At 43.2% G+C, this 144,179-nt stretch overlaps 2 protein-coding genes across 13 annotated transcripts; one reads left to right on the forward strand and one right to left on the reverse strand.

Annotated features, from left to right (window-relative positions):
• Positions 1 to 1,300: 1,300 nt before the first annotated feature.
• Positions 1,301 to 57,643, forward strand: Mrap2 (melanocortin 2 receptor accessory protein 2). 8 transcript variants are annotated; one of them, XM_006243487.5, is made up of 6 exons: positions 21,082 to 21,213; positions 21,370 to 21,514; positions 39,557 to 39,669; positions 41,030 to 41,163; positions 49,546 to 49,645; positions 56,004 to 57,643. In XM_006243487.5, exons 4-6 carry the CDS (start codon positions 41,031 to 41,033, stop codon positions 56,392 to 56,394), a joined length of 624 nt encoding a protein of 207 aa, XP_006243549.1. In that variant the 5' UTR covers positions 21,082 to 21,213; positions 21,370 to 21,514; positions 39,557 to 39,669; position 41,030; the 3' UTR covers positions 56,395 to 57,643. The 8 variants fall into 8 exon arrangements, with proteins under 8 accessions (NP_001102244.1, XP_006243550.1, XP_063121862.1 ...); NM_001108774.1 differs by lacking the exons at positions 21,082 to 21,213; positions 21,370 to 21,514 and adding an exon at positions 1,301 to 1,369 and having other exon boundaries at positions 56,004 to 56,900; XM_006243488.5 differs by lacking the exon at positions 21,370 to 21,514 and having other exon boundaries at positions 21,073 to 21,213.
• Positions 57,644 to 62,738: 5,095 nt separating this feature from the next.
• Cep162 (centrosomal protein 162) lies at positions 62,739 to 121,305 on the reverse strand. 5 transcript variants are annotated; one of them, XM_006243475.5, is made up of 27 exons: positions 120,982 to 121,305; positions 119,726 to 119,842; positions 115,323 to 115,437; positions 112,266 to 112,409; positions 111,817 to 112,000; positions 110,126 to 110,193; positions 105,888 to 106,006; positions 104,394 to 104,424; positions 103,863 to 103,979; positions 99,682 to 99,873; positions 99,085 to 99,166; positions 94,821 to 95,094; positions 93,518 to 93,779; positions 91,553 to 91,683; positions 91,011 to 91,238; positions 90,375 to 90,515; positions 88,727 to 88,839; positions 87,334 to 87,439; positions 84,197 to 84,323; positions 82,946 to 83,109; positions 82,129 to 82,233; positions 78,917 to 79,129; positions 75,695 to 76,347; positions 73,469 to 73,610; positions 71,744 to 71,842; positions 65,560 to 65,694; positions 62,739 to 64,177 (listed from the first exon to the last, which is right to left on the reverse strand). In XM_006243475.5, exons 2-27 carry the CDS (start codon positions 119,780 to 119,782, stop codon positions 63,968 to 63,970), a joined length of 4,212 nt encoding a protein of 1,403 aa, XP_006243537.1. In that variant the 5' UTR covers positions 119,783 to 119,842; positions 120,982 to 121,305; the 3' UTR covers positions 62,739 to 63,967. The 5 variants fall into 5 exon arrangements, with proteins under 5 accessions (XP_006243537.1, XP_006243538.1, NP_001263989.1 ...); XM_006243476.5 differs by lacking the exon at positions 99,682 to 99,873 and having other exon boundaries at positions 120,982 to 121,253; NM_001277060.1 differs by lacking the exon at positions 120,982 to 121,305 and having other exon boundaries at positions 119,726 to 119,782.
• Positions 121,306 to 144,179: the final 22,874 nt, after the last annotated feature.

The following is a 144,179-nucleotide window of genomic DNA, read 5'->3' on the forward strand; positions in this document are numbered from 1 at the left end:
CCCTGAGGATCAGTACCACATCCCTCAGGTACTATAACAGTCATAGCAATTTCCTGCTAGGCAACAATGATAAACTCCCCTGAAATGGGTCTGCAGTTCCTGTAAGGCAATGCTGCATTCCTGGGAGTTTTCTCCTTTTTCCTACAGGAGCTGCTGCTCAAGAAGTTATCAAAATAATCACCAAACAATTTGTAATTTTTAACAATACTTATATTTATAGTGGTATGTCACAAACTTCTGCAACTTTCCAATTGTAGAATAAGCACCCCGTGTATATGTTAATGGTTGAAACTGTAATTGTCTTCCTGTTGTGCTTTAGTTTGTAAACATCTGTTTAGGGACAGAAGTTAAGTTGTTTCCTTAATAAAATTTTTTTCTCATTTGTAAAAAAAAAAAAAAAAAAAGATAAGTGGTACACACCTGCAAATCCAGAACCTAGAGGCAGGGCGTTAGCCTGGGGCTGAGTAAGGCCAGTGGTCTTAAACCTCAGCCTGCCTAAGACTGACTCCCTTCATCTTTCTTTCTGGTTGTTTTTACCCTAGGAATTGGGAAGAACGGAGTAGAGCGGTTTTGTTTCCCCCTTGTGTTACATGTTTGCAAACAATTTAGAGTATTGGAATAAAAATTGCATGCCTAAAAAAAAAAAAAAGAGCCATGGCCCCTCTCGGAAGAAAGCGTAAGGCCAGGGCCGCGCCTATCGAGTCGGCGGACAAGCGCGAGAAACTGGCCGTGGTCATTGAGCATTGTACGAGCTGACGTGTCTACGGCCGCCATGCTGCTGCCCTGAGCCAGGCTCTGCAACTGGAGGCCCCAGAGATATCTGTGCAAGTGAACCGGTCCAAGCCGCGGAGGGGCAGCTTCGAAGTGACGCTGCTGCGCCCGGACAACAGTCGTGTTGAACTCTGGACTGGTATTAAGAAGGGCCCTCCACGAAAGCTCAAATTTCCTGAGCCTCAAGAGGTGGTTGAAGAATTGAAGAAGTACCTTTCATAAGAGCTTTCAGTCCCTGGAGATGTTGAAGCATTTATGATGGTGCATGGCCAAACTTAAGCTATGTACCTGAAGCCATAGTTTCTTCCTCACCAGAAGTGATGGTTCAGTTCTGAGGCAGATCTCCAGCAAGGCACTGTAAAAGTGTGTTGATTTGTTTAATAAAAGTTCAAGTATTTGCAAAAAAGAAAAAAAAAAGGGTTTCTACAGTATCACCAGATGCATGCATATACAAGCAAAGTTCCTCTCTGTAGCATCGGCATAACAAAATGGTAGAAAAGGAGCCTGTTTATAAGATAAAGTACCAAGAGATGAACACAATTATGCAAAACCTGAATGATGCTAAACCCCTGCCGAAGGGAAGGCAAGCCTCAGACAGGTAGGAAGCCATCTTCTGTACTTTTGGTTTTTATTTTATGTTTGTTTATTTATCACATGCATGTGCTCATGAATGTGCCATGGGTGCTTCTCTGGAGATCAGAGGGCAACTTCTGGGAATCAATACATGCTTTCTACCTGTGGGCTCCTGAAGACTGTATTCAGGTCATCGGACTTGGCAGCAAGTACCACCGCCCCCTGAGCCATCTATTTTCTTTAGTTTGTTTTACATTATAGACAACTCATCTGATATTTATAGGTTTACTGGGTTTCATGGTTATTTTTATAAATAGATGGATGATGCCCTCTGCATGTCACGTCTTTAGAGTCAGACCTATTGCTTCCTTCCATGAGTAATAATAAACAGGCTATTTATGTATCCTTTTCTAATTCCTTCTCCCACAACTCTCAGGGTTGTCTGGCAATGTGTTTTGTACTTTTCTTTGTACCATTTCCCCTTTCCAGTCTTTAACTGTATCCTTGCTGTGGAAACAGTGGAGTTATTGTCCTTGCACCTTTCATCCTTCCCAGCCTCCTTCTTTAAATCTCAGATAGTTAAACCAATAGCTTATTTCCGGGCACATAACATTCTCAATTTCTTCACTGCCTGGGCTTGCAATCACCACTGTTTCCTTTCTGACGTGTGTAGTGAGTCGTTTTCTTTGTTGCCTACTGAGTAATGACAGCTTTGTGCTGGATTCACTCCATGCATCTCTTTATTGTTATTGTTTATTTTAGCATGTTTTGTTTTGTTTTTGGTAGAGGGTCCATGTACAGAGTTTCGTGTACACCAAATGGGACTCAAGCTCTCTCTGCTGTGCAGGACTGCTGTGAGCCATTGGTCTTTGTGTTTTAGCCTCCTAGGTGCCTGGACTCCAAGCACGTAGCACCACAATGTCAGCTTTACCTTTTCTTCCTTCAGATTCATGGCTGGTTCCTACTAGCCACTGCTTCATTTCCTTCAGTCACCTTGCCATCTTTTTCTTAGATTACCCTAGCTTTATGAATTTCCTTTTAAAAGTGTTACAGCCTGAGTATGAAATGTCCCGCACAGACTCACACATTGAGTAGTTGGTCCCTTCAAGTGATTGAGTGAAACCACTGAACTAGACCATGGGTCTAGGAAGGAAAGGTTTATTTTGGAAAATTCACAACTGCTGTTGCTATCTCTCAGAAGGCAGAGAGGAGAGAGAGAGAGAGAGAGAGAGAGAGAGAGAGAGAGAGAGAGAGAGAGACCTACTTCACAAGTCTCTGAGCAATGCTGATTTTAGTCTCTTGTTTATCTGCCAGCCATCCTCAGTTCACCCTGTCTAGAGTCCAACCTGAGAAGAGTCCAGACTGCCATTTTGGGGTTTGGGCACCCACTTTTGGGAGGTGGTAGAAAGTTTATAAAATGGGAGCTGACCAATTAGACAATAGGTCACTGGGAGGAGGGGGGGCACTTTAAGATTATATGTATTCTCTGGTCCCTGGCCCCTTTCTAGTCATCAGTCTGCCATGAGATAAATGACATCTGCCTCCTGCCTCTCCGCTGTGCTCTTTCTCAGCATAGAATCGGGATTAGTGGAGCCAGGGATGCTGGCCTGAGCCCTCTGAAAACATGAGCCCGAACCAGCCCTTTCCCCTTTTTAAGTTGTTTTTGCCAGGGAATTTTGTATTTTGTCAAAGGGAAGCAAAATCTGGCTAATAGAGTTGGGGAATTCTTTGGCTACTTTTTACATTTTGTGAATGGTTCATATCTTCTCTAATTCTCTATATTTAATAAGTTAAGTTCCACGTTACCTAAACCTTTACCTAGAACACTAATATAAAAACACAGATGCAGAATAACTGGCAGGCATGGGAACTAATGTAGACCTGGCAAGGCATTCTGGGTAGGAGTTTGGTTTTGTTGAGAAGATGCTTAGAGTTCCCATGGTAAGTCTGTCTGTCCTCTCTGTGCTACTACTTCTTACAAGTGCAAAAGCTGGTAGGGGACCTCACAGCAATAAAGCAGACAGAATTTACACCTGTTTCTAGCTTTTTTTTTCTTTTTTTCGGAGCTGGGGACCGAACCCAGGGCCTTGCGCTTGCTAGGCAAGCACTCTACCACTGAGCTAAATCCCCAACCCCGCTTCTGGCTTATTTTTAATGAGTTTTTCTTTTTTTCTATTTTTGTTCTCCACCCAGCTCACATTATCCCAGTCTTGAGCTTAGAGTGGGAGTATCGAACACATACAAATTCATGTTATTTCAGAAGTAAAGCATGGGATTTTTTTGTAATCATTGGGAACCGGGAACAGAGTTTTGTTCAATTCGTGGTGATTTCTGTGGTAGGATCTTTAGAATCTACCCTGGCAAAAGAGAAAATCGAAAGAATAAAGCTCCCCAGAAGTGATTCTTGCATTGCATGTCCTTCCTTCTGAGACGTGCAGAGCAGGAAACTGGTATTTCGGGGTATCTGGAATGAGATAGTGGTCTTTGATCTTTCTGAGACTTTTGGGGGTCACTTGCTATTCATCAGGTTAAGTCAAATCACCAACCAGCTAGAAGGAAATAATTGGTATGACCTGACATTATAAAACTGTGCGGCTCAGGACAATCAGGGTCATTCTGATCAATAACAGAGGCAGACATTGCCACCGCCAAGAACATTGTGATAGTCACAGTTTCCAAGTTTCTATAATTGCTGTAAAATGTTTTCCTCTGTTGCCCAGTAGAAACATCTCTGAGAGTCTCTACTTCTTCGTATATTTGTGGCTCTCTGAAAAGATATACAAGTCCTTTGAATCACAGCATCAAAACTCCTGATGGCATTTTTGGCCTCCTCTTCTGTTCTGAGAGCCCTTGTATTCCATTCTGATGGGTCATGTGGAGCCCTAGCGCTTAGAAGCAGTAGTTTAAAGATCCCTGCATATGCCCATAAACTAAAATTTCTGGTAGGATGGGAAAATGCCACTGTTATCTGCCCAAGGGAACTCTGATGACCACAGAACTACAGTCTCCATGAGCTATTAATATAAGGCCTTTTAGATCATAAATGCATAGTTAAAGGCTACATAATCCATTGCAGTGTGATGATTAACCTCAAGAGTCAACTGATGAGTTCTAGAACCACCTGGGAGCCAAGCCTCTGGGTATGCTTGTGAGGGGTTATCTTGGTTACATTGTTTGATGCAGGAAGACTAGCCCACTGTGGTCAGCTAGGCTGAGACCCTGGCTTGTACACAGCTATTCATTGCTCTTCTTCCTGTCTGCAGATGCCATGAGGCTAACTGCCTTAATCTCCTGCTGCCACGATGGACTGCACTCTTGAACTGTGAACCAAAACACACTGTTTCCCTCTAAAGTAGCCTTTGTCACAGCAACAGAAAAAGTAACAAAGGCACATAGTTTTATGTTTTTCTTTTCGAAACCTTTATCCTGGATGATTATTGGAGTTGAAAAAAGTATTGGTTCAAATATTTACCCAAACTTCTGATTTCTTGCACTTTTGAATGGAAGCCGTCCTTTGTCCATTAGAATAGACGTCGAAACTAAATTTTCCTCAGCTTATGCTTATCAGCAAAACAGAACAAAACAAAAAGACAATTTCTGGTCCTATAGTGATAACATTTTTTTTTCTTTCAGGGTCTTTCTTTTTCCTGAACAACATTCTTTACTAACCCATTAAACCAGATACTGTTATGAGCAGCTGATTTTTTTTGTGGGTGTGTGGTAGTGGGGACAAGTTGGTCCATTTAGAAAGCAAACTGGCTAATTTCATCAACAAGAAGACTAATGCTTTAAAAACCAAACCAAAACAAAGTGTGTAAGGCTCTTGTGCCCCGGGTTGTATCTGAACAGTTTTGCTCATTTCTCCTCACAAGAGCATCTCAGAATGTTGCCCTTGGCACAATTGGCAATTCCCCAGTGATTACTTCAGAACTCTGTTCAGATCGTCCCTCCGTCCATTGCTCTGGCACATGAGCAGCAAACCTAACATCTCACCCTGCTCTGTTTAATTGAAAACCTCCCCGGGGAAGGCTTCTCCTCAAGCCTTTTCTTTTCTTTTTTTTTTTTTTCAGTTACTATTTATTTTATGTATATGAGTACACTGTAGCTATCATCGGACACACCAGAAGAGGGCATCAGATCCCATTACAGATGGTTGTGAGCCACTATGTGGTGACTGGGAATTGAACTCAGAACCTCTGGAAAACCAGTCAGTGCTCTTAACCACTGAGCCATCACTCCATCCCTTAAGCATTTACTTAATCAGACCCTGTGTTCCTTAGCTTGTAGCTGTGTCAGATGGTCTTTCTATTCTATGTAGGATACCAGGATCCTCCACAGCATAGATCTTTAAGGCACCCAGCATGCCAGTTGGCACACATAGCATACACAGGTGAACACATCCAGTATGAGTTGTCTTATAAAGGGCATTATGGTTTTATCTAGAGAATATGAAAACGAAGTGCAGACTTTAAGAAATACTTGGAGCTATCATAACAACCATTTTTCATGGAGCCAAGGTGTTCTTCTGAAAGAATCACAGAGCTGAACATAAAAGGAAAGATGTTCTTGCTGAGATCGGTTCTCTCCAAAGCACTACCTTGCTGCTGAGTGAAGCTAAGCACACAGAACTCAGGTCTAATTAAACAGGTATAAATGTCTCCTAGCAGCTCTACCTGTCTAGTTTGACTAATCCTGGTGAGGAAGAGACCACCTTCCTCAGCTATGTATATAGAGGTTCATGAAGTGACAGAAATAAATGATAGCCCCTTCTCCCCAAGAAGAACACTCTGCTCCAGTAAGCTTAAGTAATGCAATCTTCAAAGACTATTGGGTTGGGCACGAGTACAAGCTACTGCCTTCTTCTCACTGAAAGATAATGCTAACTTACATAGACCAGCCAGGAGTGGCATGTGCGTTCCAATGGCTCTTTTCTTCACCCTTTGCGCTCAATTAACTTCTGCCTCTGGCTCTCTGGTAAGTCCCTCTGCGACAAATTGTCTGTAGAACTACCAAATCCCTCCTGGAAATTGTCTGGAAATCACAATTCAATTTCGTAGTGTCCAGTGTTGTGTGTCTTTATAAACTCCTAAAATGGGGAATAGTCAGAATGGATAAGGAACTCCTGTGAAAGGTACGGCTGAACCAGGGCATGCCATCCAGCCTAGAAGTACAATATGTAATAGTAGGTCATTTGTAATTGTACCTGTAATTACCTTTTTGTTGGCAGCTTTCCTGTAATAGCTTGGTGAGGTGGATGTTGAACTTATCTAGTTTACATATACATAAAGCAAGCCAGGGACATAAGGACAGTGATGTTCATTATGACGAATGCTGCCACCACGTAGTATAGATGCTCAATACATATGGGATGCATCCCTCTTCTCGGATCTGCCCAAGGTACTCGGGATTGACATTAGCTTCAGGGTTTCCACTCCCCGCTTTATCATATTCTAGTTCTATTTTTCACTTACAGGAAGAGGCTCCAGTGGTCTTCATGCCAGTGTAAGCCTGGCACACAGTAGGAGTTCATGAGATGGATTAATGAACAAACCATCTCAGGAAGATTATTCAGTACTCAGTGGGTAACATGAATTCATGAACTTAAGCATAGGGAAAAGAACAAGGAAACAGATGGGAGCCTCCAGTCAGACCAAGCCGAGGAAGGGAGGACAGAGATGGGGGAACTTTGTAAGCCTGTGCAGGATAGTGGACTCCAAGCAGCGGTTGCCCACATACTCCCCACTGTCTTGTCTTGTGCACATATCTCTGCCCATTTTCTCCTGCAGAGTCCCCCTCAAAATACATGGAGGATGTAATATGTGAATATTTTGTTGTTACAGAAATAGCATTTTTAACACTGAAGGAATTGAATGCATTTATATCTTATGAGTAAGGAAGATGGCTCAGTGGTTAAAGCACATATAAATGTGAGGACCAGAATTTGGATCCCCAGAACAAATGTAATTGCCAGGTGTGTCGGATGACAGGCCTGCAGTTCCAGCACTGGGAAGGTGGAGAAAGGGGTGCCAAAGACAAGCTCAGGGCTATATCAACAAGCTCTAGATTCAACTGAAAACCCTTTCATCCATGAATAAGGTGGGTAGCTGAAGAAGACTGCCAACGTTAGTGCTGGGTCCTCACGTGCACACTTGTACGCACACGTGACTGCACACATCCAAGCACCCATTCACACACAGGTACACCGCACATACATAAACAGGAGGGAAAGGTGGTAGGGTGGCAGGGTGAATCGGTGCTCAGGGACTGCTGGAGTTGAATCAGGTTGGATGACTTTAGGCAAGTCCCAACTCTCTGTGCTCAGTTTCCTGTAAAGTGCAGATGAAGTCAACCACAGTACCTGACTAATTTCAAATGGTGATCTTTGTGAGGCCCTTGTAGCAAATACCACATAAAGGTGCATCAGCTCTAGGCAACTGTCTTCAGGGGAAGGAGAATAAAGATGCCATGATGTGTGTCAGCCACCAAGGCCTCTTGTTTTGTTGCAAACAAATATGCTATATTTTATAACTTTGGGGGAGGCGGTATGCAGAAGTCTACTGCTTCCACCTGGGATTTACAGAAGTCTGATTTATTTGTCTGATCGAGAACCTTCTCTCAACCAGTGAGACATCCGAAAAGAAGCCTGCAGTTGATTACATGGATGGCTAATTTTATCATAGCATTGGTGGAATATTCATTGGGAATTGAAGAATCTATTCTCTAAACAGCGTGGCCCACCATTTGTTGGCCTCTGAAGCTGGGGGTTGGAGGGATGGGACTGGTTTTCCATCTATCTAATTGCTACCCATAGGCACAAATGGCTCCGTTTGGTTTATGAGTGTAACGTTTTCACCTGCTCCAGGGAGGGAAATGGCGGCTCATTCCTTCCCTCTTCTCCGTTCTACAAACGACTGTTCCTGGTGGGCCCAGCATCCGTGTGTACATTTGGATTCTGGAATTAACAGACTCCATGCTTCTTATGGGCTCATTTGAGTTGTGCAGGAGAATACACAAGAGGTCAGTAGGGGCCGACCTTCCTTTTGTCACAAGGATATATTTTGAGAACTTTGTTTTGTTTTGTTTTGTTTTTTTCTTCTTCTAAAGTAGAGGATACCTTGCTGATGTCGAACTAGGAAGGAATTAAAGTAACATGAGAGGAAATGAGCAGAAAAACAAAGTGATTGGCGTCTGAGGATAAAAATAGACTCTATTAGCCAAGTGGTCAGGTTGGTGAAAGTCAGAGCTGGAGTGAGCTCCTGACCCACACACCACCCAGAAGGCAGATTTCTGGCTGGAAGTCCTGCTTGGTTAGGGCTTCCTGGAGCCTTGCATCCTGTTATTATCAGAGACACTCCTGCTCAGATGTTCTCCAATGAAACAAGCTTTGCGTCCTTTGAAGAGTCAGGGAGAAGCATTTGCAGTGAAGTGCTTTGTGTTGAATTTGAGGGAATTCAAGTAGAATGTCACTAGACAGGTTTCATTCCTTTGTCCTCCTAATAATTATCTAGACTACCTCATCTTTGAGAACCAAGCTCTAAGTCCTCCCACACTTACGGCAGATATGGGACTTATGGGACATCAGTGGGAAACCTGTCTTTAGTTTACGGACCTCCCTGCCTGGTGTTTACACTTGAGTGCTCACCCCTGTGCTCACCAGACTCCTGCAGTCTGGTGAGCACAGCTCAAGCTTTCTGGCAATCTCCCAACAGTAATGCCATTTGTCCTTCAGCTGGAGATCGGTTACTAGCATCGTGACACAGAGATTAATGCAGGTTTTCCTGGTCTTAGTTATATCTCTGTTTCTGTGATGAAACGTCATGACCAAGGCGACTTATGAAATGAAGTGTTTAATTTGGGACTTACTGTTCCAAGGGTTAAAGTCCATAACCATCATGGTGGGGCACATGGCAGTAGGCAGGCAAACATGATGGTGGAGTAATAGCTAAAAGCTCACATCTTGAGACACAACTGCTCATGAGTCCGAGAAAGAGACACTAAAATGGTGTCTTTTGAAACCTCAAATAGAAACCCCAGTGATATACTTCCCTCCCACAAGGCCACACCTCCTAATCCTTTCCAAACCGTTCCACCAACTAAGGACCAAGTATTCAGATATCGGAGCCCATAAGGTCAATCTCATCCAAACCGCCACATCATGTTTTGCTTGATTTCTCTTCAGACAAGGCTCTGAGGTCTCCAAACAGCCAGCATGTCTTACGAGAAGACATACTCCTTCTGCTTCAAGTAGTATGTGGCTTTCTCAACCGATGAGCACTTGAAGACAGTATGCTGTCATCTTTTCATTATCTGCTCTCTTTGAACAGAAACGTGCCAGAAAGCCATCACAAAACCATGTATCACATCTCCCGTCCTTAACTTCCAAGTGCTGACAATGTCCTTAATGTTGTAAGATGACTCATTGGCATAACACAAGCTGGTGATTGTTATGAAGGCCTTGTGAGGTACGGCAAAACTAAGGAACAGAATTTAATTAAGCAGAAAAAACAAATGTATTGAAAAAAAACAACAAAAACAAATTTCTCAAATGTTTTGGAAAGAAGATGAAACGAGACCCTTGCTTTCCTAAGGTATCAGATCTGCACAATTTACCTAACATTTCTGTAACCAATACACACGTCCTCGTCTAACTTGTCTTGAGCCTTTGGTAGCACAATAATGACCATGGCTTCCCATTTCTGTTGTGCAGAACTTTTGAGAATAGCATCCTTTAAAAACACAATATGAGAGTAGTATCTTACCAATTAACAAACCCATAAAACATCCATTATCAGACATGCATTATGCACCAGACACGATGTTTTTAAGAATGAATAGGATAAAAGAACCTCATGACTTAGTAATTAAAATGCATTAGGCATGTAGCCAGCATGGTGTGTGAGGTTTAAGTTATTTGCAACATTTTTAAAAAGTAGTGATCTTTAGGAAAAACAGGACTTGTTTCCCACTCTGTAAGTCTGAGTTTGGGCTACCGGGATAATGACCTCCCACATGCAGGGGCTGTTGGTCAAGCCCGGAGTCAGGCTGGAGCTAGAAGTTTTTCTCTTCCCTACCACACTCCTTGTGCGATCTCATGAAGTTTCCACTTCTTCATCCAGAGCATGGACAACCTGCTCATCTCACACAGTCATCATGGAATCAAATGAGGCAAACCCTGGAATGTCTGAAGAACATGCCAGATGCTAGTTGGCTCCACAAAGAAGGGGATCTGGTTTGTTTTGCTTAGTTCCCCGTCATCTAAAGGGATGCCTGGATCTTGATACACATATGATATATAGTTACTGAATGACGGCTACACAGGGTAACAGAAGGAATTGCGCTTTCACTTTAAACAACCCAAAATGATTGCAAATCGATTCTTTGCTGTTTTACAAAAGAACATCTCTTTCTCCATGTACATTATCTCCATCTCTCTGTTTCTTCTAGCATCACCGGGCTGAAAGTAATCTGCAAAAGCACGATGTCTGTCCTTGCATGGTGACTTTAATGCCCTTGACTTTGTCCTTACCTTGTGCTTGTGTATCCAGCTTGTTCCAGATCATAGCCACTGAGGAGGTGCTGTTTGGGCCACCCAGTAGAATGTTTCTCTCACTCATGTGAACCCTCCTACCTAAAGCCACCAAACAATTCTCCTGCAGATTTCTTGTGTCTAGACTGAATGGAGTGATTTCTCATTCATAAACTTAGGACACTAACTATATTTCCGGTTAATAAGATAGGAAAGCATTGTTAAATGAACAAAAACTTTTACTAGTATTGGCTTCTGCCATGCTGGCTGCAGGCTGAAAATGCTGACAGGTGTAAGATAAACAAGAGGGGACAGAAGGATAACTACTTTGTCAGTTTCTTTGCTGAGATGACTCAACTGAAACCAAATCAAAAGTCTAAAGGCAGGTTTACTGGGAGGCAGCTCCCGGGCGAGTCCACGATCTCACAGGTGGAGGGCAGTGAAGTCACGTGTCTAAAGTAAGGGGGAGGGGAATTTAGAGATTTGGGGCTCGGGTGTTGACAGGTGAGCTAGGCAACCATTAAATTTTGCCCATATAAGGTAAAAATGTTAATCCCCCCGGGCTGTCATTTGTGAGTGAATAGCCAGAAATGCCTAGACTGAGAGAGATAATGCGTTAGCCTAAATTTTCTCCCTGTAGGCAGGGTTGGGGCAGAAGAGCAAACAGGTTTCTTAGCTTGTGCAGGGGACGTGCAGGAGTTCCAGCCAAACGCTTTGCATTTTGTCATGTCTGGCATTACACAAGACAGCTGCCATTTCAGCAGTGCTTATGGTAGAAGAATCTGGCATCTACCGAAAGCTCCTCCAAGAATGAGTTAAGTAAATCATGGAACACACTCGGTGAAATATTAGCACTACTAAAAGGGTCTGTTTGCCTGGCATTGGCCTTGCACGCCTATAATCCCTGAGGCAGGAGAGCTGACAGTTTGAGTCCAGCTTTAGCTGCATAGCATGACTCTGTCAAAAAAAAAATAAAGTTGTTTATAGACATTATATAATAATAAAATACAATAAAGTAATATTACATGAAAAAAAATCAATAGTCTGATTTATGGCTACCACAGCTGCACTGTCTAGGCACTGTGGACATGGCCTTGCCTCACACTTGCCTAAGCTTTGTAGAATGCTGCCCGTCATTGGTGGTGATGTAGCGTGAAGGACAGACGCCATTTTCTTCCACTGCATGTTGCTGCTATCTTTAAAGTAGTTAGCAATCTCGATGTCTCTATTTAATATTTCTGAGATTTTATACACTATTTACACACATATGTATCTATCTATATCTATCTATCTCTATATCTATAATGTATATCTATAGGGGGACAATGTGTCTTCTCACCGTGATCCATCTTCACATTTGGCTCCGCAGAACAAAGACATGGATTCTAGTGGAGCCGGAAGTGTGAAGAACCATCTTTGAGATCATCTGGGAAGAGCTGACTGCTTTTCCCACATTCTCCATGTTTCTGTGCTTGTAAACATTAGTCTCTCCTTTGCTTATAGGGGGAGACAATGATCCCAGTTCTTGGAAATAAGTATTTGTTTGCCATTATCCAGCATAGCATGAAGCAGTTCAGGATGTTATCGTCTTCTTTTCAAAGACAATTGTAAAACTGCACTGTATTAAAATATATGTGTGGGGGCTGGGGATTTAGCTCAGTGGTAGAGCGCTTGCCTAGGAAGCGCAAGGCCCTGGGTTCGGTCCCCAGCTCCGAAAAAAAGAACCAAAAAAAAAAAAAATATATATATATATATGTGTGTGTGTGTGTGTGTGTGTGTGTGTGTATTTATGTGGATACTTATATGTGTGTATACACATGTGTGTGTATATACATTAAATGTGTTGTACTTGCCATTTCAAAGCTCCCAAAGCTCATGACTGAACGCCACACATGAATCGAAAAGTGTTAGCTGTTTTGTCTGCCTGGTGTCACAGTCCGTGGGTGGATGTCTGTGAGGATGTCTAGTGGAGGAACAATAGGACTAGAGACAAAGCAGATAGTTTGAGTCAATGCTCAAGCATCGGACAGGAAACACTGGGATTCACAGGGACTGTGAGTGAGATTCTGCTAGGTTATATCTTGTCCTGCTGTGTGAACCATAGAATAAAAAGGAACAGCTTACAAGTAAAAGCTAAGAATACAGACTTGGCAATGATTGTGCTAATTTGAAAAGACCCACAGAAAACCGAGGCTAAGCAAATTAAACCCAATTTTGGACAAAAAATATAAGAAAAATATTATACTAAGCAGTAACCCGCAAACTCGATTGGGAAAACTGGGGACTACTGCAGGAAGTGGGGGAGGGGCTGATTGACAGGAGGGCACCGAGCATGTGTGTCTCACAGTCTAGCTTGGGCTTTTCGAATGTTCACCCTCTTGCTTGGCTTCTGAAACTCCATAGACAGCAGGAGGAAACTGTCCTTGAGGATTTTACTTTATTCCCTTGGGTAACTTTTGCTAGCACCTTATGCAGAAGTGTGTTTCTGCCTTTGGTTTACCTAGATGACAGATTATCCTAGACGAAAAAGAAAACAGCCAAGTAGGAGTAGTATATGTATCATTTTATGCATTCTGAGATCTGAGAGGCATAGTCGTTTTTCCGTCTCACTACTTCCTTTCGTTGGCTCTAGCCTTGCTGTTGAACACAGTGGAATGTAGCCAGGTTTCCAGGGCCAGACACATTAAGTGTTCGTGGTGTATCCTCAGAGACTGGTCTTGGTTTACTGCTTCCTCCTGTGCTGGCTGACATAGGTCCTAATCAACAGGGAAACAAAACGTGCCACCTCGAGTCTCCAGCCAGCAATGAATGTCTGCTTCTGGCATCCTAAGAGCTGAGAGCTGTTCCCCTCAGCAGCAGGGACCGGAGCCCATTCATCCCATTTTCTCTCTACTTGCCTTCCTTATCTTCTCTACCTCTGCAGTGAGGCCTCTGGGTCTTCTCCAGGCTCATTCTGTCTCCAAACAGTTCTTGTTTACTTGGATGCCTGGGTACATCCCTGATGGGCTTCATTGCTGGTTTTCATTCTTATTTCTTCATGAAAAACTTTTTAATAGGTGGTATCATCCTAAGCAAATGGAAGGGAACAAGCTGGATGCTTTCTTTCATATCTGCCTCATCTCTGAGAAAAATTTCCTTATCTCCAGAAGGGCACTACATAAGGATGCTTTGGATGAGTAAGTGGATGTTCAGTTCTTCCCACAGTATTTTCTTGATTTGTTTTCTTACTCTTTTATCCAGTATCTTATTTCAGCAAATATTTTCTCCCTCAACTCTGTCTTCAAGTGTCTTCTTTCTTGGAAAGAGATGCTCTCTATCTTTAAAAACGTTCTCTAACCTGAAGAGAAAAACAAAACAAAACAAAACAAGACAAAACAAAACAACAACAACAAAGAGTAAAGGCTAAGCAAGAACATCACGGCCCGATACTTCGCATCTCATTAATTTACTCTTTGTGTTGGCTCGACCCATTGCTCCTGGTACCTGATTGAGTTAATGAGCCAACAGACACAAAGAGCTCCAACTGTGGCCGTACCCGAACACTAAGACTTTAGTGTCTTTGTTGGGAGACCTGCCATTGGTCTTTCCAGTAAGACGACTTAGCTTTGATGACCAGCCCTCCTTCCACTATGACTTTCCTTAGGCCTGTGGTCCTGACCTCCTCTTTCTTTCCAGCTTCTTTGTCAGGGCTCCCTGTGATCATATGGCCAGTTTCTTACCAGCAACAGTCTGGCCCCAGTTTCCATCATGTGCCCACTCTGACAAGATTCATGGCCATGATCACTGTTGTAGATTCTTGTCCTTAGACATTGTTATTCAACTCCCCATACGTTCTACTCCTTCTTGTTCACCTCCTATTTCCTAGCTGCTCTCTCTGACATCAGCACTTCTTCCCACTTCTGTTCAGGGACCAGCTTCACTAATACCTTGCTTCAACTACTCCATCGTCCCACTGCTGTGTAGGCTTAGATTTTTCAAAGCCTGCTTTAATTAGGGTTCTTAAACACTTCAACCTCCCTTCTAGCCCACTGACCAGAGGTAGAAGAAAAAAGAAGATTAATTGGGAAAGGGGGTTGGGAACCTGTTCAGAAGTAGTTCTTTGGAGCAGTTCCAATCTTTATTGTTGGGACATCAGCACTCCAGTCCAATAGCAAACACCAAACACGAATCAGTAGCAGTGGCTAGATCTAGCAGAAACCACAAGGGTCCATCAAATTTAAACGAGTCAAGAGAAGTGGCGAGAATCAACCAGAATACCATGAGAAATTCTTTGGTGCATTTCTCTCTATGAAGCGAAGACCAGCAAAGACCAGTGAAGACCACAAAGTGTTGCAAGGCGTAGCAATGCCAGAATGTCCTCTCACTGTCTGGGGAGTTATATTTATATTCTTTCAAAACATCACACACCCTCTCAAGTGACCACTCCAGGAAAGCATCACATGCCTTCTCATGTGTCTGCTTCAGCAAAACATCCTCTTACAAGATAACTTCTAGAAAAATGTCACATGATACAAATGAGCTTCCAAAGAAACCAGGAATTTCCACTTCACTCCTGCATCTCAAGTTGTATTCAGATTTCCATTCCTACATTCCCACAATGGGTTTTAGGGGCATATGAGCAACGTGAAGGTAGATGTGGTATGATGACATGCCCACGCAGGGCAACCCCTTGAGATTTAAAGCTATTTGACTGTCATCTTAAGTTTCTCAAATACATTATCTTTGAGTTTTAAGTTGATGTCATTTGTCTACTGGGCCTGACCATAACAAAATACCACAGTCTGGGTAACTTGAATAATAGAAATTTATCTCCTCACAGAGACTAGAAGTTCCCTCAGAGGGCCACAGACAGAGCTCTGTGGCAGATATCTCTTCTTCACTTTGGATGGTCAATCTATTCTTGTCACCTATGCTCATATCCACCCACTGTTTCTCTGTGAATTAAGTTGTTCTTCTCGTGAGAACACAGGTTATATGGATTAAGACTTAACCACGTGGCCTTACTCACCTCTTTAAAGGTCCTATTTCAGAATAGTCTCAAGTATTGGGGATCAGGATGCATGAATCTGGGATTACACGACTTAGCAGTTAGTGAAGTCAATTGGAGCAGTGGAAGACTCACACACCGAAGGCTCATTGTCTCAGCACACTGTGGTCTTATTCCCTGCTCCCTCCTCATGAGATATTTTTGTCTATCAGCTTCCTGACTCTTGGCCTGTAGCTGCACATTCTATTCCCACTTAGGAAGTATTGGTGAGGGGCTGGAGGGCCCCACCATTCTTGTTTAGGGATGATAACACCACTTAATGGAGGCACTGGCAGGGCTGAGTCTGTGTCCTTCCAAAATCCAGGTGTCCTGCATATTCTGATATGAGCATTTGGTGCACAGATCAAGATTCAAGAAAGGAACCTGATGTCCCTAGCTTCTGTCCCTGGGCCACTAAGCCTTTTTGAAAATTTGACTAAAGCCTTGGTGCTTCTCCTCCGAGATGGCATGTGGAGATGACAACTTTTCACACATATTCAAGGATGATGTATTCTATGAAAGTATTTCCTAGACCTCTGTGATCTGGGCCCATTGGCCTTACCAGGTCATCTGCTGTTGCTGTCAACAACCACACATCCCCTGTCCTCACCCCCATCTCCCACCCACCGCTAAGTCATCCCCAGTGATCAAAGCCAGTCTCCAAGTTCTTCCCACTCATCCAGCCTCTGTGGTTTTCATAGGCTCCTCTACAGGCTTCTGCAGTTTCCTTCAGTGTATCAGGCTTTTGTAAGTCCTTCTTCCTGGTGAATCCTTACTGTCAGTTCCCCTTTCCAAACACTGTGGGTGAAACAAAGAGTTCCTGTAGGTTCTCTCTCTCCACGAGCCTCTTTTGTGACGGTCAGAATATTGGGTTTTGATTACTTCCTCGCTCCTCTTTCCCTTTTATTAGATTTTGAGGGTAAGATCTGTGAGCTAATCATTGCAATTTTCCTGGCAGCTGTTACAGAGCCGAGGCAAATAATTGCAAATATCTGTAGAAGGAACAAATGAATGAATGATTGGAGGAGAGGAAGTATGAGTTCCCGATGAAGATAATTTCTGCATTGTGAGTGTGAATCCCAGCAGCTGTGCTGCTGAGTAGAGTTTGTGACCTTGGGGGAAATGAGGCACAAGCCTCAGTTTTCTGATCTCAGAATGGGGCAAACAGAACTCAGGTCAAAGACAAACTGTTATCAACCTTTATGAATGGGCAACATCCATTTAGGAAAGGACAACTTTATGAATGGACAAAGATACATGTAACTTAGCCTTGTCACCAGCTTTCCTTGAATTGGAAAAGACAGTAGATCTGCAACTTTGCAGATCAGTCTGCTGCCTGTAATAGAAGCACACCCATTAAATACCCCCTGGATGCAGAACATGATCTCCTACAGAAGGCCTGGAGCAGGTCTCTGGGAGGGCTCAGGGTATGCACGCTGAACTCTAGAGTTGAACGGAGAGGTGCTATTTGAGAGGTTTCAGCTTTCAGGTTGGGAGTTCATTGCTAGTGCTAGGGAAGTGGCCCTGGATGAAGTGCTCGTGTGAGCTTGTGGACCTGAGTTTGGATCAAGGAGCATGTGTCTGTAACTCCACTCCTTCAGTAAGAGAGGGCACAGCACAGGCCTGTAGACCGGTCTCAAAGAAGGGAGGAGGTGAGAACAGATGCCAGAGGCTGTCCTCTCCCTTCTGCACACTCACTGTGGCACACATGAGACTGCAAGCACACAGGGACATGCACACTCACATGCACACTCCTGTGTGTGTACTTACCGATCCGGAGAAGAGTTCCAAGCAGAGCAGCGAGGAAGGTTGTCTAGACCTGGTGCTTGAGATGGACTTAGAGGGAAAGGAAGAAAGCTAGTGACTCTGGGAGAAAGAAGCAGATATAGACCAGTAGTGACAGACAGCTAGAGATACCTAGGAGGAGCATCCGTGCTTCCTTATCCTCCTGATGTTGCTTTCTGGAAGGCTGCGGTTTTGGCTTCTGAAACTAGTGGTTAGCACAATGTTCTTGGACTATCCATCTTGTGCACTCTGGCCCTCTAACTCAGGAAAGACCCACTGCTCTCCACAGTTAAGGTGGGTACTGGCCTGTTCAGTAGCTGGCACTCAGCAGTGGCAGTTGTGTCATGACACTCCTCTGTGCAGTGTCACCAGGCTCTGACAGTAGTGGAGGTGTCATTGCTTGGGTGACGGGTCACATCCCCAGAAACAGAATTCTGCAAAGGGAATGAGTCAATGTTCAGTCTTGGGAACCATGGACCACTCTCACTACGGATGTTAAAATGTATCATTTAGAATCAAGCTGCCTCCCAAGGGGGCCGGAGAACACACAGAGATGCTGCATAAACAGTGAGGCTAGTTTTTAAAAAGATCTCTGAGTCAGCTTTCCCAGATATCATTTCCAGGAATCCTTTTCTGGCAGCACCTTCCCATGCAGTGCTCCCTGCCTCCCTCCCCCTTTCCCTGTTGGGTTTCTTTGTGTAGCTATCCTGGAACGCTTTCTGTGGACCAGATTGTCCTCGAACTCAGAGTGCTGGGATTAAAGGTATTCTGCCATTGCTGCCAGGTCTAAGTTATTTTTTCTTTTTATTCTACTTTATGACAGTGTATTTTCTTCTTTTTTCCATTTTTCTTTTTTCTTTTATTAGATTTTTTTAAATTCACATTTCAGATGTTATCCCCTTTCCCAGTTTCCCCTCCAGGAACCTGCTAACTCATCCCCCCTCCCCTGCTTCTATGAGGGTGTTCCCTCACCCAACCACCCACCCCTTCCTGCCTCCCTGCACTGACATTCCCCTACATTGGGGTGTTGAGTCTTGGCAGGACCAAGGGCCTCTCCTCCCCACTGATGCCTGACAAGGCCAGTCTCTGCTACATATGTGGATGGAGCCATAGGTCCATCCCTATGTTCTCTTGGGATGGTGGTTTAGTCCCTGGGAGCTCTGGTTGGTTGGTACTGTTGTTCTTATGGGGTTGCAAACCCTTTCAGCTCCTTCAGTTCTTTCTTTAACTTCTCCATTGGGGAGCCCATTCTCAGTTCAATGGTTGGCTGTGAGCATCCACCTCTGTATTTGTCATGCTCTGGCAGAGCCTCTCAGGAGACAGCTATATCAGGCTCCTGCCACCATGAACTTTGTCTCCATATCTCCTCCTATGAATATTTTTGTTCCCCCTTTTAAGAAGGACTGAAGCATCTGCACTTTGGTCTTCCTTCTTCTTGAGTTTCATGTGGTCTGTGGATTGTATTTGGGGATTTTGAGCTTTTGGGCTAATATCCACTTAACAGTGAGTACATACTGTGTGTGTGTGTGTGTGTGTGTGTTTTATAATTGGGTTACCTCACTCAGGATGATATTTTTTTAAAGATTTATTTATTTATTTTTATGTATGAGTACACTGTTACTATCTTCAGACACATCAGAAGAGAGCATTGGATCCTATTAAGATGGTTGTGAGCCACCATGTGGTTGCTGGGAATTGAACTCAGAACCTCTGGAAGAACAGTCAGTGCTCTTAACCTCTGAGCCATCTCTCCAGCCCAGGATGATATTTTTTAGTTCCATTCATTTGCCTATGAATTTCATGAAGTCATTGTTTTTAATAGCTGAGTAGTACTCCATTGCATAAATGTAAATTTTCTGTATCCATTCCTCTGTTGAAGGACATCCTGATTCTTTCCAGTTTCTGGCTATTATAAATAAGGCTGCTATGAGCATAGGGGAGCGTGTGTCCTTTTTATATGTTGGAGCATCTTTTGGGTATATGCTCAGGAATGGTATAGCTGGGTCCTTTGGTAGGACTGTGTTTAATTTTCTGAGGGACGGCCAGACTGATTTCCAGAGTGGTTGTACCAGCTTGCAATCCCACCAACAATGGAGGAGTGTTCCTATTTCTCCACATCCTCACCAGCATTTGCTGTCACCTGAGTTTTTTATCTTAGCCATTCTCACTGGTATGAGGTGGAATCTCAGGGTTGTTTTGATTTGCATTTCCCTGATGACTAAGGATGTTGAACATTTTTTAGGTGCTTATTGGCCATTCGGCATTCCTCAGCTGTGAATTCTTTGTTTAACACTGTATCCTATTTTTTTAATAGGGTTATTTGATTCTCTGGAGTCTAACTTCTTGAGTTCTTTGTATATTTTGGATATAAGCCCTCTATCAGATGTAGGATTGGTAAAGATCTTTTCCCAATCTGTTGGTTGGCATTTTGTCCTAATGACAGTGTCCTTTGCCTTACAGAACCTTTGCAGTTTTATGAGATCCCATTTGTTGATTCTGGATCTTAGAGCATAAGCCATTGGTGTTCTGTTCAGGAAATTTGCCCCAGAGCCCATGTGTTCGAGGTTCTTCCCCATTTTCTCTTCTATTAATTTCAGTGTATCTGGTTTTATGGCCATGGACCCTTCTCATGTCGCATGCATGTACACACACACACACACACACACACACACACACACACACACACATACACACACACAAGAAAAGTATATGCTAAGGGACATCTTAGAGCCTGGCTCTAAGGCAGTGTTCTTTTCCCAACACAAGCCTGGTTGTTCTCTCACCTCCTTGTTACACAGTTAGGCTGGCTCTTAACACCCCCCACCCCCACCCTATTTTCCTTTTGTATCATTGCCCACACCTTACTCATATAGCCCTAGTTGTATTTATTGGTAATGTTTAGTGTCTATCTCTTTCTTTCTTTTTATTTTTCGGGGCTGGGGACCGAACCCAGGGCCTTGCGCTTGCTGAGCTAAATCCCCAACCCCAGATATAAGTTTTCGAAAGCTGGTGTTTGGCATACAAATTGGAGGAACAAGCAGACACAGAAGAGAGTCATGACTGTTAACTTAAGCCTGCTCCCGGCCCATTGCTAACTCTTCCGGATCAATCTGGAAGGTGTTTGATGCCCCTTGGCATCTGCACCTGCACGTTCAGTGCACCTCTCTGTTCATGTGGCCCCAATTCATCTTGATCATCTCATGAGAGCTTGTACCCAAAGCTGGCCCTAAGACACCCAGAGTCGGAGAGGGTAAAGTATCCTCGGACATCTTTTCTTTCCACGACCCAGGGAGGTGTGGGTTGTGTGTGGAGGGTGGCTCCTCCTGTGGATCCCAGAGGTTGGGGAGGCATCTCAGGAGCTCAGCCACAGCCTCTGTGCCCAGCACCGCCTCCTCCGCCGCTAGGTCGCAAGCGCGCATCTCCACCGCACCGCGGCGCAGGGAGCTACTTGCACAGTTCAGTCCACTGGCGGTGGCGGCACAGCAGCGGTGAGGCTCGCGCACCGGAGGAGCTGGACCGTGTAAAGCCTGCGGTAACCCGGGGCAGGACGGGGTCTGGGGGTAGCCTGGGGTTCGGGTGTTTTTCAGTCTGCACCTGTGTTGGGATTGGAGTGGGTGAAGATAAGAAGGGTGGGAAAGAGTTACTGGGGTTCAGACGGTACCCAGAGCAGCTTACTGGCCTTTTGAAGGGCCCCCAAGTTCGAAGCCTGCCTTGCTGCTGAAGTCAGCCCTTCCGGCCTGAGGAGTCAGCAAATCCTGGATATAGCTTCTCGGGCTGAGCTGAGCATCCAGGGGGCATAGGGCGCCACGACCCAGCCACACCCTCTGCTGCAGGTGAGAAACTTTCCCGCCGCCACCAGGGTCTGCTGGTCTCTGCAGCGCCTCCACAGAGCCTCAGGGGCTGGGGAACCTGCACCTCCAGACCAAGGGCGTGGTCCCCCAGCCCCAGGATGCGTGCCCCCTGCAGTGAGTCTGTTTCTCAGGACTAACCTGCGTTGACAGGTTTGTTTAGATTGGGGAGCCAGCGGATGGTGGGTCACCTTACGGGTGAGACTGCAGTTACAAGTCCCTCCTGCGTTCTTCTCTGCCCCGTTCTGTATACTGAACCGGGGAAGGCCTTCCGAGAGCAAGTGCGACAGAAAACTGTTCTGATGCTTCGGTTTCCACACGCTTTAGATGACATGGAGCCCCGGATATTGTAACTCGATTTAATCTGGCAACGATGAAGCAATCGGGAATGTTTTGAGAGCAAAAGAAGCTTGGAAGAAGGTGTCCCTGGCGATCCAGGGAAGAGGGAGGGAGAGAGAGAGAGAGAGAGAGAGAGAGAGAGAGAGAGAGAGAGAGAGAGAGAGAGAGGAACTGCCACACATAAATTAATCCTTACGAACTGTCCCCTCCCCCAAGTAAGTAGCAGTATTTCCAGCACACAGGTGAAAAAAAAATAAGACAGCTAAATACATTTTTTTAACCCGACTCCGTAAGCTAACAGTGGGGGCGGAGAGAGCTCTGGAAACTAATGCTGTGATTCCAGGCGTGGAGCACAGCAGCAAAAACAGGTACAAGAGAATGGCCTGGGATGCGAGGATCCATCCCATCAGACCGGCTCGGATGTTTACAGCAGGGCGGTGATACTGACCTGACGGAGTGGGGGTGGGAGGATAACTAGCTCCTTCAGGAAGGCAGAGGCCAGTCCAAACTGCTTGGAGAGGTCTTGAAGTCCGAAAGGGGCAGTGTGAAGACTGAGTAACCAGCCTCTGGAAGAGTGAAAGCGTTTTAAAGGCACCTCTGCACAGGTGTGAGGGAGGAGACTTTTCTAAGGATGGAAACATCGCCTCCCAGAACAAATGCTTTTAAAAGACAGCTCAGGACTACCCGGGAAAGCATTCCCACAGGGAATTTATGGCTAACTGGGCTGTGGATGAGGGCTTGCTATCTCTGCGTTTGTACAAATGTGAGTGATGAGTCATTAGGGTAATGGTGCTAGCCTAGTAGATAGCAACCAGCATTTTGAAAACATGGATCTCAATAGAAGAGAAAACATCACTACTGAGGAGAGCCAGGGTCACTATCAGCTTGTGCGCGCACTCTGTGTGCATGTGCATTCCTGTGCGTGTATTTCCATGTTGTTCATCCTGCTGTTTCTACATTCCTAGATTGTAGAAATGCCTAATGCCTCATGCCTAATGCTTGCTCTCTAGGCTGAGCCACCTCTGCTCACACAGGGTCTTCTTTAACTTTGCAAATGACATCATTTTCACATCCTCCTAGTTTCTATTAGCTGGCAGAAGCTGGGACATTTGAGCACTCAGAATCCACCTCTGAACGCTTTTGGATTTGAAAGATCTGCAGAGTGACGGAAACTTACTGAGATGCCTCCTCATCTATGGTCCGTCTCCTTTAGTCTCAGGCCAAACTGCCTGTCATTCCCATGCACCAGAGAACCTACAGATATATTGGGTAGTCACCAACCTTACCATGGTCGACAATATAAAGTGCACCTAGCTTCATAGAATCTTGGGGGGCAACCTCCTGCTAAATTAAACAACAGGCCAGGTTGGGGGTGGGGTGGAGGCCGGGTTAAAGTGAGTAAGTAGGGCTCTGTCTCTGTGCCTTTTCCTTCTTGGTGCCACTTACTCTGACGAAGATATATGGTTGTGGGAGTCACTGATTAAAGTCGCAATAACTATAGATCTGAGGGAAATGTGTCTGCAAAAGATATGAATCCTAGAATTTTGGGTACGCAGGTTGAAGCTCTACATCAAGGTTCAGAGCAGTTTTAAAATAGAGGACTCAGGCTGGAGAGATGGCTAGGTGGTTAAGCACACTGGCCGCTCTTCCAGAGGACCTGGGTTCAATTCCCAGCACCCAAACTGCCTATAATGCCAGTCCTAGAGGATTTGATGCTTCTTCTGGCTTCCCTGGGCCCTGCACACACATGGTTGGTAGAGTACTTGCCAGGTGAGTGTGGTCCCTGAACTTGGATCCCTAGCACACACATTAAAAATGCCAGACATGGTGGCTGTAACGCTACAGAGGGAGAGACAGGAGGCTTTGCTGACCCACGAGTCTATGAATCACTGAGCTTCAGATTTGAGAAAGATTCTGTGTCAAAAAGATGGAGAGCAATAGAAGACAGTGCCTTACACCAGTCTCTTGCTTTCCTGCACAAACATGCACACACATGCATATGTACCCCCACACATACACATTTATGTGAACACACATACACATACATACACACACACACACACACATACATGCACACACGCACACACGCACACACGCAGTCAGATGAATTGCATAGCTTATAAATTCCATTGCTTTGGAAACTCGAGTACAGGGATATGTGTGAGGCCATCATGGGCCACACAGTGGATCCTTGTTTCAAAGAGTTGGGGGTGGAGGGAGAGATAGAAAGAGAAGGAATGAGATGAGATTACAGGTTAGTTCCTGCCTGGTGAGCCACATTCTGGTGACAGACATCCTGGGGTTTCAGTCGTCTGCCAGCCAAGTGAGGTCTTAGAGACCAGCTTTGCATTTCATTGATAAAGACTTGCCATTCCTTAAGTACATTTGTGTGGAGCTTCTCAGATGTCAGGAAGATAGCAGTGTTGGAAATGTACTCCAGGACGTGGGACCGTAATCATCACTGTGCCCATTTAACAAAGGAAGAGACAGAGACCCAGAGGAGTAAGGTATGGATGCTTAGTTACAGAGTCCATAGGCAGGAGACCTGAGGTTAGAGCCAGGCTCGCCACCAGCATTACCTGTTCCCTCCGTGTGGTTTAGGTTCAGAGGAGCCCAGGGTCTACTCCACTCCATGTTCAATTCTGAGCAGCACCTATTCAGGGGTGAGGGGCCACATCAAAGAATCTGCAGGAAGGTGGCTTGAGACAAAGATCTGGAGGGACAGACAATAACCTGGCAAAGAAGGGCCATAAACAGCCTTTGAGCCAGTCCTGAGATAGGTGGCTGCATTCCCAAGATTGGTGGACAGGACTGGAGAAGAGGGGTTCCCCATAGGATTAGAGGCAAGCTGAATTTTGTCTTCCAATGCTCCCATTCACTTGTTAGAAAGCAAGAAGAAAAACAATCAGAAACTAGCAGGCAGTGTGATTCGTAGATAAAGTGAGGGCACCAAGGTAAGCTTTTTGACTAAGGTACACACTACCCACTCCAAGAATGGGAAGATGGCCGAGTTGGCAAAGTGCCTGCTTGGCAAACATGAGGACCTGAGTCTGGATCCCCAGAATCCATGGAAAAGGCTGGGTGTGACAGTGTGTGCTGTAGCCCTGATTCTCAGGGTAAAGGTGGAAGCAGAGACAGGTGGGCCTCTGACGCTCATTGAGTCCAGCTCAGTCTGTGAGCTTCAGGTTCAATGAAAGACTCAGTCTCGAAAAATAAAGGTGGAGAGGAAGGCACCTGACATGGACCTCTGGCCTCCACACACATAAGCATACATACACAGATCATAGCACCTACAGAATGTGTGCATGCATGCTTGCATACCCATGTGCACACATACAGGCAGAGAGAGAGAGAGAGAGAGAGAGAGAGAGAGAGAGAGAGAGAGAGAGGTGGATTGACGGTATAGCTCAGTGACAGAACATTTGCCTACCTTAAGTGAGACTCTGTATTACATCCCCACCACCACAAAGACACAAAAGATGACTAATAATATAAGCATTGAGAGAATAGGCTGTTGAAGAGATATCTTCAGAGAGAGCTGCTGAACCTGCATATGTGCCTCCTGAACGTGAAATTCATGAGATGTCATGGGCAGCTCGATCTACCTCCCTTGTTCAAATGTGGTAAGGAAAGGATGCTTGGACATTTTCTGGGACCATGAGGGACCAGCTGGAGAACGACAGCACAGGAGCAGGGAGTTTTGAGTGGAGGAGATGATGAGGAAGAGTGAGCCACCGGAAAGAAGACAGGTGTCACTGAGCAGCTCAGAGACTAAGGCCAGGGTAGTCCTGCCTTCCTGCTTTGAACTTGCGTGGGTGAGAAACTGTCCAGCAGCTCAGCCGATGATGGAGAAAGAGAAAAGTTCTGATCCCAGGCGGGAGCACAGCGAGGTCAGCCTTCATGTGTGGACACTGCAGTTCTTTTGGGTCTCAGAAGTGGCTGTGTGAGCAGAAGGGCAATGCATTCTGTGGTGAAAGACAGAGAAGGAGAGTCCATTTCAAAGGGTCTTGGAAAACAAAAACAGGCAAATACTGGGGCAGGTGCCACCAAATGTGGCTGCTCAGAATATGAGGGTCTTTAATGGCTGGATTAGAATGGGAAAGAGTAGCAATCTGTCTGCCTGATGCTCTACTAACTTCTGATGGCTGAAGAGTTAGATGTGGGAACAGTTAGGAAAAAATACTTCCTTAGCCAGTATTTCAGAGACTCCCATTGGAAAGAGAGGCTCATCAGAATTTAGGGGGGAGGGAGAGAAGAGGGGAGAGAGAGAGAGAGAGAGAGAGAGAGAGAGGGAGGGAGGGAGAGAGAGAGAGAGAGAGAGAGAGAGAGAGAGAGAGAGAGAGAGAGAGAGAATAAACAATAAACACAAGGAGAGAAGTATCCTGCAAAATTGCGGACAGTACCAAGTGTGCATTTGTCCATTGTTTGTGGTTGAAAATGACTTTTGCCTTCATTTCATTTTCCTAAAACTGTGACCTTTCTTCAGACAGCAGATAGCAAAGAAGTGGGTCCGTCAGGTGGGGAGATGTGTTTTCCTTAGAACACAGTTAAGGTTTCATTTTGGGGGAGACTTAGATTAGTGTCCATCTAAGATGATGCTGATACAGTCTAAGGGGCCTGGGGTCTGGATCAAGTGCATTTTCTCTACCAGGCAAAATCGGAAGCATTAGCAGGTGGTGGCAGAGAAATCTGAGATTTGCCCCCACCCCCATCCAGGGTTGGAAGACCAGATAGGGGACTGGTAAGTGTTGAGTGACTGTCTTGATGTAGCCTTCAACTTGTTGAGCCAGTCCACCAGCAGGGGGCCTTCCTGCGGGACACAAAAGCTGCCAGGCCTTTGTCTTAAGTCAGGGGACTGAGGAAACTTAATGCCTTCCTTAGCTAACCATGGTCCTGCTCTCTTTCTGTCTGCTAACAGGGAGTCCATCTAACACCTAGGCTCTTGATGCTGCTATTTTATTTATTTATTTATTTATTATTATTATTATTATTATTATTATTATTATTATTTGGTATATGCCAAGGTACAAAGTGTTCCTTTTCTTTTCTTTCTCTACTGGAGTATGAAATGTATTTACTCCTACTAGAAAGAAGGAGAAAGCATGCGAGACATTAACTTTTGCTCCCCCTTCCTTGTGAACATGCTGTAATAATGTTCAGTCTGTGCTAATGTTGCTTAGGTGTGAGGTAAAAAAAAAAAAGCAGAGGTTGAAAATCTCTTTGTGAGATGCTAAAACTGTACAAGTTAAATGTGGGTTTAATTGTGGCTTCTGCTTCTGCCGCCAAGACCTATATAATTACTTCCCTGACTAGAGGACATTACTAAAATGCCATAGCCCTTCAGGTGAAAATGATTTGCTTCAGATACTCATCTCCTCAAAGGCGCATTTGCTTTCCTCACACATGTCCTTGTGACGGCAAAACAAGTGTCATGAGAAGCAGGGGTGGCTGAGAGCGCTGCTTCCCACAGGTGGACTCACAGTGCCTGGTGAATCAAGAAAGAGGCATGAGGTGATGGGTAAGAGAGTGTGACCTTTCCTAGCTCCCCCTGAAACCCACACACGCTAACACGGCCGATGGAAAACGCAGACATTTGAGATGAAACTCTGGACAACATTATACAAGCCTGTCACACTTACACCAGTGTTTTCAAATTTCTACACAGCCTAATGGTGCAGAGAGAGTTAACCTGTGTCCCTGAGGCTGAGCTTGAGGTGCCAGAAGCAAGATAACTGCCTCCAAGGACAGTCACATAGATACTTACTTTTATCATCTGCAGTTACCTATCTACCATAGAAAGCAACCCGCCATGTCTGAGTCAAAGTGACACCCGAAGGAGATGAACATGTATGTATGTATGTATGTATGTATGTATGTATGTATGTATGTATGTATGTTTGGAGACTCGGGGACCCTCAGACAAGAGGTTGCAGGCACACTGTCCATCCCTTGTTTTGCAGGGCCTCACCTTCCTCCCTTCAGGTCTTACCTGTGAGGTGAAGCAGTAGGGTGCTGGGAGCTCCAGCCTTGCTCCCTCCCTCAGGCTCTGGCTTGCTCATCAGCAGTTCCACTAGGGTGGCTGAGGGCTAGGCTAATGGAGAACGTTAACAATGCCCACTTCTGTCTAGGCCAGACCAAGAACATGGTCCTGTGTCTGAACTCTTCTGCTACATTGTCTCAACCTCCTACATTTACAAGTTCTGATCCTTCTCCCCCTGCATTCACCTCTCATCAGAATGATTTGCCTCCCGGCTGTAGGAGTGGTGTGTGCTGCTTGGAGATGGATACCCGTGGAGAGAAATAAAGTAAGCTATTTCTGACAGACCACCTTCCAAGAGGTGATTTAAGATACAGCCTACTCTACTTATTATAGTCTGTGACAAATGTTTCACAAACTCCAATAATTAAAACTTAAAGAGTGCTTCCCCAGGGCTACACAAATGGCCTGTGTTTAAAGTTTTATTTCACCTGGCCACAGTGTTTTAGAACTACAGCCACATAAATCAGCCCGAGTACTTGGTAAGCAACAGGCTGATCTTTTGGGAGCTGGATTCATGCTGTCCCGGTTAGCTACTTTTTTGTTGCCGCAATAAAATACTATGACCAAAAGCAACTTGAAGAAGAGAGTTTGCTTGGCCTTGCAGTTCCAAAAGATAAGAATCCATCGGGAGCCATGGCAACAAATGGTAGGCATGGTGACCGGAGTTCCATCTTTTTTTAAATTTATTTTTTCTTATCTTAGGTGTTTCATCTTTAACAGAAGACATGAAGTAGAGAGGACAGGCTCAAAGCTGAGTGAGGTAGTATAACCAAGTGCATACATCTTCTGGTTTGACCATACCTGCCAGATCTCCCCAGTGAAAATATAAACTGGACACCAAGGATTCAAATACCTGCTCTATGTGGACATTCCTCACTCAAACTACCACACTCTCTCATAAGTAAGAAATTCAAGTCATTCATCATGAAATTTGAGAAAAAGAAAGAGATCCGATGTGCTAAGGTAGTTAGTTGGACAAAGTACCATGGTAGGGGTGGTTCTAAGCCCCTGTTGTATCACAACTCTTTCTGGGGAGATGTGTTAGGAAGCCCATAACAAACCAAAGTATGGATACCAACAAAGTCCAACTTTGTGAACCAATGAGTTTTACTGGGGTTACTTACAGGAGTATGGGTAAGGAGCAGAAATAACTCAAAGACAGATGCATCACCAAGGCCTACACCAGCATGGGTGATGGCCTGGAGCCTGGAGCACATTGCATAGCCTTCAGGCAGCTCAACAGGTTGGAGAGTGTCCTTTCCACAAAACCCCAGTCTAACTTCTTCAAGGCAGCTCAGGCGTTTTCTGTGTCTTCCAGTCTTTGCAGCTTAGCTCTCTAGGTTCTGAAGGTGACTTCTAGCTTTTTCTGCTTACTCTAGAAAGCAGAGAGGGGAGCTGGTGAATCTGGTCAGTTTCAGGGACTTCCTGAAGCTATTTTGAGTTGTTTACTTTTCTGTTTAGGGAACTTCCCTGAAGTATTAATGAAGTACTTCAATTGCAGAGGAGGCAACTTTTCATGTCAACCTCATTCTCTAGAGAAGGGAAGTTCAGAATCTGGAGAGCTTGAAGAGTAGAAGAAAATGGGCAGAAGCTTTGAGGACCATCTTTATGCTCAGCTAGGGCTCCTATACCATACTGGGACTATTTCCTTTCTTTTAAAAATTATTTTTTTGTTTTATGTGCAGTGCTGTTTTGCCTGCATGTATGTCTGTGTGAGGATGTTGGAGCCTCTGGGACTAGAGTTACTAGAACTGTAGTTACATAGTTGTGAGCTGCCATATGGATGCTAGGAATTGACCCTGGGTCCTTTGATAGAGCAGTCAGTGCTCTTAACCGCTGAGCCATTTCTCCAGCCCTGAGACTCTTTTCTTTTCTTTTTTTTTTTTTTTTTTGGTTCTTTTTTTTTTTTTTTCCGGAGCTGGGGACCGAACCCAGGGCCTTGTGCTTCCTAGGTAAGCGCTCTACCACTGAGCTAAATCCCCAGCCCCCTGAGACTCTTTTCTTAAAGATACTTTTGTATCTGCTTTCTATGTCATCATGCTGTCATTGTGCCCTTTACTGTGTGTGTGTTTGTGTGTGCGTTTGTGTGTGTATGTCTGTGTCCGTCTGTCTCTGCCTGTCTGTCTGTGTCTGCATATGCCTCTGTGCATGTGTCTGTCTGTCTTCCTCTGTATGTGCCTGTGTGTGTGTGTATGTGTGTGTGTGTGTGCCTGTGCGCATGTGCATGTGCATGCGTGTGTGTGTGCACCTGTCTGTCTGTCTGTGCATATACCTGTGTCTTCCTCTGTGTGTGCCTGTGTGTGTGTGTGTGTGTGTGTGTGTGTGTGTGTGTGTGTGTTTGAGAGCTGAAGGTCAGCAAGGGTGTGAACAATTCCATATATGAGCCTGAATTCTAGACTGGACTAGGCCTGGACTTTTTTATCTCCACTAAGCCTCTCATGTTAAGCTCACAGTGCTTTAATTTGAACTTTCTCCTCCTAATTTTAACTTGTTTAGAGCAGGCACTCCTTAGAACATTGGTGTGGGAACTTCATGTACCTGTTGAAGGTGGCATGGAGGAGGGTGGATTAACGAGAGTTTGGAAATAGCTTTCCTTTCAGAAGTCTATTTATTGTTTCATTACTATGAGAATGATTGGGATAAAGTCAGGAATGATGGACTTTCAAATTCTGTTTAATTCAGTTAAATGGCAATTTTGTTTCTAATGACAGTTTAATTCATCAAAGAGAACAGTGTTTTCCTCAAATTAATTCAGCACTTACATAAGTTTACTTGCACTATAAATTTCATGGGCGAGGAAGCTTAAATAACGGACATGCATGTTCCACTGAGGGCCATAAGGGAAGGCTGTGTCACAAGCTCTGTCTGTGGCTTTCTGATGGCTGTCTTACTGCTATCTGCTCACATGGGGTTCCTCTGTGTGTGCTCCCTTGTGTGTCTCTTTCTGGATATCCATCAGACAGCCTCTTCAACCCACACTGTTTCCAATGTAGTCTCATTCAAGTGTCAGCAGTTAGGGCTTTGACGTGCAGATTACAGGGCGGTCAAGAGTCAGTCTATAAGTGTCAGATCTGTTTGTTACTCATCTGTGTTCCCGTGTCTCTCCATGTCTATCTCTTTCATCTATCTGTTGATCATCTATCCATTATCCGCTTGCTAGCATCATCTATCAATTTATTGATCCCTACCGTCTATCTAGTCTGTATCTACAGTACACAAATATATATGTGCAGATGCTCACACACATACCCATAAGTTTTGAAAATAGATACACAAGTTGAGTTAATGACATAAGTAAGAAGTAAGTTAGTACTTTGTCATATACTCTGACATATGAATATCTAGAAGGAATTTCACCAAGTTCCTCTAAGTCCCTTATGTCTGTCCTGCTCTCAGCACAGGTGAGTGTTTAAGCCTTAGGAGGCTGTCACACAGGTGCAGTAGTGGTGTAAAAGTAAAGGATTTAAGAATCCATATGTGTTTCCAGAACTGGTCTAGTCTGAACACTAGTCCTTAGCTGCTCATGATTTTCCCAGATGGAAAAAGAGGACCCCCAAAACTCTCCAACCCCAAGCTATGGAAAGAAGCAAGAATGTCTGCTTGTGGCCAGGAGGATATACAAGGTGCCTGGTTGGCTCAGTACTGAACTCCATTCCCTAAACTCCTCCTGCTTTGGAAGGCTCTCAACCCCTCCCACAGAGCACTGATTGAGAAGCACTTCTTACCATTACTACTATTCTTTATTTTAAAAAATGTTTTCACTTTTTCTCTTTAAGGGGGAGGGACTTATTCTAGCTTACAGTCCAGGGACGTGCTTCCACCCTTGCCTTGCATCCTGGAGGAGAAGGCTCGGCTACAGGAGCCAAAGGTCATATTGTTTTATTAGCAGTCAAGAGGCAGAGAGAACAGGAAGTTGAGTTGGCTGTGCTACAGAACACACACACACACACACACACACACACGAGAGAGAGAGAGAGAGAGAGAGAGAGAGAGAGAGAGAGAGAGAGAGAGAGAGAGAGAGACTGTCTAGACTGTCTATCTGTCTTTGGTCCACATATCCCCAAATAGTGCCCTGAGCTGGGCAACAGATATTCAAACACATGAGCCTATGAGAGGGGCCGGAGCGTTGTGCCTCTAACTCCTCAGTGCACCTCAGAGCCATGCCTCAGCACCTCCCAAGGAGTCTTCTCTGAATAAAGCTTCTGTGCTTTACTTTTGGTATAAACCCTGTGTGTGCATGGCATCCATTTTGATGTGCACCTGAAGTCTCTATTAGGATGAAGGTTATTATTTCCTCTCATGTTCAGGGCTGAAGGAAGTATAGCTTTGTAAAGCATTAACATCATGAGATTCCATAATGCATACAGCATACAGCATGTCGATGACCCAGGCTTGTGATCTCAGTCCATTCATTTTTAAACAAAACTTTATTATTTTTTTGTGTGAACACATAGTGCGTGCGCACTCTCAAGTGTGTGTGTGTGTGTGTGTGTGTGTGTGTGTATGTGTGTGTGTAGGTCAGAGGACAACTTAGTGGAGTTCTCGTCTACCTTTATGTGGGTTGTAGGAATTAAACTCAGGTTTGTGCAGCCAGAGCTCTACCCACTTAGCCATCTCATCCTAGCTCTTAGTCTGTTCTCAGTGCTAGCACAAAATGCCATAGGCTTAGAAACAATAGACATGCATCACTCACACTTCTGGAGGATGAGGAATCCGATGTGAAGACACCAACACTCTCAGTGTCTGGCAGGGACTCTCAGCCTCATAGACAATGCTTCATTGTTGTGTCTTCATGCGATGGGGACAGGCAGTGCACTTGGCTGCTTCTCTTAGGTTACCAATCCACTCACAAGGATTGAGACCTTGTGACCTAGTTACTCCCTAAAAGATCCACAAACTCTTAGTATGATCCAAGGACCAACACATGAGGATGGGGAAAACCATTGATAACACGACTTGTAGATGAGTGGAACTCAGCAGTCAGCAATGTAGAAAAGGCCATTGTCTGATGGCTTATAGAAGGTGCTAGGCAAGGGATGGGGGGCGGGGGTAGAAGGCCAGGGGAGGACTTATTATCTCAATGGTATCATAACCTTTCTTGTGGTATCTCTGTGTGTGTGTGTGTGTGTCTGTGTGTGTGTGTGTCTGTGTGTGCGTCTGTGTGTGGAAAGGACTGTCACCATCTCCAAAGGTCAAGGACAGTTGATATGTCCCAGTATGTAGAATTTAGTTGAGAAGATTTTCTGGACTGAAGTAGTGAGAACTACAGAGCCAGGAGACACCAACTCAGAGCCTTCTATGTGGCCTGTTTACTACTAGGTACTACAAGGTATCTTGAGCTTAATTGGTGGAGGGAATTCAAGTCCTTTTTGAGGCACTTGTTGTTAGAGAAAGGATGCCCATGTGTTAATCAATTAACTTTAATGTGCTTGCTTAGTATCTACCTGGGTATAATTTTAAGCTCCATTTGTTATTTACACGTTATTATATTGATCTGAATGTTGATTTTAAGGGGAACGTCGTCTGTCTTAGGAACACACTTTTTATTCTGTGGTGCACTCTGAAACCAGTCCCAGGTTGTACCCTGGCAACCAGGGGCAGAGCACTGGTACATTCTGAAAACCTGTTTGCTGTCAGTCACAGCATAGAGTGTCTTCTATGAAACAGTGGGGCGTGGCCTAAAACTCGACAGTGTAGATCAGTGGTTCTTAACCTGGGAGTCCTGACCACTTTGGGGTCAAACGACCATTTCACAGGGGTCACCCAAGACCATTGGAAAACACAGATATTTGCACTAACATGGAAATGAAGGTTATCTAACTGGCCTCTTGGTGTGAGCATCTTGGAATGCCCAGGAGGAGCGGGAGAGCTGACGTGGGGTTGAGAGAGTCAGAGGAGCTAATGAAACAGTGTTACGGTGTGGGAGGGAGGAGGGGAGATGGCTGGTTTCTCACTGCATGAGCTGAAAGGTGTCTGGAGCCTGATAATCACTATTTTCCACCACAGGTTGTTCTGAACTACCTAGGTGCGCCTGAAAAAGCTAAGCCCTTTCCAGTGTAGTTAACGACGTAGTCATAATTGTCACTGCCTTCGTTGGCAACAGTGCTTTCAGCTATTGGAAAGAACAGTTTGTCTCTCTGCTCTCCAGGAAGCTTGTTTGCGATGCGTTTCCCATCTGTGAGGTTATTTTTAATAACTCTAATGATCTGGGGGCAATCTGACCTACATTAAATACCTAGAGCATCAGGGCACCAAGGTAGGACACCCCCTGACTCCTGTTTGTATGGACAGAGGGCACTGCCAGTTTTTAGCTCCCTGGTGTGAGTCCTGGTGTGACAGTGTCACTACCCCTGAACCAGCCAGCCTTGCACAGACTGGGCGTCCCAGACAGGGTAGCAACAACCAAACAGCCAACAGGTCTGGCTTCCTTTCAGCCAAGCTCAGAGACAGCCCTGGGTGTCTATTTACCCTGGGACATGAATAAAAAACCACTGCCTGCTGGACTTTCCTAGGTTGACCAGATGGCCTTTTAAAGAGGAGATTGATTGCAGGTTCTGGAAGCAAAAAGGAGGCATACAGTGAAAACAAGACCACCACCCCACCCCCCCTGCCGCCACCTTTTTTTTCCTGACAACTTCTAAAACCGTAGCTGGCTGGATGGGAAGAGGCATCTGGCTTTTCCTTCTGCCTTACTGCAGGACCTCAGGGCTGCTTCTGGTATCGGTCACTCCCTGGTTTGAGATGCTAGGTCTCTGCTTTTCTCCTATCATAAATTCTTTCTTTTAGGACCACAGCACACGGAAGCAATAGGGTTGAGTGATCTATCCCTGATTAGCTTATTTAGGCGACAGGAGAGAAGAAACATTCGTATAAATATGTTGTCTACAGTGGGCTTTCTGTCACCAGAGAGCTTGTAGCCTGGGACTCTGTGAGAGTACCAGGTGGCTGCTTCTAATCCTGTTAGTCTCTGCTGTGTGGTGCTGGGCTGCAGGCTGTGGGGAGGGCAGCAGTGTGTTTGTGGTGTGCCACTTAGAGGGGAGGAACACAATCTCCACTTTTATTTTCTTTGTTTCATGTACCTGTCATTATCTTCTTGTCTCCCCCTGCTTTGTTTATTTCATTGGCTGCAGTGTCAATCTGCAATGATCAAAGGATACGGCATCGTAGTAGCCTTAAAAAGAGACAGTCATTACTGTGTTGCTAAGTTGGTAAGTTAGTTGAGTAGCAGGGATCCTGAGATGTAAATGCTGATAATTACAGCTTTTAAACAAACATCCAAATGGCCATCATTTGAGTTATTTTTGTTATAAATAATTTCTCTCCAAATGGTCTTCCTTTTCTTTTTTTTTTTGCCGCTCTGGAGATTGGAGTCCAGGGCTTCCACAAACGGCAGGCAGTTACTAAGCAACATCCCGTATCTGTTACCTTTTCTTTACTTCCTCTGCCTAGAACACATAGGTTGGTTAACCACAAAATAGGTTTGGTAGGAGCTAGCTGGCCAAGGAGTTGGTGATAGGCAAAGAATAAACACAGTGGCTTTTCTGTCCCAGAAGGGTTCTTATAGCTAATAGTAACAGTTTATGTTATTTCTTAATCTTACTCTGAATCTTCACTACAGAGAGAGGGGAGGGGGAGGGGTGGGGGAGGGGAAGGGACAGAAGGAGGAGAGGGAGAGGTTGAGAGAGCAGGCAAGAGGGAGAGGGAGGGGGAGGGGGAAGGGGAGAGGCTGAGGGAGAGGTTGAGGGAGAGGGAGAGGGAGAGGGAGAGTTTCCACTGTGACTTGAACATCTACTTTCCTGATTAATACAGTACTCTCTCAGGAGCCTCTTCACAAGGAATCTGATTCTGCTCTATCCTGCTGGCCTTGGTGGCTCCCAGGAGCCTTAATGCAAGCCTCTACAACCCTGTTGCTTTTTTATTTTGCATGCCTGTCAAACCATCATGTGGAGGATGCTGTCGTGTCCTGATACCTCCAGACGTTGTCTGACTTCTCTTTAATTGCAATAACCTGTTTAATAACGCAGCTGTGCTGGCCACCCTGCCTACAGTTTTGTCCACATTCACCTGCCTTACCTTGCCAAACTCCTTGAGAAATAGAGAAGAGGACACAATGACAGAAGTAGTGAGTGCATGAGAGAGACAGTTGCCTCAGTAGTCAGGTTCCATATTGAGTTTCTGAGGAAACACAGGCTCTTCACTTGCTTGTGTCTCTAGGAGGGACCTCAGGTCCTAGAACGAGCCATCAGGAAGGTTCACATCCCTGGGAACAAAGAGAATGACTGACTTTTATAATCTTTCCTAGGGGAACCCATGGCTTAAAGGCATCCTGAACCTGACATAAGGCAAGGTCAAGGACTGCAGAGATGAAGGGAAATGCATCTTGTCACAGCTCTGTCCCTGCTGCCATCTGTTAGGGACCAGGGTCAGGTCTCCTTGGATTTGCTTTTTCCTGCTGAGACCTGTATGTTTCAATGTTCCCAGAAGACTGACAGGGCCTGGTTTCTTTAGGCTATGAGATCTGGCCTCTTAGAATAACAAGTGTTTTAGAGAAACAAGCTGTAATCCAATATTGCCAGATCATTTTGTTGTTGTTTACAAATATATACAATGACTTGATAGGACAGGAGGGGTTGCGGGATATGGGGGTTATGGAAGTAAGGTGCTGACTCAAACCTGAGTGTTTTGAGATAAACAAGGACATAAATATGGGAGATTAGGTAGGGCTCTCCCACCCTTTATCCCATGTTTAACTGGTTGTCCATTTCTGGGTTATAATCCAGTAGCTGTGTTCATGAATTGACAGCATTCTGGGTGGATCACTTTTTGAAACAGAGGTAGAGGCTATGGTATGAGAACAAAAACATATTTAAGAAGTAACCTGGTATAGATGAAGGGCTGTGAAACTTTTGGATTCAATTTGTTAAGAGGGAGGGAAGAGAGAGGAGCAGTGCTCCGAAGGGTGTGGTTTTGACTTTTGAAGGTGGGTTAAGGGAGGCTGTAGAAAATTCCTCAAAGGGTGAAGGTAAGTCTTAAAAGAATTGATTTTTATATGTCTCTGGAACTAATTTTGGTGTGCAGTTCTAGACATAACAATGCCAAGAGAAGGTAATGGATTAACTATTAAACAGCTAAATAGCCCAAGATAATTTTAGCATGGGACTTGTACCTTCTTTCCTCTCTGTATTTCATGTCTGTGGTTGCAAGGCTACTGGGGGCAGGAGCAGCTGGCTGAGTCCCACCCAGATGTAGTTTTGGGAGGCCTGTGGTTAAGAGCTTAACTTCTATTTGATAATGATGAGGTTCAATCATCCGGAAGACAGGCTTCTGGGAGGGAGAAGTAACTACCAGAGGTCAAGGAAGAAATCTCTGATTGTATGGATCTATTAACCACTGCTCCGGTCTGGACATTTTGATTTTGTCCTTTGTACTTGCAGTAACATATGTGACATTTTGAAATTAAAATAATTAAAACACTGTATTTTAAAGACATGAAGGTGGTGGCTGCAAGAAAGGCATTTGAAGTTCAATTTAAAGAGGGTGAGGCAGTGGCTATCCAGCAAGCAGATTTATCCAAAAGTAAAACATATAAAATACGTTATACATATTAGAATGAGCATGTCAATATCTATAAAAATCAATAATTATAATTTTTTGACATTTAGATATAGCATAGGCACAAAGCACAAACAGTTTTAAACACATCCCAATCTGCCAGCTGCCTGTGTCCCCATTGTGTTTGAACACAATCTCTTCAGTCAGTGTTTGTAAATGTTACCAGAAGCAAATCAAAGTAGCTGTCAATCACTGAACACACATCCACACTGTCTCATCTCCCACATACCTCATGCAACTTACTCAGACCCAGGAGCTCACTTAGGCTTTCCAGCATGGTCTCCAGCTGCCTTAGCTTAGGGCAAAGTCCTAGCTCACAGAGAGTCCTTTAAGAAACGTTTTGTTACATTCATGGAATGTTTTTTTCTTCTTATTATTTTTTAGTTTATTTTGTTAACACCATGAGACTTAGTAACATTAGCACCTCAAATTGCCAACCTATTAAAAAAAGATTTTCCCTTCGAAATTAAGTTTGTAGCAAGAGCTGTAAGAGCAATGCTAATCAGCCTTGAATCATAAATTACTTTGTTATTAAGTAGAAAAGCTGGTTGTTGGTCACGTTTGAAATCCTGAGAACTCCTTTTTTTGAACAAAAAAAAAATTACGTTAAACTGAAACTCAGGATTTTTTTGATAAGGCACAAAATATGTGAATTATGTGATAAAAAATAAGTTATTGGAGATCATTTGGGAAGTTTGAAATGGCTGTTTGTAAGCATACATGGTTGGCCTTGGCCTGGGGACTGGGAACTGTGGAACTGGCTGGCTGGAGCCTGGGACAGTCAGAGCAGCTCGCAGCTCCTGAGGCAGAAAACAGTGAAGAGAGAGAGAGTTTTCCATCAGCAAGAATCAGGCCCCTGAAAGTCGGCCTTGCCCAGAGGCATCTGGTATCAAAAGCTGCAATGGCAGAGAAGGTAGAAGTAATCCGAGAATACAGTAACAGTTGGGGAGGGAGATTATGTTTGGAACTACCATTCGGAGTGAAAAGAGATAACCAAGTGGAGAGAGAGAGAGAGGGAGAGAGAGAGAGAAGAGAGGAGAGAGAGGAGAGAGACAGACAGATACAGACACAGCCAGACACACTCCCGCACGCACACACACATTCACTCACACACACACACACGCACACACACACACTCACACACGCACACACATGCACACACACGCACACACACTCACACACACGCACACACACTCACACACACGCACACACACTCACACACACTCACACACATGCACACACATGCACACACATGCACACACACGCGTGCACACACACACTCACACACACACACACACGCGCGTGCACACACACTCACACACACACTCACACACACTCACACACTCACACACACACGCACACACACACACTATATCTAGGACTTTTCTAGCTGGTGTTGCATGCCTTCCATGCTTCTCAACAGTCAGAGGCTAAACAACTACGAGGCCAGGCTTACGACAGCAGACCCTGATCTGTGGCACCAACTTTCTACATCTGTTATTGTTCTTGGTTCTGACAGAATACCTGAGGAAACAAAGGACAGACGGGTTTATTCCGACTGTCGAGTTTGAGGGTAGGAAAGGCATGGTGGCAGGAGCAGGAGGCGTTTTTCACACTGCATCCACGACAGGGAGCACAGACAGATCCATGCTGGTGCCTGGTTCTCTCTCTCTCTCTCTCTCTCTCTCTCTCTCTCTCTCTCTCTCTCTCTCTCTCTCTCTCTTTATTCAGTCTGGGATCCCACCCATGCATGGCCCAACATCACCTAATTGTCATGGGTCATCCCTCCTCCCTTAAGCCTGTCTGAAAACATCTTCATAGATATATACAGAATTGTGTTTCCATGGTGACTCTAAATCCAGTCAAATTGATCAGATTAACCACCGCATGTGGTAATGGTTTTACATTATCTTAAACTGACACGGGACGGGTAATTGAACATTTAACTTATGTGAAGTTCAGCAGTCCTTTTGGTTTATGGAGCCTTTCTTCCCATGTAAGCGCTGACATCTCTGTTTCTGCCTTTCTACCTTTAGGGGAACGACTTAATTCCTGACACTGGCAGGTATCTGGGCCCTGGCAGTTAACTCTTTGGACATTGTGAATTGGATACGCTGTGAAGGGCTCTCTGACCAGCATTGCAAACTAGGTACAGGCAGGTCTTGCCCTTCCCTTGTTAGGTCACCTTCCTAAAGCTAGTCACCAGGTCTACTTCCTTATTTGGCCACTTCCTAATGCCTGACTAAAACACCAAGGTCTAGTAATTCATTATTTGGCCAACTGACTATCATGTTCAGTCAGGACCTACCAATTTGTCCTAGCACAGACCTCACCTTTATCTTGTTAAAACCACTGCTACAGAGGCACTGGCTGCTGGCTTTGCCTGATCCAGAGGCAGCCCCCAGCTTGTCCCCTCCAGAGTCATAAATCTCCTTTCTTTGGAAGATTTAGTGTTTGGGTGTGTTCCGTGCTGACTCTGAGTCCTCAGCACTGTGGTCCCAGGTCTAGGGACAGGGAGAGAGGAGTCGCTGAAAGGAGAGGTAGGAGCCGTGGGCCCGAATGGTAGTAATGATTTTGCTTAGCTGTCCCAGTGGCTGTGCCTTAAAGTTGGCTGTGGGTGACTCTTCCCCGCCGGGCAGTCAAGAGTAAGTTCCAGAGAGTTATTTTAAAGACAGAAGTGCAGTGGTGGACATTGCTCAGGGAATCCTGATTTTCATTGTGGTTTTATCCAAAATTTCTCCTAAGTGATTTCTGTTTATCCATTTGTTTGTAGGGTTCTGATTTATATGACTCCCGTGGCTCTGCCCTAGCAGGCAGTCTCACTTCCGTTAGATGTAATTACACATGGTAACTACACATAGGCTGCACGGACCGTAATTATCCCAGGCACACATTCTAACAGCTCCCAAAGAAGATGCTTAAAATAACCCAAGTATCCAAAAAGGTATTTGAGAAATCCTGTAAGTATGGCTTCCTCTGGGAGTAAGCAAATGTGAGGGCTGGCCTCTCCTGAGGATCTTCCCCCACAGTGCAGTTGCTGTTACTCATGTCCTTGTTTTACCCTGTTTCCTGACATCTGGGTTGCACATCTGCATTGCTACCCAGTATGCCCAAGACGGACATGCTGTCAGTTCAGTTCTGACACTGATGTTACTTAGTCCACACAGGACGAGGTGATGAGGTGGATGTACAAACTCAGAGGTTCTGACATAGTCTCTTCTTTCCCTTTCCCCGTTCATCTCCCAGGAGTTCACACTGATTGCATGCCAAGCATTCAGTACAGTTCACAGCACACACACAGTGTCCGATGTAACAGACTGTAGACTAGTGGGGGGATGGAAGAAAATGAAGGCTACGCTGTAGGAGGTGAGGGTAGCTGGTGACCTAGTGGTTAAGAGCTAGGAGATTTTTGACCCTGAGCGCTTGAATGCATCCAAGATCAGTCAGGGTAGTTGTGCATCTGTGAATGAACTGATGAGCTCTGCGCTTGCCTTTCTCCATGTGTGCAGGATGGAGATGTCTGCCCAGAGGCTGACTTCTAACAGAACATCCCCACAGTCACCATCTAACTCTGACTATACCTGGGAATACGAGTACTATGAGATCGGACCGGTTTCCTTCGAAGGACTGAAGGCTCACAAATGTAAGGCTTGTGCTGCTCCTCGGGGTGTTGCCATCTGTTTGTTTTAACCTGTGAAGTCCCCTGTGCCTGCCTTTTCCTAACACCCTATCTTCTCACAGAATACTCTTCTATCTCTAAATACAAAGCACCCCTTTCAGGTTGGCTGGTTTCTGTGGGGGTGGTGTGATATCGGGGCATTGGAAATTCTGATTTACAAAGGGCTTAAAACAACACCCGCTTGGTGGAAGAGTAAGAATATGTGTTTTAGCTTCAGAAAGAGGTTTTGTTGTTGTTGTTGTTGTTTGTTTGTTTGTTTTAAAGAAGGCATTAACTATTCCAGGTCCTGCCAGGCAGTGGCTCTGCCTGTCTAATCGCAGCACTTGGGAGGCAGAGGCAGACAAATCACTGTGAGTCTGAGGCCAGCCTGGACTACAGAGCAAGTTCCAGGGCAGGCAGAACACACAGAGAAACCCTGTCTCTAAAAAACAAAAACCAAATCAAACCAAACCAAATCAAACCAAACCAAACAAAAAGAAAACAACAACAACAACAACAACAACAACAACAACAAAAACCAAAAAAACCCAAAAAGAACAAATGAACAAAAGAAACGAAAAACTCCCACAAAACAACAATAAAGATGTGTATAGAAATAGGGTCTGGAGAGAGTCCATGAAGACTTTGTAATAGCCAGTAAAACATTTACAAACCCACAGGAAGGATGAAGAGAGAGCTCAGCCCTCAGAGCCCTGGCTGTTCTTCCAGAGGACCCAGGTTTTATTTCTGTCACCCACATGGCTGCTCACAACCACCTGTAACTCAGTTCCAAAGGATACAATACCCTCTTCTTACCTTCATGGTTACTCTACACAGGGCACACATATATACACGAAGGCTAAACACCAAGACACGTAAGATAAAAATAAATGTTAAAAAGCACTTCAAAAATCCTGTCGAAATTCTAGATTTGTGAAGAGCGGTGTTCGCAGAGACAGATGAGGACAGCCTCCCATCAGAGGCCATAGAGGCCACTGTAAGGCATCAATTACGCTGCAGGGAATCAGGGTGATTATTGCTCTGCCGCAAAGCAATGCCATTCTGTGAAGGGTTACTGTTACACTCTCCTCCAGCCCGGTGCTTTCTGAATCACGCGAAGCTGATTGGGAGGAAGAATTGATATTATAAGCAATGCCCTGTGGCCCACTCTGGGTCATGCTCTAACTGGCTCTGCAGTGTCCAGTTGTTTCCAGTTGAACACGTAAACACTGCAAACATTCTAGACTTGTTGTGATTTATTGATGTGTGTGTGTATGTGTGTGTGTGTGTGTGTGTGTGTGTTTGTGTGTGTGTGTGTGTGTGTGTAGGTAGGTAGGTAGTTCCTTCAGAGGTGAGAAGAGGAAGTCAGTTCCAGGAGTTGTGAACTACCTGATCTTGGTGCTGGGACATTAACCTGGGTCCTCTACAAGGGCAGTGAGTGCTCTTAATGACTGAGCCATCTCTCCAGCCCTTCATTTTAGGCTCTTAACTGGTCCAGATCAAGTAGAACATTGGATAGTGCAGTCATGCTCCCCTCCCTCCCTCCCTCCCTCCCTCCCTCCCTCGCTCTGTCCCTCCCCTGTTGGCAGCAGTGGTACCTTACAGTACTATGTAGCAGCACCCATCTGCTGCACAGAGGGATCTCTACATTTGTTCCTTAAGCAAAGCCACTCTCTAAGTCCCATATCCTTCACACTTGCAGCAATAACGGAGTGCTTCTCTCCTTCCTTGGATGACATCTGCTCAGTATTTATGGGAATGAAGAGAGAGGGCACGGACCTCTTAGGATATGCTATCATGAATTATCTGATAAAGGGTCTTGTGGTCTGAGTATGAAGTCACCTTCCTAAACTCACTGAGTTCTTTAATCTGTTGTTTTTAATAGGACAACCTCTGTTCTGAGTCTTGGTGGAAATCAGAAAGACTGGCAGAGCGCCTCTGCTGTTCTCTGTAATGTGAGCCTTTCCATCAGGGCTATGTCAGCCTGCTCCTGTCTCTCTCCCTTGGTCTGAGGGGCTCCACAGACAGCCCTCTGCTATAATTTCCATTAGCATGTTTCCAGAGACACCAAGGCAGCTCTCTTTTGAGCATTGTTTGTTGTTGTTATGGATATGATTATTGATTGAAAAAGAACCTCCTTTATATTTATTTATTTATTTATTTATTTATTTATTTATTTATTTATTTTTATGTACAGTATTCTGCCTGCATATGTGACTGCAGGCCAGAAGAGGGCACCAGATCTCATTACAGATGGTTGTGAGCCACCATGTGGTTGCTGGGAATTGAATTCATGACCTCTGGAAGAGCAGTCAGTGCTCTTAACTGCTGAGCCATCTCTCCAGCTCAAGAACCTCCTTTAAAAACCAAGGCCGAGCTGTGGCACAATGCATACTTAACTGAACGACTGTCCTGTTAATGACAATGCTTTTGTTTCAACACTAATATCAGGAAAATATTAAAAAGTCCAGGTGAGTACTCACTGTTCCAGAGTAAGAAATATGACCAAGGGGAAGAAGATTCTAGAGAACCTGACAGTGTATGAGGCTGAGAGGAGAATGGGATGTAAATAGACACTCTCTCTCCATATACAGTAAAAAGCCCCAGGATCGTCAACCATGGGAATGTGGACATCTGTGTGTTCTTCCATTTAATTATTTTTAGTTGTATTTTATGTGTATTAGTTTTGTGTGCTCACATGTCCATAAACCGTGTGACCTAGTGACCAGAGTCCAGAGGAGGTATCAAGTCACGTATGACTGGAGTTACAGACAAATGAGTGCCGGGAATCGAAACCTGGTTCTCTGCAAGAACAGCATGATCTCTTAACTGCTGAGCCATCTCTCCAGCTCCTGGACTTCCATTTAAAGAAGGCAGTGCCCCTTCCCTTCACTATGACATGCTGTTTTACTGGGTGGCCTGTAAAGCTAGTTTGGTAAATGGAATAGCAACAGAACATTTTCAGAAGAAATGTATATTGAAGGTGAGACCGACCATTATGGGTAACTCCCCTTACTTGGACCACATTTGGCAAGGGCAGCTGCCTCCTCAGAAGCTCTTCAACCTACAGAAACCATGGTGGCTACTTAGAGTGGGAATGATTCATTTATGGCTTCAGCGTATTTCCTAGGCACCTATGATACATAGTATCATACTAAGTGCTGGAGAGACAGCTGTGAGCCGAAAATTCACAGGCACCTCCTTTAACAGCTTGAATTTGTGGCTATCCATGGAAGGCCTTGCTGGAAAGGAGAGATCTGAGGGAATGATCTGCAGGAACTGTGACACTGAGCCCACATCTGAGGGAAGAACATGGCAGAGAGTGGAAATTACAAGGAAAACAGAGATCATCCTAGTGCCAGAGGAATGAATTCCATATAGAGTGGCCAAAACCAAGTGTAGAAGTCAAGGAGAGCAGGGCATGAGGGGCGGGGCATAGAGATCAGGGGCGGGGCATAGAGATCAGGGGCGGGGCATAGAGATCAGGCTGGGACTATTGGCTTTTCTCTGAGAAGTCTGTACAGAGTTTGAAACAGGAATAGCATCTGTTTGGTGTCAGTGGGGACCATAGCCATTGAGGTACCAAGGTGCAGGCTAAAACAATCTGGCAAGAAGCACGTGCATTTCAGATATTTCTAGATGGGGTCTCTAGATTGTCTATGGATTGTCCTCTTAAAGGACAGGCAAGGTTTCTTTGAGGCTTTGGGACCAGGTGACTGGTAGAATGGAATGGTCATTAACTGGGCTGAAGAAGTGTAAGAAAGACGGGTGTCAGAAGTGAGGAACATCAGAGCTCAGTTTTGTACCTGCAGAATCAACATACTAGCCATACATCCAAGAAGGCAGTGGGGAGAAGGATGGGGGTTTTAATGTCATTCAAAGCTAAGAGGCTGGTGAGAGAGAGAGAGAGAGAGAGAGAGAGAGAGAGAGAGAGAGAGAGAGAGAGAGAGAGAGAGAGAGAAGGGGGTGGGAGAGGGTATGTGAGTGTGTGTGTGTGTCCTTGGATTGAGCCCCAGGACAGAGTTAACATCTGTGCATTAGGGTCTGTCAACATGACACACACTAGAGTCACCTGAGGAGAGGGAATCTCAATCCAGGAATTGCCTCCATCAGATTGGCCTGTGGGCAAGTCTGCAGGGCATTTTCTTGATTAATGATTGATGTGGGAGGAGCCAGCTCACTGTGGGTGGTGCCGCCCCTGATAAGTGCCTTGAGCGAGGCTGTAAGCAGTGTTCCTCCTCTGAGGCTTCTGCTTCAGTTTCTGCCTCCAGTTCTGAGTTCTTAGATTCCTGCCTTGATGTCCCCTGATGATGGACTGCAAGATGTAAGGTAAAACAACCCTGTCCTTCCCCAAGTTGGCTGTGGTCAGTGTTTATCATGGGGGTGGAGAGGTCACTAGTACAGACATTGGTACCAGGAAAATGGAGGATTGCTGCTTTGGACCTGGCTGTGTTTTGGAGGACTGCAGAGGAGAATTTTGGAACTTTGGGTTGAAAAAGCCATTGAGTGCCCAGAGCTCAGAGCGCTATCTTGGGGACTCAGAAGTTAATGCAGGGCACATAATGGAGGTCTGGACTCAGCAGTTTCAGAGGGAAGAGAAGACTCTACTGAGCTGTTTGTGTGATATATCTGAATTAAGGTCAGGGAAGAGAAAAGTATGTTGTATGGGGAAAGTGGACGAAGGTTACCTGGAGCTAAGAAAAATCAGCTGTGATCGAGACTGGCATCGTTGAGGGAAGATTTGGGAAGATTTCCTCATGGTCAGCCCACAGATGTTGTGGTTCACAGGGCCCAAGGCTGAGCTCCAAGTTGGCAGCTGAGCTTGATAATGTGTCTCTCACAAGGTAGTGGTTTCGCAGGCATGGGGAGGGTGAATCAAGGAAAAAGGCAGAGGCTTGGTACTGTGGGGTGGGGCTGGAGTCTACCCCAAAGAAAGCCCAGGAGAGGCATTGGTGAGGGTGCACCGTCAGCTTCGGTGAAAACCTCAGGATAGAAGGGGTCATGGAGAGAAACAGGCTTAGAAGCGTGAGGTAAAGTTCAAGTCCTAAAGAGAGCCCAGGAGAGGCTACTGGTGAAGCTGTGACCTCAGAAGCAGCAGCAACACCAAGGTTTTAGAGATGCCAGGGCTGTAGGATGTCTACAAAGGGTAGTGGCAGATTCTGCTCCTGTGTTATATATACTCCCAGCATCCCCTTCCTTCCCCTCTGCCCCACTCCCTGCTTAGGAAGGGGGAAGTGTGCTGGGGTCCAGTCCACAATTGATATGAGAGCTAAAAGCTGCTGTTAATAGATTCTGAACAGAGAGACTGCGTACTGAGGCCTCTCTTGGAAATCAGCTTTTAACTACAGTAGCAATCCCAGTCAAATTCTTACAGCAAACAAACACCCAGAGAAACCAATACTGTAAAATGGGGCCTTTTATAAGAATTTTGTTGTCTGCCTCTTACATATGCCAACATGTAATTTTATTGGTCATTTTAAATCCTAAAGACGGTGGGATTCTAAAGACGGCCTGAATGTGGAAGAAGAGAGGGCTGCTCTAAGATGTATCAGGGTCTCACAGAAGCATTTTAGTAGAGATGAAATCACAGGGCAGCTTCTCAGCTCTTCCTTTTAAGCCTTTGGAAAGGCTGGTTAATCAAGGAGAGGTTTGCATAAGAGCTTTGGACAAGTTTGTGTGTACTTAAGGACATCGCTCGGCCTGCATAGTTATTTTTTTCTTTCCCCTGGCTCTCAGGGAACCCTACCCCGCTGTCCTTAGGAGAGACCTTCTCAATAAACAGAACTGGAAATGCTATTCATCACAGCAGGGCTATATTCTAACCCTGGGACTGAAACACGACACTAGAATATAGTTTTAGAGTTGGCTTTTTCTATAAAGCAGTTGCTACAGTATAGTGTGTAGACTTGGAGATAACCGGATACTATTTCATCCATGGCACATGCCCAGTTCATTGAGATTTATAATTTCAAGTCTGCTGTACTTGAACACATGTGTTTTTGCTTTATGTCTTTTAATTTACTTTGTTATTATTGTATGTTTTTGTGTGTATGATGTGTGGGTGGGCGCACACAGGTGTCTTGGTATTCATGTAGCGACAACCTCGTGGAGTTAGATCTCTCATGCCAGCTTTCATGGGTTCTGGGACTCAGAATGTCGGGCTTTCTCCACAAGTGCTTTTCCCTGCTGAACCATCCTGAAGATCCCCCTCCCCCTCCACACACCCCTTACTGTCATGCTTATTTTCATTATATTCAAAGGCAAGGTCTAAAGAAATCCCTATTCTTTTAGCACTTGGAATTAAGTTATTAGGAATGAGACATTACTAATTTTTATCCAGTGTGCTAAATATACCATCTCAAATGTCTGTCTGTCTAGACAAGTATGCATTATGCAGTGTGGAGTGTCAATTTTACTTTAGAAAATGTGCCGTGTATATACATATTGATAAGTCATTTCTCCACCAGTGAAACGAGCCAATTTCAGCCAGATTAGAGTCTATATAAAGATAATTCTATTGGGAAGCCGCTCTTGGGTGAGCTCATTCATCCTAAGCAACAAGGCCAGGGAAGTTGCCATGGGGAGGGAGTCAGAGGGAAGGGGGAAGAGAAAGAAAGAAAGAAAGAAAGAAAGAAAGAAAGAAAGAAGAAAGGAAGGAAGGAAGAGAAAGAAAGGGGGAGGGAGTGGGTGGAAGGAGAAAGGGAGAGAGGGAGAGGGGGAGGGAGGGAGGCAGGGAGTGGGGAGAGAGGGAGGAAGGGAGAGAGGGAGGGAGAGAGCACCCGCACAAATGTGTGGAGTCTGGATTGTATAGGAAAGAGCCTCTGGGGCAAGGGAGTCCCAGCCCCTGGGCTGGAATGTTCAGAGCAGAGGGAGGAGAGTGGGGTATGCCAGGGAGGGACTGAGGGAGAACCTGGAGCCAGGTCTACTTCCGGTGTGCTAAATATTCACCTGAGCTGTTTGTCTGGGGTTCCTAAGAAGATTGGGATGCTGGTCCAGTCCTGGGAGAGCTCCTTTAACTGCCATCCAGGACTTGACTAGCATCCCAGTTACCATTATTTTTTGTGTTTAAGCACATTTACTGTACAAACTTTGACCGCTTTTAAAAGTCCTATTAATATTCTTGAGTGGGTAAACCTTTTAATGTTTAGGTAATAAAATAAAGTTTGAAAATGCAGACTGACTCAGCCCTGTTGACCCTCAACAGTGTGGGATCCTAGAGTTTGTGTTCCAGACTCTGCAGCTGACTCTGGTCTCTGTGCCCCAGACACAGACAGAGGCTGTTCAGCTTTGACTGGCGATGGTCTATATTCCAACAAACCTACTGTAAACTGGAAATACGGACGTTGGAAATGGTTTAACTTACCTAACCCAGTATATATCTGAGCCTAGGGTGTAGTTTGGCTGTTCCTTCTGTAACACAGAAGGGGCGGCTTGCTGCAGCTCTTCCTTATCTAGGGACAGCACTGTGCCAAAGGTATCTTGCAAGCCTGGGGAAAGACTGCAGTTGAGAGTCTGAAGTACAGGTTTTAGGGGGTTCATATTGTTTTCAAATGTCCTATGATGGAAAACTCTTTAAGTCTGAAACCATCTACAGCCCTAACTACTGCTCAGGACAGGATCAAGGAAAGACCTGTTGTTCAGAGAAAAAAAAACAAAAAACAAAAAACATGGGAGTACTCTGCCGCCAGGCAGGGAAATAAGAGGCTGCCTGCCAAGGTGGTGGTGTGAAGCATGGACAGCGGGGGTAGGGGTGAGGGTGGGGGGGCGGGGGTGGGGGTGGGGCAGACTTTTCACCAGCTCCAAAGTGGTGAGAAAGTCTGTTCCAATGCTGGTGTGAAGAAGCTGTAGCCAGCAGCTAAAGCGACACACAGGGACATGTTGTCCCCTAGTCCAAATGGGATTTAAAGTAGGAGTAAATTAGAGACTAGGATGGCCATTGTAAGGATAAAAGCCAGCTCTGCAGGATCCCTTCTCAGCCTCCGTGCTGAGCGAAATGCTCTGGGTGGCAGCCTCAGGGCCAGAGCTGGCAAAAGGCAGTCGTTCTGGGAGAGCAGCTGGTGTTCACTCCTTAGTGGTCGGTCCGGAGGCCATTTATATGTGTTTTCCAAAAAGTGACCTAGACCTGAATTGTACCAGCATGAACATGAATGGGGTGAAGTCAATTCATTCAAATATCTCTGACAAAAAAAAATTAAGGTAGCAAAGTAGAAGACTTAACCCGTGACCTGTCGTCATACCCTCATTGATGTTTCTGACTTCTCGTCATAGTCTGTGCACTCTAGCATCTCTAGAAAGCTCAGAATCCTGAAATGTGTGAGTTAAGTCAAACGGTGTGAAATACTAAAGTCATCTTAACTTGTCTTGCAGATTCCATCGTGATTGGATTCTGGGTTGGTCTTGCGGTCTTTGTGATTTTCATGTTTTTTGTGCTGACTTTGCTGACAAAGACAGGCGCCCCACACCAAGAGTAAGTCTGGGTTTCTCTGTGCTTTACCGAGGAGCATTAGAACCTGAACACATTTCCTGCTTTTTTGCCTCTTGTTGCCCTCATGAAATCAGCCTTCTTGGTCCTGTCCTGCCATCTTTATGCTAATCCTAGATCTGATTTTTATGTTGCAATTAAGATCTATTTTCTCCTTTTTCTGAAAAGTGTTTCTACGGAAGAAATTGCATGCAAATGCTGATGTATTTACAGAGTTGAGCTGGCAACAATACTCTGCCTGTGTCTCACTCTTGGTCTCTCCTGACTCTTGTTGCCTCTTATTTTCATACTTCAGCTATAACAAAGAGCCCAGCAAAAGGGAACTGTTCGCCCCAACATGCAGTTTGCTTGAGACGCTGGGAACTAGAGAGATCCTTTAAATACGAACCAAACGAAAAAAAAATGAGGGTCACTTTTCATAGTATTGTTCTGGGAAATCCAAACATATGGTGTAGTTTTTAATAGTAAGAAAGATAAGGTAAAACAAACAAAAACAAACAAACATACGTATTGGTGAGATGGCTCAGTGCTCTTCCAGAAGACCCTGGTTTGATTCCCAGCACCTGCATGGCTGCTCTCAACCATCTGTAACTCCAGTTCCAGAGGATCTGATGCTTTCGTCTGGCTTCACTGGGCAGCAGCCATGTTGGTTCATACAAGTAGGCACAACACTGTATGTATACCTAGCTAGGCCACCATATCCAGCTATTAGGCTAAATGGTACACGTTTCTGTACATGTTATTTTTTTTTAGATGAAGTTAATACTCACCTCTATATACTTTAAGGTAAGTGGGCTTTGTTCACTGAGCTGAGTGCCTTTCTAGAATAACACTGATAGCCCAAACAAGAACTCCTCCCTGCAGCTGCAGCCTTTGAGTTTACAGAGTATGAATGAGCCAACTTTGGGATGAAATTTCTCTCTCTTCACACACACACACACACACACACACTGGGGGGGGGCACTGGGAAGAAAGGGGAGGAGCATAGCTGGGGGAGAGTGGGCGTGTTTGCATTTTGTTGGTTTTTCGGAGAGCCCTGTCTTGTCTACTTCCTTAAGGAGTCATTCTGAACAGCGCTCAGATACAGAGCAGGGCTCCTGGGACTCTGCCTGCTTCTAACAGAGCGAGTGTCCTTTACTCTTAGGAAGATGGGGGGTCAACTCTCAGAGCCATAGTCTCAATACTGCTTCACAGAGTCTGGACCATGATAAGATTTGGCCAGAAAGGACCAATGGAGTTAAGCTGGGTTATGGGACATAGCAATTACTGGGCTTCTTAATAGAGCACAACAGAGGCCGAGTCAGCCTCAAGCGATATGACTTTCAGAGTTGATAAGGGACAGAAGCAGCTTCCATTAGAGCAGGCGTTCTCAGCCTGTGGGTCTCAACCCTTTGGGGGGAGTCAAACTACCCCTTCACAGGGGTTGCATATCAGATATCCTGCATATCAGATATTTACAAGTCATAACAGTGCCACCATTACAGTTATGAAGTAGCAATGACATAATTTTATGGTTGGGGTCATCAAAACATGAGGAGCTGTATTAAAGGGTCAATCAGTAGGAAGTTTGAGAACCACTGCTGTAGAACGCTGCAGCCCCACTCCTTGGCCTCCTCTGTTGTGGTGACAGCATGCATGGGGCTTCCTGCCTTTCTGTTCTTTAGATGGGGAGTAGAACCCACCCTTTTTTTTTCTGTTGTTCGTTCGTCAGAACTAGCTCTGCCCACCTGCTCTCAGGGCTCGGAATCCAGTCAGCTTCCTGTCTAGAAGAGAACTGGGTGTCTATGGGCCCAAGAAAGGAAGGGTTGGGAGGCAGAGATCCAGGTATAAAAGCTGATATCTTCTTAAAAGCTTTTAGGCTGGAGAAGCAGCTTCCATGGTGATTATTTTCCTGTGGAGAAGCGTGTGTGTGTGTGTGTGTGTGTGTGTAGCGGGAAAGCTCTTAGCTGGGTGCTGTACAGGTGGGGAAGAGCCATTTTTGTCCTTCCTGTCTGCAGGGGAGAGTGAGAAGAGTCATGGGGGAACATTACAGACCATTAGCACACATCTGTCAGAGAGAGATGCGGGGTTAGGGTGAGAGAGTTCTTAGATTCATTTTTATGTTGGGTATTTTGGACTTCTTAAAAACAATTTTCAAGTCTCAGACATTGAACATTCTTTTCTTTTTTTTCCCCCCTGTAGCCTTTGCTAAATGCCCTATATCCTGCTAAGGGTAGCTTTTATTTAAGGGTGAATACCAGCTTGCTCATGACCTTATAAAACTGGAAGTGACATTTTGCCTCGAATTGTAATTTAGCGGACTATGGCACTCACCACCGGATGGGGGTGTGCAACTGGAGAAGGCAGCAGGAAATGTCAGCATTTGAAATCATCGGTGCTGACTGCCACCCCTGGTCTTGAGGGCAGGGTGCAGATACAGTGAGTGGTTGCTAAGGAGCCCTGAGATCCCAAGACAGCGATGACCACTGTCAACCACCACTGTGAACCGGTGGAAAAGCTGTGTCGGGTCCAACCCATAAACCTTTGCTGAATTGCCTGTTTTTACCATCAAGGAGGAGGTTTTACTGAGTGTGTAGTTAGTTACTGTGTGCCCGGGGCCATGCTGAAAGGAATTCTAAAGAGATGGAGTTTTCCTTGTCCACACAGCCCAACGTCTCCTGGCTAATCACCAAAACCTGTTACATGGAAGGGCTTTCATAGAAGTGCGTGTTTGGTGCCTCTGTCAGGCTGATCTACAGCGCGTATGGACTCTCCGCTCAGGCTGTGTCTCTGTGAGTGGTAGCAGTTATTTTCTCAGAGAATTTCACTCTGGGGATGACATTTCTCAGCTTGTAAGAGTCCCATGGAAGTGACTGCTGGGAATGGCAGTGCCCTCGTTCTTTTCAGCCCCCACACGAGTAGATTAGAGGGTAGTCAGTGTGCAATGACCTGGCACTGAGGGAAATGCTTAGGGACTGATTCTGTGTTGTGTTCTGCAGGTAGAGGTGTGTGTGTGTGTGTGTGTGTGTGTGTGTGTGTGTGTGTGTGTGTGTGTGTTCGTGTTCTGTCTGCCTGACTGGATTTGGTTTTCTGGCTGTGTGTCTCCTAGCAGTTAGGGTTTTAGACAAGCCTGTAGATAACACCTTGCTGTGTTCCATGTTTCCTATGGCATCCACTGAGGCCCATGTCTTCCCAAGACCCTCTGAAGGGCACACATATTTAACAGTGTGGGCATCTGTGTGTAGGAACGAATGGCTAGAGGAAAACAGCTCCTGAAGAAGGCAGAGGAACATGACCTAAGAAAGAAACCAGAAACCAGGAGAGGGGGTGGACACCCTCCTGTTGCCTTGGAGCCATTAACCATACCAGGGCAGGGGCCGGGGGTGGATGGACACCTCAAGCAGAGGTGCAAAGGGGGCAATCAGGTCTGCTGTAGTTAGACTGTAGAGTGAGTGAGAGGACTGGTGAGGGAGGACATGGGAAAGGAGGAATACAGGAGGCAGGAATATCAGGCTGGGAGCAGTGAGTGGAATGAGGTGGGCATGGTGAGCATGTACAGTCACCGCATGGCTTTAGAAGACTGGATGGGCTCTTCTGGGCGATGCTATCTATTGTGGTGCTGATAACCCAACAGGCAGCGAGAATAGAGATGCTGCAGCCTATGGTGAGAAAAAGCCAAGGGTCAGAGCAGCCAGGTCTAGCCTGGGCAACAGGATGTTGGAAATGATTTGTGAAATACAAATTAAAAAAAACAACTATACATTCTCTGAACAAAACGAGAAAATAGGTTCAGGTTTCTCGCAGGAGGAACAGGCTCATTTCTTTGACTTAGGAGGACTTTTGAACACTCAAGCCAGATCTCGGCTGCAGAGCACACAGTGGGTAAGAACTGCCACAAACAGGGAAAGGTGCTAGGATTCTTGGGGATAACATTTTCTGGCAAATAGTCTTGAGTGCTCTCTTTTCATGACGGTACCATTAGCCCACCCTTTCACGTTTCCAGTTCTTGAATCTTGGGGCCTCTGGCTTTAGATATAATTTTAGCTAAAGGTGGAATTTAAGATGTTAGGGCCTTGTAATTATCCGTTTCAGAGGTTTAGTCAGCCCGTTTTAAGGTGTTTTTAACTGCTATTACAGATATTGGGAGCTTTAGTTTTCCCTAGCACCTCCAAGCGAGGGTTTAAAGCTACAGCTGACCCTCCTCTGTCAGGAGAGCACAGAACCCGTATAATGGCACTCAGGCCATTACAGGCACTCATTTTATCCTAGCGATAATGCATGCGTTTCTTTCCTGAAAACCGAAGGTAGGGTTCAGCCGCAGGGTCCCCACTGCTTGTTAGAGCATCTTTCGATGGGTACTGTGTTAACTACCTAAGAATATTCACAGGTATGACTCAGGTAGGGCCAAACTGCTTTAAGGCTCTCTTGCATGCCTCTGTGAACTGAGGCCTACAGTCTGAAGATTGTTATGTGGCCCACAATATTGTAAACTTACTTAAAACATATTTTTGGGGGGTAATTTGACGGTTTTAAAACTCTCTCTCTCTCTCTCTCTCTCTCGCTCTCGCTCTCTGTGCGTGCATGTGTGTGTGTGTGTGTGTGTGTGTGTGTGTGCGCGCGCGCACATGTATGCAGGTACCCACAGAGGTCAGAAGAAGGTGTCAGACCCTTAGATCTGAAGTTACAGGTAGTCCCGAGTGCTCAGGTTCTCTGGAAAAACAGTCAGTGCTTGCTTTTGGCTGCTGTCTCTCTCCAACCTGTAACCCAAGGTTCTTGAACATGAACTTGGTAGACTGCAGTATGGTAGTGCTGTATGGTAATATTGGACACAACAGCAAGGCCTTCCCTGAGGGCCATTCTTACTAGTGATTAGCAGGAAGCTAGGCCACTACTATCATGGTATCTGAGCCTATGCAACCACCGGGGCTGGCCACTTGTGAAAGGTGCAAAATACCAAGTGTCTGTACTTACTAAGCACCCCGAGGAAGTCCTGTGGCAGATGACTGAGCAGCTCTTGAAGTGTGGAGCAGACAAGGTTGTTTCCTGTAGCTGAATAACAGGCAGAGGAGAGACTGCATGGGACTGATCTGTTGGACTTCCCATGTCAATGGCTCTGGAGGCTAGTGTCAATCATCCCTCCATTCAGGTGCATCTACTTCTAGTTCTAGACCTTAGCTGAGCATGTCTGACTTCATTTCCAGCCTGTAGGATCTGTACAAGAGGCATCTTGCCAGGACAAGATTTGCTTTAATTTCCGATCTCCTCCTGATTGATGTGTCCATTCATTCACTCGTCCAACAGAAACACACTGAGCGATTAGTATATACCTACTGCTGTCCTTGGCACTGGGAATGTAGGCGAGAACCGTACAGCTCCGGTCCTGGAGAGCTTACCACTGGAAGCAAGTGCTAGAGAAGTGGAGAAACGGGCATAAGATAAAGAGGAAGATAAATGGGGAGAAGCTCCCAGGGTCCCTGAAGAGCAGGTACCCCAAATCAAAAGTATTGCAGAAGGTTTCTTGCAGAGATGGGGCCCAGAGGAAAGAAGCAACTTGGCAGGCACTGACAGGGCTGTCGCTCTGTGCTGTATGCTGCAGGCTCGTGATGTTGAACACTACTATAGCAATGGTCACTGGGGATTCTATGAAAATGCTGATTACTGAGCCTATCTCCAGAGATTTTAAAGGTTTACAAGACAGGACTTTTCTCTCAGAGGCACCTAATTGGACTCTAATACAAGGCTGGGAGATGATCTGGTTGCTAAAGTGATAGCCATGCAACTTTGAGGACATGAAGTTTGGATCCAGGAAACTCATGGATGTGACTGTGATCCCGATATGGGGAAGGTGGAAGCAGGACTCCCTGGTTCTCGCTGGACAGCAAGTCTAAGCTGAGTCACTGAGCTCCAGACTCAGGGAAAGATCCTGCTTCATAAAAGGAGTAAAGCAAAGAAGAAAAACAAAACTATTGAAGACACTGAGTGTGGGTTTCTGGTCTCCACATATATGGGTACACACATCCACACACACAAACACATGAACCATGTATGCATACGCATGACATAAAGACTAAAAATTGATTTCAGTTCAGGACTAAGAATCGCTGGAGTGCTTACAGGATGCTAGGGGTTCTGCACCCTATCTGCCCTCAGGAAAATTCACGGGCTTTCATCTGGAGGTTTTGTGCCTTGGAGATCAATGTTCAGAAGTGAAGTTCCGCACTGCTGGTCTGTCTGGTGTGCATAACCTAAGACACACCCAGTAGGTGCTTCCTGGGACTCGCCTGGCCTGGCCTCCATGCAGGAGGGCATGAGACTGTAGGTGTGTGAGTTGCAGATCTGTGACCTCTCCTTCTTTTCTTTACAGCAATGCGGAGTCCTCAGAGAAGAGGTTCCGAATGAACAGCTTTGTGTCAGACTTTGGGAAGCCCCTGGAGTCAGACAAGGTGTTTTCTCGTCAGGGCAATGAGGAGTCCAGGTCTCTGTTCCACTGTTACATCAATGAAGTGGAACACTTGGACAGGGTTAAAGTTTGCCACCGAACAACAGCCATTGACAGCGATGTCCATCTCCAGGAAGCCATCAGAAGCAGTGGGAGGCCTGAGGAGGAGCTAACCAGGTTTATGCAGTTTGACATCCCCAACTTCGTGAACACAGACCAGAACTCCTTTGGGGAGGATGATCTTCTTATTTCGGAACCACCTGTTCTTCTAGAAAATAAGCCAGTTTCCCAGACATCACGTACAGACCTGGACTGAGACACACTTGTGGGTGCCTTCCTGAGGATGTGTTCTGTTTCTGTGCAGCAAGAAACCACATGCTACCTACACTTGTGTGTGTGTGTGTGGAGAGAGAGAGAGAGAGAGAGAGAGGGAGGGAGAGAGAGAGAGAGAGAGAGGGGGAGGGAGGAGGCGGCAGCGGGTGGGGAAGAGGATGATGTTTAAAGTTTAAGACCTAGGCTAGGACTGGGATTTAGTGATAGAGGGGCAGAATTTGAAGATGGGAGGCACCATTTTGATTTGGGGAGGGTGATTTTTTTCTCTTTGGATTAAAAATGCCTTGACAGTATTAAAGCTTCTTTATTGAAACGATTAGCCAACACATGCAATTGAGCTCCCTCCTGGGTGAGGGCTAGTTCGCTGCAGTCGGGTCTAGCCCTTTCCCACCATCCTCTGCCTGTAACAAGCTGCTTTGCCTCTCTGGACTGCCATGGCTTTACAGGTAAGGTGGCCTGTCCGGAGTAGATGACCTATCCCAGCTCTAGAATTTTGTGACTTTCAAACTTAGCTATAAGATAAGCTAAGAAACGCATAAGCAGTAGAAAATACCACACGGCATCGAGGCTTTCATGGCAGGTTCTTCAGGTCTCGGTGCTCTCCCTTCACTCAGTCCTTCACTGGGTCACACTTTCGGTAGGGAAATCTTTACTAGGAGACCAGGAGACATGAGACTTGCACGCACTGTGGACAGTGTCTCTGCTGGGTGTTGCTACAGCAATTTATGTGCTGAACGCCCCCCCCCCCCGCTTTAAACTGGGATAGCTTCGACTCCAGCGACTACCAGCCCAAACTGTTTTCACAAGCATCTGTGCTCTTGAAGAATGGTAGAGCAGATTGTTATTTGGCTGATGTGAGTCCCTTCTGGATGTCCCTGTGTTTGCATCCCTGGGCTCACCCTTCTGAACTATTTGGCTTCAGAACAGGAAGATACCGCTCGCCATGTCTGCGTGGCAGATGTGTAGGTGACGGCTGCCTGGCTTGGAGCTGAGAGGGTCCGTGGGTTTTTTGCCACAGTAACAGATGTTCAGGATTGGAGGATGTTAATATGAGCCACATGATGTCCGTCTCACAAAGCAAGCAGCCCCCTTTGCTGGAGTCAGAAACAACCCAGTCCTGCACACACAGAGTTGTACGCATGAGCAGCTGCTAATCTCTGGGTGGCATCTTCTTTATGAATTTGTTCACCATTTGTCTTGCTTAAGTTGCAAAATAAATGCATTTGATCGCACAGGGATTTTCTCTGGTTTGATTTTCACGCAGGCCAGTTTTCACTTCTCTACAAAGCTGTCTGACTCTGCGTCTCCAATGTCTCCTATCTCAGAGTGTGGGTACGCTGACAGTGTCTCAGGGATCCTAGACTCAGAGCCACACGGCCACTTCACTGGGAACAAGTACACCCAAGGGAATCCCTTCCCCATAATGTCTTCGAAAGGGAAGTATGATTCTTTAAGAGAGTAACACAGAGTAGTAGAATAAAACATGGACTAGTTAGTATAGTATCATTAAAGCCACTTTAACAAATCCTTACAGAGACATGCTACCTTCATGTATATTTTTACACAACACATGATTGATCTTACTAACTTGCACCAGTATCAATGTAATTCTTTCAACTATATATAAATATATATTTATATAAATATAAATCACAGACTGCTTCTTAATTATGCATGAAAGCTATTCAAGAAATATTGTAAAGTTGATTAGGCAGAAGAGGACTTCCAGTATTACACAGAAGGAAGGATGTCCCTGAGTGTATCGTAACTTTAAGCACTAAATGTTAAGAGCCGTGAGAAACCTACTACTCCACACCCTCTTACAAGTGAAGAGGGCAGGCTCTCTCAGTCCCCTAAAGGCTTCCAGCAGATACAAGACTCTGAGCAAGACAACTTCTGTTCAGCCCAGCAGGCTGCAGGTGCATCACAGGGATGTTGGTTCTGAGTTAATTTTCCACTGCTGTTGATAATAAATTAGGGCAGGCCATGTCTTTAAACAACATGAACTTATTTTCTTATCATCCTATTACTCAAGTCTAAAACCAGTCCTAAATAGCTAAACACAAATATTAGTGTGGCTGTGTTCCATCTAGAAAGTTCTGGTTTGGATTTGCAATGTCCTACAAGGGCTCAAGGGTTGGGGACTTGGTCTCTAGCACGGCAGTGACCAGAGGTGGGAGGAATCCCAGAAGAATCCATCCATAATTGGATCACAAGGTCTATGAACTCACTATGGATTAGTTAATGGGTTCCTAGTTTAACAGACTATCAGACATGATAGGAACATAGGAGGTAGAGCACCCAGTTGTTGGCATGCTTTGGAGAGCTGGGTCTTGTTGCTGGCCCTTCTGTTCCCTGACCACCATGAGGTGACCAGCCTCCTTCACCATACACTCTTGCTGCCATGATGTACTGCCACAGGTCCAGAAGGGACGAACCGAATGGCCATATTTGAAGTCTCCAATACCATGAGCCCAAATATATTTTTCCTTAATTTCTTTCAGAGAAAGCTAACACAGGAGGCTCTGAAAAATCCATTTTCTTGCTTTTATCAGTTTGCACAGGCGGCTCAGTCTTTGGATCATAACCTCATGTCACTGTGACCATGTTTTGCTTTCTGACTCTGACTCCCTGTGTTGTCCTTACCAGAACTCTGGTGTTATACTGCATTACCGAGGATAATTCTTTTCAAGTCTCTTCCTGAGCTCATCTGCCATAGTCCCTTTAGTCATGAAAGGTAGCACAGAACTAGTTTCCAGAGATGAGATATGGACATATTGAGAGCCAGTGGCCTTCTTTCCCTGCCTTCTTTGGCCCAGACCATCCTCCATGTAAAATATAGTATCTCAAAATGTTTGCGTTTCAATCCACTACAGTATCAATTACAAGCTATATATTGTCATTATTTTAACCATCTAAGCCAGATGTTATTGAGTCTTGGGGAAAATCATCTCCATCTATAGATCTGTAAAACTAGAAGACATTTTTGGTTGCCTGGTATTACAAGTCTAAGATACAGGGTATAAAATTCCTGTTCATTGGTCACAGGGACCAATATATTGATATTTCAAAACTCAAGGGTGGCATTTCCACCTGGTTTCAAGGCTGGCTTATGGTGACATGCCCTCCACCTAAGAATTAACCTAGCCTGATGCCAAGCTTCCAATACCAGACAAGACCGGGCGCACTTGCGGCAGCACAGCGTAGACTATTCTAAGCCTGAATTCTACTTTTGTATTGGTCCTTTGCCCTTCAGTGGGTGAATGTGGCTGAGTATTTACCAATCTGTTTCCTCCATGAAGAATTATCTTGTTTCTTTTCCACTTTGGCTGATTTCCTGTAGAGAGAACGTTGTGTATTGTATGGATGCATCAATTTAAAAGCTTATGGCCTATGGTTTAGACAGGAAATGGAAGGTGGGACATCCGGGAGGGAAAAGAATTCAGGCACAGATCCAGGCATGGGAAGACCTGCTGGAGAGGATGTCAGGTGATGTCTGCACGGCATCTGAGCACAGGTAACCAGCCATGCGGCAGACTGTAGGTTAGAATAAATGGGTTTTCTAAGCTATGATCTACTCAGTAAACCTAGCTGTCAGAACAAGGTACTTGTAAATATATTTGGAGTCTGAGTCTTGTTTCTGGGAGCATGGGGCTGGGAGGAAGAACTGGACCTAACTTCAATTTCCTACGTTAGGGACACAACATATTTAGCACTGTAATGCTCACATTTAGCATTATTCAACCTCCCTGTCTTTATTGCTGCTACTTCAGGAATAATTTCAGGAATAATGACAATTATTTGCTAAATACCCAAACTCTAACCTCTTGGAGGAATCTGATCCTTAACAACACCAATAGCATCAAGGGTATTGGTCCTGCCTCTGAGTTGCTGCATTTCTCTCAAGCCCTGCTTTGGACCCGCTCTGGGAGCAGCTCCTGGCGTGCCCTGCCCTGGGAAGCCGGCTGCTGTTTGGAGTTCTGGTCATCGTCCCATTGAGTGTGGCATGAGCATGTGGTGAGGCTGCTTTCTGTGGAGCTTAAACTATACCGACTACAACTACACGAGGTTCCATCACTGCATGTGAGAGAAGCCTTCCCACCTTGGCCTGTGACCCTCACCTGGTGATCATTTCTCTGTGAGCATAACGCTGAGCTCACTAATGAACGCTTCTCTTTGTCGTCTTTTCTACTCTCACTGCTTCCGGGGAGATTATGAGAATCCTATTTATTTGTCACACGCCCACCACTGATCCTTAGAAAAGCATGATTACTACAGGTTGCTTTATCACATGTAAAAGAGAAAAGACCTGCAGGACTTTGTTCTAAATACAATCTCAGTTAATGGTTTGAAAAACCCACAGCACTTAGATTTTAAATCCAGAACGGCATGGGGGCATGGGTGTAATGGCAGTACCTGGGAGGCTGAGATGGGAGGAATGCCAGGAGTTCAAGGTCATCTTGGATCACACAGCAAGATGCTGTTTCAAAAACCCAAATCTCATATAGAGAAAGTTAGTTAATTTAATTGTATAAAATGCTATGGCAGAGTAGTCACTGCCTCAAAGCCATTTACTTCTGGGGTATTTTGCAATGAGTTGAGAAACTATTAGAGTTGAGAAACTATTAGGAGGCTTGAAGGTCATCCAGGATGACCTAATCAAGTGTCTATCTCCCATGTTCCTGGTAACACGCCAGTTTTAGGACTATCTATAATTGCTTATTATAATTTTTGCAATACTAAAGGGCATAGAATAATTACAATGCCACCTCTTAACACTTAAAATACCATATAGAAGGGCAGCAAGGCGCATTAAAAGGCTCTTCCAGGCAGAACATCTCTGTTCTTACACATTCATGTACATTTTCCTTTCATTCTTTCTAACACGTCCTGTCAGAATTACGTTTGGTCAGAAGAAGGGGATCTGCATTGTTTCTCAGGCCATGAATGGAGACATGGTGCTGCTAGGGCGATTATGAGAACACTATCAAACAGGTTTTCTGGCAAAGCAAAGGTGTACGGTGTCCCTCCCTTTGGAATGAATCCAAATGGGCCTGTCTGTTACCAAGACGGAAAATGTCCCACAGGAAGCTATCTGTTTAAAAAGCCTCATAAAGCCTACCTAACTGTGTAGGCTGGCACAGTAGTTGTGGGTTTGCCCATCGCCTTTGGGAGCTGCTGAGCTAACATCCCAGTTAGAGGCGCAGAAGCTGCCAGGTGGTGGCTCTGTCTCAAGTTAAAGGAGCACCGTATGGCTCAGCACCTGCCTTACCTGGGAGACCTCACAGGGAGAGGCCATTAATATTTCAGTCAATGCAAGGCTAATCCTGTTAGCTAATCCCCTGAAAGGCTGTCCCACTTTTGAATAAAGAGCTCAAAAAGTTAGGGATGCAGCTCGGTCAACAGAGTGCTTGCCTAGCATGCACAAAGCCCTGGGTTCACACAGCACCACTGGATTAGATGAGATCCTGTCTCAATACCCACTACATCCCCACACCACGCACTCTTCAGAAGGTCACTTGGGTGATACACAGCCCTAGCACTAAGGATAGTGAGGCAGGAGGATTTCAAGTTTGAGTTAAACCTGGGTCATATAGCAAGACTGTATCAAAAAGGGCAGTTGCCTGGCATATAGACGTTCTGGGCCAGATTCCCTGTACTGTCAAAAAGGAAGAAGGAGCCCACTGGTATTTAGCAGCTCTAAATTCTCAGCTCCTTCACAGCCTTCACTCCATGTCATCCCTAACTACAGGGTCACATTCCTCCACAAGCAGCACCCCCATCCTATTACTGTACTAGAAAACCGTGTTCCATGCTTGTCACTAGACCCTTGCCCTCTTCGGCCATCTTTGTCTCCAAACACATCTGCATCAATAGAGCAGAGATGCTTCCAGCCAACCAGAGAATTAGACCTGGAAGGACCACACAGTAAGCACACAGGGCCCTCTGAACTCCATCCCTTCATTAAGAGCCATGGTGCGGTAAGCCACACCGCCCTCTCTGAGGCAGCCTCTAAGCAGCCGCAGCTGACAAGGCTAGGATGTTTAAAGCAGAGGAGGCCAGCATGATCGCAACAGCTCCTGCACATGCTAATCCCCATTCCTCAAAGCAAAAATGTTTGTGCCGGGCACCCATGTACAGACACAGAAATGATGTATTTGGACTTGGCCTAACCTAGTCAACACTGACCCGTTCTGCAGTTTCTCTTGTGTTTTAGAACCAGCTTTGTTCTTTTAATGACTCATATTTAGATGTTCAGTGAAAAGCACAGAGGGATGGAAACTATGGATTCAGAGCAAGTATATTGATAAACACAAAACACCTAAATGATAAAATAAATTATCTGTATTATAACTTTGAAATGCCGTACATGAAAAAATTGAAAGTGATAATGCTTTTTCACTCCCCTCTCAGAAAGAAAACAAATGATAAAATGTTGGCATTAGGACAATTACACTGCTTCTACTAAACAGGAGGTTTACATCACAACCTTTGGTCATGAGTTCACTAAGATTTGTTCACCCATCCCTTATGAAACATTCTACTTTGCAAGCATTTACTGCATTTCATTTCAGGCCTGCATTTACTGGTATGGGCAGTTGGAATGAAGTCTAAATCGAGATGTGCTATAATGTAAAATATACTCTAAAGACTTAGTTCACAGTTTCACTTTCCATTTTAAACTGACTAAAAATTAAAATTCACTGTGCATACTTCTTGTCATTCTGTCTGGAGCTCAGGTGTCTTCAGATTACCTGCCTCTTTCTCCCACACAGATCACCAGAAGCACCCAGTGCAGACGCCACACATGTCTCCATGGACAGCTCGATCTCCAGAGGGACACCTGAAAAACTGCTAGCAGCTTTCATTTACAGAAATCATATACATTTCTGATCTACTTGTACAAATGGGATTATAAAATAAACTAGCTATTTTAGGCACATTTTAATTTTTTCCATTGGACATAATATTTCTTTTTTAACAGAAAAGGAAAAACTTCATATATTGTTTATAACTTTAGAGCTGCCAAAAATTTGGATTGTCATTTACTAGACCTGACCTCCAGTAAGAGACACATAAACTGTACCATTTCTTGTCACTTTGTATCAGGTGCAGAAGGCCCTCAACTGTCACCTAAGTTCCTGAGGACACTCTATAGCCAGCGATAAGACTGTCCCCAGCACGAGGCTCTCATTCACCTACCTGTTTCATGAGAAAGCTGACTTTCTGTCAGACAGAAAATGGAAAGGCATTTAATCTATGAAACATGGCTGAGGAGGTGCGCTCCCTTCTTCCACTGTAGCCTGGGAGGGCGCCCTTTCACATAAACCTTGCTAGTCACAGCCTTCTGACATTACGGAGCCTGCTCGAAGGTCATCTCAAATGTTTAATGGTTTTCAGTAAGATAATCAAGATGTATGTTCTTCCTTGTTGGTTCATGGCAGTTTATTCTGACATGGTACTGTGGGGTGGTCACGCATGGCTGTGTGGTGGCTGTCCTGACAGCGGCACGTTTCCACCTGTCTTCCAACTCGGTCACGCAGATCCAAGTTCCACTAAAACTCTTTTGCTGTGCTCTCTTCATCTGCAAGAGCAACCGGGACAACGACCCCCTGTCTGTGCAGCTCCCGAAGAACGTCGAGTATGGAGTCTAACTCTGTTCGGAACTTGTCCAGCTCCCGATTCTTTAACTGTGCAAGTCTTTTCCATTTCTCAACTTCTTTGTTTTGCTCAGTTTCTACTACTTGGCGTGTTTGCTGTATTATCTGAAAATATGAAAATTCACATTAATGTTCCAAATCATAGTGGAAATGAGGAACGTTTAAGTGTTAAAGAGTAGGACGATACTACCTAGGTACACTCAGGGCCTCTGGGGAAAATGCAGATCAACCATGAAGCTTAATGTGTTTTTTGTCTCCAAAGGTTTCTGTAAATCTCCTACTATCTGTTATGGGTTGAATGTCCCATCATCTCTCAGAACCACGCTGTAGCTCTAACCCTTGGTGTGGCTATATTTGGAGTGAGTGAGTGAGTGAGTGAGTTAGGCTGTGTGGATGGGCCTGAGCTGACAGGATTAGCGCCTTACTAGGAAGATAGTGAGGGCGCGGGTGCTGGAGAGGTGACTCGGTGGTTAAGAGCACCGACCGTCCTCAGAGGTGCTGCGTTCCATTCCCAGCACACGGCAGCTCACAACCATCATTACATTAATACATTAATAACTGTGACCCCACGGGATCTGATGCTTCTTCTAGAGTGCAGACATACATGAAGACAAAACATCCATTACATAAAATACATACATTAAAAAAGACAATGGGAACGCCTGAGGACGCTTTTGGTAGAGACGGAAGAGCCACAGCAGCACAAGGCACTACAGTGAGACGCACCCTTGCTTACCCCAAGGCGCTGCAGTGAGACGCACCCCTGCTTACCCCAAGGTGCTGCAGTGAGATGCACCCCAGCTTACCCCAAGGCGCTGCAGTGAGATGCACCCCAGCTTACCCCAAGGCGCTGCAGTGAGACGCACCCCTGCTAACCCCAAGGCGCTGCAGTGAGACGCACCCCTGCTAACCCCAAGGCGCTGCAGTGAGGAACACCCCTGCTTACCCCAAGGCGCTGCAGTGAGGAGCACCCCTGCTTACCCCAAGGCGGTGCAGTGAGACGCACCCCTGCTTACCCCAAGGTGCTGCAGTGAGGAGCACCCCTGCTTTACCCCAAGGCGCTGCAGTGAGATGCACCCCTGCTTACCCCAAGGCGGTGCAGTGAGATGCACCCCTGCTTACCCCAAGGCGCTGCAGTGAGGAGCACCCCTGCTTACCCCAAGGCGCTGCAGTGAGGAGCACCCCTGCTTACCCCAAGGTGCTGCAGTGAGGAACACCCCTGCTTACCCCAAGGCGCTGCAGTGAGTCGCACCCCTGCTTACCCCAAGGCGCTGCAGTGAGATGCACCCCTGCTTACCCCAAGGCGCTGCAGTGAGGAGCACCCCTGCTTACCCCAAGGTGCTGCAGTGAGTCGCACCCCTGCTTACCCCAAGGCGCTGCAGTGAGGAGCACCCCTGCTTACCCCAAGGCGCTGCAGTGAGATGCACCCCTGCTTACCCCAAGGCGCTGCAGTGAGGAGCACCCCTGCTTACCCCAAGGCGCTTTACCTGCTGGAGCTCCTGCTCTCTCTGCTTATGCCTCATCTCCATCTGCTTGATCTTCCTTTCTAAGCCCATGAAATGTTTCATCTCTGGTGTGTGGTTTTCTTTGGCTTCTTTCAATTCTTCCAAGAGTTTTGTAATCTAAAATTGAAGTAGGAATTGAAAAACCTCAATCACAAGGAAACAATTATTTTCACATAGATAATCTTGAAAATCAAGGATATTTGTAGAAGAGTTTTCAAGTGGCGCCTTGGATTCATCTAGAGATTAATGCTTCCCTTCTAATATCCAAGCAGTAAAGGGTAGGTCTAGCTGAGCTGACCTTCCGTTCCAGTTAGCTCCAGATGAGGTCTGCTCTCCTCATTAGTTATGGGGTGCAAGTGAGCTGGGAGCGTCTTCACCTTACTGTGCTAGTAACTGCTTTACGGTTAAAAGCACAGTGCAGTCAGCACCACAGTGTTCAATGCACGGAAAGAACTCAGTCATTTTATTTCTAGTGTTCTGATGACCCCTGTATCACTTTATAATGTTGGTAATTTGCTCCACAGGTAACGATCTGCTTGCCAGAAGAGAATGAAGCAGGGTGGAGGTGTGGTGCGCGCACGCGTGTTAGGTGGCTGCTCCCTCAGGACCCCAGGATGCAGCAGACGAAGGCACGGTCCTTGCCTTCATGGGGTTAGTCACTGCAGCACCTGTGGTTTCTCACCGCAGAGAAAAATGAAGCTTTTTTAGTACTAGGAACAAAGGGAGGGGATTTGAGAGATTTCATAGTGAAGCAATTAACTGCATTTTCCTATTATAGTAAGAAGTTCCATCAGAGGTCTGGTTTCGCTAACTGCTATAGCAAAGGGAATAATAAGAAAATGAAGATGGCTAGATTGACACATTCCATCATGTTTTACATAAAATACCGTTATCTAATAATAATAACAACACTTCCTCCATCTTCCCTAAATTAGTAGAGAAAAGAGTGAGCACAAATGCATAATAAATCAGAGGCAAGCTAAATGCCTTAAATGAGAGACATCCTGACGGTGTCACAGTCACCAGAGAAATAGGTGGTCCTGCACCACAGTGGTCTGCAGAAAGCTTAGGGAGGGGCTCACGCTGGGCATATACATGGTGTATGCTATACAGTGACTACTCGAAATTACTTAGGAAAAAACTGCAGGCATGGTGACTGAGCAAAAAGCTGATGGGGCCATGATTTTACACAGAATGGAGGGTCAAATAGTTTAATTTTGTAAACTTGTTTTTGGCGTGTGTTTGGGGCTCACATATCCCAGTGTGGTCACTTTATCTCTGAGTTACATCACTAGTTCCTCATCAACTGTTTATGGCTGGAAAATGATTTTTTCATCCTAAGTCACTGCCTCTTCTGCAATACCTGTAACCCATGCCTGGTCTTTGGAAGCCAACAGGAGATGGGAATTCCAGGAGGACAATGATCTGCAGGGTGGGAAGAAGACCTCAGAGGTGGCTGGTAGGATGCCTATGGAGGATGCTACTGACTTGAATCTTAAAGAAGTGGACGGACGGACAGTCCACAGAGCGTTAGTGCTAAGCAGCCTCAGCTTATTATGTTTGTAGTCTGAGCCACAGAATTTAAGATCCATAAGAGTCCTCAGGATTTCTGAACCCTTGATTTTTCTACTACTGATGGATTCAGTGCTAGCATTTCTTTTCTGTATGCTGGCTAGTAACAATGATAAAGTTATTTCATTTTCTTGGCATAAATTTCACCTTCATAGTGGGAAAAAACCGTGCTTATTATTGGTTATGATTAGCATCAAGTAAATTAACCTGTGTTCTTAGCGCAGTTCATTCAGACCAAACAATATATGTTTCTATTATTGCCAGTCTTGCTTAATGGTGTAAGAAACAGCTAATGGAGTTGTACCAACAGAAAAATCTATCTAAATATACTCTTAGGTATGGACAGACTTTTAAATTTAAAAATCACATGCATTCACACATAAATGACTAACTCCACACTGTTTGTTCTCCTGTGGAAATAGGAAAGGGGGTAACAAATGCATTTGGGGCATTGGGAATATAGGAGATTTTATAGCTTCTAATTTCTAACATCTAATATCATATATGAATATTTAACCCATGCTCAGTAGCTATAAAATGTCAACTAAAGTCTCAGTTATGTCAATAAGGAATGGTCACTGTAGTTTAGAAAGAGGAGCTTCACCCAGACTGTGTCACTGGAGGTGGAGTCGCAGACTGTTGTGAGCCAGTGCTCTTAACTGCTGAGTCATCTCTCTAGACCCTATATGCTGATTTTTACATCCTGAAACTTTACTGAATACTTCTAAATCACTTTTAACAGACTTTTTTAAAGAGTTCACCAGAAATACTGACCACCAGAAATATTTCTATCCACCGGGATTTCAAAACCCTAGTAATTTGATGCTTTTGTCCTGGAAAACACAGAAGTTTAGAATTTCCCATCTTTAATGTTAATGCATTGATCAGAACCTGCCTCCGTGAGGATCTAGTTGGGCTTGGGGGATCCTTTGATCTCGTAGAAGATTTGGGAGACAGCTGAATACTTTATCAGACAGACTTTTATGCTTGTGTCTCTTCCTCCTGCAACTCCTACTATGCAAACCTTGGTCCACTCAACGGTGTTCCACTGGCTTCATGGGCCGCTCCTCTTTCATTTACAGTCTCTTACTTCTTTAGTGAAATTTTCATTCATATTTGGAATTGCTCTCATTTCTTTGTTCTAGTTTCCTATATTCTCTTGCATGAATTTCCTTATGATCATTTGTTTGAATTATTTTTCAGGCATTTTATAAGTTTCTTTCAAAATGAGGATTCTGGAAAATTATGTTTTTTAGAGGATACTATTTCATGTCTCTTATGCTGTGGTATTGGTGCCACTGAACCCAATGTAGCTGTCTCCCCCAACTTTTGGGAGTAGCTTTTATAGGCAAGCTACAGGGTGTCAGTTGGGTAGATGACTGAGTTTCTGTGGTGGATGATCTTACAGTGCAGTCTCTGCAATCTCCTTGGCAGTGACTGTGTAGGCCCTGTCCATGGGCACCTCCATAGTCTAGACTGCAGATTCATGAGAGTGGTTGTGAGTTCTGGGTGAGGGGTCGTGTCTGTGCTATTTATAGTCTTTAGTTGCACAGCATGGAAGAGGACGCTCTCAGGCCACAGGGAGAAAGTGCTGGTGGGGCTGGCACTTGTGTTGGTAGTCACATTCCTAAAAAATGGGACACAGATGGATGTTGTCTGGTCCAGAGGCTTGGTACCAACATGCCATCTATAGAAAGCCCTTTCTGACCCCTGGCATTAGCTCCCTAAGTGAGAGAGGTAAATTCCCAAGGACACTGAGGGTCTTTGCTTCAACTATATTTCGAAGTCTTCTAAGTCACAGCTTTCTGATGGTCCTTAAAAAGTATTTTTACAAATACAAACTAGCAAAAAAATCTAACAGGATTGACCACTGTTTAAGGATGTATAGTGTACCTTCATTTGTGGCTATGCAAAATGACAGGATTCACCCTTTCCCTGAGCGAATGCATGAATTAGCTGGGTAATGAAAAGCTCACAGGACTGTGACTCCTGAGAAAGCAGAGAAGCTGGGCTTTGTCACTGCCTAGTTTATCATGGCGAAAGTTCAGCTTAGATAATTTCTGAGTTCAGAGGTGGGAACAGTTCATTTTCCCTTTAAACTGAGATGGAATGCCTCAGTATACACAAGGCTATGGCATTAGCAATGCTACAGCAGCTCCGGTAAATGGATAGGAAGAAGCAGAGCACATCTCTATCGGCAGACAGTGGCTTATGGAGTCTTAGAGGGACAAGGCCCAACACACACTGCAGCCAGTTTGCTTTCTGTGTGTCCTCCCCAGTTCACGAGTGGACCAAGTTGTTAGAGAAGGAGTGAGCGGGAAGTTATTCTGGAAATAGGCTATTAGAAAAGGATGTTTGGCCCTCTCTTGCCCTCTGTCTTCTACTGCGGGATGCGTAGTATAAGGCTCCAGCAGCTACTGGCATGATGCTCTCGGGTGTCTGCATTAACAGTGCTTTCTGATAAGTCATCAGTCTTCACGTGCTTCCACAGCAGCAGAAAACAGTATAATAATGCTGTCATTTTTACATATCTTGGCTACTCTTAATAAGAACTGCCTTAATCATCACTGTGTCAACAAATTAACAAGACAGTAACAGGAAGATAAGTTGGTTAGATGTGACCTTGCTCTTTGGCCCAGCAAACATAAACATAGATTTCCTGCCATTGCTTGTTCTAAAAGCTTTCCTTCAATTCTGTGAGATCCTGAAAGCTTAATGATTGATTATGGCTAGCAAGATTCTGTGTGTTTCTTGAGCAGTGAAACGCAAGTGAATACACACACACACACACACACACACACACACACCTTCCTAGAATCAAAGGGAGCCTCAACCAATGAGTGGCGGTGGTTTTCCAGAGAAGTCTGCACCTGGTGACACAGTCTAATGACTGTCAGTGTCGCAGGAAGACAAATTCTAATGTGTCTCTTTGACAGGGTTTTCAGTGGATAATAACCACGATAACCACGACCTATCGAACAGAAAAGGCTCTCCCTGTAGCCTTTTCTGGCTAAGGTAGGATACAGAATCTTTTACTGGCAACAGCTTGGCTCCCGTCAGCCCAGCCAAGAAGACTTTCGACAAGTCTGAAATCAAACCTCACTCTGAAAGTTTTCTTCCATTTACCCCTTCCTACTGCCCCCGCCTTTGAAATCCAGTTCCTTTTCTGTGTCCTTCTGTGTCCTGCTGTGTCCACATACGTTTGCTTGCTGTAGGCAGAGCTCTAAGCCACTGAGCCGGCATTCTGTACTGTTTTCTCCTGCTTGCTCCGTACAGTGAGCGCCAATCAACCTGTTTGCTTTTCTTGAAACTAATTAATGTGTTGCTGGTTACACAAGCCTGTCCCACTAAGCACTCATAGAACTGATGGATGTTATTTTTCCTGACAGTTTCTAGAGACTCAGACAAGGCTTTCTGGAAACCCAACTCTTCCTGGAACTTGTGGATGGGATCCTAGGGAAGCTAGCAGTAGCTAAGGTAATGTGAGAGTTCTCACTAAAGCCAATGTTCTCCATCCGTCCGTCCGTCCGTCCATCATCCCATCCCATCGTATCCATCCCTCCCTTTTTCTCTCTGGCTTTTTGAAACAAGGCCTTCCTCTGCCTGTAGCCTGGAATGGCCTCAGTCTACAGAGTGCTAAGCTTACAGGCCTTAGCCACATGCTGTACTCTCAGTGAGAGGGCACGGTAAAGTCTTTCATTGTTCTTTCCTCACTTCTTTGCTAACTGTTACATGTGGCATGCGGCTGTGGATCTTGAAGCTCTTGAGAGGCCATGGATTAGTTGTCTTTTTTGCCATCTGCTGGAGGAGACTCACAGGCAGAGGCCATGCCAGGTCTTACAAGCCTTGTTACTCAAGTCGGAGTAAAGGATTGGGGATCTAACAATTTTTATAAACAGATACACTGCTCCTTTTTATTCTCATGTTCTGATAGCTTGGCTTTTGGGAGTAGTGAGAACTCTGGTTTCTGCCAGCCAGAGGGACATAAGTGTTGGCTTGTGTCAGGCAGTTTACCAGAGGGACAAGCAGCATTCTGTGTGCTGGCTTTGGGCCTATGGCTTCTCAGTCTTTGTTGCTAGGTTGGTGCTGCTAAAGTCCCACCCAGGGATAGCTGTGACTGCATCTGTAGGTTTTTGTCTGGAGTCTTCCTACTTTCCACAGTAACTTGAAACAAGCCACCATAAACAGTACCATCCTCACCAGCCATGTAGTAATAGGTTTTTGATGTTCCAGGCCTTTTGGCACGGAACTCTGGATCTTGAGGGGTGGCTTTGTTCGCAGTTTTGCTTAGGAACCCTGTACATAATAAAGCTACAAGACCTACTGGTTACAGTCATATGAGGCTTGTACTATGTAAGTCAAATGAGGCTTGTACTGTGTAAGTCATATCAGAACAGATTTCGGTTTTCATTTCTAAATTGATTACTTTTTAGAAAGCAGACTTTATCGTAAGTTACTTATGAATTTTCTATATGTGACAAAGACTTCTAGGTTATGTTAGTGTGTACATTTGTTTGAAAAAATCTATAACAAATATGAACATAACATATTTCTAGGAGGGTTTATTTAACCCAGTATTTTGGCTATTTCTTACCTGTTTCTGTAGGATTTCTTCTCGAACTTGAGAAAGTGAAAGGGATTCCTGTTTGCCCTGCAGCTCATTAACTTGACCTTGGAAATGTTTTAGAAGAACCTAGGGAATTAGGACAAGTGGAGTTAGTCTCCAGCCATACAACTCTGAATTCGCCTGACCTCATCTGGCCTTGGGGACTGAGAAGGTCGGAGAATTATCTGGCTAACAAGGCTCCCCCCCTTGAATACTATATAGATCATGTAAGAAAGCCAACTCAGGACTGAAAAAACCTTTAGAAGAAAACCTCTGCAAAGTGTAAGCTTTGGAAATGTACCGGATTAGCGTTATAGTTTGTGAATATATAGGATGTTAGTTTTTTTCTTAATTAAAAGGTTATAGTATCTGTGAACTAAAAACATCAAGTTCATAATTTTAGATAAAGGACCTGGACTCCCTGAACAGACTTCCATCAGACATTCTGAGAGTGTGGGGAGGCTCAGCTCTCTCCTCTGTGGAACTAGACCTTTATAATGAGGAGGAGACAGCGCCCACTTCCATGGAGCTCATGTTTTGCAATGTTATATTCACCATCACAGGAGAGCACACTGTATGTTAGTTACTGTAGTTACACTGCTCTCTCACTCTCCCAGACTCTCTGCAAATCACCTCGGTGCAGTGCCAGCTGCCTTCTGTCACCTGGAGAGGCTCCACAGGGCTGCCTGGAGTGCCACTTCGAAAAATACTTCAGAATAGCATTTAAAATCTGTCTCACTACACTATAGGAACTGTCCTGACTCCCTTGCATTTCATCCCCTAGGTGCTCCAATATGTAGCCCTTTGTAACAGGGCATCTCTCAAAAGGCTAACAGCAGTTGGCAGCTGATGGTTTAGTGGTTTAAAAATTCTTAGTAACCTGTCCTTATTTAAATTTCTTCAATCAATCAATGAAGGTTTTTTTCTTGGTAATTATAAGGATAGGAAGCGGTGACCGGTGGGAGAGGTGGCAGGAAGGCATGGCCTTCTTGCAGCCTCCCTTTAGCTTGTCTTCTGAACGATGTCTTTGAAAAGGCCGAGAAGCAGAAGGAACACTTAGTTCCACTCACCACAGCTTATGTTTCCTTCCTGCACGATGTTTTAAACTGTCTTGTGTAAAGTACAGAAAACAGCCACCTGGCAGCTCTTTTCAGATATTCAAAGTACTTGTCACCCAAGGAGGAGGACAGCCATTGCAGGAAATGCTGATGACTGACAGTTTCCCCTATCACAGTGGTTGAAAGCTGTGCTCCTATGGGCTGGAGCTGCTGTGTCTCTGATCATTACTTTACCCTAGGGCCTCACTGGCTGGAGTCATTATTTGTTCTATGATGAACGGCAACAAGCAGGAAGAGAGCATGAGGTAACCACTTGTCATTTGGGACTTGGGGTGGGGGAGGGAGTGAGCCCTAGTGAAAAGGTCCTAGTCAGCTAGACATACCTCAGCCCCTGTGACCGCCACCTGTGACCACCTATGTAGAAGAAGATCTGAGAACTGTAGGGACAGTCTGTAGAGACACTTACTTGTAGGGCATAATTTTAAGGTAAAATGTTAAATATATAGTAATGGTATCCCTTCTATATGTATAAAAATCAAGTCAATAATTATTTCCCATTTGTATCATCAGCCTGAAAAAGAACATTTCCACTTTAAATCATATTCTGTCAACAGTCTTAAAAATACATCACTAAAGTCTTAGAAAGACCAGTTACCTCTTGAGTTGCGATTTTGCGATTCAGTTCAGCTACTCTGGAAGAGGAATTTTCTACTGCATTTTGGCAAAGGAGTTTCTCTATTTCCCTCTCATGAGCTGCTTTGAGGGATGCAATGTGTGCTGCTGCATCGTCCTTGACCCTAGGACAAACACAAGACAGCATGGAAAGTGGCTCGCACTCACGTAACTCAGGTGGCCCACACATTACTCAAAGCCTAGAAACAGCAGCAGCAGCAGGAGTTCTATTTGCTGCACACCAGCTGTGTCAACAGGATGCTTCGAGCTTCTCCAATGACTCACACACTAGCATTTTCTAGGTTGTGTAAGAGTAGTGGGTTTAGGAAAAGTGACACTCAGAGGCCACACCAAGGGTGCAGATCTGTGAACTGTTCAGATCAAGTCAAGCCCAAATGGAGTTTACTATTTGGACCTTCCACTCTCCCCTCCATCTGGAGCTATATTCTCCAAGGACTCCTATGTTCCGCTCACCTGTCTGAATGTCAAGCAGATGCTTAGTCATTCTGTCTTTTAAGGTACACTCAGATTTCTCACTTGGGTTCTTATCTGGATAAGCACAGCAGTTTCCTTTAAAATCCTCAGGGGTTTTATTGGCAGCTCACAAATATTTGGGCATGCAATTGACTACACAGTGTCATGCTGTGAGAATACAAAAATTTTATGCTAATTCTCAGATAAGGAATTATTTACTTAATTTGTATCGTATATGTGATAATTTGTTTGTCTCTTTGACAAAGTACATGCATCCCAGTGCTGAGGTGACAAATCACTGCTACTAAGAACTAAAATGGCAACTTACAATGACAGACAAGCGTCAGTTGCTTGTTTGCTACTTCTTTAAGGAAGCAGCACAGTTAGTGTTCTAGGAAAAGCATAAAAACCAAAAACGCTCATAACAGCTCAGTTATAGTAAGAGCACTCTCAGTCCAGGCCTAGGAAGACTTCTCATATCCGAGAAATAGACCACCAACATAGCAGAAACTTAAAGACAATTTCCTCTAAGAAACTTCAAATGGCAAAATAATTTCAAATTGTTTCTAGCAAAGAATGCCATTCTCCCCGATTCTCCCCTCACTTTAAACACCTAGACTCAGTACTGGAGAAACGGAGTTCAGAATGTGGCTACCGTGGAGATCAGTCGCCAAAGCTGCTGTCAATCAATCCACATGCACCTCGGCTGCTGTTTCCATGCTCATCCTGCATGAATGAGTCCAGGCAGCTGTATGCATGCAAAAGCAACGTGATCTCCTATCTGTTCTGTGGGAGCTACCGGGCTGGAAAAATCAATGCTTATGTGGAGTTGTGGGTGGGAGTTAGCAATCTTCTGAGAGTTGCCAAGAAAGGATTTGTGGAGGAAGTAGAATTTCAAACACAACTGAGCAACAGAAACAAAGAAACATGCAAGTTAGGCCCAGAGACTGAACCAGAGTGGCCATGGGATTTGAGACTCTAGGCAGAGAAAGTTGGCATTGAAATTTAAGAGAGTTGGGAGTTTCTGAAGGACACAGCGACCAGATGACTATGAGGACATTTAAAGATTATTATTATTATTATTATTATTATTATTATTATTATATTAAAATTTAAAGCAAGATGATTGAGAGAGAAATAAGGGAGAAATGAGGAAGGTGGTACAGGTGGGAACATTTATAAGCATATAGCATCTTCTAGACAGTAAACTCGAGCAATAAAGGAGGTAAAAACGTCTGTAGTTGGAACTGAGTTAGCAGTGGGCAGGGAAAGGAGCCTGCAGGGAGATGAGTGTGAGTACAAGGCCTGGCATGGAGGTGTCAGGTCACCAGAATCTGGTGTTTCATCCAGTAGGAAAGTCACTGCACTGAGAATCCTGTCGTCACATACTTCTGCACATGCCATAGAATAAACAGACCAGCCTCACGTATCCCAAGTTGGTCTCTTGCTTGCTACACAGCCAAGAATGACTTGGGACTGCTGATCCCCTGCCTCTATCAAGTGCTTGACTGAGCATGGCATGGATCCACCACACACCCTGTTCTGTGGAGCTGGGACCAAACTCAGGCTTTCACATACAGAAGGCAAGCATTCCAACAATCAAGCAACTGCAGTTTCTTGGCAATGTAGTTCTGAATGTGTTTCAAGGTGAAGCTATTACAGACAAAATATGCCTTATAATTAAAACACCAGCCCCTTTGTGTTCTTGTGTGTGCACGGACAATCTACCCTTTACCTTTTCATGGAGCTTTCCAGTTGGCACACGGCAGCTTCAGATTCCATCTTCAGCTTCTCTCTCTCTAAAGTCAACCCCTCCAGCTCACTTCTCAATCTGTAGTTTTCTTCTAAGACCTCCGAAATGTGAGAGTCAGTGAAGGTGTGTGGGTGATACAGTTTGGCACCCAATGTTTCAGAGAAGGCATTTGCATTTCCACTATTTGGATGCAAAATTTCTTTCTTCAGCCTTTTGGCAGCCATCTCTTCTCTGCCTCTGGGACTCTGCCTAGACAGCATCATCCTTCTCTCCTTCTGGAGCCTCTCCACAGTTTTTGTAAGGTCTTGTATCTCTCTCCCTTTCGCCGCCAGTTCTTCATTGAGTCTGGCCAGCTTTGCCCTAGCCTGCGCCTGCTCTACCTGGAACTCTATGGACTGGAGGTCCTGATCTTCCTTGTCATTCTTCTTGTGCTCTAAGTGAGCATTCTGATGTTTAAGAACATCTATCTCAGCCTCCAGCTTTCTTACAGTGATCTGGTGGGCTTCCTTTATGCCCCCAAGTTCTGTCTCGAGTGCCTTGAGCCTGGATGAGCTGTTATGCTGGTTCTGTGGAGCTTCCCTCTGCCTGTGGGCAAGCATCTGCTCCTGCTCTTCCAGCCGCTGTTCATACTGAATCTGAGGAAAGAATTCAGACCCTATTACAACCCTGCCAAACACATCATTACTTACTGAAGCCCTGTGTTCCTATGAGACCTCTGTCCAAACACTCACATATTCCTGTCTTTAACTTTCTCTGAAAATCAGATGTACTGAGCTCTTATTCTTTGAAGGGTGTAACTATATCATTTAAAAAATTGATTCATATATATTAAGTAATGTGTGCTTATAAAGACCTCAAATGTTTTAAATCTTAAACTTAAGAGACAGGTGCAGTGGCCCATGGATGCAACCCCAGAACTTAAAAGGTGGAAGCAGGAGGATTGGGAGTTTATCTGTTGACTGCATAGTGAATTCAAGGCCAGCTTGAGATCCATGAGATCCTGTGTCAAAAAGAAAAAAACTAGTTGAGGCTTACTAAAATAATAGAATTGACACTTTATCAGTGTTAAACCAACCATTACTGTTAACTTATGCTGCTGCTTCTTCATGCACGCTGTGGTACTCTGAGGATAAACACAGAAAGCAGCTGGAGGTATTGAGGTGTTTGAGATACGGTACGTTTTCCATTTGCTTTGTTCTGTTTTTGAGAGAGGCTTATGATGGCCTTGAACTTGTGACCTTCTTGCTTCTACCTCCTGAGAACAATACATCTTCAAACAGGGAGTACAACAGCTTAGCACTTTTATGCTGCACTTGTAAAGCAATGGAATGTAAACAATAAAGGTCATTCTACTTGAGTCGGGCACCGACGTTTGCTCATTTATGAGCATTCACTGAGCTACAACTTCATATGAGGCACTGGGCCTGGCTCCATTGATCTTCAGCTGTGTTTTCAACCAGATAAAGGTCTGGGGGAGGAGAACAGCACAACAGCTGCCACGTCCTGTGACACCTGCAGGAAAGAAACACAGAACAGGGCCGAGGCAGCTGATGTCTGCAGACCGGAGGAGGCAGGAAGACTGCGTGGAGACAGCAGGTTGACATTTGGTCTTCAAGGGTGAGTCAAAAACGGGGCAAGCAGATACAGGGCTGTCTAGAAACAGGAAGGCACACAAAGGTTATTGAATGTTAGTCTCCACCAAAAATCAGAAATGAGAGCAGGAGGTGGCAGGCCGTGTGAGGAAGGGCAGGAGTGGAACAGGATAGGGAACTGTAAGAGAAGAAAAGTTAGTGTACACAGATTTACAGGCACAGAAACGGTGTAGGTTAGACTTTACACTACAATCCCTATGTGTTCAGTGAACTTTAAATAGTAATTATAATCAGGTTAATTGATTAAAGTATGTATTAAATACTAGATATTTAATATAATCACACAGAAGTTGCTCAAGGGGCATCAGCAAACATGGAAGTGTATGGGGTGACTGTGGCTCAGTGGTAAGGAACTGTCTAGCACACACAAAACCCTTAATGTAACCCCAGAACAACCACCTTAAGGGTGTGTGTGGGAAAGGGTATGTGCACATGCATACAGACAGAGATATGTGTGAGGGAGAGGGTATGTGCACATAGACAGAGATATGTGTGAGGGAGAGGGTATGTGCACATGCATACAGACAGATATGTGTGTGAGGGAGAGGGTATGTGCACATAGACAGAGATATGTGTGTGAGGGAGAGGGTATGTGCACATAGACAGAGATATGTGTGTGAGGGAGAGGGTATGTGCACATAGAGATATGTGTGAGGGAGAGGGTATGTGCACATGCATATAGACAGAGATATGTGTGTGAGGGAGAGGGTATGTGCACATAGAGATATGTGTGAGGGAGAGGGTATGTGCACATGCATACAGACAGATATGTGTGAGGGAGAGGGTATGTGCACATAGACAGAGATATGTGTGAGGGAGAGGGTATGTGCACATGCATACAGACAGATATGTGTGAGGGAGAGGGTATGTGCACATATAGACAAAGATATGAGGTGGGGTAAGAGGAACCTGATAGAGCTGGGGTAAATGTTTACAAATATGAGAAGGAACTAATCAGAGCTGGATGCCACAGGCTTGCAAAGCAGCACTAAAGGAATGTAAAGACTGAAGCCCACACATCAGGGGATGCCACTCTCACAAAGCAGCACCTGCCTTGGTCAGGCTGGGCAGCAGAGGAAAGAGCAATTGGTATGCCACGTCCTGTTGCATCCGTGGTTTGTTTTGGCACTTAGAAGAATGGAAAAGCTGGAAAGTAAGGAACTCCTGGGCAAGGATGCTCTTCAGTAGCCCATCCCACCTCCAAGGTGGGTGCCTCTGCCTTATCTCCTCCTCACACCCATGACGAGAGGAACTTCAGTGAGATGTATCAGTAATGACAGGGTCTTCTCTCCTTTGATTCTGAACACACAGCAGAGGTGTTTCAATCTATTTGTCCTGACTTTTCCCTTCTGACTCTAATACCAGCAGGAGTACATAAAGGTATCTTATACTTGACTGTTCTGTCTGGAATAGAAAGGAGTGGCTGGTGGAGCTCAAGAAAACACGATGGACTCAGACTTCTTTTATACGCAGTCACTGGTGGGCAAGGATGCCCAGAGTGCTTTGCTAAAGCAAGGGCTGGGGCCTCCATCTCTGCGACCCTATACATTACCTTCATTTTCTGAAACTGCTGTTCCATGGTGCGAAGGCTTTTCTTGGCTTCTTCATCTTTGCCCTCTAGATCAGCTTCTAGCTTTTTTATCCTTCTCTCCATAAAGTCCACCGTATTTCTATCTACTGAATCACCAGCTGCCGAGGCAGCCAGTATCAAAGCGGGTAAAGAGTTGGGATACCTTCTCTTCAGAATCCCTTCCATTTCTTTAACCTATGAGAGTGTTAAACACATGTAAGTTGACAAATATACATAGGGTAAAGCATTTTCAACATTTAAGCTTAGATAGTGCCACAGCAGTCATGTCAAGGATGCTTACAGCTTGTCTCCAGGCTGAATTAAAGGCACAGGATGCAGTCCTTTCAAAAGATTGCCTTCTAATATCCAGCTACCCTGCTCAACTGACGGTGATCATCTTAGCCACCTGACGTACAGCTGCAGACTGGTATTGCAGGTGCAGTGCCTGTGCCTGCTTTACAATGAAGTATGGCCATGGTATCCTGTGAACTACATACTAAACCCAATAGTCAAATGCTTCTCCAGCTGCCCGTAGTGAGCAGTAAACCTTATCTAAGACACAGAGTAGACGGTGTTAGGGCACGCCTGATAAGACTTGCTCAACCCAAATCCTTGCTTTATGAGTGAAGCGAGGGTGCCAGCAATATTAACTCACAGGGTCCACACACGGAGGACCAACTTGCTTCCATCTAGATAAGCTTTTGCACAGAGTGAACACTGGTAAGTGTTGGCCTTTCTTATGAATTTGTCTTAAAAAAGGACTACCTTTCCTAAGTGCTAGGGCTCAAAATCATGTTTATAGACAATTCACAGTAGAAATTTCAGGACATACCATCTGCAAAGCCAGCAGCGAGCATTTCTATTTCTAAAAGCTGCCTGCACTCACGGTTCACTAGCATTTGTGATCTATTGGGTACATACTACAAGTTTATTTCCCTTGGACAACTTTCAGAGGCGTTTCCTCTGGTAGTAACAATATAGTTATATTTGAGTACATTATTAAGCATTAGAGCAGATATATATGCCACATACATTAAAGAGAATTAGATTAAAATATTTTAACATATGTTAATGTTAAAATAAATAGATTTATATAAATATTAAAATGTCATATGAAATATATAATACATTTTTGGAGAAAAGTTAAATTCTATCTGTACTTTCTTGAATTTTGGGTTAAAATTTTATTCTTTGGTCAATGATACAAATGACTGGTACACAAAGCAAATTTTAAAAAGGTCTCAGTGACAAACTATGAATAGTCCATTAAATAAAAGTATGAATAGAAACAATGTAAACCTTTTCTTACAAAGTAACCCAGTTAGCCTCATTCTTATGTTCTATTTACAGCTAATCTATCTCAGCCATGGCCCAGAGTGATTCTCATTGTACTGTGATACACTCCAAGTATACACCACACCCAGGTATAACACCATTACAACAGAAATGCTCAAGCAGACAGACAAGCAGGCACATCAGAGTGCATGGAGCAAGCAACCTCACTAACATAGTCCTCAGGAGTATTTTCAAGGATATAATCTAAGATGTATATGTTTATAAAGAGTATGTTTCTGGCCAACATGGAGCACCATTTGGGAGAGAGGGAGAGGGAGAGGGAGAGGGAGAGGGAGAGAAAGGGGGGGGGAAGACAAGACAGAGAGAGAGACAGAGACAGAGAGAGAGACAGAGAGAGAGAGAGAGAGACAGACAGACAGACAGACAGACACGGAGGGAAGGAAGGAGAATATGAGTATGTGTACACCTGCACTTGCAATCAGAAGCCAATGGAGGTCAATCCTGCGTGCCATTTCACAGGAGTGGGTTTAGGAGATGATTTTATAGGGATTTTCCCAGAGTTAGGCTTGGTGGACAAGGGTGGGCTGGGCCTGTTGTGTAGCTGCCCCGTAAGCCCAGGTTTACTTCTGTTCTCCTCCCTCTAGTGTTGGGGTGGCACGTACACACTACCATGCCTGACTGTGGCTGGAGGCTAAGGACTGAACTCGGCTTCAGGCTTTCATAGCAAGCATTTCCCCAGCCCCTTACACACATGGTAGCATCCCATTTCTTTACTGGCACACATCCAGTCTGACATGATCTCTCTTAAAGAGATCATCTAATGGCCTTGCTCCTTTGTCTCTGTCCCCTCGGTTCCCGACAGCTGCTTCTATGCTTGTCAAGGTAACCCTTAAGCCCGAAGCCCCCCTGAGTACAGTTTTGCACTACACTTACTAGTGAATCTCTAGCTCTCCAAGCTATGTTTGACCTAATCTTTTCTTGGCCCTGCAACCAAATTACTAAGGCATACCTCTTAATACCAGAAAGGTCCTGTGAAAGAACAGGGTTGAATTTTTACTTAGTTTTCCTCCTCATAAAAGCGCCTGTCTCTGTGATGACCTCACAGTCTTAGGACTGTGATGGAATAATAGTTGTCTGTTTAGAAACAGAACAGAAGAGAATAGAAGACTATGCAAGTCCTGCTCCCTCATCAAAGGCTGGAAGATGTTTAATATTCAGCTGTAATATAAATGCTATACAGAATGTTTTAAAAATGAAGGAAATCAACTGTATTCCTCCAAAACTACTGCAATAAAAATTCCTTCATTTTAAGAAGTGTCACAGTAATATTTTAATGGTCCATGAAATGAATACCTGAGACGCCCAGCCTGTGAGAGTCTCAGGCTGACAGCCAGGGGACTGGGACACTGGATGTTCTTGGCCCAGGGTGTTTTCTCTGTAATGTTGCCCAAGTTAGCAACATTCCTAATTCTAAAATCTTTTTGTACTCCCTTCCCACCTATTTTGGGGTTGGGGGTGGGGTGGGGAAGTTCAGGCTATGGACTAGTTCTGTTCTTAAAAAGAGAGAGAGAGAAAGGATTTTGCCATGTTGCCCGAGCTTGTCCTGAGTTCCTGGGTTTGAGTGATCTTACTGCTTCAGCCCCCCAAATGGCAGGAAATAAACGCTATACCCAAATGCTTCCAGTGTCTGCTTCCTCCTTCTAGAAGTTGACTAGAGCTGGAAGGCAGAAGGATCTCTCATCAATAGGTTTCCATCTTCCAACTGGGTTATGCAACCTGCTACACATTTTAAGGATTTCATAAATCCTTTCATATTATGTCTTGTGAGAAACACTGAAACAAAGCACTGTATATATTAAAAGTGCTTCAATAATTTTTTAAATGTCTTTAACACCTACCTGCCGCTCCAGGTCCTGAATTCTTTTGGCATCAAGAGCTCTCTCCTTTGAGCGTAGCCTCTGCTGATTTGCTGGGCTCCCAGACTCAGTTTTCAGTTTCTCAATCTGTTCACAAAGGAAGAGGTGGGAAAGTAAGAAGTATATTTATAGCAACAGGAAAGCCCAAAAGTGTGTGTGCGGGGAGAGGTATAGTGTTAATTCACTAATTAACTCCATACCAGACACTAATTGAGCTATTCCTTTTTCCAAGTGTCTCTGAGGTGCAGCACTGGCTGCTTGAAATGGGGGCAAACAAGAAGCTGGGTCGGTGCACTTGTAGAAACAGATGGCTGAGAAGCTTAACCAAGTAAACCGACAAGAAAATCACCTGACAGAGACCTAAGTGCTAGCAACAGAACACTGCTTACTGAAGGCAGAGCAGGTTCAGGGTGCAGGGAATGAGCTGAGGGTGGAAACCTGAGCTGGCGTGATGGAGGAAGAGACTGAGGCATGTGAAAACGCAGGGACAAGGCAGCAGGCGGCCTGAGTGTGGAGATGCTGTGTGGCTAGGGAGTCAACTCAGCAAGGGCACAGAGGAGGCTCTGAGGCCCCTCTGGGTCAGGTTGTGATAAATGGCTGGCACTTATCTAGAGTCTACCTAAAAAGACATCATCTAAAGTCAAACCAAACCCAAACTAGCTATGAATCCAGACCTGAAGAGGCAGGGTGGGAGCTGAGGATACAGCGCAGTGGCAGAGCAGTGCACAGCGCAGTGAGGGAGCCGGGACAGCAAGTTCCCTGAGTGACAGCACAGCACACTGTCTGGGTGCAAACGTACCTCTAGTTTCAGCCTCTCAGTTTCTTCATTGGCCTCTCTGAGTCGGGCTGCGTCTTTATCCAGAAGCTCCTGATTTTCAGCGTACCACTGTAACCGCTTTTGTAGACGACTGACTTCCTGCTTATGTGTTTCTTCTAAAATCTTTATTTCATATAATTTTTCACCTACATGATAAAATGGCTTAATAACCTGACAGTAATTTTTCAAAATACAGTAATAACAAAATTGCTCTTATTATGAATAAAAATGCATATCTAGTGAAAGCATTATGAAGAAACAAAAGGCAAAAACAATTGATGTATTGATCAGAATCTAGCTGAGTCTTTTAATAACAGAGCCAAGAGACTCTGTTAATAAAATAATCCAAATCTACTTCATAGCAAGGACGAATGGCTTGAAATGTGTGATTATTTCCCACTGACTTATTATGAAAACCAAGCTGTTTTCAGGGGAAAATGAATAGATTTAAGGAATAATAAAAATAAGGAATGTCTATAGTTACAAATAAAAATGTATTATTATAGCTAACAGAAATTTACATGAAAAAGGTTATTGACCTTTCAAGATTAATTCTTGAAAACAGCTTTTACTCTGCGCTTTAGAGATTAGAAAGGAACATCATATTCTCCTGCGCTCAAGGACGGCTCTTTGTATAGCTTTTACACTGGAGCTGAAGGTACTGTGGACAGAAGACTGACTCTGGTGTAAAGCTCCCCTGACCTTCCCAGCCTCGTGCTGGAGGCACACAGAGCCCCCCTCCACTCCTCTACTTCCAAATCACACTGTCAGGGGGGGCTCCAAAGCCATCCTTCTCCCAAACGCTTGGTGTGTGTTCCATGCCCCTTCCCTGATCCCATTAAATGCTGTTCATCCCGATCTTTCTCCTGGAATTTCTCTTAGTGGATGCTACGCCAGGTTTCCTTTAATTTCCTAGAAAATATTGTAGTGTTGTACGTTTATGGGGCAAATACTTCAGAGCATGTTTTAGCCCTGCCTTCAGGAAGCTCTCAGTCAGGCTAACACCACAGGCCTCTGAACAATTCAACACAAAGCTATACATCCAATTAACGTATGATTCTCCCTTGACGTTACAACTGTTCTTGTTAAAAATAAGAAGTGTATATCATCTTACATTTGAAAATGTTTCAAAGACTACAAGTTACTTATAGGGTAAGTATTTTAATGATACCACTTGCTTTCTATTACTTGAACTCAGGCTTAGAGCAACCAGAGAACAGAGACAGTGCCCACCTGTGGTATAGGCGATTTGATCTTTGGCTTGGTCCCTCTCCCTCTTCACTCTTTCCAAGTCCACTTCAAGAGCTTGTTTGTCTTGCTTCAGTCTTTTGATGTCTTCCATCAGATGGTTTTTTTCTTTCTTGATAGTTGAAGGAACATAAAAATAGGTTACTTCCAAACCAATAAATAAATCATGGGATATTTTCTCCTTCACTCAACCCATCAAAAATACTGACATGAATGTTTCCTAAATTTCAGGTCACATTTTAATCTAAAAGGGACAGAGGGTGCTCTATTCCTGGACCATTGTAACTTCCCAGTCTGTAGGGTTGAGTCCAGTCTTCTCAGCACTCCAGTGGAGACTCCCCTCTATTATCCTCAGGTGTTCTTTTTTACTGACGGTCAGTAACCCTTCCCCTGCATTGCTGCAAGAACTTCACAATAAGTAAGCCCTTCTCCCTTTCAGCCCCTCAGCCTGCTCTCACAGAAGCTAGCAGGACCAGTCGTACTCCTCCAGTTGGACCCTCTGGTGGTTCTTCTCTCAGGGTGAGCCACAAATCTTTATCCATGACTTTCTAAATCACACAACTCAGTCTTGACTATGGCTAAACACAGCACTAGAAATCTGTTCCCTCCAGTTATGGATGCCTCCTTACCCTTCTGCCAGGTTGCCTGTCCCTTCAGGTCATGACTGCTCAAAAGAAGACCCAGGAAGACCTTGCCTGGCCACTTTCTCTGAAAATGCAAGCTTTCCTTTCACCTCCAAGCACAGCTGCATTTTCTCCTTAGCACTCCCTACTTGACCTATTACTATTCACCTAAAAGCAGGATTTTACTTTTATTTTCTGATAACGATGACTATTATTTTAAAGACAGGTTCTCACTATGTAAGCCTGGCTGACCTAGAACTCACTAGGCAGATCAGGTTGGACTCCAACTCACAGAGATGCATTTACCTATGCCTCCCAGCACCTGGGATTAAACGTGTGTGCCACCATGCCTGGCTTACTTTGATAACTCTTGTATCATAATTACATAAAGGGTTAAACATGGCAAGAGAGGCTAAGGGGCTGAGGAAATGGCTCAGTGGTTGAGAGTACTTGCTGCTCTTCTGGAGGATCCAGACTTGATTCCCAGCATCCACATGGTGGCTTACACCATCTCTAACTCTACTTCAGGGATCTGATGCTTTCTTCTGGCTTCCGCATGCACCAGGCATGTGTATGGTACATAGACACAAGCAGACAAAGCACCCATGCACATATGAATAATTTAAAAAACAAAATGAATCCCCAAATACCTTGTACTCTACACTTCGGTCAATACTTGGGCTATGCTCACTCTTCTGGTTTGCAAAATTCATAACCTTCTGAGAGCAGAAAGTGGTCTCAACCACTGAGCCATCTCTTCAGCCCCTTAACCTTTATTTTAATGTTCAACCCTTTTATGCAATTATGATACAAGACTTATTGAAATCAGCCAGGTATGGTGGCACACAACTTTAATCCCAGAGTTCAGTTTGTAGCAAGGAAGGATTCCTAGTAATCCCTTCAATGCCCACACAAGCTTGCACCTGTTTTATACAGCACGGATCTGTGTACTGACTCCTCTCACTACTTACAGTATAAGCACATGGCAATCGTTCTTTGTAGGTATAACATTTTTGTACACTGTGTAAAGTTTACCCTTGAGTCACTCAAATGCTGATTTCTCTGCCCTCACATCTGTTCCACTCTAGACATGGCGCTGTAATGCTTATGTCAAGAATCTCCTGTCTCAAGTTTGTGTAAACAATTCTCGTCACCTATTCTCTGCTTTGTCGATCAAAAGCTGATACTCAGTGGCTAGGCAGAAGACAGAATAGGGCAGGACTCTGCCAGTCAGGGGAAGGAGAGAAAGAGGAAGAGAGATACAGATTAAAAGAACAAAAGGAGTTCATAAGAGCTCAGCAGAAGCATGGAAGGCTCTAAATACAAGTATTATGGAGATCTTGGCTGGAAGCTAGTCACATTAGCTTAAGTGATTAAGACAGATCAATTGACTGCCCAAGTATTGAGGTGAAGCTTGAAAGTGAACCTTGGTTTCTGTGTCATTATTGGGAACTAGCTAGGATAAAGAAAAACAGCTGCCATATTAATTTAATAATTAATTATATTAAAATTAGCATTTACAACTCTACACTTGCACACACATGCACACACAGACGCGTGCGCACACAGACTCGTGCACACACACGCACGCGCGCGCGCACACACACACACACACACACACACACACACAAATACAACAGAACCTAAAATTGCTGAAGAAAGTCTTGGACTCAGTAATAAAACTACAAGTTCTCACAAATGTTGTAGTATACTATTTTATGATTTAAAGTTAAGTCTCACAAAAGAAAACAAATTATTCATAAAACAGCACATAATTTTGGATTTTATAGATACCTTAGACTCATTTCATTAAACACTGTGTAACATCTGTGATCCATGGATATCTTTTCAGAGGGGCTATGAGCTTCAACATCTCAGTACCTTTCTGCACTAACCACTGTTTAACCTCTCTGACTTAGACATGCTGTTCAGTAGTGTCTACTATGATTATGTCAGAATTTGAAGTGTCACTGAGGTCAGCCACACTCAGTGGTTAGATGGATGTCCACTCTATGTGCCAAATGCAGGGACAGAGACCACCACATGTCAGCATGGTATGTGAGGGGGTTCTGCCCAGAAAATATGACTTTCTCTCCCCTGTGAGTCACTGGGCACACAATAAAAGCTTTAAATCTCTGAAGAAAGTAATAGACACTAGAAAATGGCAAGATGTCCCACACTCATGGGTTGGTGGAATTAATAAAGTGGGTCTGACTATTTGAAATACAGTACATGTGCGCCCCAGATGCAGTGCCTCTCATATGGCTCTGTATGATAAATACCTGAGGAGAGGCTCTACTGTAGAGTGTGGGCCATTTAAACCACTTTCCAAGGTTTTCTGTGCATTAAAGTCACATGAATACTAAATGCTAATCTTAGATACTTTTTAATTTTCAAGTGTTTAAAATATATTGTTTATATATTTATTATAAACATATTTTTTAACAATACTGAAATTTATATGATGACCTCAATAGTTAAAGTACTAATTCAACTTACCTGTGCTGCCCGTAATTCTGCTAGAAGATCTGTAAAACTCTGGTTTTTGGTAGGTTCTATATTTTCAACTGCTTGAGGCAGAAAATGATTTTTGTGCATCTGTTCTCTGATTTAAAAGAGAAAGATTTTCTTTTTTAAAAAACAAGGTACTCCTTTTAATACAAAATACGTTACTGAACTCAAACTATATGGATCACTAGAAATGTCAGAGGAGGAGGCTTGAGGAAATGCTTTCACTTTTCACTTTAGAAGAATAGAAACACTAAGATTTTAGTTTAATTGAAATTTACAAACATTGTTTCTAAGTCTCAGAGAAATGAAATGTCTCAGAAAATGTGATGTTTTTCTAGAGCTTCCTGTGCACTCCTGGTCTCACTGTTGCTACCTCCTATCTTCTGACAAACACAAACCCCAATGTAACACATGGAAACAAACAAAACCAATACACAGCTGACCTCAGATTAAATGTTTAGATAATTTTTCAATAAATCTATATAATATAGCCTTATGTTCTAAATACATCATTTAAGTAGATTATTTTATCATGGGAGTTCATTTAGTTTGGGATTCTGGAGTACTTTCTAGAAGCCAGTGGTGGCGATGTTTTATCTATCCAGTATCTAACACAGTCGCATGTAGTTCAAGGAGGTCTCTAAGCTGCTATGTGGCTGAGGACGACCTCCTGAGAGCTGTGATTACAGATGTGTGTCATTGAGCCTACAGCATGTGGCACTGGGGACAGAACCAGGACTCTGCCAACTGAGTTGTAGCTCCAGTTCAGACTGGATCTGTGCCAGAGATCTTTACACACAGCACCTGGAAAGAAGACCTAATCGTTTTCAAAAGTCGAATCAGCACACCTGCCTTGGGGCCACAGTGACCAGGAGAAAGGGACAATAAAACACAGACCCACACACTCTCTGCAGTCAGGTGAGATCATAACCTTCTCATCCTCTCCTTTTCCTATTTTTCTACAATTATTCTTTCTTTTTCTTTCCAGAATTATCCCACAGTGCTTCTGTTTCTACAGAACCAAAGGCCAAGGTGACACCGTGCTGCTTACTTTTGTGTGATTGATCAAATCACTGCGTGGGGAATACTTAATCATTTTAGGTTTATCTATGGACAAAGACAAATGCTCTATTTTCAGTTTCTTAAAAGCAATGACAAAAATCACATGTGGGTATACTAGATACCAATTACTAAAAGAAAAAATCCCCCCCCTCTACACACACACACACACACACACACACACACACACACACACACACACACACAATCAGTGTACAAATGAAAACAGAAAGATGCAAAAGTACCATTTTAAAGAAAAACCCACATTATTAATATAACATGCTTAGAGACAGTTAAGTGTAAAAATGTCAAAAGAACTTACTTTAAAGAGGCCAACTCACTAAATAAATTTTGATTTTCTTTAAACATCCGCTCTTCATTTTTCTTATTTTGTTCCTGAAGATCTTTTACTTGACTATATAACCTTTCATTTTCCTTTTTAAAAACAGAAACATGGATTTTAGTTAAAAATTGCAGTATAACATAAAATGAAATGTTAATAGAAAATCACTTAAGTGGTCTTTAAAATTTCCGGTGGGCTGCTCTGGTGCTGTTTGTATTTTGATGCCTGGGATGAAGAGCGGATCTGTACTCAGGTGACTTCACCAGGACCTTCTGCCCGTTTTCACTTGTAAATAAAGGTTAGCGACACCTACGACTGGGCGGGGAAGGTGGAGCAGAGAAGTTCTAGAGAGGGGGGGACCACGGAGGAGGAAGAGGAGCACAGAGGAGGAAGAGCGTGAGGAGGAGGAGGGGGGAGGAGGAAGAGGAATAAGAAGAGGAAGAGGGGAGGGGGGAGGAAGAAGAGGAGGGGAAGAAAGATGGAGCTGAAGCACGTGGCCCCGAGAGACCACAAGTTACAAGGGATCTCCTGGCTGGGGAATGGAGCAGAGCAGGGGTGAAAAGATACAAAATTACCGTAAACTGAAGGGTCTAATGGCTAAGGAGTATAGTAAACTGAACTGCACGAGTATAAATGTACAAAAGAGAGTGGAGATGGAGTCAACATATCCTATCACCTATGTACTGAGCTAAGGGTGAGAGAGCCCTGTGGGACTATAGACTCAATTCCGGTTAGGCCAGAAGGGGAGTCTAACAGCGAGGTAATTAGATATGGAACAGATGAATCTGTGATTAGATGTTATTAGACTTACTGAACTCACTTTACATTTGCTAAAAACTAAGAGCTTTATAGGTGATAGCAAAACCTCTGGATTTCCTCAGCATGTGTGGACGAGTGCCTGGCAGATGGCGGGTCAACACACACAGAACTTAAGAATGCCTTCTGAGGTGACAGCAGACATACTTAAGCGTCTGTGAAATCTTCAACAGCCCTCTCTGTACGGCAGGATGAGACAGGGACGAAGAGTCTGAATGAGCTCACTAAACCGTGGCAGCGTGTGCCGCCAGCACACTCAGAGCAGCAGTGTGACAATGCTTTCTCCCAACCCACTCTGGGTGACATAGAATGGCTCGGAACTCAGACTATAGTTGTAATGAAGAAAGTGATGAGGTGGGGGACAAGCGGGGAGAAACAGGACAGAAAGGGAGGCAGAGGAGGAGGGTACGTCTTAAACCTGTCCAGGTTTTCCCTCCTTGTGAAGACAGAAGGGTGAGAGGGACTGCACATGGCTTCACAGCAAACATTAATGTTAAGACTTAAAACTAGGCTTTTATTTAACCCAGAACTGATGCTCTTAGGTGCTTTAATCTGGCTAATAAGAAACATGCATGACAACTGGCAAGACAGTGCATGTCTGCACCTAAGACTTGGGAGGTGGATCACAACCTTGAGGCCCATCTGGATGATAAGTGAGTCCCAGGGCACAGGAGGGAGTGTGGGAGGAGGAGAGGGGACAAAAGGTGTGTTGGGGGGAAGCCATTAGTCAAATTATTACTTTACTTATATCTGAATGTTACATGACCACAGCAGTATTTTAATATGCCTTATTTTTATAATGTTGCCAAACCTGTTGGTAGCCTTGAAGAAGTGTCTCTTGTTCTTGTATCTCTTTTTGAATTTGTTTCAGTTTCTCTTCAGTGAGAGGATCAGATGTTTCTCCAAATTGTAGCCACCTCTGTTTTCTGCTTGTTTCTTCAAAGCTACTTAACTTTAAGAAAATGGAGGGATTGTTTTATTCGCAGAGAAAACGAAGAAGTGAGGAAGATAAAGGGGTTCTCAGACCCAAAGCGTCCCCCTTAGTGCCCAAACTGGGAAGTGCTATGACCACACTAGCAGTCACGCTAGACACATTTTCTGGGGAGAGAAGAGACTCAGAGACATACAGTGGCACACTGATTCTACACCTTCTCGTGCTGTTCTTGCTAAAAGCCTCACTTCTCTGCAGGTCATAATGAACTCTTGGATGTGGTTTTAAAAGAACACTGACATAGGAAAATCACCCAAATGTGCCAGTTTTCCTTTTCCTCTTTCCAGTTCACTCTTTTGTAAGGAGAGAACCAAGAATGAAGTCTGCATTTTATGTGGCAAATACATCAAGTCAACAGCTCCAGACACCAAGGATGACAAGGAATTTAGTAAGAAGCACTTTTTTTTTTTTAAATAAATAAAAAGGAAAACCAGAACAGAACGGTGCGTTTGTTACCTTGGCTTGAAGAATGTAATTTTCTTGGTTCAGTTTGAAGAGCTCTCTCTCCTGCTGCCTCTTTAGGCTTTCCACTGTGTTCTCCAACTCCTTCTCCTTCTCAGAGAACGTCATTTTAATTTGCTCGATTAGCGCTTGGGCGCCCCTCCATTTTTCCTCAGCGTCCTGAGCTCTTTTCAACATTAGTAATTCTTTTTCTCTGTTCCCACCATAGGATCCCAAAGTCTCCTTTCAAAAAACAAAACCAAAAAAAACCCAAAAAACCATTGCTTCATTACACTAGTTGTACCTTTAAGATTAGAACACAAACTGAAAAAAAGACTGGAAATTACATGGTTAATGTTCCACTACAAAGAAACAGTAAGAGCGATGTGCAATGTGAATACAGAAGAGAAATGTCATATTTTATTTGTGTATATTAATCAACTTCAATTATGATATTTTCTTATATATAGTGTATAATTAACACATACTTTATAATCCTTTTAAAATAATTGTAAGATATAAAAATTATAAATGTTAAGATGAACTTCAATACCTACAGTCTGTAGCTGAACAAAGGAATCATCTGAGGGGTCTTCAGGCCTCTTAGGTGTAGCTGGGCTGCCTTCACGGTGAGGGGATGGTTTGTTCAAAGCTGCAGGCTTGATGAGCTTTGTTCCAGATAGTATTTCTAAATATTGCAGACGACAGAAGAAAACGTCACAAATACAGGGTTAGAAGTGCATCTGGCAGTGATGGACAGTAAGTAAGAGGACAGGCAATGGGAAGGTAAAATGACCGCCACAAGCTGAGAGCACCACAGTCCTCTCACTGCACCCCCAGAAGCCACCCACAGCCAACATCTACTTTTGACCCAAGACACTTGGAATGACAGCTGGAGCTAAATGAATGTGAGGAGACTGTGAAGCAGGGTGACTTTATCACTGTTTCAGGATGGTTACAGTAAGGATATCCTTATGATGAATCATAAGGAGGGTTGCTGGTAATTACCAATAGTTTACGGATTACGAGTACTAGTTAACTTTACTTATAACAGTGTTGTTGCCTTCTTCTATCAACCGATCATTCACCTCCATCCTTTCTCATCACCATGACGCATCTGCCTTCATTTGCAATGACTCCACCATATTCAGGCCTTGGCAAGCCCTGGGCTTTGGTTCCTTGATGCCCGTCCTCCTCAGCTGCTCACTCACCACCAATCACACAATGACTTTCTACCCGCACTGAGCATCTGCTGGACCTGCTGCACACGGTCCCTTCCTCCCCTCTTCACTGCTAGCTAACAGCCCACGGTAGATTTCTGGGACTGAAGCAAACACAAGGGAGATCCGTATTTCCTCCCTGCAGCATCTATCCACCTGGCAGCTTGTTCTCGTTTTCTGTGCCTCCACAGTTCTTAGAACTCAGGACTGTCCACATTCCCAGGTAATGAACTCCTACTGTGCACACTAGGACACACTAGGATACAAGGCTAGGACACCGCCCTGGCAATTACGTTATCCTTCGACCTACTACACTGTCCATCCTTCTCCCTTTACTCAGTCTCTCCTAACAGCGCACATATACAGTCACCACAGCCACCAAGAGCGAAACCAAAGTTTCTTTTTTTTAAATAAATAAAAAGAGTTACTTATTTATGTACTTTATGTATTTGAGAGTGTTGTCTACATGTGTCTGTACATCAGGAGGGCATCAGATTCTATCACAGACAGTTGTGCACTGCCTTGTGAGTGCTGGCACTTAGGACCTCTGGACGAGCAGTCAGTGCTCCTAATGCTGAGTCATCTCTCCAGTTCCTTTTTTTTTTTTAATTTAAAAATATATCTTGATACTATGTGTGTACGTGTGGTGTAGAGCTGTAGAGCCAGAGACCAACTTCAGGAGGCGGCTCTAGGACGAACGCCCGTTGCTAGGGTGGAGTGGCACACATCTGCGTCCACAGTGCTACTGCTCTGACCCCCGTCTCTTGGCTTCCCTCCCAGGTGAGCTTGCACCTTCGTCTTTCACAGGAACTCTCCTCCAGCACGTTCTAGTAGTTCTAGTACTTGAAGCACTAACTCTATCCCATGCGTCCCTCCTCCCATTCGATGTGCCTTTCCTGGTCAGTGACTCAGGAAAATGACCTACACTGCGGATGACCACCTGTTTGCTAAACCTGAAGGGCAGCTCTGAGTCCTGCCTCTTCCCCTGTGGGCAGCAAATGGCTCCTTGAGATACAACTTCCCTAGACTAAAGATTCTGTCAAGGTTTCTCCTGCTGACTCTGCCTGGTCTGTAGACCCTCTTGTTCTGTTTGATCTCCCACAGAGAGCTCTGCCTTTAAACATGTTTTCAATATTCTCATCACCCACTCTTCACTGCCACTGTCCTGGGTCAAATCTGTAAACTATAAACTGAAGTCATCCCAAAAGGAATATACAGTTCTTTATTATTCTCCACAAAACAAAATTAAACAATGCACTATAATATGTATCCAATTCTGTCTTGTAAAGAATATATTCTTACCTCTTTTTCTAAATTGATTTGAGGTGGGAATGGGTCTCACATTTTTAGTTTTTGTATTATCCTTGGACGTTTTCTTTTCAAGAGCTGAAAAGAACTGGAGTGGTGAACTGGGTTTGCTGTAGCCTGAGCTCCGAGCTGATGCATACAGCCCACTCTGTGGCTTTCTCCTAGGCAAAGGAGGTGCACTTCTGGCCTTCTTACATGGAACCTGTTTACTAGTGACAGGCGCCTCTTCCCTAGCACTGAGCCGGGACCTGGAAGTCTGCATATAACAAGGCAAACACTTTAGTATCAGAATGGAATCCAACTACTATTATTAATAAAAAATTAACAGATGGCAAGACTGTGATTGGCACATAATAAGGTTTGTGAAGGGCTAACTACTACATGAGGTCCTCTATGTAGAATTTCAGTGTTTTGAAACCTATCCTCAAGCATTAGGATAAAGCACTTCAAAGTAATAAGCTTGTAATTATGTGTCTACCGGAGTAATGAAGACATTCAGGATAATGATATTTTGAAATGACAATCAAAATAGTCTCTTTCTTTTCTCTGGTGTGAAGGTACATTAGGAATAGCTATACTTGTGATGGCTAGTGAACTGTCAACCCCACAGTCTAGCTGGGTTTGGGAGATTATCCTGCCCGTGGTGAGAAGGCTCACCAGTCCCTGACTGGAATCCTGGACTACACAGAAGGGGAGAGGACCTTTGCTGCACCTGCTCTGGTCTTTATTTCTGCTGCCTTGACTTTCCCATCACGAAGGGCTGTACCTTGAACTGTGAGCCAACAAACCCTTTTCTTCCCCCAACTCCCCCCACGCAGAGTATTTTATCACAGTAACAGTAAAGACACCAATGCAACACCTTGCCTCACTTCACAGAATTAAGATGCTTTACAGACTAGAAAGTAAAATAAAATACTGGAACCATGGGACCTATACAGCGAAAAGATAGAAACAGAGAACAATGAGATATGATTTTTGTCACGGTTGCTAATCACAATCCTGTAAAATGCCAGCTCTCCTGTGGTGCAGACTACGGGGAAGAAGAGCCATGAGCAACGCAGTGATGCAGAGGCTACAGAAACTATCCGAGTCTTACACTCGTTATTAAAAGGAAAGGAGGGAAGAAAAGGCACGAGAGAACTGTAAGGAATCACTTCTGATAGAAAGTGAAGGCTGCTTTGGTGGTTGGTACTTTGAGCTTGGAGACTGGAAGTTCTGGTGATAAGCCCCACCCACAGGAATGACAGCACCCCAGATGATGTCATCAGCCTCACTAACCTAAGCACATACATCTTACCTGGTTAGCTTTGTTGTCCTGAGGTAACAGTGAAGGATTAACAGATGTTTTCTTCCTCAGAATCTCCAGGTACATTTTGTCCAAATGCTCTTCTGTGGCTGGGCAGCTGCTGCCCACACCCTCCCCCGCTGTCCTGTGTAGAACCACACTCTCATCCTGCTCGTGGGGAAATGGGCTCACGTGCCTAGTGTCTTGAGACATGGTGTTTGTGTTCACTGTCAGGGGTAAAGAGCTCACAGACTCTGCTTCTTTACTGCCCACTGCTTTCTGAAGGCTACAGAATAAAGCAGAGCACAGTATAAACTGAAGTTACCCACCCACATTTATACACACACCTGAGTTGCGACTCCTCAAATGAAGTTACGATGTTAAATATGTCATTTACAACCCAACACACTGAAACCCAATACCAACTGCCTAGGGCACTCACAGGGTGCGACATAACTTTTTATATTTTTTTCTGTTCTTCAGAGGCAGGGTCTAATATAGCCCAGGCTGGCCTCTAACTCCCATTTTAGTAGAGGGGTGATCCTGAACTCCTGATCTTTCTTACTCTATCTTTGAGCACTGAGAATACAAGCATGTGTAATTCTGGCCAATTTCAGATAATTTTAATGTAGCACAATAATTTTTATCCACAATTTCTTATTAAATCAGCACGTGCTTGAAGTAGGGAAATTTTTTATCTCTGTAAGACTAAAGTAACTATAATTTATAACAAGAAATCATAGAGTATAAATATTAAAAAGCACAAAATAATCATAGCACAGGAAAATTTTAAAAAAAGAATCACCAGAATTTTAAAATAAATTGTTTACCACTTAATGAAGTCAAACAAATTAGATAGATATTTAAAATGTCAGAAATATGGGCTGGGGACAGCACTGCTGCTCTCATGAGGACCTGGCTGAAGTTCCCAGACCCCACAGAGTGACTCACAACTGCCTGGATCTCTAGTTCCAGGGGATTCAAATCTCTCTTCTGGCTTCCATGGGTACTAGGCAAGCATGTGGTGCACTGAGATATAAATAGGCAAAAATTCATATACATCTTTTTTTTTAAATCTAAGAAATATTATTCAAGGGATGTCCTATTTGGTTAAATACCAGTAAACCACAAGAGTTCTAAAAATAGGAATGTCTTATGATTTGTAACTGAAGAACAGTTTGAGAGGCTAGAATTTCTGTATCATGTAGACCAGCTACGCAGGAAATGTTGGAAATGCCTAAAGCACTTAAAACCAGTGGGAGAACTAACAGCTTCTTCCTGTTCACAGCAGCGGAAGCTGGACAGATGCTAAACTGAAGTCTTTCCTGTCCTTGCTGGGTACCAGTGAGGCTGCATTCCTTGCTCCCTTGCATTGACATGGGGCCATTTATTAGTCCTGGCCATTAGAATTTGAGTGCTGGGACGAGTGGGCATTAGGTATCAGAAAACTGATGGCAGAGGCTAGAGAGAGGTAATTATGTTCTGTGCAAAACACTTGCTCATCTGTCAGCCTCGGCGTCACGTGAGGCAGACTACATGACACACATGAAGTAGGAAGAGAAATAGGAATAAGCAGAAGGCTAGAGCAGACATAATGATTCGAAATGCTGGTTATTACTGTCTATGTCTGGATATTACAAGAAACCAGATGAACTCAGGACAGAATGGCTCTTCTAGGGGACTGACAAGAAAAGACCTACTGGGGTTTCTCTTCATGTGTAGACATCAGCAATAGGGCTCACCCTGGGAAGATGGTATGAGAAAGAGAATTCCATTAGATTTTTCAGTTCAAAGACTGCCGGAGAGTCTCTCACAAGAGCCATATATCCTGTGTGCTCTTCACACGGGGCTACTGTTCCAGAGGGTCAGGAACCAAACACCTTAAGTAGATTTAAAATTTTATCTAGCGCAGAACTTTGAATCTAACATGGAGCCAGACGGACCGGAAGCCTCACTGACCCAGGAGTGACTGAGAGATAAGCGATGAACAATCACTAATGATCTGAAATGTGCCAACGGCTGTATTGACATTCCTGAAATATTGTTCCTTGGATCATGTAGCTAGCTATATTTGTTTTCATTTTTTTTGCTATGTTTATTCTACTTTTTTTCTTGTGGTATATATACTTAACATAAAATTTTCCATCTTTACTATCTAAGTGTACATTTCAGTGGTAAAACATTATGTTCATTATGTTGAACGGACTCTGCGGCCTCCATACCCATACTCTGATTTTGTGAAGCTGAAATTATAAGCACCAAAGCTCCCCTCCTCCCCTCACCAAGCTACTGCCGCAGCTCTTGCCTTTCTTCTTTTTGTCATATGACTTTCGAATATTTCATGTACTTCAAACACACAGGGGCATATGGTGGTTGTTTTCTTCATGGCTGACTTACTCCCCTTAGTACAACGTCTTTGTGATGTGTAGTTTTATGTCAACTAGACAGAAGCTAAAATCATCCAAAAGGAAGGAACAACAATTAAGGAAATGTTTCTGTAAGATGGGGCTGTAGGCAAGCCTGTAGGGAATTTTCTTAATTAATAATTGATAGAAGATATGACGCTGCCATCCCTGGGCTGGTGGTCCTGGGTTCTATAGGAAAAGAGGCTGAGAAAGCCATGTAAACAGCAGTCCTCCATGACCTCTGTATCTGCTCCTACCTCAAGTTTCCTGACCTGTTTGAGCTCCTGTCCTGACTTCCTTTGGTGATGAACAGCAATGTGGAAGTTTAAGCTAAAAAAAACCCTTTCCTCCCCAAGTTGCTTTTGGCCATGGTGTTTCATTACAGTAACAGTAAGCCTAATCAAGACAATCCTCAAAGTTCCATTACCGTAGATACCAGAAAACGTTTGATAGTGGTGAGGAAGGAGGGACTAGGACCTTTGTGCAGTCCTGGTGGAAATGTCAACCAGTACAGCTGCTGTGTTTCACAAAGAGTAAAAGCAGATCCAGCATGGTCCACAAATTCCCTTTGTGGGTATATACCTGGGATAACCCAAAGCAAGTCTGCTCTAGAAAACGTATTTGTTTGCAGGTTTTAAACCAATGTAGAAATGTATGTTTTAGAATTTACATCATTAAAATAATTTTACAAGATGTCTAAGAAAAGCTTCTGCAACCTTACAGCAATGAGTGGCGGGCTCTGCTCTGCAGATGCTGACTGGCACATAGCTCCGTGTGAGAGCAGATATGACATTGGAGGGGGCAGATTTTAGCCTAAGCTTCCCTGTGTCATTTTCCTCTCAATTACGTAAGTATGGAACAAGGCCAAGAAATCCCAAGCAGATTTACCCAATGAGAACATGGCAAAAAAAGCAGGGGCTCAAAATGTATCTGGAAGCACAAACAAGATGGGGACTGGATGGTTTCATGGAAATGTTTCAGGGAACGAGAGACTGGACAATACAGGTGGCTAGCACATGGACTGCCTGGGTGCTCTGATTATGGACAGATGACCTTGGACAGTTAGTTTATACTCAGACCCCAGTTTCCTTGTCTGTGAACCATGGAAAACAATGGACTATATCCAGAGCTGCTGATGGGCTGAAGCAATGCACATAAAGACTGTGCAGTTCTTGTCTACCGCTGGCATGTGAGGTCTGGTAAGTGTCAGTGCCATCACCGCTGCGCTCTAGTTAGGGCCCATTAGATCAGTTTTCTTTGAGGGAAGAGGCTGAAGACGCCTGCTGGTCTGTTGTAAGGCTGTGAGGGGGAGGATATGTACTGTAAATGCTACGTGAATGCAAACCTGTCTGCAGCAGGTTCCTGTGACTGTCACTCTGCCCTGGTGTATGACAGATCTCTGCGCACTCTGCACTACACACTGGAGCTGCAGGATTTCCAGAGTCTATTTCTCCCATGACCTCAGAGCTCTCCCTGGTATGATGGACAGCTGGAGACTAAGTCAGAACTGATTAATAAAATAGAAAACCAATGAGTCACATAAATATACAATTAATTTCCCCCTCATGGTGAATCGACTATCCACTCAAAGTTGAGGAATCATATTTTCGGTGCAAACATTAGGACTAATTAATGGCACTAACTTTCCTAGTACTTCCTTTTCTCTTAGCACTAGGAGAATTTTGATGAAGACAGCAGTGGCTCCTGGGTAGATGCAAGCAAACCTGTATTTTTCACTAATCATTCACTAGGAATGATTCCACAGAATAGATGCCTGTAAGTTCCCTGTGAAAAAGTCAGAAGCAAAACAGTAAACACCACTCAGCTAGGCAACCACCCTGCACAGCACAGGGTACTGCTCAACCTCTTACCTGACAGGCTGCAAGTCAAAACCCCTGATCCCATAGGAATCTATCCTGATAGGCTTCATCAGCTCCTCTACTGTGGGAAGATCTAAGAGGGAAGAAAAGTTAAATTAGAAACAAAAATTGCTGCCTAAATTGCTTAATTTATACACTGAGACCCACCCAAATCACATTTCCTACTTCATATAGTTAACAAAATGGCATATGTAATAAACTAAGTTTGTATAACAAAACTGTACCAGGTACCATTTCTTTAAACTTATACATCTCTATTATCTATACCCAGACTATACACATATATTTGCTATGTATTTTCTTTTTAATCTCAAATGTTATTTTCTATTAAAAGTATTAATATACATATTATATGGGTGTCAAGTTTGCTGCTTAGTTTGGTCAAGGCACATTAGAACATGAGCTGTGTTCTGCATTCAGCAATAATTGTGGAGTTGATTCAGGCGGGGTTTCATTTGATCATGTCATCACAACAGAAACTGCATGCAAAATATTCTTCGGTGGTCAGTATTTAAAGATGGTAAATAGAGAAATTCTGCCTGTTCATTATTCATCCATCATCCATCCGCTAAGTCTGTCAGGCTTTACCAGACTCGGTGGTAGAGATGTTCTTTGAAGACTCCTCATTTTCTTGAAGACCATCTTTTGCGGAGCTCCTGACACTGTGCCCAGGGCTAGCCTCAATTCTTGGTTCGCCTGTATCTCCCAGAGAATGAGCTACGTGATGGTAAGCCTGGTGCAGGGCTTCTGTGTCACCACTGCTTTGTCCATAAGAAACACCTGTTGAAATAAATACACCTCCTGTGTATCACCTCGTACAGACAAAACAGTCACTCCTTAGTCTCTCAGGAATGCTGAACAAGGCTGTAGGACAATGGCACTACTATAAAAGCAGAGTCAAGCAGAAACTTGGGTAAGCTCTCGGTAGGAAATCATAGCAAGGCGAGACAGGTCCTGATGTAATTGTAAAGTCTAACATTACCAGTCGCTGCCTTCTCATGGTCCTTAAATCAACATCCTTGTGCTGGGTGAAACCACTCTTACACTTTCTACGTGGATGCATCCCTCTGAAGGGCCCTGTCCTTGCCTTACACTACCATTTGCACTCTGCTTGTGTAGTACCATCTCAGTCTGTAACAGTTCTACTCCAAGCATGCTCTTCTAATTCCGCAAGCCACCAAGTATTTCAACATCTTGTTAAAGCAGCTGAGAATCAAAGCTGTTTCTGAATGGCCAAGTCCAGTCACGGGTCCTTTCTGGGCTTGTGAAACACTTGACATTATCCTTTACCTGGTTACTGTTTCTTTTGCACCTTTTCTCCTTCTTGTAATTCCTACTACTCCAGCCAGCACTTTACACGTTTTTATTTGTCAGTGGCCCATTGTCTTAGTTAGGGTTTTCATTGCTGTGAAGAGACGCCATGGCCAAGGCAACTCTTACAGATCAAACACTTCACTGGGGCTGGCTTACAGTTCAGAGGTTAGCTGATTATGGTCATGGTCAGAAGCATGGCAGACATGCAGACATCCAGGCAGACATGGTGCCGGAGAAGGAGCTGAGAGTTATGCATCTTGATCTGACTGCAGCCAGGACAAACTGACTCTTCCGCACTGAGTGTAGCTTCAAAGCCCAGCTCCACAGTAATGCACTTCCTCCAACAAGGCCACACCTCCTAATACTGCCACTCCCCAAGGGCCAAGTATATTTGAACCCCCACACCCATCAAATAGTCTTCCTCTAGTCTTCTTTTAAATACCTCTGAATACTTTAAAAAGCCCAGTTAATTCTTCCCTTTCTCCCCGCCCTGTCCTTTCCTTTGTTTTAAATTATTTATTATTATTAGCCATATATGATATGCATAAAAATACAAAGCATACATGTGGGGGTGAAGGACAACACTGGAGTTGGTCATGCCTACCTACGTTGGTTCTAGAGATTGGGTCACCAGGCTTGCAAGGCAAGAGCCCTTGCCCACTGAGCCATCTCTCTAGACCCTTTCTCTTCTTTTTCAAGGAAGGATCTTATGCAGGCCATGCTGGCCTCAGGCTTGTTATACAGCTTGTGATGACTTTGAACTTCTGATCAAGCGATGGGGTTATAGGCATGCACCATCACGCTTGTTCTACAAAGCACTGGACTCTGAATCCAGAGCCTGGTAAGCACTGAGCAAATGCTCCAACAAGCACAGCAGTGTCTGAGGCCCAGGCTATCAAGACCCAAACCTTACCTATATGCCTGCTTCAGTATTCCCCAATCTACACTTCTGTCCTCTTTAGGATCATCAAACTCTCTAAAAGACATTTGCAATGTCTTGTAAAGTCAACCATACGACATACTCCCAACTAAATTCATTATAGTCCTCACCCAAACCTGTTTTGCTACGAGTGTTTCTTTCTAATTGTAGCTCATTGCACCATTATTTACTCAGTCACCCAGAACACAAAACCTTGGTATCCACCCTTTACTCCTCCTGCACTAGCGGCCTCCCTCTCAACACTGACAAATTTTGAGAAATACTAATAAGAATAACAATTTAACTCTTAGGAATATTTTCTTGATAGTTTATAATTTTAAGAGTGGATTTTTCAGAATTAAGGATTAAGCCATAAAATGGGAAAAATGTAAATAGGGTGACCAGTCTCCTCTTTTGAAATCTATGGCTAATTAATACTCAAAAATAAATCTGTTTATATAATCTCATGTCTATACATAACAGAAACTGTATAGAACACAGCTCTAAGGGGATCTTCCACCCCCGCGCCACTAAATGTAGGAGGAGCCGAGTGTCATGACGGTGTATGTAGAAATGCTTTATAGTGAGGTTTTCTTTCTAGCTAACCCAAGACTGTTTGGAGCACACACACTAAATAACAAACATTAAAGTTTATTTAAGTATTAATATTAGAGTAGTTTCCAATAGTTAAAAGGCAGAGTTCTTTGAAGACAACCTGAAGGAAGGATTTGTCCTGCCATCTTTTATACCTAAGTGAACCTTCCTGCCCCCACTACAGTCACATGCTCAGCACACACATCATCATGGTAAAATGATGGGACAAATAAAAACTAAAAACTGATGAAAAAGTCTATCCTTTGTTCGTTTGTTTTGAGACAGGGTCTCACTATGGACCCTTGGCTGACCTAGGCTCTGTAGGCCAGGCTGGCTGTGAATGCAGAGATCTGCCTGTCTCTGAAGTCCTATGATTAAAGGCATGCACCACCACTGCCTGGCAGGAAAATGTCTTTTAGGTGCTTTTATGTTTTTTTTCCCTCTGTTTGTTTGACATCTCAGCCTTTTTAAATTTAAAAAAATTACTTGTGTGTGTGTGTGTGTGTGTGTGTGTGTGTGTGTGTGTGTGTGTGTATGTCAGCGGACAACCTGCAGAAATCATTTCTTCTGTTATATGAGTCCTGGATTGAACTCAGATAGGCAGGCTTTGTAGCGAACACCTTTACTGGCTGAGCCATCTCCAAGGCTGGCTCTTTTTATATAGTCCAAATTGACCTTAAAACTGCCATCCTCCTGTCTTAGCCTACTGCATGCAGGGACTACAGGAATGTACCACCACACCCAGATTTTTTTTTTTTTGGTTTACTTTTATTTTATATTTGAAGATGAAAGCATGTCAAAAATATATGTAGCAATGATCCTTGGAAGATGTTGATCAAAAATAAGAGCTATGACAAGATAATGTAGTTTGAGTCTTCTTGAATTTTGATCTAGATGATGACTGCACAGGAGTGTTCAGCATTTAAAAATTCATTAAAATTTTAAGTATGATATAAAAATGTGAGGAGTGTAGAAAACTTTGTGATTCTTTTTCTTTTTTCTTTTTTCTTTTTTCTTTTTTCTTGTTTTTCGGAGCTGGGGACTGAACCCAGGGCCTTGTGCTTGCTAGGCAAGCGCTCTACCACTGAGCTAAATCCCCAACCCCAACTTTGTGATTCTTTAAATCAGATGGCTTAGCAGGAGAAAGTGACGCCAGAGAAGCCGTAGGATCTGAGCTTGATCCTCGGCGCCGATGGCAGAAGAGAGCTGACCCGAGAGCTGAGCTATGACATGTGTGCCACGTCATACATGCCTCCAAAGACACAAATCATATACATATGTACACGACTCAAATATTAAAAGTAATATATACTGAGGCACATGAGCTTTTCTGTAGGTGTAGTGTACCGCAACTAGAAACAAATCAGTTCAAACAAAATCTAAGGTGTGTAGAGCTGTTTCGTGATTTCTGTTGTTTTTTATCCAAGTATCTCAGTTTACTGACAAGTATTAGCAAATTCTGAGGACCCCTCCCCCACATGGCAAGATGGTTAAAAAGGTCCCAATGTGGGAAATCAAGAGTATATTAAACTTTACATCAAAACAAAATATGCTGATGGGCACAATCTTAATTTCATGACGATTCAATTGGTAATGATAGTTCTACTGCTTACAGTTTGAAAAGGCATCATCCCAAAATTGTTACAATCTGTAAGGAAAATAGTTCAGAATTTAAAGGTGTGACCTAGCCTTTTCCTAAGGAGGGAACTACACAGTGAATAGGGAGACCCAGGCCCCATTTCCCCGACTCATGGTGAACATCGTAGGTGGGCACAACAGCCAGTTAACTCTCACCCTCAGCGCTGCCCTATAGTCAAAGACATTGCTATGAGACTGGATATCTCTAATGTCAATTTCATCTATTTTCCTAGAAATGAATGAAGCCAGTTACTCTCAGGGAATGCTGTAGCAGTTAGAGAAGAGTCAGTTTCCCATACTTTACCTGTTTCTGCTAGTTCACCGCCTGCCATTTCTGGGAGGGCCTTTGCCTTAGGGGTTGGTCTCTCATGATTGTTAAGGTCAACATCCTCGACAGAGTCAAAAGAATCAAGCAGCACCACTGCAGGAACATAAAAGAAAAACGTGAGGAGTGTTGACAACACTGTGTGACTTTTGGTCCAATGAAATTAATCACGTGTAATACTTAAAAACAAATATTTGCAGATAAAAAGTGTAAGTGTATAGCCATGTGTCTCTTTCTACAAACATGATTTTCTGTACAAGAAAATAGACTAACAGCAACATGTACATAAGTGATTCCATATATCTACATTGATGCAGCAGGTAAAAAGCTCAAGAAAAACAAAAAAGAAAACATTTCAAACAGCAGATGGGGTCAAGATAGGCATAGAGGACACCGGACTGAGAAAGGCTTTGAAATTTAATTCCTTAGATACTTAAAATAAAGACATTTTATTCTAAATTATTTAGATGAATATTTGAATAGTCTAATTATTTGCTAATTAATACTTACCATTAGCCAGCATGCCAGTTTTCTCTTCCTCCTAAATTAAAAGAAGAAAATTACATGTTTTGAAGGCAAAGTTACATAAAATGATCACAAAAATGAACAGAGTTCTGAGAAGCAGGAGCTATGAGAGACCAGGAAGCATGTTTTCCTTCACCAGCATTTATCTGAGCCACAGTTTTGTAGGAATGTCTGCGTGTCTCTTCTAAACCTGGACAATTACCAAAATTATATTAGGCCTAAAAAAGATTTGCTTAACGTACCTAGAGGCCACTGCTCATCTACTTTGCTCAAAAAACCAAACCAAACCAAACCAAACCAAACCAACCAACAAAACAAAACAACAATAAAAAACGGCTTTTCTTTCTTTAAAAAAAGAAAAACATCAAAGAAATAAGGCTATTTCACATAGGAGCCTAAAATTATAACATTATCAATCAATCAATCAATCGTTCAAAAATTAATTACCAAGTGTGAATCCAATTCCCCATTTCCTCTGTGGTTTGAAAGACATAACTCCAGACAGGCAAGCTACTAAATAACAAAGCCCACCCAATCTTTAAGGAGCCCTGCCCTTGATTCCCTTCTTGGCTATGTAGAGTGTAGCATTTCGTACAGTTAGAACTTCAGTTTCTTATTATTTTGATTCTTACTCAGCTCCCTGGGAGGATTCCATATTAGTATGCAGAGTATGCTTTCTGGATAAATGGTACTGTCATGCATTTTATTGACTAATTTTCATCCAACACCCAGACTGCCAAATTTCAAAGATAAGTATCACTAAGTTTCTAAAGCTATCATGATGTCACATCAATTTTTTGGTTAATTTAAAAATCATCTTGGTTCTTGCAAACTGAGTGATATATATTCACTCAAGGAAATGTAATCGATACATTAAAATGAAAGCATTTATGTAAAACATCAAAGTGCTATAGAGAATTTATAGTTTTATACATGTTTAAAATATCTTTGTTCTAACTGTGCCCCCAAACAGTAAACAGTGACAACCCCATTAACGGCTACGGCACAGCTTAAGTGATGAGTTACAGGGCACAGGGAGTATTTAATGGTAGCCCTGACACACACTGGTGAGCACTGAGGGCTGGCAAAACTAGAGAGCACAGCTGGATGCCAGCAGAGCAGCTTGATGCCTTATCTTAGCCATGTGAGTTCCAGACTCTAACGCTGCCCTCCTATTGGTCGTGAGGGGTATTTACAGCCTTCCATAAGGACGAGACTCACATTATAACATAGGCCTATGGAAAAGCAGCATTCACACTGTGCTCAACTTCTAAGCTTACCTTAAGGAGTCCACGTAGCAAAGGCCATCTTACATAAAGAGAGCTCCAACTATCATGATTGTTTAATTTATACTGACACCTGAGACTTGCTAAATTAACAATGAGCAAGCCATGAAGAACTCTACCCCGAGTCTTCATATGTGAGTCAGCTGAGGTGACGCGAGCAGACATTAATGGCTGCAAGACAACTGGTATGTACCTGGTTGGGAAAGCTGCCTTTTCCTGACTCAGGGTTTTCTTTGGGACGGGTCTCTTCATCTTTAGTAATCAAAGGTTCATCAGTATCCTCAGCATCTTCAAAATCATCACTGTATGTTTCTGAAGATTGTTGTTAGGACAGAAGGATCACACTGTCAAAGGCAAACTTGAAGAAGGACTGCTGGCTCGCACGGAGGCTCGCTCCAAGTACAAGCCACTGAGGTGATAGCACGAAGGAACTTCCCAATAGCGTTTTTCTTTCCTTTTTCTTAAGGAATGAGTCAATGTAAATTGAAGACTATCTCAGGGTTATTTTATTTTCTATACTTTGTCATGTTCCTTACATAAATATAAGCCCTACTGGACGTCTGCTGTTCTCCAGTCCTGGACAATGCGTGCTGTAAAGCCCCTAGGTAATATTTCAGGGCCTTTGCAGTGGAAGGAAAAGGTGTCTCCAAGTTAACTGACCTCATCTGTCTACCTTTGGGGAAGATGGGGCAGGAGCTATTTGGCATCAGTTTTTAAATTCTTTACTGTTTTTGATCAGAGACTGAGATCAGTGGGCTGGGGGAGGGACCCTCTGAGCATGGAAGAACTATGGTGTGGGTGTGCACAGCAGAATGGACCAGCAGGACAACTGCGCTTGCTTCAGCGTGTGACCCGGGAGTAGGAGCTGGGACGCTTCACCCCACTACCCCTGCCTCAGTACGGTGGTCTACTGTAAATGCTCTGGCCTTAAATTTCTCATCTGTGGAGATGACAACAGTACTTACCTCAGGGAACACAGATCTGAGAGCTAAGCAGTATATAAGGAGCATTTCCTCTGCAGCATGCACAAGCTGAGGGCCAAGTAGGAGGTGTAATGAACAGTACTGACGGTAGGGTTAGAGCTGGCTTTGCTTAATCTGTGTGAGAAGTTACTGAAGCCAGACATCCCTTTTTCTTCTTCTTTCTCTAGGGTCTTGCACACTCTAAGTAAGTACTCAGCCCTTCCTTCTAAATGGGAAAATTGCTAATGTACATTATTCTAAACTACATTTTAATATTTCATTTAGTTACTGAAAATTATAGGAAAATATTACCATATTAACATATTAATGACCAGAGTCCTTCCTAGAATCTGTCATGAATAGAGCTAGAGTGAAGTAATGAGGAAATGTCACAGGTCAGTACCCAATCTCACCAACCACGGCCACACTGAGCTAGTCTGTAGTATTCTAACCACTTTGGCAGAAGGATATTACACATTTAAAATACTCTCTTCTATTAACTTCAAAACAAGAATATGCTCTTAAAATTCAGATGAAGTAAATCACAGACAATGAGAAGTCTAACTGCTCCTGTCTGGAGACATTTACCATCCTTTATTGGCAACTTTATCTGTAAACTGATCTGAAAATGTGATCTGAAAATCCTTCTCCTCTGTCATGCTAGAGTTAAAGGGACTGGATTTAAACTTTATTGTGAACAATTTGACAAAATGTATGAAGTAATTGTTTTTAGACATCAAGTATCTGTCAGGGAAATGTGATTCTGCAGAGATATAAACAAATGAGACGAGAGTCCACAGTCACTGAGGGTGAGCACGTTTTGGAGTATGGGGGATGGTGGGCAGTTTCAATGAGCTGGGAAGACACAGAGTTCAGATGAGCACAAGCTGTGGAGCAGGAATGAGACACGAACAGGATATGTAAAGAGTTCTGGAGGAAATCCGTGTGGGTCACTGGGGATGGGTCCTTTTGGGTTGTTACTAAACACTAAACCCTCCGTGTCCAGGTTGTGTTGAACAGTTCCCTCAGGTCTCACGAGGCAGGTAAGTGGAAGGACCCCGTTTATCACTGTGGACTTTTAGAAGAAACCTCAGAAGGAAATGCGGTAAGTGTAGCAGACTAATGATTCTCAGTGGCTGTCCTAGACGCCGCTGAGTAAAACAAGAAGTGCCTCAAACGGATCACGGTGCACGTCTGAGTGTCTACCAGTGTTAAAGGAAGAATGAAATCCAAGTAATGTCATAAAACCCACAACATCCAACAAGAGCAAGAGGAGAATAGGACCCCAGACCCGCAGCGAGCAGCCAGAGACCCGGAACAGAGCAGATCATATCTATAGGAAGATCAACTTTACAGAGACTGAGAAAAATAAACATTATAAGGGGAGTGAAACACTTAAACCTCAAAGAACGTCTAGGGAAAAGGAAAGAAATGGATGCAAACAAGCAGACTGAAGAAGGGAGCAGTGGCCATAAAGGCTTAGGAGCCTAGACTGGAGCCCTGACAGGAAGTGGTCTGAGGTGGAACTCACTGCTCAGAACCTGAAGCATAGGCCTGGGCACTAAGTAGTAATGGGATCTGGACAGGGATGACAGCACAAAACGACACAGCACAAAATGGTGACAAAAGATGAAGCAACACAGGAGAGATGTTAAACATCGTCAAGCAGGATGAAGACAAGCTAAGCAGCCTGCACGGTCAGAATCTGAAAGCTACAACACAGAAGTAAAGAGAAAATCCTGTCAACACCAACAGGCAGGCAGGCAGGCAGCTCAGTGCGCCTGCATATCCACAGATTGTACATCTGTGGATTCAACCAACTGCGGACCAAAAGTACGTGAAAACAAACCAGGTCTGCACCTGACACGTGCCTTTCCTCTTTGTCATCCTCTGTAAATGAAGCAGAGTAATGCCATTTATCCTGTACTTACAGGTTTAACGTGAGCAAACTAGAAATGGCAAAGTACATGTGAGGATGTGCATGGGTCAGACGCAAATACTAATCATTTAGTAAAATCAACCTGAGCACACAGCTCCTGCAGGGGACTAAAGTCAAAAGCTCCAGATACCTAGGGAAGTGTACACACAAAGTAACTATAAAAAGAGTTGAGTGACTTCACGAAAAATGTAGGTAGTCAGAAGGAAAACATTGGAAAAAAAAAAACCCAAACTATCTAAAAAGCCTACATTGAGAAAGTGTCCCTTCACTTCCTCTTATTTGTTTCATCAGGGTCTCACTGCAGAGTCTAATCTAGTCTTTAACTCAATTTCCCTGCCTCGGCTTCCCAAGCCTTGATGTGAGCCATCACACACATACTCTTTAATAATGGGTATTCCAAACAGTAAAGCTAAGACTTTGTTCTTAACAGCAGCATGAACTCAATGGCTTAGAGAGGGTTCCTCGTGCTGAAAAAAACATGTAGAAACTACAATCCAGGTACCAGAGTAAAGTCCAGTTACCGGAATACAGAGTACAGGACTGACAGTAAGCAGTGAACCAAGGCAAATCTTTACATGGATACACTTCACACTCCTTAAAAGAGCTTCAACAACAGTAATAACATATGCTGGTATTTTAAGACAAGTGGAACAAACATTACCTAAAAATAGCCATCTTGAGGCAGTATTTCAATGTTACTACAATTCATATAAAGTAGAATATTATTGAAAATACTCTAATATGGAAAAATATGTGTGGTTTCTAGCCACTAAGCAAAAATACAACAAAAAGGTTTAACTAAAAAGCCAAAAGACAGAATAGAATAGAATTCTACAAGTAAAGCAGAACACAGAACAAAACAATAAAAGACGGAAAACAAGCTGGGTGTGAAATCCAGGACTCAAGAAGCCAAGGCACAAGGATTGATGGGAGTTCATGGTAGGCACAGGCTACATAGCAATGTTCTTATCAAAACACTAAAAATGAAAACAATGTTCATAACCGTATCAGTAAACTGCGTTTGTAAAGGTAGATGCTTATCAATTACACACTAGAGGCGACCGGCTTAGTCAGAAAAGCAAAACCCAGCTAGGACAAACCATTTTAAATAACACACACCCCTTTAATACCAGCACTTGGCAAAGACAGGAGGATCTCTGATTTTAGACCAGCCTGGTCTACTTAGTGAGTGTAGGGCTAGCCTCCTTTACAGATAAGTCAAAGCCAGCCAAAACTGTAAAGACAGACTCTATCTTTAACACAGAGCCAGAAGAGAGAACAGGCTGTTTCCTGCCACCACATATTGGAGGCTGTTGTTCTATCGTTGGACCCCACAGTCTCTGCACAAAACATCACCACCCAGCTTCAACATAGAGGGCAGTGGTTCTTACTTAAAAATTCTTCACTGTTGAGATTATAACCGGCACTGTACACTCTGCCTCTCAGAGAACTTACATGATTTACCTTTTCAGTACTGTCCTTACACACGTTTTGTACTATAAGTCGTATCATTTTTTTCAGTGCAGTTACCTGGCAGTTCCTTGTGTTCTGATTCATTCTCACGTCCACCTTCAGCTGGTTCTACATTACCTTGATATCTGGAATAACATTTAACATGTACTATTACAGATATATATATATGTATATATATATTCATACAATACATGCTGTATTGTTTTAAATTTTCTAGAAATTCAAAATTTTAAATTATGTGTTTTCAAGTTCTACCAATTTTTTTTACCAAAGCTAAAAATTGGAGTGATAGAAGGAAAACATTTTGAAAACAAAAGATTCTTAGAGCTTAAAATTAAATTATAGCAGCATAAATGATCAAACAAAAGTATTATTTTTCTTAAATACAAACCACATAGTTTTATATGTGTGCATATGAATATGGATATGCACTGTTCCATGAATTAGGCAACTCTTCTTCACAGAGATTAGGAATTATGAGATATGAGAATTAAGTAAAGTTTACAGGAAGGCCAAAACAACAACTCCATAAAATGAGATTAGTATTTGTATGCCAAGAAGAAGTTTAACTCTTAATGGAAGCTGAGCTGGGGCTCGCAGCGGTTTGGATGATAATGGCCCCATAGGGTGATACTCTTTAATACTTGTTCCTCAGTTGGTCGAACTGTTTGGGAAGGATTAGGCGTGGCCCTGTTGGAGAAGGTGTGTTACGGGGGCTCAGTCTGTATGGTTTCAAAAGCCCAGTGTTCCCAGTTAGCTCTCTGTGCCTGGTGCTGCGGATCAAGATGTGAGCTCTCGGCTGTTCCTGCTGCGTTTTCCTGGTGCTACTGTATCTGCTGGACCAGAAACCAAGCATCTTTAAAGTTGGTCACAGTTTCCACTCACTATTCTACCAGCTCTTTCAGTTCTACCTTTGTGTTCTTAAAACCCTAAACAAACTGATTTCATTTATAAGAAGAAACACGACTCTATGGATAGTTAAGCTAAGGAAGGTAAAGATCTTAGACAGGTTCAAGGATGCCATGATTAACTGCACAACAGTGACCAGCTCAATCAACTAGGATTTCTATATAAATAAGGTTCCTGATAACCAACAGAGTTACCACACGCAGAGGTAAGACACAAGCCAAACCTGTTTTTGCTTCTTTGCATTTATAATACAAATTTATAATAAAGCCCTGGATTTTTATTTTCCTCTGCCAATAGAGAGCCAATTTCTTTCCTAGCAAAGACTTGGCAGTATACTACTATTAAGGTATGAAATTTCAGGTATCTAAAGGCAGAATGGAGATTCAATTACACCTTAACATACTCTGTCTACACATAAGAAAAACCATGACTATAACGAACACAGAATATAGTTAAAAAGATAAACTTTGAGGTGGGAAAATGGCTGTTGGTAAAGTGCTTGCCAGATAAGCAAGATGACTTGAGTTCCTATCCCTGGAAACCACATAAAAAGCAAGGCACAGTGCTGTGTGCCTGTAATCCCAGCGATGACAAGCTGGACACAGGTGGATCCCTGAAGCTTGCTGGTCAGCCGTGACTGGCAATCTCCAGGGTCACTGAAGGCTGCATTTCCGGAATAAAAAGGTGGAGAGAAATTAGGGAAGATGCCTACCACCAAACCCTGGCCTCCATATATTAAAAAAAAGAAGCTGAGATTTGTCGGTTTATCTACTAGAATACTAGAATTCATGCACATATAGAAAAATCACAAAGTTAGTTAATATTTTTATTGTATTTACCTATGTAAAACTCTGAATTGTGCAGAGTCGTCAGAATCCAGTTCTTGATTTAATTTTGAATAATCAATAGAAGATGTCAAGCCTTTCTCAAGCCTGGCAAAGAACTGCTCTTTCTCCTCTTGTTCTTCTAATGTGTCCAGGCCCAAACCTAGAGTGCTATGATGGAGCTCAGAAGCAACCAATTCTACAGAGAAATGAATGAGAAATAATTTTGTTAATGTGCACAACTTTGAAAAAACTCAGTAATGCTTTTTTTATGGACACTATACAGGAAGCTCCCACCCACCAAGCAGAGCTACACAAGGCTGTAAGTTTGAAACTGTCTCTAAGTTATGATTCTGATTCTCTGGGGAGATATATGACCTGTCTGTATGGTCTGGCGATGTAAGCTGAGGGACAGTCTCTGACGGTCAGGAACAGTGACTTCCCCATTCAGACCCCAGGCTCACCATTAGCTTCTAAGCTGTCAACACTTAAGACGGAGGTTCCACTGCTCTTAAGAAACTGGACTTTTTCATTTTCCTCTTCCATGTCCGTAATAGGTTGATAGGTCTTCTTTGTCTTCAAATAGCTCACATTTGTCCCAAGCAGTCCTGAGGACAAGACTACGAGTTGGTATTCATGTTTATAGTCAGGGACCTGTCTATATCCAGGGACCTGTCTGGTTCATAATGCCAACACAAGAATACTGTCTTATTAACTTTGTGCTTAAAGACTACAAAACAAATCTGTCATACTATACAAAAAAATAACTAGACCTAGAATTCACAAAAATCTATAATTCTGTTTGATTACAGTACTCTTAATTTTAAAATGAACATTTCTAAAATTTGCATAAGATTCCTTTACACAGTTTTGCTGCTTGAAGTAGACGGTGGAGAGTATGAGCCAGCACACAGAACTCAAGGTAGAACAAATACGAGGTCTACACAAGATCCTTGTTGGTTTAAGTATCATTCCAAGAAAATACCAGAACACATTTTTCAAACACTGGGAAAGGCTCACACCTGGGTATGTGTAATATTGTTGGGGAGGGGGATGATATCATAGTCTCTAACAATATTTTTTGAATGTTTTCCTTTCTCTGAAACTGAACTATAGTGGACATATTAAAAATGTAAAAACAAACGAACCAACACATGTTTCATGATTGATTCCTGTAACAGTCAGCTTCAGCTATCTACTTGATGCAGATCCTTGGCTGGATTCCTGGATCAAGTTCTTTATGGCTTTATGTGAGCAATGGTCTTACAAGGTCAGGCAGTAATTTCTACACTGCTGTACAAAGTCAAGGCCTACCCACAGATGTTACGGATGACTAAGTGTGAACCATGTTTGGGGCACTGCTGTGGCAACTTCTCACTCTGGCTCTAGAGCTGGGCAAAAGAGGTGACCCAGACAAAAAAGGCTCATCAGAGACAACACAACAGAAACTCTCAGATAATGTGGTTACAGTTTCACTTACTAAGCAAAACCCATTAGCTTTATGACAACTAAAAAACAAAACAAAACTCCAATATCCCAACAGAATTTGGTCAGTTTTACTGTTTAATGGTAGCTACTCAAGACTGGTAATGGATGTATCCCCCCTCAGGATGGATATGGAGGTCTATCAAAGCTTCTTCAATCTGATGGCAGGACTCTTGTGATTACAATAATGCCTGGTAATAGAACACACTCTGAATTCACTAAACGCTTGTGATGGGGTCAGGGCAAGATACACTCTGGGCATAGTATAGTGGAGCTCTTTTGTGGGCTTGCGAAGGCTAATGGGTTTGTGCCTTGTCTAGCTTTCTCTGCTGTTTTACTGACTATACCTACTTTGGATTGAGAACTTCTTAAAAAAAAAAAAACCTGATAATTTTAGTTGCTACAGGCAAGTGCTTTTATTCCAAGATCTATTCTTTCCTTTTTTCTAGTATCTTCTAGAAAAAAAAAAGGTTTTAATGCCAATCAAGTCCCAAATCCTTAACAATAAATTTCAAATTACTTTACCCTTTGATATTTTTCTTATTTATTTTATTCATTCATTCACTCACTCGCTCATTCACTCACTTTATATCCTGATGGCACCCCTCCCCTCCCAGTTTCTCCTCTTCCCCCATCTCACCCCCAGCACATCAAGTCACTGCAGGACTGGGCACATCCTCCCCCCCCCCCCCCATAGAGGACAGACAAGGCAGCCTAGTTAAGAGAACAGGATCCTCAGGCAGGCATATCTTTTTTGAACACTAACGGAAAAAATGATTATAGAAAAGAATTCTTTACAGGCATACTTAGCATTGTTGCATGGTGTGGGGGAGTCATGAAAAATCACCCTGATGCTTTAACTGAGGAAATCCTTTTATGAATTGTAGCGTTAAAAACAAAAAAGCAAATAACACCAACACCAGTAAAATGCTAATGAGAACTGTGAGATCTATGCTGACATGGGAAGAGAAGCCTTCCCATCCATTCAAGGCTCCCAAGTCCAGGAGTGCCACACAATGTGGAAGGGCCCCTGTGGTGTTCTAAGCTCAAACGAGAGAACACTTTATGTTAGCAGGGAGCTAGAAGGGTTACTACAGGACGATGTGAAGCAGTGATACTGAGTCTTACTGGACAAGGCAGAGGAGTCAGTAGGGAAGCATGGGCTAAGAAGTTAGGCCCAGAGGGATCCAAAGGTGTTTCTAGAAGACAGAATAACTGAGTGTGGCTGGATCACATGAGGTAGAGAGAGCTACCATCAGATTATGTAGAACCTTAACTGGCAGTTTAAAGAATTCAGGTTCAATCCTGTCTGAGGGATGAAAAGAAAAACAAACAAACAAAAAACTTGCAACAATTATAAAAGCCATAGGTAAAAAATCTTCCTGTCAACAGGAGAAACAGAAAAATGTTATTACTCAACATGGTTGTGCTTAACCCTGGCCCACAAGTACTGCAAACACAGCAGTAGTTGTTTTTCTTTACAACTGTGGCAGCATCATGAAGAGAAGTCTGTCATACACAGTGTGACTTGCTTCAGGTCAGAAACAGCACTACATATGATACACACCTATTGTATATGTGAGCAACACTTAAGGTCACATTGCATGTGACTGGGGACATCCTGGGGAAAGTATGAAGACGTGTGAGAGAAGATGTTACAGGTGAGAAAGCTTCCCATGACTTAGTAGCAAACGGAGATCCCACATTAAACCTGTTTGTTAATTGGTTACATGGACACAGCGGCAGATTATTTATTAAATTACCCTAAGTCTATTTATATCATTAGATATATGTAAATATACTCACTCAATTTATCTCCTTAATTTGAATGGATATGAATGGTCTTAATGCAAACTAATGCAGAAAGGCATTCTCGGTTACATGACGTATAATACGAAGGTCGACTGGAGCCTCAGAAATCCACCCCATTAGTATTACTTCCTTTACAGTGTACTGGTGCAGTAGTACAGTCTAGAGTTAAGTCTTGACTGACCTCTTGTGGTCAAATGATTTAAAACAACAACAACAAACTTTACCATCATCTTCAAAACCATCTTCAGCTATCCACCAAGGGGCCGTGTCTTTCTTCTTTCTGTCTTTGTTAGGCTGGCTAGGTGTTTCATTTGAATTTTCAAAAGAATCATCTGAAAGCTGAATTAAATACAAGTTACTAAATTTTAAAATCCATTTCAAATTACAAAATCCCAGACATTACTACAATATTTGCTTTTATTTTTTACTTCTCACAGTCAATTATCACATGAGCAACGGCCTAAGAAATAATGTATAAATCCTATCTTCAGACACTGGTGGTCAAACTTAAAACTCAAGAATATGTCTTTGAATACCAATATATATGCAGAATTAAACAAGCAAGATACTGTGGTGGTTTGAATGGAAATGGCCCCCATAGGCTCATCGGGAGTGGTACTATTAGGAGGTGAGGCCTTGTTGGAAGAAGTTTGTCACTGAGGGTGGCTTCGAAGGTTTCAAATGTTCAAGCCAGGTCCCAGGCCATCTTCTTCCTGCTGACCCAGATCCAGATGTAGAACTCACAGCTCCCTCTCCAGCACCATGTCTGTCTCCCTGCCATCGTGCTTCCCACCATGATGAGAATGTACTAGCCCTCCGAACCTGTGGGCCAGCCCCAATTAAATCTTTTCCTTTACTAAGAGTTGCTGTGGTCATGGTGTCTCTTCACAGCATCAGAAACACTAGATAAGACAAGTACAACAACAAAGTAAGAAAATCTGATCAATATACTTGCTTAGAAAAGAAATAGATGATGACATCCTATATTCTGGACATTTTCTAGGGCCTAAGAACAAGAGGCAACTGAGCAAACCTCTTATGGTGACAGAGTTCTGGGGTCTTAGTGGGTGAGATGTAGTAACCACGGAAACAAACATTTTGTCCCAGATATTAATAAACATGTATGCATTTGTCCTTTTCTGCTCCTTGGCTATTATTTTACTACAATTCTGAATCACTTCTAACCTCAACAGCTCTCTCCCTTCTAGCCAATAAGGAAGCCTTCCTCTTTCGAGATAACAGAGAACTAAAGGACACTCTCCTCCTCATCCCATCGCCAAGCTTGAATTCTGTGAGACTGCCTCCCCACTCAAAAGTCACCACTGTTACTCCTCTGCTCTCAAGAGAACCTGCAGAGGACTCACTTTCCCTCTCCATCTCCTGGCTCCTTGGCTATGAAGTCTTGCTATCTTCACTTCCTTAGCCTCCTCTCTTCCCACTCACCTCCCAGTTTCCCGTTCAGCACTATGTATCTCTAGTGCCCACTTTCCAAATGCCTGTCACAAAGAAAAAATGGTCAGTCACCCATCAACCACATCATGGTGACTGACACCTCACAGAATGCCCTACCTAGGAATTGAGCAGCGTCCTTCCTGGTTCTCTTTAGCTCTGTGGCCTTGTACATAGCTAGTTAACAGTTAGTTAACTTCATCCAAGATTTCTTGTTGACTGTTGTTACAGTATATTTGAACCTGTTTCTAGTTAGGGTGTGTCTCAGCCCTTAGTGCACATCTTCAATCCCGCTGGCTAGAATACAGACACACCCTTGGTACTCATCTTTGATCTTTAATGAAGGTAAAGTTAGTTTGTAGAAGGAAGTACCCATGTTTGAAAGTGATGTCTAATTGAGTGGCAGACAAAGTGACAAATCAGAGAAAGATTTGAGAGAAGAGGATATGCCTAACACTCATGAAAAGAGAGGGGAAAGGGAAGGTGCTTATGGGAAAGAGACAGTGCAGAGGAAGAGAGTACAGTACAGGAATACAGTAGAGTTCATGGAGAGCAGTGCAGAAGAGCATACAGTACAGGAATACAGTAGAGTTCATGGAGAGCAGTGCAGAAGAGAGTACAGTACAGGAATACAGCAGAGTTCATGGAGAGCACAGTGCAGAAGAGCATACAGTACAGGAATACAGTAGAGTTCATGGAGAGGACAGTGCAGAAGAGTATACAGTACAGGAATACAGTAGAGTTCATGGAGAGCACAGTGCAGAAGAGAGTACAGTACAGGAATACAGCAGAGTTCATGGAGAGCAGTACAGAAGAGCATACAGTACAGGAATACAGTAGAGTTCATGGAGAGCAGTGCAGAAGAGAGTACAGTACAGGAATACAGTAGAGTTCATGGAGAGGACAGTACAGAAGAGAGTACAGTACAGGAATACAGCAGAGTTCATGGAGAGCAGTGCAGAAGAGCATACAGTACAGGAATACAGTAGAGTTCATGGAGAGCAGTGCAGAAGAGAGTACAGTACAGGAATACAGTAGAGTTCATGGAGAGCAGTGCAGAAGAGAGTACAGTACAGGAATACAGTAGAGTTCATGGAGAGCAGTGCAGAAGAGCATACAGTACAGGAATACAGTAGAGTTCATGGAGAGCAGTGCAGAAGAGAGTACAGTACAGGAATACAGTAGAGTTCATGGAGAGCACAGTGCAGAAGAGAGTACAGTACAGGAATACAGTAGAGTTCATGGAGAGCAATGTAGTAGAGGGAGAGGGCAGAGCTGCACAGAGAGGGAGAAGGAGGCAGTTTTACTGATGGAGTTTTACAGAGATAAGCTAGAGAGAGAATAGACTATACAAAGATGAAGACAGAATGAGCCAGAGAATGGGAAGGAGCCAGAAGATTAGAAGGGATTGCTAGAGGTAGTTTGAGGTCAAGCAGAACAATTCAGAGGCCAAGAGAAAAGCCAGATTGAATAAGTCAGCTGGGAGAGGAGTCTGATCCAGGACAGTCGAGTTGAACAAGCCAGCCAGAGCTCAGAAAGTACAAGAAAGGGTGAGTCCATTCAGCAGTAAGTCACAGAGGCGGAAAACATTCTAAGCCTAGATTAGATTGTATGGAGGCTAGAGGCTTCCAGGACTAGGCCTACGTTAGCAGACAGAGGCAACCTCAGAGATGACAGTTACATCAGGCAAATAAAAGTTACTCTTACTGCCTTCCTCGTCCTTTTCCATTCTCCTTCTATAGCCCCCCTACCCCCACTCCCTGGGGAGAAATCATGTTTATTACCTGCCTTCTCGGTGTTAGGATCTGGACCTGGTTTATCTCACTCTTTAAACAACCTCGAAGAGATCACTTATGAGAACCTGAAACCCAGTTACACGTGCTAAAGGGTGAAGCAAGTGGGATCCAGATCTACTGAGGAACCACTGAGGACTGTCTGCTTCCCACTGCTGGCCATGCACCTAGGAAGGTGACCGTCTAAGGTCTGAATGTCTGGTATCCCTATCACTTTCCAGGTGGCCTTTAAACACAGTACCACACGGAAACATTCCACTTCTTGCCTCCCGAACCAAAGTTTCTTTGTTTCCATACAGGGATAGACCCACTGGCCACTCAGAGCTATGGCAAAGATCAGAAAGACAGAGCACGAGTCTCCTCCCTTCCAATACACAGTAGGTGTTCTGGCTTTCGAAACCTTCTCCACTGCCTTGCAGGTTACTATCATCACACAGAACCAGAAAAATGGCCCTCAGATAGTAAAGATACTGCAAATCAGGGCCCTGGTGAACGAATACATGGGGGGTGGGAATAACAGAGCATACGACTCGCCAATTTCATGCCTAGGCCAACATTAGAGATTAACATATATCCACACTCGCACTTGCATGATTGGTCAGAGCAGCGTTATTCATGACTGTCCGAAATGGAAGGGCCCCAAATGCTGTCAATTGAATACTTAATAAGCAAGGTGCATTCTATCTACAAAATGGCAAACTACTCACTAAAGGCATGCTGTCGCACACATAAACCCTGAAAACACCATGTTAAGTAAAAGAAGCCAGACTTCAAAGACCACACAGCCTATATGGTTCCATTTCTATGAATATCTGTAACAGCGAAACTTGGAGACAAAGCAGTAAGTGACAGCCTAAGGCTGGGGAAGGACAAGGAGCCCAGAGAAACTGCTAAAGGATAAGGGGTTTCTTCTTAGGAATGATACATGTATTCTGCAACTGACTGGTGAAGCCTATGTAATTCTAAAACAGTTGTCATACATACTATACGTGGGTGAATTGAATGATGTATAAATTATAACTGAAGAAAGTTAACTTTGAAAAAAAATGGGTTGAACCACTCTCCTATAACCAGAAATTGAGCAAAATGTTTGTTCAACATGGTTCTCTCCCTCTCCGTGTATGTGTATATGTGTGCCTGTGTGCGTGCTTGCGTGAGCACGTGCACACATGCACCATGAAGGGAACCGCTGGAGAGACTGGGTGAGAAGATGGCATTGAGCTAACAGGTGCCAGCATTTGAAATGAGAACGAACTGAGGACTGCTGGGTAGTTCTGTAGGTGGGAGAGAAGGCATGTGCTGATGGGGTGGGTAATGTTTTCAGATGAAAGCGCTTACAAGACAACTTTACAATAAATACTACAAGAAATACGGCTTTAGCTTACCTCCTTCATAAACCGTTCAAATTCTTCATCAAGGTCTACTTTGGAATAGTGGGCCATAACTAATAATTTTCACGTCACAAAGAAAGTATCCTAAAATTATTTACAGCATTGGAAACCCTGAATGGCAGAAACAGAAGAAAAAATAAACACCTCTTGAGGAAAACAACATCATTAAAGCAACACTACTTTAAACTTCAACTTATCAAGACAGTCTTGCATATGGACACACTGATATAACTTGACAATTATACTGCAATTGCAATACATCATTGGAAGTCTAATTCATTGAAACTAATTGTCTTGTGAATGTTATCTTCTCAAGGTCAGTTAAGAGGTGGGCTCTGAGATACTTTCCTGTATATGTATTTGTCTCTGCTAATACCTCTCATAATCAAGGTCCACACAGAGAATATTTTTTTTTATAAAACGCAGGAAGTGGAGGGACCATTTTTTTTTTCTTGTAAAGCACAGTACAGGTTGTCCTGCTTCATTTATGTATTTTCAAATTAAGGGTTTTGCAAAATGGACTTTCTACAACCAGGGATTTTTTTCCAGATATAAACAAAGTGAATTTACAAGACTCAGAATATAACAAAGAATTTAATGATGCATATCTGAAATCCCTACACTTTAATTGGGAGGCCAGCCTGAGTTTCAGGTTAGTCTGAGCTATACAATAGAACTGTCTTAAAATATCCCCAAGGAGCACAAAATACCCTTGAAAGTTAATGACATGCACTAATTACTATTTATGTTTCTCTTGAAACAAAGGCAGGCTAAACAAAACCGAATACCTTGAATGGGATCTAGTCAAGATGCAGCTTAAAGCTCAACTTCAGATAGGTGAGGTCATCTTCAGATCCTAACTTCTGGATTTAACTCTTTGGGGCAACACAAACAAACCCTACTTTTCTTTTCTAAGGGTAGCAGCGAGAGGACTCGAGCGTATAGTTTGCCCACCATCTTCCAGGAGAACACCTAATGCTTTTATTTGCATTTTCGACCAATAGGTCCAAGGGACAGGATGAGGAGTTGGACAAGCAACTTAGTCAGAGGCAAACCCCATGAAAGGGCCCTCAGCCAGGTGTGTCCAGGCTGCAGGAAGCGCAGATTTGGCGGCTGGCTCGAAGCAAATACACACCAACTTGAAGTCCTGGCAGAAGAGCGGAATAACGCGAAAAACAAAGTTCGGAGACCGGGCCTGAGGTACAACCTGGAAACAACAGGGTCGCGGACCACCACAACGCCTCACCTACCTGCTCCTGGGATCCCGCGCTCTCCCGGAAAGTCTGGGGCAGCCAGCTGTTGTCAAGGCAACATACCTCCACGGGCGGGCTCCGGGTTATCACGTGATCCCCTTGCCATGTGACCCACGGAGCATCCAGACAAGCTGCCGGTCTTCCGGTGTCTTTCAAATAAAGATTGGAACCATCACGGCTCTGCAGGGTGTGGTGGCCTTAAGGGATGTGGGCGCCTCAGCAGTGTGCACATCCTGCCTTCTCTTCACTCCCTGAAATTCTGAACTCAGCCTGCCAGCCGCGAAGACCCGGGCGCAAGCGCACAATCTGGAGCTAGCGCTTGGCTTCCTGGGAGTTGTAGTTTAGAAATTTTGTGCTCGTCCTTCTGCAGCGGGTTTCTCTTCTTTCCAACCTTTTCATTTGAAAACTGTTGTCCAGGTTGAAAGTTTTAAAAAACGAATTACGAGGGTTTATTCCCTTCACGTAATAAGCCATGTATGAGTGCTGTGAGAAAAATACAAACGTATTAGAAGTAATTCTGGTGTTAGAAGAGACGTCCGCCACCCAGTGGACAAGCAGTTGAAAATACACAACACCAAGATTCTCAGAGCCTTGCACTCGCTCAGCAGCTCTGTTTTTTTCTGGTATCTCACTTTTCAAAACCATCTTCTACAATGGCTTGCTTGAGTCTTTTGTGCTCCCTTCCTCCCTTTCCCTACCCGCTCTCTCTATCCCCCTTTTTTCTTTCGCTCTCTGGATACGTGTACTCACCCAGACACACCAAATCAGAGGACACCATTTTGGAATGAAAGTAAAATCTTCAAACAGTAAAGGCCCGAACTTTTCACTCAACAATACATATCGACATCTGAGTGTGTACAAGCCAGAAACAATAATAGAGACCGGTTTTAAGCTACCATTTATTGAGCGCTTGATGAGAGCTTTATGTATATTATTAAATTCTTATAGTTTTCAAGTCAATTTAATTCAGCTTATGGCTTTGTTTTTAGTACATATTGAACTGAGCACATTCCTTGCCCTATAGACGTTGGTACTGTGACACAGACAAGTAGCCCAGACAACTGTTAAAGGAGTGCAGTGAGAAGAATTATGGTGACTGGTCGCATACATGAGCTGAGAAAGTTTGGGGATTTTTCCACTTGAGGTCTCATTTCAGTCTCACTCATTATAGTTTTTTTTTTTTTTTTTTTTTTTTTTACCATCAACTTGCTAGGGTCCAAGACTGCCAGAGAATGATACTGCAAACTCAAAAGGCAAAGAGCATTTATTCAGAAGAATTTCCTGCATGGAGGGGTCTCCCCGTTCTGGAATGACACCTAGTGGGTTTGCAGACCTAGCTTTTATAGTCAGTTAGGGGAATGCCAGGGAGGGGTATGAGACCTTTTACCTTGATTGGTTAACTCTATCTCTAGAGATCTGACTCTGACTTAGGGCTCTGGAGACTTATCAGGTTGTGTGTGTGTGTGTGTGTGTGTGTGTGTGTGTGTGTGTGGTGTCTCTTGTTCATTCTAGCTACCTATTCTTACCTCAGACTAGATGACAAGGTGTCCTGAGATTGTCTGCCTGCAGCTTAGTTGGCTGTTCACAGGACCTTGAATCCATGTTCTCATTTCTGGGAAACAGAAACTTAGGCCTAGTCTCCCAAACTGACAACATGCAATCTGTCATGGAGTCAGCCTGGCTGTGAGCTTAGTCTCTTCAAACTGAGTATTTGACCAATAACTGTTTAACTATCAGTTCTAGTAGATTCTGTTCCTACTGTATACGAGGATCATCTTCTACCCTCACCCTTCACCCTCACTAATATTGTGGAATTAATAACCTTCACCATTCTGCTGAAAATTTCTCGCTTAATTTATCCCCTAAAACTCCCAAGTCACAAGAACAACTTTAGTGCATGCAAACCCAGAGTTGCTTTTCTTACTCCATACCTTTCTTCCTTTATTGGTCCTTCCTCTTATAGCACACAACCATCATGAGAAGACACCTTTGTCTGTCTCTCAGAAGAGAGATAGTCTGTAATTTCTTCACCCCTTCTCTCTTGATCTGTAAGCCATGTCTGAGTCTTATCTGTTGCAGTGGCTTCTCCCAGCACACAACTTGGAGCTTCAACCGCTCTTACTGATCTTAAGCCTTACTAGATATTTCCTCGTCTCACTCGAGCTGTCTGTGGAAGTTACTGCTGAGGGATCCTCTGTTTAAATGTTTTCTTTCCTCCTACCAGTCTATTCTAGGGAATTATATCCACCTTATTCCTTTTTTGTTAGATTTTCTAATTCAGCTTCTACCTACAACAGGCTGCTAAAACAATTCTTGGTGGTGCCACTAATTTTCTCATAGGGTGTTGCTGGATTGAAGAAAACAAGTTTCTATGACAAAACCTTAGTTAAAATCAAAATCCCATTTGTTCTTGTTCTAAATTTCCTTTTGAACTCTAGTGTCCTATATATGATCACCCAATTCATACATATTCACATAATACCCTAGAAACATCTCTCTATAGACCAAACTGTCCTCCAACTCCGAGATCCTCCTGCCTTTACCTCTCTACCCCATTCACTACCCCAACCGCCCACTAGAGCCATCTCTAATGTAATAGAAGCCTTGCTCTTTTGCACGTGTGTATGTGTGTATGTGAGAACACCTGTGTGTGTGTTTGTGGAGGCTACAAGTTGATGATTGGATGTCTTCCTCAACTGCTTTCTACCTTATACATTAAGGCAAGGTCTCTTACTAGAACCCAGAGCTTACTGATTCGACTAGTCTAGTTATCCAGCTTGCTCTGAGGATCCCCTGTCTCTGCCTTGAATGCTGTGATTACAGCCATCTGCTTTTCCCACCTGGCTTCTGAGGGTCCCTTTCACCCCAGAAGCCTTGATTTTATTTTCTTCCTATACCTGTTTCTCTATCTATACTTTTCATTGTACCATGAGACACAGTGTGTAATTACTTGACAGAAATCTTAGTTTTCTCTTCCCTATATTAAAACAGTCATGTCAAACTATCTTTGAAATGTGTCTTCCTTCTATTACCTTCTCTAAATCTTAAGTGCTAATGCTTTGACCCACAACATTATTTCCTGATCTACTTTCCTAGCCTGCTACTTAGCACACTGTCTATATAATGACATTGTCTATTTGACAACGTAAACTAGGTTAGTTCATTATTAAGGATCCTTTGAAGAATTCATCTGGGTATGGCATGGAAGAGACCATGTGACACAGTTCCTGTCTCTGGACCATAGCCAGCAGGATATGGGGGCCCCTAGAGTGCTGAGGCTGGATATAGGTGTAAGGTTGGTTTGCATAATAATGCCTCTCTCTATATATTATCTCTACAGGACACACACACACACACACACACACACACACACACACACACACATTCATTTTCTTCCTTTGGGGAATGTTGGCCTTGCTAAGGTTATCAGGGAATGTTCTCTCTGACAAGGTTAATGACATTATGATAGTCAGAAACAGCACAATTCTAGGAGGTGAGTGTGTGTCTGGTGTTCCTTCAGGATAGCCCTTACAGCTGTGGGGAAAAACTTTGAAAACACGAGTTCAAGAATATATAAATCAGTGTGGGAACTTTTTTTAAAAATAGGATTTCTCAACTACACAAAATATAAGGATGCAATTATTAGTTGTATGAGGGGCTTCATAGACTTGAAAGGCAGCTGCACTAAATGAGCCAGCTTATTCAGAAAGATATTAAGAAGACATGATTTGGTCAATAGAGGGAAAAAACCTGGATCATGAAAGAGAAAAGAATAGTTTAAAAAACAAGAGCATGCTAAACTAAATACAAAATGTATGATTCAAGTAATAAAGGGACACCAGGAAGTGAAATGGAGTTGAATCCTGTGTTCGAGGAGATAAACAGATTTAGGTAGTGGTGATCTCATGCAAGCTCCCACCCAGGTAAGCTTATTGTTTGTGTTTGCAGTTGAAGAGGGCGTAGTTTAGACTTTTAAATCTGGAATGAACTACTATCCAGAAATGATCCAAATCTTGAGGCTGGAAGACATAGGCTTTTGATCTGGATCTTGAGGAATAGTGGCCATTAAGCTTAGGTGTAGGCACGGTGGTACACTCCTTTAAATGAGAGACAAAGGTAATCGTATTTCTCAGTGCAAGGCCAGCCTGGGACTGAGCAAGTTTTAGATGAAGAAAAGATTAGGTCCAGCCATGGTGCTACACATCTTTAATTCCAGTATTCAGGAGACAGAACCATGCAGATCTCTGAGTACAAGGTTTGTCTAATAGAACAATGGGGCCGTGTTCCAGCTCTAGAAAGCAGCAAATGCAGCTTCAGCCATTTGGCTCTGTCTTTAGAGTTAAGGGGCTAAGACTCAAAATTTTTCCACACTGAATCATATGGTATACCACTCACTAAGTTTCTGATACCCTGTTTAACTGTTAGACTTTGTTATTTTTTAGTTATGTTTTGAGAACTTTGTGCTGGGCATGTCTGCATACATTTTTATGTTAATCAATTTTGCTAACTACATTTTAAAGTAGATAGTGGTAGCTACACTGTAGAGAAGCGAATATTTAAGGAATAAATTTCTGAAGTTCACAAAACAAAAAAGAGGCGTATCTAAGATCCCTGCTCTGACATACCGACTGAAAGATGCCCAATGTTAAATACTGCATAATACTAATTCTCATGGTAAGCACACATCTACCTAAAATGTGTATGAAATAGAAAAGTAAGTAAGAAATACCATTAAGTACCATTGAGATAGAGCAAAGATTCCCACATTAAAAGTTATTCATAGTTGTTATAGCTTTCAGATGAGTTATTCCTGGACTGCCGCAGACATTGATCTACATCTTGTTTTGTTCAGCTCCAAGTTGAGGCTCTCAGGGATAAGAACTATACCTGACAAATAGCCCCCATTTTGCTTTCCAGCAGCAACAGTGCAGCGTGAGAATGTGGTCAACATCCACAGCATAGCAGTTGTGAGACCTGAAACAGCAGAGAGATCCAGACGCAAGGCATCCTGAGATTGAATTAAGGAGCAGCAAATTTAGTTAAATTTAGTTTAAAAAAATAGTTAAATTTAACAAAGTACTGTTTCTTTACCTCTTCTTCAGATGTGGGTTCCCTTTACTTAGGTAGGTAATAGGAAAGACACTGAAAGCTTTGTGCTATCCTGGTCATAAGAAAATTAAGTTTAAAGGCCATATAGAGCTGCTTTTATGTGTTATTGTGAGTATTTACTTTTCTCCATTTGTTCATATCCTGATTCCCTTTGTTTTAAATAAATTTGTCTTAATTCTTTTACACATGAAATCTAGTGTTCAAAGTTTTAGCTGATGTTATAATTTTTCCCTAAGAAAAATAAAAATAATTATACATAATAGAATTTTCAGAAATTGTGCAGTCATCTTTGTGATGATTTAATGTTTCTGAAACACAGGCAGATGCTCTTTCCCTAGGGTATGCAGAGCTGCCAGTTGACAATTATATTGTGACGGCATGAATGGTGATTCAGTTATGAAACTTTTAAAAATGATTTTACAATAATCCTGTAAATGGCCACTGGGGGGTACCAGCAACCATAACAATTTGACTATACTTCTAAATAAGGTAATTAACAATGTGGTTTCATATTTGTTATATAAATGGAAAATTACAAGGATGCTAAATTGGGCTTCATCAAGTTAAAAAAGGTGTTATTTTATGAAAGCCCTTATAAGAGGATGAAAAGATAAGCTAAAGAGAAAACACTTGGACATTAGACTATATAGAGAACCATCAAGGCTCAATAGTTAAAAAAATTAGAAAGTGGAGCAAAAGCGGGAGCAAGTGTTTCATGAAAGAGAAAATGAGAATGACTAGATGTATCCTCTCCCCTTAGTTTGATTTCTTCTACTATGATAAACACCACGACCAAAAGGAACTATTTAAATGGCGTACACTTTCATTGTCACAGTTCATCATTGGGAAAAGTTAGGGCAGGAGCACAAGCAGGAACCTAGAAGTGGGAACTAAAGCAGAGTCTGTTGAAGAACATTGCTTACTGCTTGCTTCCTCTGGTTTGCTCAGATACCTTTCTTACGTAGTTCAGGCCAACCTGCCTAGGGAATGGCTCCTCCTACAGTGGGCTGATTCAATTAACGAAATGTCTCAAAGATAGGGGCATAGGCCAATTCAAATGGAGGTAAGAGATTCCCTCTTCCCAAGTATGTCTAGGTTTATGTCAAATTGACAAAAACTAACCAGCATACAAAAGATATGTTTCTTCAACAAAAAGCAAAATTAGCCTTTGATCATTATGCATAATGATTTATCATTTTTTCCTGTGAAATAGCAATAGAAGACTAAAGATAAAGTGATTTTCAAGTGTTTAACTTATAGTTCCTCCTTTGATATAAATTTATTAAGTGATTAAAAGTGAACCAGAAACTTATTTTGGCAATAGCATATTTCCTTTAACTTGATACATTTAAAATTTTTATATCTTAGAGAGAGAGAGACAGAGAAAGAAAGAAACAGAGAACACAAAGTTGGGAGTATGGGGTAGAACAGGGAGGAGGGATGGGCAGGAGTAGGTATGAATATGATCAAAATACATAGTATGCATGTGTGAAATTTCAAAGAATTAATAAAATAGTATATTAAGAACTAAATATTCTAAAATAAAATTAATAGCCCCCTTGAGTCTTGTAACTCTTACGAAGGCATTTTATTAACTTAGCTGTAGTCTCAGCTTGTATTAAAATACCATTAAAGTAATGATAACTTCTTGCCAAGAATTACCATGTTTCTGAAAGGCATTTTTTTTTAATTAACTTGAGTATTTCTTATATACATTTCGAGTGTTATTCCCTTTCCCGGTATCCGGGCAAACATCCCCCTCCCCCCTCCCCTTCCTTATGGGTGTTCCCCTCCCAACCCTCCCCCCATTGCCGCCCTCCCCCCACCAGTCTAGTTCACTGGGGGTTCAGTCTTAGCAGGACCCAGGGCTTCTCCTTCCACTGGTGCTCTTACTAGGATATTCATTGCTACCTATGGGGACAGAGTCCAGGGTCAGTCCATGTATAGTCTTTAGGTAGTGGCTTAGTCCCTGGAAGCTCTGGTTGCTTAGCATTGTTGTACATATGGGGTCTGGAGCCCCTTCAAGCTCTTCCAGTTCTTTCTCTGATTCCTTCAACGGGGGTCCTATTCTCAGTTCAGTGGTTTGCTGCTGGCATTCGCCTCTGTATTTGCTGTATTCTGGCTGTGTCTCTCAGGAGGGATCTACATCCGGCTCCTGTCAGTCTGCACTTCTTTGCTTCATCCATCTTGTCTAATTGGGTGGCTGTATATGTATGGGCCACATGTGGGGCAGGCTCTGAATGGGTGTTCCTTCAGTCTCTGTTTTAATCTTTGCCTCTCTCTTCCCTGCCAAGGGTATTCTTGTTCCCCTTTTAAAGAAGGAGTGAAGCATTCACATTTTGATCATCCGTCTTGAGTTTCATTTGTTCTAGGCATCTAGGGTAATTCAAGCATTTGGGCTAATAGCCACTTATCAATGAGTGCATACCATGTATGTCTTTCTGTGATTGGGTTAGCTCACTCAGGATGATGTTTTCCAGTTCCAACCATTTGCCTACGAATTTCATAAAGTCGTTGTTTTTGATAGCTGAGTAATATTCCATTGTGTAGATGTACCACATTTTCTGTATCCATTCCTCTGTTGAAGGGCATCTGGGTTCTTTCCAGCTTCTGGCTATTATAAATAAGGCTGCAATGAACATAGTGGAGCACGTGTCTTTTTTATATGTTGGGGCATCTTTTGGGTATATGCCCAAGAGAGGTATAGCTGGATCCTCAGGCAGTTCAATGTCCAATTTTCTGAGGATCCTCCAGACTGATTTCCAGAATGGTTGTACCAGTTTGCAATCCCACCAACAATGGAGGAGTGTTCCTCTTTCTCCACATCCTCGCCAGCATCTGTTGTCCCCTGAGTTTTTGATCATAGCCATTCTCACTGGTGTGAGGTGAAATCTCAGGGTTGTTTTGATTTGCATTTCCCTTATGACTAAAGATGTTGAACATTTCTTTAGGTGTTTCTCAGCCATTTGGCATTCGTCAGGTGTGAATTCTTTGTTTAGCTCTGAACCCCATTTTTTAATAGGGTTATTTGTTTCCCTGCGGTCTAACTTCTTGAGTTCTTTGTATATTTTGGATATAAGGCCTCTATCTGTTGTAGGATTGGTAAAGATCTGAAAGGCATTTTCTTAACTGGGGTTCTGTCCTTTCACATGACTCTAGTTTGTGTCAGGTTGTCATAAGACTAGTCAGCATGACACATTGTCCTTATACAGAATCACTTTTTAACCCTGGATATTTTATTCATTCAAATTCTGATACATGGACTCCAAGCATATTGTGTGCACAATATTGCTGGCCTCATATTTTTCTCTCACCACTGCTTCTGGGATTAGCCTTTGACCAACTTCACACAGTTGTAACTCAACAGCATGGATGCATTGAGCTCTCACATGTACCTTCCCTTCTGTTCCCTGAGATTTCACTTATCCTGGAAAGAATCCATACAGCTCTTAGAAATGCACCGGTCTAATCCTCTGTGGGTCCTCTTTCGATCATTATGGTTGAGCTAATGAATGAATACTTACTCATTTCAGTCTGGAAATCAGCAATATTGATGAATATTTACAGGACTTCTCGGGATATCCAGTGTGGTTCAGAACCAGTTGTTCATGGCAGTGCTTTAGAGCATATTTTGTCTTGTCTCCCTCCAATGCCCTGTACAACCCCCCAACTCATTCCCAAGTAATTACTTTTATTTTTATGTGAGTCTTATATTCTGCTTGAGGAACACTGGGAAAAATAAATAGCATTATTAATAGAGTGAGCCAAGAGGGTTTTATAATGGGATTTGGGGACTGGATAGCTCATCATTCATAGGGCAATGAAGATCTGACTGTGATGGATAGGGGCTGGTTATGACCAGCAGCATGCAATTATGAAGATTCTCACTTGAGATTGGTAGAGCAGAGCTATATGGGTGGAAAAAGAAGGGCTGACTCATACACTCACTGATTTACTTTTATAGTATGGTGGGGGTAGCAACTTTAGGGATTATAGCATGGTTAGATTAAGTGCCTTGAAAAAAAGAAAAGGACCAGCCTATGTCAGTTAAAGCCAACTTAAGGAACCCTATAAAAACCAAGGCCTTTCCTGACCTTTCTGCAGCTGCAAGAGAATGTGGCAGAAGTCCAGCCCAGTTCAATTGTAAGAGGAGCACAGCTTCAAAAGATACTGAAGACTTGGTCTCATTCAGAGTGCTAAGCCACAAGTCTGGTGGACAATGGTAGTCCCTTGATTATACAACATTTGGTAATACTAATTTTGCAGATTTCCCTGAATTACCTGCTTGCCTGGAGTCCTTGAACAGACCTATAAAGTCATGTAGGAAAATTCACAAGGTGATGTTTGTCCTTCTCCAGGTCTGTCGTGTCACCACATTCATTGCCTCTGACCAGGAACTCCAGTGAGGTCTTGAAACACCTGCTAAAGGAAATGTCATCCTTCCTATAGGAGGAAATTGTTTCTTGGGATTTCTGGTCCTAGATTACAAACCAGAGGAACACATGTAGGAGTGAACCAAGAATGGAAATACAAGAGGGTGGATTGAGAAGGATTTACTGACATTTGTAGATTCATCACTTAGATTTCAATATCAAGGACATCTGGAGATAAACCTAATGTTCTGCCAGGAAGTTTCTTTGAAACCTATAATGTGACTATGACCAACAGAAAAATGAGAAGGAAAGACATGCTGAAATTAATTTAACCTAGGATTAAGGATGGCCTGAGAAGGCTCAGGAAGACAACAGAGGCATGACAGATTTTGAGTAGGACAGAATCAAGTGCCTTTGTTATGGGATGTCTAGAACCTCTCACCCGTGTTCCCTGGGTAGACCCAAGAAGGTGAATTCTTTGTCATGAGGGATAGGTCAACATTTAACTCTTTTGGTGATGTCTGCCTTTCACAGGTCAGAGTTTTGAATGAAAAAACAATACTATGAAAGTAGTCTTCTTAGTACTAGTTGAGTTTTAGGGTTCCTGAATGGCAGAGTCCATTTAGGGATATTGAACTGGTTCTAATTATAACAACAGGTGAAACTTATTGAGAGAAATCAGGCTCCCTTGAACTTCACAAACCTGTTCTGAATGAATTCTGGCAATGAATGCAGGTCATGTTATTCCAAAGGATGAGAGATACTGATTATTGGGGTGTTTGTGTGTGTGTGTGTGTGTGTGTGTGTGTGTGTGTGTGTGTGTGTGTGAGAGAGAGAGAGAGAGAGAGAGAGAGAGGGGGGGGGATGTATACAAAGACACACATGAACACAGAGATAGAGAGAGACACACACAGAAAGACAGACTAACATTTTCCCAGACTATCTTAAGGGAAAATCAGGCTAGTACCTAGTTTATAGAGCTGTTCAATTTTACAGACCCAGACCACATCAGCTAAAGGGAGATCAGTGGTTATGAATGAGGATTAATATCAGAAGATCTTTCTATCTTTTCGCTGGAGTCCACAACACGACCATTTACCAAGATGGTATCACACTGAGGAAAGGATGTTAAATCTTTGAGGAGAAGGAGCTTGAACTGACATTGAAGGTGACAAGAAGAATCACCACAGCTCTCTAGTTTGAGACTATATGGAGGTTGTGTAAAATTAAAGTTCAAGCCCGAGCATGAATATGTCTCAGAGAAGCCACAAGGATTCTTTGGTTCACCCCGTGACTATAAATGAATAATTGGGATGTATAGGATTTCCCAAGTATAGCTTTTAATTGGAAAAGCTCTTTGGATCCTACATCCCTACAGCCATTATTTTAGGAAGGAAGGAATACAGGTTCCCACGAATGCCCCATCACCATGCAAGCAAAGTGATTTGGTGTCAAGTGATGATTGTGAAAAGGAAGTAACCATAAACTGAGTGTCTGGGTCACTCTATCAGGTGATATGTGAGCAGAGTGCTTACCACTGATGAGAAAACTTAGAATAGGCAGTGTAAGAAACAATGGTGTCAGTAAAGCCTTATAACCATCAGAGCAGCAGGGTCTGCCTATAGCTAATGCCATAAAATCTCCTGCAGAGATAGATTGTGGCTGGCCACCTCTTACAGGGGCCTCTGTGACAGATTGGATTTAATGAGCAGGAAAGGTGGACTTGAAAAGTGCAAAGGGTCTATTGTCTCAGATGTTGTTTTGTACAACACAAGTCCCCCTTGCTCCATACAACAACCACTTTAACAGTTTAACAAACTTTGGCCAGTTATCCTCAAGTGTAATTGGAAAATGCTTCACCTATGACCAGGGTGGAGATTTTTCCTCTAGAGTTTTTACATTGACAGTAGAATGTGTCAGGAGCCATAACAGGACAAGCTAATAACTAGCGGGTGATCATCCCGAGATGGCCAGCCTCGGATTATTATATAATCTGCAACTGGTTCACCCTTATTAAACAAGGCTCTAAGGGATTCATTTTAGGAAAGATTCCTGCTATTAAAAGGCTTTTCCTGTTATTATTAAACACAGATAACAATCATTAAGTAATAGCACACCCCTTTGGGGCAGATCTCTGCAGATCTATGAAGGTGTACTGTCTCGTAGTGATGCTATACAGACAAATAGATGACTTCTTAAGTCTTAATGATGATCCTATAAGAATTCCTAAAATTATATCAATGATTATTAAGCTCTTTTATAGTGGGACTGCTATTAAGTCTCTTTCTAATAGTCAAAATTGCAGTGAGAACTCTGCCAGTCTCCCAGGTGTCACCAGTTAATTGCTCTTAGATAGTAGCCAGACTTTCTTCTACTCAGAACACATTCCAAGAGGTTGTAAAACAATTATCAAGGGTCATAAAAAGAGAACAAATGATTTATTACAGGTGCAAGGACAACGGATAAAATATTGACTGAGTTTATCTATACAAAACTTCACTAAAAACTATGGTTTTAGACCTTCAGTGAACCTGTAGAACTGACACTGGTGATGAATGGTTAGCCAGATAATTACTCAGTTGTAAACTTCTATTTCAATTTATGCTTTGATCTTTCATATGAACTTGTGATGAATTTTGTAACACGTGATCATGTATTCTGAAAAAGATGTTTAAGTGCTGAGGACAAAGAGAAAACACACAGAAGGACTGAGAGAGAATGACTGAACTGGAAGGACAGAGACAGACGGACTGAGCTGGAGAGGGACTGAGCTGAAAAGTCAGGTTTGAGCTAAGGAGAACTGAGCTAAGTAGAACTGAGCTAAAAAGATCTGGGCTGAGAAGAAATGCAGAGAGGAATAACTTAAAGACTATAGGTAACATAAGAAAGTAATGTGCAGAATGCAGAGGAAAAGAGGAAAAAAGAAGACGCTGGAGAGAGCAGAAGGAGCAGGCAGGTTTTTCCTAATCATGGGACAGAACAGGTCATTTCTTAATAGCAAGGCAGGCTTAGTCTTATTAAACGGAGCAAGCCTTTTCTCTTACAAACTTAATTCACTTAGCATTAAAAGGGTAGAAGCTATTTCTTTCTCTATGTAATAAAGATTGGAGCTCATCTTTCATCCAGAATGAGTGAATTCTTTCTGCAATGGTGCTTGGTCTTTTGCTCCATATGCATATGTAAGTATGGATGTCTGTGTAAGTATGTAATTGTGAGAATGTATGCATGTGTGTGTGTGTGTGTGTGTGTGTGTGTGTGTGTGTAAGAATGTAATTGTGAGAATGCATGTAAGCTGGGCTCAACTGATTTTGAGTGGAAATGTATAAATGCACATTTATTGAATCTCTGTGTGAAATTATATATATTTATGCATATTTGGCTATGTAGAAGCTTTTCCTTCTGCAAGTGCTATTCACTTCTCTTGGTTCAATAGAAGTTTATTGCTCCAAATTTCCTCCTATCCTGACAAGCAAGAGGCTTAGAGACAAAAGGGAAAAGGCTCTAGCAATTAATCCTCTACTTTATCTCCTGCTGTTTTAGAATGAGGTGCTAAATGCCAGAGACTGCAGTTTCTGGCCTGAGAGGAACACAGAAGATGGGTCAGTTACAGTAGCAAAGCATAGTGACTTAGACATAGATAAGTAAATCAGCTACAGTAACATAGTAACTTAGACTTAGCAGACTTATTATTATACAGCAACCCTAAATATCTCCTAAGACAAAGTCTTACCCCAGTATCTCATAAGACAAAGTCTTACCCTCTGCCAATGCTCTTCCCCCTCCGCTGCCTCAAGAAGAACCAACATGAGAAGGAAAACCCCGGCAAGCATGCCCACTGAACTACTACATACATGCAACTGGCATTTATACATTAGTCAAAGTTGTAGGGGTTCTTTCACCCATGGGGTGTGGTGAGTCATGAAGAAATGAAACTCTCTCCACCCCTAGGCATTTCATTAGTAAGACGTGTAATTCCAGCATAGTTTGACCACAGAAATTATCATTTGACAAAGTGTTCTTATCTCAGCACTTTTGTCCTTCCTGTTTTATTTCCTTTTTTTTTATTACTCCTGTTCTCTGGAATTGGAGTCTCAGATAAATTGAATAAGAGGGAGCTTTTTTTTTGGGGGGGGGGGAAGAAAAACCCAGGCTATAATAGTAATCTTACTAAGTTGAGATAACATACAAGCTCCGATAATTCAATTCTTGATTTATAATTATACTTCATTATTGTTACTTATGTACACGTATATATAGGCAGTGATTATCTATATTTTAATTTATACCCTATAGCTTGTGGTCATAGTGTGTTATAAGATGCTGTATTATTAAAATCTCCATTCTGTTACCAACAGGCTTTGAGTAGTTTCTTCCTACTTCAAAGTAGTTTGAAATAGCCCAGTGTTACTTCCTCACTGATGAATAATTAGGGTAATCCCATTGTCAAGGTATGGTCTCATGAGAAAGGTTACAGTTCTATCCTACCAAGATGAATGGGGTTGGAGGTATTTTTGTGGGTGGTGTTTATAAGGTCACTTTCTATCTTTGCCATCAGAGGTCATGAAAGGACAATGCAGAGCAGGAAGTTGGAGTTTTGTGAGAAATAAACTGAAGCTAAAACTGGAGTTGTTTTAGAACACTTGTAAAGAAAACACCACCACACAATGTAAACAAAGACAATTTATTTTAAAGGAATAAGGTCATCTGGTGAGTTATAAGAATATCATCTGGGTTTTTGACAATATGTACTCAGTTTTATTTTTAAGAATAACATTTAAAATGAAAACTATCAATAATCACTTGGATTGGAAGCATAAATTTATAACTTAATTTCAATTGGTATTGTAATTCTACAATGGGAAACATATTTATTCTTGAAGACAGGAATCAAGAAAGCGAAGAAAGTTAATGCTTAGAAGTATCTTGGAATACATTTCTTAATGTACTTCATAAGGCATGGTTAAATGTACCTCAAACTTTTCATTGGACAAACTGATGTTGCAATAAATTATAAAGACCCTTTGTTGATAAGTATTTTGGTTAAATCATGGGCAAGGCAATATGTGCTGGTTTAAAGCTTTTTTATTTTGCTTTAGATAAATTATTAGACCCATGAAAACCCAAGCAAATTAAAATAATTTGCAGTTATGTTGTTTTAAATCATAAGTCCATCCACAATGATGCTCTTTTTATGCAATATTCAAAACCTTATGAAATTATTATTATTATAGTAGTTGTGGCTCAAAAGATACTGTCTTGAAAGGTACCATGGGGGGCTGGGGATTTAGCTCAGTGGTAGAGCGCTTACCTAGGAAGCACAAGGCCCTGGGTTCGGTCCCCAGCTCCGAAAAAAAGAACCAAAAAAAAAAAAAAGTACCATGGTACACAGCATGTCACAAACAGCCTACTGTGTGATTCCACTTTTATGAAATACATGGAGTAGACATAGAACTGAAAGCTGGAGTGGGGAGCATGTAGAATTGTTATCTAAGGAGTGTGTACTTTCAGCTTTGACGAATGAAAAGATTCTGAAGACCAATTGCATAGTCATGTGAATGTAGTCACTATCTAACTGCAAACTTCAAAATAGTTAATATGGCAAACACTAAATGATATGTATTTCATTCTATTAAAAATACTACCGAACAGGATCTGGAGAGATGGCTCAGCTATTAGGAGCACTTGCTGTTCTTCCAGAGGATCCTGTTCAGTTTCCAGCAATGGTATGGGGGTTTACAAATACCTGTAGCTTTAGTTCTAGGGTACTAGATATTCTCTTCTGGTCTCATTGGGTACTATGCACACACATAGTATACATATATGCATTTAAGTAACACACACACATAAAACAAAATAAATCTAACAACAAGAACAAGAACAACAATAAAAACAACAACAATAACATTCAAACTCTAATGAGTAGTTTGGCACATGAGTGGATATTGGGCAACCAAAACACTTTGTCTTTAAGTTTTAAGATTGTCGCTACTACCTGTGATCTGCTTGTATCTCTCAGCAACACTGATCCTGCTTACTTGGGCTCTACCCACCCTACAGAGCCACCGATGGACACAGGTGCCCTTGAAGGGCTGAGGTCTGGTTGAAAGAAATTATGTTTGATCTATGTAAGATATTTAGACTGAAATTTGAGGCCATTGCAAACTCCTCGAGGTTTCAATAGGCAGAAGATCATCTATGCCACACTATTGTGAGCACCAAAGGCCCTGAAATGCATAGGACACCTCAGTAGAACCATGTGTTTAATAATATGTTGTACACAAGTTGCTCTTTGTGGAGCACACGCATGGTGCATGTGGCATCAATGACTTGATAACTACTTCCATTACTATTGTTTTGTTCTAATAAGAGCATGTAGAAGACATTTTTACTGTTTGTGTCTTGGAGCTCCAGGATGGCTCATTGATATCAAAAGACCGTAATAACAGCTCAGGGACTTGTGGTCTGTACTGCCTCCAGAGACTAAGTGGAGGTCCTTGGCACATGATGATGCTGGAGACATTGTGGATGTTTGAGGTCCATGCTGTCTTCAGAAACTTTGTAGAAGTCCATAATCCATGCTTCTGCTGGCTGTAAAGGGCAAGAAAGCTACTTCTGCAGTGGTATTGATGACTGCAGACGCAGTTGAGAAGGAGGGACATAGAAGAAGACTTCTGTGACAGCCCCTACCTCCTTCAGCCTCCTCCACTCAAAGTAACAGCTTAAAAAGGAAGCCATCAGAGAGAACTCTTTAAAATTGTGATAGGGACACTGAGGTATAGCTACCCACAGTTGATGGCTTCTGGTGGGGTTACAGGTGGGGAAAGACTCAGCTTTCCTCAGGTGGGTGACCCCTGGGAATTTGACCATGCTCCAGTAAGTATATGGGCAACGTGAATTGGACTTGATTTTTCCTTCCTTCCTTCCTTCCTTCCTTCCTTCCTTCCTTCCTTCCTTCCTTCCTTCCTTCCTTATTTTCTCCCTCTCTCCTTCTCTCCTTCCCTTCCTTCCTTCCTTCCTTCCTTCCTTATTTTCTCCCTCTCTCCTTCTCTCCTTCCCTTCCTTCCTTCCTTCCTTCCTTCCTTCCTTCCTTCCTTCCTTCCTCCCTCCCTCCCTCCCTCCTTTACTTTCCCCTCCCTCCCTCTCTTTCTTCCTTCCTCCCTCCCTCTCTTCCTTCTTTCCTTCCTTCCCTTCTTTCTTTTTAAGTTGGGGGCAATCTGGGGAATGAGTATGATTGGAGTCATGTGTGAAATTTCTAAGTAATACAAAAATTACGTTGAGAAAAAAATGCCAACTCAGAGACAAGCATGTTGCTGTAATAGACAAAATTTGTTTTTATGGACAACATGCTCAGTCAACACAGCCATGGCAAACATCCACACCATTATCTCCCACCCCGAGTTCTTCCCTCTTTTCCCTGCCAGCTCTTTCTTGCTGGTCTTGCTATGTAAGCTCACAGTTCTCATGTTTGGGAAGCCTTCATCTTGCTTCTAGAGACAGCCCCCTCATATCTAGAGTCACTGTCTTTGCCTCAAATGGGTACAATGTGTGTGTGTGGGCTGCAATAACCTGTTTGCAGGATCTAGAGTTGAAAAATCCTGGCTGGAGGCTTCATCAGTTCAATCCATGACCTTTTCTTGAAAATAACAATTGTTCTTAATTCTTTGGGTATTTACAAAATAGCTTTGGGCCCATTTGCTCATACCTGCTTGATTTTCCCCCCCTGGTGTGTATAGAATCCTTCAGTTTTGACATTAAAAGTGTGGTATTTAGACATGAAAACAGATTCTACCTACACAAACACTGATGCATTCAGTTGGTTGAAAACATTTTGCTCAGTTTTTTTTTTTTTTTTGGTTTCTAGTTGTGCATTCAATTTTAACAGAAAAAGTATAAATAAATATTTCATATGGATTGGGAGAAAATTTAAGTTTTTTCCATGAAGTCTTTGAAGAACTACTTCATGCAGAAAGCCAAAGCAGACATATGTTCTCTAGTCACCATATAAATCTCACTGATGAAAAACAAGGTTTCTTTAAATGAATAAGGAAATATAAAGAGGCTCGTTTCCACAATTCCAGCGAACCTTTCATCACTGCTTCTAACAAGTTCCAAAATGAATTTCATCTCTATCCTCCCCTTGCCCTTGGCAGGAGGTTTTAATGAGCACTGGTTCTCAGGGTGAGAGTCAAAGGAAGGAAAGTCCTGAATAATCCATCACTCACATTATTCCATAACCAAGAGCTAAATTCTGAGAGCAGCAATGGCTGCCCAACACCACTGGCTGTCAGAGGAGGCCGGACACTGGAGAGTGTCAGATGGGGCTGGAGAAGAGCTCAAAGGACCACAGAGATATCTCAGTCCATACTTGCCATGCAAGCACAAGGACCTGAGTTCAACTCCCTAGCATTTGCATAAAAAGCCAAGCGTGGGGGTTGGGGATTTAGCTCAGTGGTAGAGCGCTTGCCTAGGAAGTGCAAGGCCCTGGGTTTGGTCCCCAGCTCCGGAAAAAAAGAACCAAAAAAAAAAAAAAAAACAAAAAAACAAACAAACAAACAAAAAAAACAAAGCCAAGCGTGTGGTATGTACTTATAATCTCAGTGCTGGGGAGGTGAGGAACAGAAGGTCCCTTAGGGTTCAATGGCCAGTTGACCTATCTAAATTGGTGGGCCTCAGCTCCCACTAAGAGACTCTATCTCAAAAATTAAGGCCATGAAGACTGACACCCAAAGTTTACTCATTCACTAGTGAATATAAACATGGATAATTACGTGAACAATGCAATTGGCTGTCATCCTATGCTTCAGTAACTTAAAATTTGAAGTTGGAGATAACACTTTCTTGCTTATACCTCACGTAGGAAAATTTTTTTCTTTTCGTAATTTTATTTACAAAACTAATTTCTATTTCTCTTCACTTCTTTTTAAAAATCAGACCATAAAATCTTTGAGGGTGGCATCATTATATCATTAATTTTTGTATCTTACCAGTGTGCTGCAGACGAACACTGAAGAATTTTATTGGAACTATGGACAACTGTCTATTGACAATTCTATTTTATGCTTTAATGAGTTAAATTATAAGTTAATACTTTAAAATATTCTTATATCTTGACAAAATGTCTTGTTTAGAGAATAATTCTTCCATAGACATCAACCTACATCTGTCCTTCACTAATTTTCATCTGCCATTGTGTGTAGGTGAAGGTCTTTCAAAGTCTGAGCTGCATTATTGCTAGGTAGCTCTGATGACGTTTTGATCTAGTCTCACGCTCACTAATTTCAATGATAGCAGTGATGACTGTCTATGGTAGGACAATGAGAGATGCAGGGATGAGAAAATTTCTGTTACCTGCTTAGTAGTTGTTTCCTAGTATCTAATAAAAATATGAACAAAGCTAATTCTTTTGTTCTGAGCCATACCATAGCAATAGAAATATTCTCTCATTCGGGGCCTCAATTCTGAAGAATGTGTAATAAGTAAAAATGAAAAAGCTTACTGGTTCTCTATTACTCTTGAAAAGAGTCCTTTGGGGTCAAATAAGGAAGCTGTTGGTGACGGCCTTCACGCTAAGGTCCTTGTGTCTTTGAAGAAGGTTCTTTGTGTCTTATAAGCGAATGCAACTTGAATGAAAGTAAATTTATTCATCACATTCATTTCTTTCCTCTCATTACTTAGAGTGTGATTTAGCTAAATGCCTGTTCCTGCCTTCTGTAGAGCTGTGGATCACACAAGTCAGCTGCAGGTTGGTGGGGGGAGGGGCAGGAAGGCAGGGGAGAGACAGGTTGGCAGAATAGGGGGCAGGTTGGCAAGAGCTCACAGGAAATGGGATAGAAACAAACTAGGGCCCGCCTACTGGGAACACTATTACCTGATTGTTAGAGAAAACCATTGTCTAATTCTGCCTGAGGTCACCATCCCTTTAAGTCCTGAATAATACAACCAGAATATTGCGAGTCTGAATTTCCCTTACATTTTTCAGTTCTAGAAGCTTTAGGTAAAGATGCAGGATTTATGATCCACTCTCTTTATTTTTCTTTAAAAAAAAATAGAATAAAAACACTGAGATTTTGATCTCCCTATGTAGAAGTGGTTTCAGAATCTTGAAATGTTTATTATATTTATCATTAAGTAGAGTTTCTATTTGAAAATACATAACAAAACTACTGCAAAAGGAGAGAAAAGAGATGCAACTATGAATTAACATTACGAACTCGAACCCTGGCTTTGAAACTCACTTCTTTGTGCAGATCTATGAAGAAACCAATGGTGAATTCAGAGGGAAAGCCTCTTGGGGGAGGGTGTCGGCTGTGGTTTGACTGTAGACACAGACCTCCTTTATAGAGCTTGGACGTGTCACCATCATGAATCTGCTTTGTTTGAACCTAAACATCTAGTGGGTTTGCTTTGGTACCAGTAGTGACAGACAACACAGCAGTGATGTGGGCTGTCATAGAGGATTAAGTAGCAAGGTCTGAGATCTCCCAGCCCTGCCTGTCGCAGAACCACAGCCTGGTGGATGATGCTGGTAGGGAGCAAGTTGGCAGGAACTCTCAATAAATGGAATGCAAGTCGATTAGGAGCAGGCTGCCAGCAACAGTAGCCTCTTGAACTTTAGAGGACTGAAGAGTGTTGGCTTAGATCAATAGCCTTGTAGAGCCTGGATAATACCACCAACATCCAACACATAGTAATCTGTGCTCATCTTACATTTCTTAGTGATGGCAACTTTTCAGAAGAAAAAGAAAAGCATTTTTCCTTTTCAAAAAGTTCCCCAGGCTTTATGAAATGAAATTTTAGAGTGAAGCTAATATTCGACATTAAAATATTAAATTTAGAATTATAATTCAAATTTTGTTAAGTATATACATAGATGTCGTGGAAAAATGCATGGGGTGCATATCAAGACTGTTTGAGCTAGGAGACCATATTTAGTTTATTTATATCTTATCATGTTTTTTAAAGTTATCTCTATTGAACAAGGAGCCTTTTAAGGAGCTTGAACAATGAAAATACTTAGACTAGTCTACAAGTCACAAGTGTATAGATAGCTCTTACTTAACACTGAATTATTCTTAGTTGAGATCTATTGTTCTGGAGGTATAAATTATTAGAGACATAAATAATAAAAAAGATAAAAATTAAACATTCTAATTTTATTTCCGCTTAAATAAACTTATTTAAACGTATTTGTTTTAGTTTTAAATTGTTTGTGCCTGTGTGTGATTCTGGGTGACTGTGCATGAATGTGTGCGGAGGCCAGCACAGTGCAGAAGAGGATATTGGATTCCCTTGAACTACTTGACATGGATTCTAGAAGCGGAACTCAGTTCTTCTGCAGGAGCAGTGCATGGTTTTAACTGCTGAACCATTTAACTAGCCACTTAACTAGTCTCATTATCAGATAGCAGTTTTTGAGATGTGACCAGTAGCACTCGTGTTTATGCCTACTCCTTAGAAATACCATAAGCGTGAGAGTTCTATATTTTAGACCTCAGGGTAAGGACTTATTAAATAAATTTATAAAGTATTTTTAGGATGAATGAAGATAGAGTAAATTATTTATGTTAGCAGTAAGAATTTCATGTTGTGGAAAGGATCTAAAGTAATAATGTTCTATAATAAAATAAATACAAAGATGAGAATGGTAAAGATATCGGTTGAGGACTGTAACGAAATTCTTCCAGTGTTTCTTTATCTAGGTCATAGGGAATCAAAATATTGCTTCTCAGAGTGGAAACTTGAGTATTTTAATTTTGGAGTGTTGGGTCTAATTCAGGGAGTCCCATGCACTAAAGTAAACAATATATTTTAGTGGTTTCATAGAAATACTATTTGTCCCTCCATCAGCAGGACACAGTTGGACAGAACTGAGTTAGAATATACATGATATGAAGATGCTCAGAAAACAGCCTTCAAAAATACTGCAATACATTCCTAGGCCTCGGTGCCAATGCTTCCTAGGCACAGTGATGAGAGCTATAGATAGTCCACACAGGAAAGCGGTAAGTTCATGTGCGTAAAAGTGACATAACATGGGATGCACAGCAGAACAATAGCACCCCCCCCATTTAGGCATAATTATTGTTCACACAGTGCTCAAATCTCAACTGTTGTGTAATTTCTGTCCCAATGTCAGCTACTTCATTCCAATTTTATTTTGGCAAGTTTGGAACCTGTAGGGAAAGTAAGTACCCAGTTCACTATTTATCACATGCCTGGGATTTTCTAAGCGATATTGACTATTCACAATCCTGTCAGTTGAAGAATCACACATACCATTTAGACATCTCACTCCTAAGAACCATGAACGGCCAAGCACAGTGGCGCGTATGTACTTGGCAGCACTTGGGATCATGGGGTTGAGACCAAACTGGGCTGCCCAGCAAGTTCTAGGCCAGCCTGTGATACCCAGAAATGCTCTGTCTCCAAAACACAAAACTCAACACTAAAAAGACAAAGCCTGTCCCCAGAGACCCATGGACATAATTCACAAATGCTGTCTTGTATTTCTTGGTTAATCTCAATAACATAAAAGAGATATAACATTTCATCTATTATTGATAATGTTTATTTTTTCCTTTTTTTAAAAAAGGTTTATTTATTTATTATATACATTGTAGCTGTCTTCAGATACACCAGAAGAGGGCATCAGATCTTATTACAGTTGGTTGTGAGCCACCACGTGGTTTTGCTGGGATTTGAACTCAGGACCTTTGGAAGAGCAGTCAGTGCTCTTAACCACTGAGCCATCTCTCCGGCCCTATTGTTTCCTTTTTTAAGAATTGAATTAGATTCTTTGCTCATACAATATATCCTGATTACAGTTTCCCTCTGCACTTTACAGTCCCTCACTACCTCCCCTCCTCTCCTTAAAAAAGAACAGGCTTCTGAGAGATAACAACCAAACATGACGAAACAAAATGTAACAGGAGGAAGCAAAAGCCATCCTATCAAAGTTAGACACAGTAGAAGGAAGAGAGTCCTAAGAGCAGATTGAAGAGTCAGAGACCCACTTGCTCTCACTCTCAGAAGTCCCAGAAAAAAATAACATCGCTAATAGCGATATTATATGCAGAGGACCTGTGTAGGCCCTGTGCTTGCTGCATCAGTCTCTGTGAGTGCATTTGTGCCTTGCTTAGTTTGTTAAGAGGGCCTTGTTATCTTTTGTTATCCATCCCCTCTGGCTCTTAGGATCTTTCTGTCTCCTCTTCCACAGGATTCTGTGCTGTGAGGGAGGTGATTTGATGGACACCTCCAATTTAGACTCCCTCTATAATGTCTGGCTGTGGGTCTCTGCATCTGTTTTCATTTGCTGCTGGATAAAGCCTCTGATGATGACCAGATAAGACACTGGTCCCTGAGTATAACAGTATCATTAGGAATCATTTTTAATTAATTAATTGTAGACCAGTAGTGTTTGGTTTTACTCTAGATCTGTGGGTTTTCCTGTCTCCGGTTCTTGGTTACCCAGTGTCAGGTGTGGGTTCCTTCTTGTACAGTGGGCCTTGGATCAAACCAGTTGATCATTCCCACATATTCTGTGCCACCATTTCCCTGACATATTTTGTAGGCAGGACAGATTGTAGGTCAAAGATTTGTAGCTGGGTTGGTTTTCATATTTGTCTTTTGATAGCATCAGAGTACCTACCAAAGAGACTAGTTCATGGGGTGAGGGTTCCAAGATCAACTTTTCTATGCTCAATGCATTGTGTG

Source organism: Rattus norvegicus, chromosome 8 (genome assembly GCF_036323735.1).
Source record: "Rattus norvegicus strain BN/NHsdMcwi chromosome 8, GRCr8, whole genome shotgun sequence".
NCBI lineage: Eukaryota > Metazoa > Chordata > Mammalia > Rodentia > Muridae > Rattus > Rattus norvegicus.

Excerpts from the sequence above, each read along its gene's own strand:
- Cep162 (XM_006243475.5), bottom strand. The coding sequence starts at position 119,782 with ATGGCCCACTATTCCAAAGTAGACCTTGATGAAGAATTTGAACGGTTT. Across the intron at positions 87,440-88,726 it reads AGTGAGTTGGCCTCTTTAAA|AGAACAGATGCACAAAAATC; the intron begins GTAAGTTCTTTT and ends CTTTTAAATCAG. Across the intron at positions 84,324-87,333 it reads CAGAATTACGGGCAGCACAG|AAAGAAAAAAACCATCTGAT; the intron begins GTAAGTTGAATT and ends TCAACTATCAAG.
- Mrap2 (NM_001108774.1), top strand. The coding sequence starts at position 41,031 with ATGGAGATGTCTGCCCAGAGGCTGACTTCTAACAGAACATCCCCACAG. Across the intron at positions 41,164-49,545 it reads AGGACTGAAGGCTCACAAAT|ATTCCATCGTGATTGGATTC; the intron begins GTAAGGCTTGTG and ends CTTGTCTTGCAG. Across the intron at positions 49,646-56,003 it reads ACAGGCGCCCCACACCAAGA|CAATGCGGAGTCCTCAGAGA; the intron begins GTAAGTCTGGGT and ends TTTTCTTTACAG.